Source organism: Oncorhynchus masou, chromosome 32, assembly GCF_036934945.1.
Source record: "Oncorhynchus masou masou isolate Uvic2021 chromosome 32, UVic_Omas_1.1, whole genome shotgun sequence".
NCBI classification, from domain to species: Eukaryota; Metazoa; Chordata; class Actinopteri; order Salmoniformes; family Salmonidae; genus Oncorhynchus; species Oncorhynchus masou.
The window spans coordinates 79,596,282-79,733,121 of NC_088243.1; the positions used below are offsets into that span (position 1 = coordinate 79,596,282).

Here is a 136,840-nt window from a genome sequence, read left to right on the forward strand (position 1 = left end):
TATCTCTACTCTAGCCCCTAACCCCTAACACTATCTCTACTCTAGCCCCTAACCTCTAACCACTAACACTAGCTCTACTCTAGCCCCTAACCTCTAACACTATCTCTACTCTAGACCCTTATCCCTAGCACTATATTTACTCTATAACCTAACCCCTAACACTATCTCTACTCTAGCCCCTAACCTCTAACCACTAACACTAGCTCTACTCTAGCCCCTAACCCCTAACACTAGCTCGACTCAAGACCCTTATCTCTAGCACTATATTTACTCTAGCCCCTAACCTCTAACACTATCTCTACTCTAGCCCCTAACCCCTAACACTATCTCTACTCTAGACCCTTATCCCTAGCACTATATTTACTCTATAACCTAACCCCTAACACTATCTCTACTCTAGCCCCTAACCTCTAACCACTAACACTAGCTCTACTCTAGCCCCTAACCCCTAACACTAGCTCGACTCAAGACCCTTATCTCTCGCACTATATTTACTCTAGCCCCTAACCTCTAACACTATCTCTACTCTAGCCCCTAACCCCTAACACTAGCTCTACTCAAGACCCTTATCTCTAGCACTATATTTACTCTAGAACCTAACCCCTAACACTATCTCTACTCTAGCCCCTAACCTCTAACCACTAACACTAGCTCTACTCTAGCCCCTAACCCCTAACACTATCTCTACTCTAGACCCTTATCCCTAGCACTATATTTACTCTATAACCTAACCCCTAACACTAGCTCTACTCTAGGCCTGAACCCCTAACACTATCTCTACTCTAGCCCCTAACCTCTAACCACTAACACTAGCTCTACTCTAGGCCCGAACCCCTAACACTATCTCTACTCTAGCCCCTAACACTATCTCCTGTGTGGCTCAGTCGGTCCTGTGTGGCTCAGTCGGTAGAGCATGGCGCTTGCAACGCCAAGCGCCGTGGGTTCGATTCCCGCTGGGGCCACCCATATGTAAAAGTAGTGGCCCCAGCCGACTTGTAAGTCGCTTTGGACAAAAGCGTCTGCTAAATGGGATATATATATTATCTCTACTCTAGACCCTAACCCCTAACCCTATCTCTACTCTAGCCCCTAACCCCTAACACTAGCTCTACTCTCGCCCCTAACCCCTAACACTATCTTTACTCTAGACCCCATCCCCTAACCCTATCTCTACTCTAGACCCCAACCCCTAACACTATCTCTACTCTAGCCCGTAACCCCTAACCCTATCTCTACTCTAGCCTCTAGCCCCTAACCCCTAATACTATCTCTACTCTTGCCCGTAACCCCTAACCCTATCTCTACTCTAGCCTCTAGCCCCTAACCTCTAACCCCTAACACTATCGCTACTCTAGACCCTAACCCCATCTCTACTTTAGCCCCTAACCCCTCGCACTTTATTTACTCTAGATCCTAACCCCTAACACTATCTCTTCTCTAGACCCTAACCCCTAACACTATCTCTTCTCTGGACCCTAACCCCTAACCCTATATCTACTCTAGCCTCTAAACCCTAACCCCTAACATTATCTATGCTCTAGACCTTAACCCCTAACAACATCTCTACTCTAGACCCTAACCCCTAACACTATCTCTACTCTAGCCCCTAACACTATCTCTACTCTAGACACTAACCCCTAACCCTATCTCTACTCTAGCCTCTAGCCCCTAACACTAGCTCTACTCTCGCCCCTAACCCCTAACACTATCTTTACTCTAGACCCCATCCCCTAACCCTATCTCTACTCTAGACCCCAACCCCTAACACTATCTCTACTCTAGCCCGTAACCCCTAACCCTATCTCTACTCTAGCCACTAACCCCTAACCCCTAACACTATCTATGCTCTAGACCTTAACCCCTAACACTATCTCTTCTCTAGACCCTAACCCCTAACCCTATATCTACTCTAGCCTCTAGCCTCTAACCCCTAACCCCTAACACTATCTATGCTCTAGACCTTAACCCCTAACATTATCTCTACTCTAGACCCCATCCCCTAACCCTATCTCTACTCTAGACCCCAACCCCTAACACTATCTCTACTCTAGCCTGTAACCCCTAACCCTATCTCTACTCTAGCCTCTAGCCCCTAACCTCTAACCCCTAATACTATCTCTACTCTTGCCCGTAACCCCTAACCCTATCTCTACTCTAGCCTCTAGCCCCTAACCTCTAACCCCTAACACTATCGCTACTCTAGACCCTAACCCCATCTCTACTTTAGCCCCTAACCCCTCACACTTTCTTTACTCTAGATCCTAACCCCTAACACTATCTCTTCTCTAGACCCTAACCCCTAACACTATCTCTTCTCTAGACCCTAAATCTACTCTAGCCTCTAACCCCTAACCCCTAACACTATCTATGCTCTAGACCTTAACCCCTAACACTATCTCTACTCTAGACCCTAACCCCTAACACTATCTCTACTCTAGACCCTAACCCCTAGAATTATCTCTACTCTAGCCCCTAACCCGTAGCCCCATCTCTACTCTATCCCCTAGCATTATCTCTACTCTATCCCCAAGCATTATCTCTACTCTATCCCCTAGCATTATCTCTACTCTATCCCTTAGAATTATCTCTACTCTATCCCCTAGAATTATCTCTACTCTAGCCCCTAACCCGTTGCCCCGTAGCCCCATCTCTACTCTATCCCCTAGAATTATCTCCACTCTAGCCCCTAACCCGTAGCCCCATCTCTACTCTATCCCCTAGCACTATCTCTACTCTAGCCCTTAGCATTATCTCTACTCTATCCCCTAGCATTATCTCTACTCTATCCCCTAGCACTTTCTCTACTCTAGCCCCAAGCACTATCTCTACTCTAGCCCCTAGCTCCTAGAACCATCTCTACTCTAGCTTTGCCCCGGTTATGCGTTGTGCAGACCCCATTACCCTCTGGAGAGCCTTGCGGTTGTGGCGGAGCAGTTGCCGTACCAGGCGGTGATACAGCCCGACAGGATGCTCTCGATTGTGCATCTGTAGAAGTTTGTGAGTGCTTTTGGTGACAAGCCAAATTTCTTCAGCCTCCTGAGGTTGAAGAGGCGCTGCTGCACCTTCTTCGCCACGCTGTCTGTGTGGGTGGACCATTTCAGTTTGTCCCTGATGTGTACGCCAAGGAACTGCAAACATACTGACTCAACTCCAGCCACTTTAATAATAAAAAAGGATGGAAATTGATGTAAAAATGTATCACGCGCCACTTTAAACAATGTCACTTAATTTAATGTTTGCATACCCTACATTACTCATCTCATATGTATATGTATATACTGTACTCTATACCATCTACGGCATCTTGCCATCTTTATGTAATACCTGTATAACTAGCCACTTTCAACTATGCCACTTTATGTTTATATACCCTACATTACTCATCTCATATGTATATACTGTACTCTATACCATCTACTGCATCTTGCCTATGCCGTTCTGTACCATCTCTCATTCATATATCTTTATGTACATATTCTTTATCCCTTTACACTTGTGTGTATAAGGTAGTAGTTGTGGAATTGTTAGGTTAGATTACTCGTTGGTTAGTACTGCATTGTCGGAACTAGAAGCACAAGCATTTAACTACACTCACATTAACATCTTCTAACCATGTGTATGTGACAAATAAAATTTGATTTAGCTCCTAGTTCCTAGCTCTATCTCTACTCTAGCCCCATCTCTACTTTAGCCCCTAGCCCCATCTCTACTTTAGCCCCTAGCCCCATCTCTACTCTAGCCCCTAGCCACATCTCTACTCTAGCCACTCCCCCATCTCTACTCTAGGCCCTAGCCCCATCTCTACTCTAGCCTCTAGCCCCATCTCTAGTCTAGCCCCATCTCTACTCTAGCCCCTAGCCCCATCTCTACTCTAGCCCCTAGCCCCATCTCTACTCTAGCCCCATCTCTACTTTAGCCCCTAGCCCCATCTCTACTCTAGCCCCGAGCCACATCTCTACTCTAGCCACGAGCCCCATCTCTACTCTAGCCCCTAGCCCCATCTCTACTCTAGCCTCATCTCTACTCTAGCCCCATCTCTACTCTAGCCCCATCTCCACTCTAGCCCCATCTCTACTCTAGCCCCCTAGCCCCATCTATACTCTAGCCCCATCTCTACTCTAGCCCCTAGCCCCATCTCTACTCTAGCCCCATCTCTACTCGAGCCCCATCTCTACTCTAGCCCCTAGCCCCATCTCTACTCTAGCACCTAGCCCCATCTCTACTCTAGCCCCTAGCCCCATCTCTACTCTAGCCCCATCTATACTCTAGCCCCATCTCTACTCTAGCCCCTAGCCCCATCTCTACTCTAGCCCCATCTCTACTCGAGCCCCATCTCTACTCTAGCCCCGAGCCCCATCTCTACTCTAGCCCCTAGCCCCATCTCTACTCTAGCCCCTAGCCCCATCTCTACTCTAGCCCCATCTCTACTCTAGCCCCTAGCCCCATCTCTACTCTAGCCCCTAGCCCCATCTCTACTCTAGCCACCTAGCCCCATCTCTACTCTAGCCCCTAGCCCCATCTCTACTCTAGCCCCATCTTTACTCTAGCCCCATCTCTAATCTAGCCCCTAGCTCTATCTCTACTCTAGCCCCTAGCTCTATCTCTATTCTAGCCCCATCTCTACTCGAGCCCCTAGTCCCATCTCTACTCTAGCCCCTAGCCCCATCTCTACTCTAGCCCCATCTCTACTTTAGCCCCTAGCCCCATCTCTACTCTAGCCCCTAGCCACATCTCTACTCTAGCCACTCCCCCATCTCTACTCTAGGCCCTAGCCCCATCTCTACTCTAGCCTCTAGCCCCATCTCTAGTCTAGCCCCATCTCTACTCTAGCCCCTAGCCCCATCTCTACTCTAGCCCCTAGCCCCATCTCTACTCTAGCCCCATCTCTACTTTAGCCCCTAGCCCCATCTCTACTCTAGCCCCGAGCCACATCTCTACTCTAGCCACGAGCCCCATCTCTACTCTAGCCCCTAGCCCCATCTCTACTCTAGCCCCATCTCCACTCTAGCCCCATCTCTACTCTAGCCCCCTAGCCCCATCTCTACTCTAGCCCCATCTCTACTCGAGCCCCATCTCTACTCTAGCCCCTAGCCCCATCTCTACTCTAGCACCTAGCCCCATCTCTACTCTAGCCCCATCTATACTCTAGCCCCATCTCTACTCTAGCCCCTAGCCCCATCTCTACTCTAGCCCCATCTATACTCTAGCCCCATCTCTACTCTAGCCCCTAGCCCCATCTCTACTCTAGCCCCATCTCTACTCGAGCCCCATCTCTACTCTAGCCCCGAGCCCCATCTCTACTCTAGCCCCTAGCCCCATCTCTACTCTAGCCCCTAGCCCCATCTCTACTCTAGCCCCATCTCTACTCTAGCCCCTAGCCCCATCTCTACTCTAGCCCCTAGCCCCATCTCTACTCTAGCCACCTAGCCCCATCTCTACTCTAGCCCCTAGCCCCATCTCTACTCTAGCCCCATCTTTACTCTAGCCCCATCTCTAATCTAGCCCCTAGCTCTATCTCTACTCTAGCCCCTAGCTCTATCTCTATTCTAGCCCCATCTCTACTCGAGCCCCTAGTCCCATCTCTACTCTAGCCCCTAGCCCCATCTCTACTCTAGCCCCATCTCTACTTTAGCCCCTAGCCCCATCTCTACTCTAGCCCCTAGCCACATCTCTACTCTAGCCACTCCCCCATCTCTACTCTAGGCCCTAGCCCCATCTCTACTCTAGCCTCTAGCCCCATCTCTAGTCTAGCCCCATCTCTACTCTAGCCCCTAGCCCCATCTCTACTCTAGCCCCTAGCCCCATCTCTACTCTAGCCCCATCTCTACTTTAGCCCCTAGCCCCATCTCTACTCTAGCCCCGAGCCACATCTCTACTCTAGCCACGAGCCCCATCTCTACTCTAGCCCCTAGCCCCATCTCTACTCTAGCCCCATCTCCACTCTAGCCCCATCTCTACTCTAGCCCCCTAGCCCCATCTCTACTCTAGCCCCATCTCTACTCGAGCCCCATCTCTACTCTAGCCCCTAGCCCCATCTCTACTCTAGCACCTAGCCCCATCTCTACTCTAGCACCTAGCCCCATCTCTACTCTAGCCCCATCTATACTCTAGCCCCATCTCTACTCTAGCCCCTAGCCCCATCACTACTCTAGCCCCATCTCTACTCGAGCCCCATCTCTACTCTAGCCCCGAGCCCCATCTCTACTCTAGCCCCTAGCCCCATCTCTACTCTAGCCCCTAGCCCCATCTCTACTCTAGCCCCATCTCTACTCTAGCCCCTAGCCCCATCTCTACTCTAGCCCCTAGCCCCATCTCTACTCTAGCCACCTAGCCCCATCTCTACTCTAGCCCCTAGCCCCATCTCTACTCTAGCCCCATCTCTACTCTAGCCCCATCTCTACTCTAGCCCCTAGCCCCATCTCTACTCTAGCCACCTAGCCCCATCTCTACTCTAGCCCCTAGCCCCATCTCTACTCTAGCCCCTAGCCCCATTTCTACTCTAGCCCCTAGCGCCATCTCTACTCTAGCCACCTAGCGCCATCTCTACTCTAGCCCCTAGCCCCATCTCTATTCTAGCCCCATCTCTACTCTAGCCCCTAGCCCCATCTCTACTCTAGCTCCTAGCCCCATCTCTACTCTAGCCCCCTAGCCCCATCTCTACTCTAGCCCCCTAGCCCCATCTCTACTCTATCCCCTAACCCCATCTCTACTTTAGCCCCTAGCCCCATCTCTACTCTAGCCCCTAGCCCCATCTCTACTCTTGCCCCATCTCTAGTCTAGCCCCATCTCTACTCTAGCTCCATCTCTACTCTAGCCCCTTGCCCCATCTCTACTCTAGCCCCTTGCCCCATCTCTAGCCCCATCTCTACTCTAGCCCCATCTCTACTCTAGCCCCAACTCTTCTCTAGCCCCTAGCTCTATCTCTATTCTAGTCCCATCTCTACTCTAGCCCCTAGCTCTATCTCTACTCTAGCCCCTATCTCTATCTCTATTCTAGTCCCATCTCTACTCGAGACCCTAGTCCCATCTCTACTCTAGCCCATAGCCCCATCTCTACTCTAGCCCCATCTCTACTTTAGCCACTAGCCCCATCTCTACTCTAGCCCCTAGCCACATCTCTACTCTAGCCACTCCCCCATCTCTACTCTAGGCCCTAGCCCCATCTCTACTCTAGCCTCTAGCCCCATCTCTAGTCTAGCCCCATCTCTACTCTAGCCCCTAGCCCCATCTCTACTCTAGCCCCATCTCTACTTTAGCCCCTAGCCCAATCTCTACTCTAGCCCCGAGCCACATCTCTACTCTAGCCACGAGCCCCATCTCTACTCTAGCCCCTAGCCCCATCTCTACTCTAGCCTCATCTCTACTCTAGCCCCTAGCCCCATCTCTACTCTAGCCCCATCTCCACTCTAGCCCCATCTCTACTCTAGCCCCCTAGCCCCATCTATACTCTAGCCCCATCTCTACTCTAGCCCCTAGCCCCATCTCTACTCTAGCCCCATCTCTACTCGAGCCCCATCTCTACTCTAGCCCCTAGCCCCATCTCTACTCTAGCCCCTAGCCCCATCTCTAATCTAGCCCCATCTATACTCTAGCCCCATCTCTACTCTAGCCCCTAGCCCCATCTCTACTCTAGCCCCATCTCTACTCGAGCCCCATCTCTACTCTAGTCCCGAGCCTCATCTCTACTCTAGCCCCTAGCCCCATCTCTACTCTAGCCCCTAGCCCCATCTCTACTCTAGCCCCATCTCTACTCTAGCCCCTAGCCCCATCTCTACTCTAGCCCCTAGCCCCATCTCTACTCTAGCCACCTAGCCCCATCTCTACTCTAGCCCCTAGCCCCATCTCTACTCTAGCCCCATCTCTACTCTAGCCCCATCTCTACTCTAGCCCCTAGCCCCATCTCTACTCTAGCCCCTAGCCCCATCTCTACTCTAGCTACCTAGCCCCATCTCTACTCTAGCCCCTAGCCTCATCTCTACTCTAGCCCCTAGCCCCATTTCTACTCTAGCCCCTAGCCCCATCTCTACTCTAGCCACCTAGCGGCATCTCTACTCTAGCCCCTAGCCCCATCTCTATTCTAGCCCCATCTCTACTCTAGCCCCTAGCCCCATCTCTACTCTAGCCCCATCTCTACTCGAGCCCCATCTCTACTCTAGCCCCTAGCCCCATCTCTACTCTAGCCCCTAGCCCCATCTCTACTCTAGCCCCATCTCTACTCTAGCCCCTAGCCCCATCTCTACTCTAGCCCCTAGCCCCATCTCTACTCTAGCCACCTAGCCCCATCTCTACTCTAGCCCCTAGCCCCATCTCTACTCTAGCCCCATCTCTACTCTAGCCCCATCTCTAATCTAGCCCCTAGCTCTATCTCTACTCTAGCCCCTAGCTCTATCTCTATTCTAGCCCCATCTCTACTCGAGCCCCTAGTCCCATCTCTACTCTAGCCCATAGCCCCATCTCTAGTCTAGCCCCAACTCTACTCTAGCCCCTAGCACTATCTCTATTCTAGTCCCATCTCTACTCTAGCCCCTAGCTCTATCTCTACTCTAGCCCCTATCTCTATCTCTATTCTAGTCCCATCTCTACTCGAGCCCCTAGTCCCATCTCTACTCTAGCCCATAGCCCCATCTCTACTCTAGCCCCATCTCTACTTTAGCCACTAGCCCCATCTCTACTCTAGCCCCTAGCCACATCTCTACTCTAGCCACTCCCCCATCTCTACTCTAGGCCCTAGCCCCATCTCTACTCTAGCCTCTAGCCCCATCTCTAGTCTAGCCCCATCTCTACTCTAGCCCCTAGCCCCATCTCTACTCTAGCCCCATCTCTACTTTAGCCCCTAGCCCAATCTCTACTCTAGCCCCGAGCCACATCTCTACTCTAGCCACGAGCCCCATCTCTACTCTAGCCCCTAGCCCCATCTCTACTCTAGCCTCATCTCTACTCTAGCCCCTAGCCCCATCTCTACTCTAGCCCCATCTCCACTCTAGCCCCATCTCTACTCTAGCCCCCTAGCCCCATCTATACTCTAGCCCCATCTCTACTCTAGCCCCTAGCCCCATCTCTACTCTAGCCCCATCTCTACTCGAGCCCCATCTCTACTCTATCCCCTAGCCCCATCTCTACTCTAGCCCCTAGCCCCATCTCTAATCTAGCCCCATCTATACTCTAGCCCCATCTCTACTCTAGCCCCTAGCCCCATCTCTACTCTAGCCCCATCTCTACTCGAGCCCCATCTCTACTCTAGTCCCGAGCCTCATCTCTACTCTAGCCCCTAGCCCCATCTCTACTCTAGCCCCTAGCCCCATCTCTACTCTAGCCCCATCTCTACTCTAGCCCCTAGCCCCATCTCTACTCTAGCCCCTAGCCCCATCTCTACTCTAGCCACCTAGCCCCATCTCTACTCTAGCCCCTAGCCCCATCTCTACTCTAGCCCCATCTCTACTCTAGCCCCATCTCTACTCTAGCCCCTAGCCCCATCTCTACTCTAGCCCCTAGCCCCATCTCTACTCTAGCTACCTAGCCCCATCTCTACTCTAGCCCCTAGCCCCATCTCTACTCTAGCCCCTAGCCCCATTTCTACTCTAGCCCCTAGCCCCATCTCTACTCTAGCCACCTAGCGGCATCTCTACTCTAGCCCCTAGCCCCATCTCTATTCTAGCCCCATCTCTACTCTAGCCCCTAGCCCCATCTCTACTCTTGCCCCATCTCTACTCTAGCCCCATCTATATTCTAGCCCCATCTCTACTCTAGCCCCTAGCCCCATCTCTACTCTAGCCCCGAGCCCCATCTCTACTCTAGCCCCTAGCCCCATCTCTACTTTAGCCCCTATCCCCATCTCTACTCTAGCCCCCTAGCCCCATCTCTACTCTAGCTCCTAGCCCCATCTCTACTCTAGCCCCCTAGCCCCATCTCTACTCTAGCCCCCTAGCCCCATCTCTACTCTATCCCCTAACCCCATCTCTACTTTAGCCCCTAGCCCCATCTCTACTCTAGCCCCTAGCCCCATCTCTACTCTAGCCCCATCTCTACTCTAGCCCCATCTCTACTCTAGCCCCTAGCCCCATCTCTACTCTAGCCCCGAGCCCCATCTCTACTCTAGCCCCTAGCCCCATCTCTACTTTAGCCCCTATCCCCATCTCTACTCTAGCCCCCTAGCCCCATCTCTACTCTAGCTCCTAGCCCCATCTCTACTCTAGCCCCCTAGCCCCATCTCTACTCTAGCCCCCTAGCCCCATCTCTACTCTATCCCCTAACCCCATCTCTACTTTAGCCCCTAGCCCCATCTCTACTCTAGCCCCTAGCCCCATCTCTACTCTAGCCCCATCTCTACTCTAGCCCCATCTCTACTCTAGCCCCTAGCCCCATCTCTACTCTAGCCCCTAGCCCCATTTCTACTCTAGCCCCTAGCCCCATCTCTACTCTAGCCACCTAGCGGCATCTCTACTCTAGCCCCTAGCCCCATCTCTATTCTAGCCCCATCTCTACTCTAGCCCCTAGCCCCATCTCTACTCTTGCCCCATCTCTACTCTAGCCCCATCTATATTCTAGCCCCATCTCTACTCTAGCCCCTAGCCCCATCTCTACTCTAGCCCCGAGCCCCATCTCTACTCTAGCCCCTAGCCCCATCTCTACTATAGCCCCTATCCCCATCTCTACTCTAGCCCCCTAGCCCCATCTCTACTCTAGCTCCTAGCCCCATCTCTACTCTAGCCCCCTAGCCCCATCTCTACTCTAGCCCCCTAGCCCCATCTCTACTCTATCCCCTAACCCCATCTCTACTTTAGCCCCTAGCCCCATCTCTACTCTAGCCCCTAGCCCCATCTCTACTCTAGCCCCATCTCTACTCTAGCCCCATCTCTACTCTAGCCCCTAGCCCCATCTCTACTCTAGCCCCCGAGCCCCATCTCTACTCTAGCCCCTAGCCCCATCTCTACTTTAGCCCCTATCCCCATCTCTACTCTAGCCCCCTAGCCCCATCTCTACTCTAGCTCCTAGCCCCATCTCTACTCTAGCCCCCTAGCCCCATCTCTACTCTAGCCCCCTAGCCCCATCTCTACTCTATCCCCTAACCCCATCTCTACTTTAGCCCCTAGCCCCATCTCTACTCTAGCCCCTAGCCCCATCTCTACTCTTGCCCCATCTCTAGTCTAGCCCCATCTCTACTCTAGCCCCTTGCCCCATCTCTACTCTAGCCCCTTGCCCCATCTCTACTCTAGCCCCTAGCCCCATCTCTACTCTTGCCCCATCTCTACTCTAGCCCCATCTCTACTCTAGCCCCATCTCTACTCTAGCCCCATCTCTACTCTAGCCCCATCTCTACTCTATCCCCTAGTCCCATCTCTACTCTAGCCCCTAGCCCCATCTCTATTCTAGCCCCTAGCCCCATCTCTACTCTAGCCCCTAGCCCCATCTCTACTCTAGCCCCCTAGCCCCATCTCTACTCTAGCCCCATCTCTACTCTAGCCCCTAGCCCCATCTCTACTCTAGCCCCATCTCTACTCTAGCCCCATCTCTACTCTAGCCCCTAGCCCCATCTCTACTCTTGGCCCTAGCCCCATCTCTACTCTAGCCCCCTAGCCCCATCTCTACTCTAGCCCCCTAGCCCCATCTCTACTCTAGCCCCTAGCCCCATCTCTACTCTAGCCCCTAGCCCCATCTCTACTCTAGCCCCCTAGCCCCATCTCTACTCTAGCCCCCTCACCCCATCTCTACTCTAGCCCCCTAGCCCCATCTCTCCTCTAGCTCCTAGCCCCATCTCTACACATCTCCTTCACATAGAGTTGATCAGGCTGTTGGTTGTGGCCTGTGGAATGTTGTCCCACTCTTCTTCAATGGCTGTGCAAAGTTGCTGGATATTGGTGGGAACTGTAACACATTGTTGTACACATAGATCCAGGGCATCCCAAACATGCTCAATTGATTACATGTTTGGTGAGTGCGCAGGCATAGAATACAGTGCCTTCAGAAAGTATTCATGGAAGAACTGGGACATTTTCAGCTTCCAGGAATTGTGTACAGATCCTTGCGACATCCTTGTGCATTATCATGCTGAAACGAGGTGATGGCAGCGGATGAGGGGCACGACGATGGGCATCAGGATCTCGTCACAGTATCTCTGTGCATTCAAATTACCATCGCTAAATTCAATTGTATTCATTGTCTGTAGCTTATACCTGCCCATACAATAACCCCACCACCACCATGCGGACACTCTGTTCACAACGTTGTCATCAGCAAACCGCTCGCCCACACAACGCCATACACATGGTCTGCAGTTGTGAGGCTGGTTGGACGTATTGCCAAATTCTCTAAGATGAAGTTTGAGGTGGCTTATGGTGGAGAAATTAACATTCAATTATCTGGCAACAGCTCTGGTGGACATTCCTGCAGTCAGCATGCCAACTGCACATTTAACAGTGGCCTTTGTCCCCAGCATAAGGTGCACCTGTGTAATTATCATGCTGTTTAATCAGCTTCTTAATATGCCACACCTGTCAGGTGGATGAATTATCTTGGTAAATGAGAAATTCTCACTAACAGGGATGTAAAGAAATGTGTGCACAAAATTAGAGAAATAAGCTTTTTGTGCGTAAGGAAAGTTTCTGGGATCTTTTATTTCAGCTCATGAAACATGGGACTAGTACTTTACATGTTGCCTTTATATTTTTGTTCGGTGTAGTTTAGAAAATAATCAGCATTTCATAATTAGTCTCAAGGTTTTTGACCCATTTTGCTTTGGATATCTGTGTTGCTCTGATTTATTGCATGATGCAATGCAATTGCCTTGTCCGGAGATAACTGACATATGATCCATTTGATGGGAAAGATTCATATTTAGTTGCCTTAGTGTGTGTCTCAGTAGTTCAAACCTAGTCTCTTCCCAAAGCCGCTGTATGAGACTGGGCAAGCAGGACTAATAAAACCCAAGCCTATCTATTTCTACCCAGGCAGACCAAGGCTGCATCCCAAATGGCACCCTATTGCCTATTTACTTTACTACTTCTGAGGGCCCATAGGGCTTTGGTCAAAAGTAGGGCACTATGTAGGGAATAGGGTGCTATTTGGAATGAACCCTAGTCATCTGTTGGTCTGAAAGAGAAGGTGGGACAGCAGAGGAATCATGGAAATAAAGTATTGGATACTCTTACAGGGAAACATGCTGGTGTGTGTATGTGTGTTTGTGTCAGTGGGTCTGCTATTTGAGTAGCTGTTTATCCTGTCGCCAGGGCGACACAGCGGCATCAACATTGAGTGTGTGCATGTCTGTGTCTATGCCTGTGTGTGCCTGTCTGTGTAGACTGAGAAGACGTACAAAAATAGCACATCGTCCATTCCGACTCTACAGGCAACCGGAGGAGGGTAGGGTTGTGTGTATGTGGGGGGGTTGAAGGGGCTATGGAAAAGGTCAATAGGACAAGTTTTCTAACGTTCAAGAACATATTTGGTGTGTGGTGTAATTTGTGTTGTGTGTGTGGAAATATGTATCTATTTATGGCATTGTCCACAACAACTTTCCCACTATCAACGCTGTACTGTAGAACAACAACGTTCCCACTATCAACACTGTACTTTAGAACAACAACTTCCCACTATCAACGCTGTACTGTAGAACAACAACGTTCCCACTATCAACGCTGTACTGTAGAACAACAACGTTCCCACTATCAACACTGTACTTTAGAACAACAACTTCCCACTATCAACGCTGTACTGTAGAACAACAACGTTCCCACTATCAACGCTGTACTGTAGAACAACAACGTTCCCACTATCAACGCTGTACTGTAGAACAACAACGTTCCCACTATCAATGCTGACATTGGCAGTTGATTAGACACACCCTGTTCCTGTTCTCTCTGTCTGCATGCCCTCTGGTAAAGATAGCCTTATCAGTAGTCTCATAGTGTGGACAAAAACAAGATGACCATTGTACTCGTTCAGCTCTCTCCCATAGGTCTCATCTTGTCATCCCATGTATATAGACAGTAACCTTTCAAGTCCACTGATATGAGTGTATCAAACTGTACCTGTACCTTTTCACGTGAGCTGTTTTGAGATCCTACGTGATGTAGTGTGAGTGTGTGTTGGTGTGTCGTGTGTGTTGGTGTCGTGTGTGATCCTGCACCTTGTGGATGTGAGCTTTAGGGTTATGTTCAGAGTTAGAGTACGTGCGTGTTGTAAGCTAGCTACATAAATAGATACAGAGTGAATGTCAGAGTGAAGGTTCAGATATCCATGTTTGTGTGTGTGTGAGAGTGTATGTTTGTGTGTCCGTGAGAGTATGTTTGTGTGTGCGTGAGAGTGTATGTTTGTGTGTGCGTGAGTGTGTATGTTTGTGTGTGCGTGAGTGTGTATCTGTGATAGTGTATGTTTATGTATGCGTGTGAGAGTGTGTGTGTGTGTGTGTGTTTACCACATCCAGGATTCAGTCCACACTTTAACCTCAAACCAGAAGTGCTGGAGTACAGAGCCAAAACAACAAAACATGTGTCACTGTCCCAATGCTTTTGGAGCTCACTGTGGGTTGACTGGTGAGCTTAATGTCGCTTGTTTCAGTGGTTTCAGGGTTCCGCAATAAGAGCTAAGATGCTAATATTTGTCGTGTTCGGTGAGTGGGCTGAAGAATTTTGCACGCCCAATTTTTCAGTTTTTGATTTGTTAAAAAAGTTTGAAATATCCAATAAATGTTGTTCCACTTCATGATTGTGTCCCACTTGTTGTTGATTCTTCACAAAAAAATACAGTTTTATATCTTTATGTTTGAAGCCTGAAATGTGGCAAAAGGTCGCAAAGTTCAAGGGGGCCGAAGACTTTCGCAAGGCACTGTACATTTAAAATCTTGATATATCCTGGTTAACTGGATAAATGAAGGGAATCATTTTAAAATACACCACGGACTTTGTTAGAGACACAAATACTTTATGTAGAATTCCAGTATACTTTGCAGGAGGAAAAGCAAGCTTGATACTGTATCATATTAATTGAATTACAAGTGTACCTTTTTCTCCTTGATGCACACACACCATCTAATAGGAAGATAAAATGGAATTCTTCATTCCTCTCAAACATCATTTCCCTGTACAAGTCTTATAAAGTACTGTATGTCTTTAAGTGTTGCTTGGGGAACATCCAATGCCGTTGCAGTATACAAACAATATTGAGTTGAACCGTCCACCCACAAATTCTAAATGTATTAAATATTGTTCTCTTACCGATCTGCACACAATACCTCATACTGACAAAGTGAAAACATGTTTTTACAAACGTTTACAAATATATTGAAAATGAAATAAACACATATATACAAAAGTATGTGGACACCCCTTCAAATTAGTGGATTCGCCTATTTCAGCCACAACCGTTGCTGACAGGTGTATAACATCGAGTACACAGCCACGCAATCTCCATAGAAACATTGGCAGTAGAATGACCTTACTGAAGAGCTCAGTGACTTTGAACGTGGCACCATCATAGGATGCCACCTTTCCAACAAGTCAGTTCATTACATTTCTGGTCAACCGTAAGTGTTCTTATTGTGAAGCGGAAACGTCGAGAAGCAACCACGGCTCAGCCAGGAAATGGTAGGCCACAAGCTCACAGAACGGGACCGCTGAATGCTGAAGCACGTAGCATGAAAAAAATCATCTGTGTTAAGCCTTCCTAGAAGAGTGGAGGCTGTTATAGCAGCAAAGGGGGACCAACTCCATATTAATGCCCATGATTTTGGAATTAGATGTTCAACGAGCAGGTGTCCACATACACTACATGACCAAAAATATATAATTTACACAAGTATTCACAGCCCTGAATCAAAGATGTTAGAATCACCTGTTACAGTGATTACAGCTGGGTGTCTTTCTGGGTAAGTCTCTAAAGCTTTGTACACCTGGATTGTACAATATTTGCAAATGATTATTTTTTAAATTCTTCAAGCGCTGTCAAGTTGGTTGTTGATCAGACAGCCATGTTCAAGTCTTGCCATAGTGTGGCCTAGTTACAGTCAAAAATGTAACTCGGCCACTCTGGAACATTCAATATAGTCTCGGTAAGCATCTTCAGTGTTTATTTGGCCTTGTGTTTTAGGTTATTGTCCCGCTGAAAAGTGAATTTGTCTCCCAGTGTCTGTTGGAAAGCAGACTAAAACCAAGGTTTCCTCTAGGATTTTGCCTGTGCTTAGCTCTATTCCATTTCTTTTTATCCTAAAAAACTTCCTAGTCATTGCCAATGACCAGCAAATAGTTGTTGGTGCTGTCCCTAGAGGTGCTGTCCCTAGAGGTGCTGTCCCTAGAGGTGCTGTCCCAATTCTAGGAAAATACAGCGGTTGTCCAAGTGCAACTTTTGAGGAATTTGTAGCCTCAATTCAGCTTGAAGGAATTTAAAAAAATGTTTTACTCTAATTGTAATAACAGAAAATAACAGAAAACTCTGCCAAGGAGTTCCTATTACTTCTGCTAGAATGTACTGGAATGCAGCCCAGGGACTAGTGAACTGGAACCACGTTGTTGTTGATGTCTGGCAAATACTGTATATGTAATAAGGTGAAAGAAGTATCATACAAACTCAGAGAACCCGCTAAAGCCCTTCACTGTACACACATTCAAAATGGTTATTGATGACCAATGTGTGTCGTGGTTGTGACCCAGAAACTGACTGCTCTCATGTCAGAAGATTTTGGCTTAGAATCCTTTGAGGGAAACCACTTTATGTTTATTTGGAAGACTGAAAATGGTTTATTTTGACCCAACTGATATGCCCCCCGATTTCATTTTAATTTTGCTTATTTTTCTTGGAAGATTCTTTGTCTCAGAACAATCCACTCTTTAATTTGTAAAGATATCGTTAAGTTTATGTACTTTGGTCCGTATACATGCCTGTTTTTGTACATTTGTATTATTGTTCATCTTTTCAGTCTGGTAATAGGAGGGTAGCGGAGTCTGGCTGGCCTCATATCTTTCACCTCCAGATGATCTGTGTATCCACTGTAACCCTGAACCAGACCCAGTTACTGTCCACTGTCCACTGGGTTGTGCTTCCAGTTCACCTGGGTGTCTTCAGAACCTTTCTAGGTGCTGTAGCCCTGAACCAGACCCAGTTACTGGACACTGTCCACTGGGTTGTGCTTCCAGTTCACCTGGGTGTCTTCAGAACCCTTCTAGGTGCTGCCAGGTGGGGTCAGGTTCTGCACGGGGCATGTATGAATGGTGACTCGACTGTATAAGCACCTGCAATAACATACAGTTCAAATAAAGAGTTAGCCAACAAATATCCTTATTATACATTATTTAATAAAGACCCAAAACCGATACCCTGAACTGATCTATCATCAGTGTTGACTTTTTTTCATTTGGTAAGAATGAGCACAGTTTCCTTTTTAGGGAAAAAACATGTTGTTCCCCCACTAATTGGAGCCATAAGTTGGGCAGTACATCCTAAACATTATTCCATGACTCTATAGTAAGCTGCTGCTACAGCCTGCTCCAGGGGACATCCTGGAGCAGTGTGGACGAGTGTGTGAGAGGAGGCGTGGACGAGTGTGTGAGAGGAGGCGTGGACGAGTGTGTGAGAGGAGGCGTCGACTAGTGTGTGAGAGGAGGCCTGGACTACTGTGTGAGAGGAGGCGTGGACTAGTTTGTGACTGAGTGAGAGGTGGCGTGGACGAGTGTGCGACTCAGTGAGAGGTGGCGTGGACTAGTGTGCGACTGAGCCAGAGTTGGCGTGGACTAGTGTGTGAGAGTTGGCGTGGACTAGTGTGTGAGAGGTGGCGTGGACGAGTGTGTGAGAGTTGAAGTGGACGAGTGTGTGTGAGGAGGCGTGGACGAGTGTGTGTAGGCGTGGACGAGTGTGTGTGAGGTGGCGTGGACGAGTGTGTGAGAGTTGAAGTGGACGAGTGTGTGTGAGGAGGCGTGGACGAGTGTGTGTAGGCGTGGACGAGTGTGTGAGAGGTGGCGTGGACGAGTGTGTGAGAGGTGGCGTGGACGAGTGTGTGAGAGGTGGCGTGCACGAGTGTGTGAGAGGTGGCGTGCACGAGTGTGTGAGAGGTGGCGTGGACGAGTGTGTGAGAGGAGGCGTGGACGAGTGTGTGAGAGGAGGCGTGGACGAGTGTGTGAGAGGAGGCGTGGACGAGTGTGTGAGAGGAGGCGTGGACGAGTGTGTGAGAGGAGGCGTGGACGAGTGTGTGAGAGGAGGCGTGGACGAGTGTGTGAGAGGAGGCGTGGACGAGTGTGTGAGAGGAGGCGTGGACGAGTGTGTGAGAGGAGGCGTGGACGAGTGTGTGAGAGGAGGCGTCGACTAGTGTGTGAGAGGAGGCGTCGACTAGTGTGTGAGAGGAGGCCTGGACTACTGTGTGAGAGGAGGCGTGGACTAGTTTGTGACTGAGTGAGAGGTGGCGTGGACGAGTGTGCGACTGAGCCAGAGGTGGCGTGGACTAGTGTGTGAGAGGAGGCGTGGACGAGTGTGTGAGAGGTGGCGTGGACGAGTGTGTGAGAGGTGGCGTGCACGAGTGTGTGAGAGGAGGCGTGGACGAGTGTGTGAGAGGAGGCGTGGACGAGTGTGTGAGAGGTGGCGTGGACGAGTGTGTGAGAGGAGGCGTGGACGAGTGTGTGAGAGGAGGCGTGGACGAGTGTGTGAGAGGAGGCGTCGACTAGTGTGTGAGAGGAGGAGTGGACGAGTGTGTGTAGGCGTGGACGAGTGTGTGTGAGGAGGCGTGGACGAGTGTGTGTAGGCGTGGACGAGTGTGTGAGAGGTGGCGTGGACGAGTGTGTGAGAGTTGAAGTGGACGAGTGTGTGTGAGGAGGCGTGGACGAGTGTGAGAGGTGGCGTGGACGAGTGTGTGAGAGGTGGCGTGGACGAGTGTGTGAGAGGAGGCGTGGACGAGTGTGTGAGAGGAGGCGTGGACGAGTGTGTGAGAGGAGGCGTGGACGAGTGTGTGAGAGGAGGCGTGGACGAGTGTGTGAGAGGAGGCGTGGACGAGTGTGTGAGAGGAGGCGTGGACGAGTGTGTGAGAGGAGGCGTGGACGAGTGTGTGAGAGGAGGCGTCGACTAGTGTGTGAGAGGAGGCCTGGACTACTGTGTGAGAGGAGGCGTGGACTAGTTTGTGACTGAGTGAGAGGTGGCGTGGATGAGTGTGCGACTCAGTGAGAGGTGGCGTGGACTAGTGTGCGACTGAGCCAGAGTTGGCGTGGACTAGTGTGTGAGAGTTGGCGTGGACTAGTGTGTGAGAGGTGGCGTGGACGAGTGTGTGAGAGTTGAAGTGGACGAGTGTGTGTGAGGAGGCGTGGACGAGTGTGTGTAGGCGTGGACGAGTGTGTGAGAGGTGGCGTGGACGAGTGTGTGAGAGTTGAAGTGGACGAGTGTGTGTGAGGAGGCGTGGACGAGTGTGTGTAGGCGTGGACGAGTGTGTGAGAGGTGGCGTGGACGAGTGTGTGAGAGGTGGCGTGGACGAGTGTGTGAGAGGTGGCGTGCACGAGTGTGTGAGAGGTGGCGTGCACGAGTGTGTGAGAGGTGGCGTGGACGAGTGTGTGAGAGGAGGCGTGGACGAGTGTGTGAGAGGAGGCGTGGACGAGTGTGTGAGAGGAGGCGTGGACGAGTGTGTGAGAGGAGGCGTGGACGAGTGTGTGAGAGGAGGCGTGGACGAGTGTGTGAGAGGAGGCGTGGACGAGTGTGTGAGAGGAGGCGTCGACTAGTGTGTGAGAGGAGGCGTCGACTAGTGTGTGAGAGGAGGCCTGGACTACTGTGTGAGAGGAGGCGTGGACTAGTTTGTGACTGAGTGAGAGGTGGCGTGGACGAGTGTGCGACTGAGCCAGAGGTGGCGTGGACTAGTGTGTGAGAGGAGGCGTGGACGAGTGTGTGAGAGGTGGCGTGGACGAGTGTGTGAGAGGTGGCGTGCATGAGTGTGTGAGAGGAGGCGTGGACGAGTGTGTGAGAGGAGGCGTGGACGAGTGTGTGAGAGGAGGCGTGGACGAGTGTGTGAGAGGAGGCGTGGACGAGTGTGTGAGAGGAGGCGTCGACTAGTGTGTGAGAGGAGGCGTCGACTAGTGTGTGAGAGGAGGCCTGGACTACTGTGTGAGAGGAGGCGTGGACTAGTTTGTGACTGAGTGAGAGGTGGCGTGGACGAGTGTGCGACTGAGCCAGAGGTGGCGTGGACTAGTGTGCGACTGAGCCAGAGGTGGCGTGGACTAGTGTGTGACTCAGTGAGAGTTGGCGTGGACTAGTGTGTGAGAGGTGGCGTGGACTAGTGTGCGACTGAGTCAGAGGTGGCGTGGACTAGTGTGTGATTCAGTGAGAGTTGGCGTGGACTAGTGTGTGAGAGGTGGCGTGGACTAGTGTGCGACTGAGCCAGAGGTGGCGTGGACTAGTGTGCGACTGAGCTAGAGGTGGCGTGGACTAGTGTGCGACTGAGCTAGAGGTGGCGTGGACTAGTGTGCGACTGAGCCAGAGGTGGCGTGGACGAGTGTGCGACTGAGCTAGAGGTGGCGAGGACTAGTGTGTGAGAGGTGGCGTGGACTAGTGTGCGACTGAGCCAGAGGTGGCGTGGACTAGTGTGCGACTGAGTCAGAGGTGGTGTGGACTAGTGTGCGACTGAGCTAGAGGTGGCGTGGACTAGTGTGTGAGAGGTGGCGTGGACTAGTGTGCGACTGAGCCAGAGGTGGCGTGGACGAGTGTGCGACTGAGCCAGAGGTGGCGTGGACTAGTGTGTGACTCAGTGAGAGTTGGCGTGGACTAGTGTGTGAGAGGTGGCGTGGACCAGTGTGCGACTGAGCTAGAGGTGGCGTGGACTAGTGTGTGAGAGGTGGCGTGGACTAGTGTGCGACTGAGCCAGAGGTGGCGTGGACGAGTGTGCGACTGAGCCAGAGGTGGCGTGGACTAGTGTGCGACTGAGCGAGAGGTGGCGTGGACTAGTGTGCGACTGAGCGAGAGGTGGCGTGGACTAGTGTGCGACTGAGCTAGAGGTGGCGTGGACGAGTGTGCGACTGAGCCAGAGGTGGCGTGGACTAGTGTGCGACTGAGCCAGAGGTGGCGTGGACGAGTGTGCGACTGAGCCAGAGAGTTGGCGTGGACTAGTGTGTGAGAGTTGGCGTGGACTAGTGTGTGACTGTGTGAGAGTTGGCGTGGACTAGTGTGTGAGAGTTGGCGTGGACTAGTGTGCGACTGAGCCAGAGGTGGCACGGACTAGTGTGCGACTGAGCGAGAGGTGGCGTGGACTAGTGTGCGACTGAGCCAGAGGTGGCGTGGACGAGTGTGCGACTGAGCCAGAGAGTTGGCGTGGACTAGTGTGTGAGAGTTGGCGTGGACTAGTGTGTGACTGTGTGAGAGTTGGCGTGGACTAGTGTGTGAGAGTTGGCGTGGACTAGTGTGCGACTGAGCCAGAGGTGGCGTGGACTAGTGTGCGACTGAGCCAGAGAGTTGGCGTGGACTAGTGTGTGAGAGTTGGCGTGGACTAGTGTGTGACTGTGTGAGAGTTGGCGTGGACTAGTGTGTGAGAGTTGGCGTGGACTAGTGTGTGAGAGGTGGCGTGGACTAGTGTGAGAGGTGGCGTGGACTAGTGTGTGAGAGGTGGCGTGGACTAGTGTGTGAGAGGTGGCGTGGACTAGTGTGTGACTCAGTTAGAGGTGGCGTGGACTAGTGTGCGACTGAGTGAGAGTTGGCGTGGACTAGTGTGTGACTGAGTGAGAGTTGGCATGGACTAGTGTGTGAGAGTTGGCGTGGACTAGTGTGTGAGAGGTGGCGTGGACCAGTGTGCGAGAGGTGGCGTGGACCAGTGTGCGACTGTGCGAGAGGTGGCATTAACTAGTGTGCGACTGAGCTAGAGGTGGCATGGACTAGTGTGTGAGAGGTGGAGTGGACTAGTGGACTAGTGTGTGAGAGGTGGCGTGGACGAGTGTGCGACTGAGCCAGAGGTGGCGTGGACTAGTGTGCGACTGAGCCAGAGGTGGCGTGGACGAGTGTGTGACTCAGTGAGAGTTGGCGTGGACTAGTGTGTGAGAGTTGGCGTGGACTAGTGTGTGAGAGGTGGCGAGGACTAATGTGTGAGAGGTGGTGTGGACTAATGTGTGAGAGGTGGCGTGGACTAGTGTGTGAGAGGTGGCGTGGACAAGTGTGTGACTCAGTGAGAGGTGGCGTGGACTAGTGTGCGACTGAGTGAGAGTTTGCGTGGACTAGTGTGTGAGAGTTGTCGTGGACCAGTGTGCGAGAGGTGGCGTGGACAAGTGTGCGACTGAGCTAGAGGTGGCGTGGACTAGTGTGCGACTGAGTGAGAGGTGGCGTGAACTAGTGTGTGACTGAGTGAGAGGTTGCGTGGACGAGTGTGTGACTGAGCGAGTGTTAGCGTGGAATAGTGTGCGAGAGGTGGCGTGGACTAGTGTGCGACTGAGCGAGAGGTGGCGTGAACTAGTGTGTGACTGATTGAGAGGTTGCGTCGACGAGTGTGTGACTGAGCGAGTGTTAGCGTGGAATAGTGTGTGAGAGGTGGCGTGGACTAGTGTGCGAGAGGTGGCGTGGACTAGTGTGCGAGAGGTGGCGTGGACGAGTGTGTGAGAGGTGGCATGCACGAGTGTGTGAGAGGAGGCCTGGACTACTGTGTGAGAGGAGGCGTGGACTAGTTTGTGACTGAGTGAGAGGTGGCGTGGACGAGTGTGCGACTCAGTGAGAGGTGGCGTGGACTAGTGTGTGAGAGGAGGCGTGGACTAGTGTGCGACTGAGCCAGAGGTGGCGTGGACTAGTGTGTGACTCAGTGAGAGTTGGCGTGGACTAGTGTGTGAGAGTTGGCGTGGACTAGTGTGTGAGAGGTGGCGTGGACTAGTGTGTGAGAGGTGGCGTGGACTAGTGTGTGAGAGGTGGCGTGGACTAGTGTGTGAGAGGTGGCGTGGACAAGTGTGTGAGAGGTGGCGTGGACAAGTGTGTGAGAGGTGGCGGGGACTAGTGTGCGACTGAGCGAGAGTTGACGTGGACAAGTGTGTGATTGAGTGAGAGTTTGCGTGGACTATTGAGTGAGAGGTGGCGTGGACCAGTGTGCGAGAGGTGGCGTGGACCAGTGTGCGACTGTGCGAGAGGTGGCGTTAACTAGTGTGCGACTGAGCTAGAGGTGGCGTGGACTAGTGGACTAGTGTGTGAGAGGTGGCGTGGACTAGAGGACTAGTGTGTGAGAGGTTGCATGGACGAGTGTGCGACTGAGCCAGAGGTGGCGTGGACTAGTGTGTGACTGAGCCAGAGGTGGCGTGGACTAGTGTGTGAGAGTTGGCGTGGACTAGTGTGTGAGAGTTGGAGTGGACTAGTGTGTGAGAGTTGGCGTGGACTAGTGTGTGAGAGGTGGCGTGGACTAGTGTGTGAGAGGTGGCGTGGACTAGTGTGAGAGGTGGCGTGGACTAGTGTGTGAGAGGTGGCGTGGACGAGTGTGTGACTCAGTTAGAGGTGGCGTGGACTAGTGTGCGAAAGAGCCAGAGAGTTGGCGTGGACTAGTGTGTGACTGAGTGAGAGTTGGCGTGGACTAGTGTGTGACTGAGTGAGAGTTGGCGTGGACTAGTGTGCGACTGAGCCAGAGAGTTGGCGTGGACTAGTGTGTGACTGAGTGAGAGTTGGCGTGGACTAGTGTGTGAGAGTTGGCGTGGACTAGTGTGTGACTGAGTGAGAGTTGGCGTGGACTAGTGTGTGAGAGTTGGCGTGGACTAGTGTGTGACTGAGTGAGAGTTGGCGTGGACTAGTGTGTGAGAGTTGGCGTGGACTAGTGTGTGAGAGGTGGCGTGGACTAGTGTGCGACTGAGCGAGAGGTGGCGTGGACTAGTGTGCGACTGAGCTAGAGGTGGCGTGGACTAGTGTGCGACTGAGTGAGAGGTGGCGTGGACTAGTGTGTGACTGAGTGAGAGGTTGCGTGGACGAGTGTGTGACTGAGCGAGTGTTAGCGTGGAATAGTGTGCGAGAGGTGGCGTGGACTAGTGTGCGACTGAGCCAGAGGTGGCGTGGACTAGTGTGCGACTGAGCTAGAGGTGGCGTGGACTAGTGTGCGACTGAGTGAGAGGTGGCGTGAACTAGTGTGTGACTGAGTGAGAGGTTACGTGGACGAGTGAGTGACTGAGCGAGTGTTAGCGTGGAATAGTGTGCGAGAGGTGGCGTGGACTAGTGTGCGACTGAGCCAGAGGTGGCGTGGACTAGTGTGCGACTGAGCTAGAGGTGGCGTGGACTAGTGTGCGACTCAGTAAGAGTTGGCGTGGACTAGTGTGTGAGAGTTGGCGTGGACTAGTGTGTGAGAGGTGGCGTGGACTAGTGTGTGAGAGGTGGCGTGGACTAGTGTGCGACTGAGCTAGAGTTGACGTGGACAAGTGTGTGATTGAGTGAGAGGTGGCGTGGACTAGTGTGCGACTGAGCTAGAGGTGGCGTGGACTAGTGTGCGACTGAGCGAGAGGTGGCGTGGACTAGTGTGCGACTGAGCTAGAGGTGACGTGGACTAGTGTGCGACTGAGCGAGAGGTGGCGTGGACTAGTGTGCGACTGAGCTAGAGGTGGCGTGGACTAGTGTGCGACTGAGTGAGAGGTGGCGTGGACTAGTGTGCGACTGAGCGAGAGGTGGCGTGGACTAGTGTGCGACTGAGCTAGAGGTGGCGTGGACTAGTGTGCGACTGAGCGAGAGGTGGCGTGGACTAGTGTGCGACTGAGCTAGAGGTGGCGTGGACTAGTGTGCGACTGAGCGAGAGGTGGCGTGGACTAGTGTGCGACTGAGCTAGAGGTGGCGTGGACTAGTGTGCGACTGAGCCAGAGGTGGCGTGGACTAGTGTGCGACTGAGCTAGAGGTGGCGTGGACTAGTGTGCGACTGAGCGAGAGGTGGCGTGGACTAGTGTGCGACTGAGCTAGAGGTGGCGTGGACTAGTGTGCGACTGAGCTAGAGGTGGCGTGGACTAGTGTGCGACTGAGCGAGAGGTGGCGTGGACTAGTGTGCGACTGAGCTAGAGGTGGCGTGGACTAGTGTGCGACTGAGCGAGAGGTGGCGTGGACTAGTGTGCGACTGAGCTAGAGGTGGCGTGGACTAGTGTGCGACTGAGCGAGAGGTGGCGTGGACTAGTGTGCGACTGAGCTAGAGGTGGCGTGGACTAGTGTGCGACTGAGTGAGAGGTGGCGTGAACTAGTGTGTGACCGAGTGAGAGGTTACGTGGACGAGTGAGTGACTGAGCGAGTGTTAGCGTGGAATAGTGTGCGAGAGGTGGCGTGGACTAGTGTGCGACTGAGCCAGAGGTGGCGTGGACTAGTGTGCGACTGAGCTAGAGGTGGCGTGGACTAGTGTGCGACTCAGTAAGAGTTGGCGTGGACTAGTGTGTGAGAGTTGGCGTGGACTAGTGTGTGAGAGGTGGCGTGGACTAGTGTGTGAGAGGTGGCGTGGACTAGTGTGCGACTGAGCTAGAGTTGACGTGGACAAGTGTGTGATTGAGTGAGAGGTGGCGTGGACTAGTGTGCGACTGAGCTAGAGGTGGCGTGGACTAGTGTGCGACTGAGCGAGAGGTGGCGTGGACTAGTGTGCGACTGAGCTAGAGGTGACGTGGACTAGTGTGCGACTGAGCGAGAGGTGGCGTGGACTAGTGTGCGACTGAGCTAGAGGTGGCGTGGACTAGTGTGCGACTGAGTGAGAGGTGGCGTGGACTAGTGTGCGACTGAGCGAGAGGTGGCGTGGACTAGTGTGCGACTGAGCTAGAGGTGGCGTGGACTAGTGTGCGACTGAGCGAGAGGTGGCGTGGACTAGTGTGCGACTGAGCTAGAGGTGGCGTGGACTAGTGTGCGACTGAGCGAGAGGTGGCGTGGACTAGTGTGCGACTGAGCTAGAGGTGGCGTGGACTAGTGTGCGACTGAGCCAGAGGTGGCGTGGACTAGTGTGCGACTGAGCTAGAGGTGGCGTGGACTAGTGTGCGACTGAGCGAGAGGTGGCGTGGACTAGTGTGCGACTGAGCTAGAGGTGGCGTGGACTAGTGTGCGACTGAGCTAGAGGTGGCGTGGACTAGTGTGCGACTGAGCGAGAGGTGGCGTGGACTAGTGTGCGACTGAGCTAGAGGTGGCGTGGACTAGTGTGCGACTGAGCGAGAGGTGGCGTGGACTAGTGTGCGACTGAGCTAGAGGTGGCGTGGACTAGTGTGCGACTGAGCGAGAGGTGGCGTGGACTAGTGTGCGACTGAGCTAGAGGTGGCGTGGACTAGTGTGCGACTGAGTGAGAGGTGGCGTGAACTAGTGTGTGACCGAGTGAGAGGTGGCGTGGACTAGTGTTTGACTGAGTGAGAGGTTGCGTGGACTAGTGTGCGACTGAGCTAGAGGTGGCGTGGACTAGTGTGCGACTGAGCGAGAGGTGGCGTGGACTAGTGTGCGACTGAGCTAGAGGTGGCGTGGACTAGTGTGCGACTGAGCGAGAGGTGGCGTGGACTAGTGTGCGACTGAGCTAGAGGTGGCGTGGACTAGTGTGCGACTGAGCGAGAGGTGGCGTGGACTAGTGTGCGACTGAGTGAGAGGTGGCGTGAACTAGTGTGTGACCGAGTGAGAGGTGGCGTGGACTAGTGTGTGACTGAGTGAGAGGTTGCGTGGACTAGTGTGTGACTGAGTGAGAGGTTGCGTGGACTAGTGTGCGACTGAGCCAGAGGTGGCGTGGACTAGTGTGTGACTGAGTGAGAGTTGGCGTGGACTAGTGTGTGACTGAGTGAGAGTTGGCGTGGACTAGTGTGTGAGAGTTGGCGTGGACTAGTGTGCGACTGAGCCAGAGGTGGCGTGGACGATTGTGCGATTGAGAGAGAGGTTGCGTGGACTAGTGTGCGACTGAGCCAGAGTTGGCGTGGACTAGTGTGTGTGTGAGGTGGCGTGGACTAGTGTGCGACTGAGCCAGAGTTGGCGTGGACTAGTGTGCGACTGAGCCAGAGAGTTGGCGTGGACTAGTGTGAGACTGAGCCAGAGGTGGCGTGGACTAGTGTGTGACAGTGAGAGTTGGCGTGGACTAGTGTGTGAGAGTGGTGGCATGGTCTAGAGAGAGAGTGGTGGCTTGGACGAGAGAGAGCGAGCGAGAGACAGAGGTGTAGCCAGCCAGTACTGTAGTGATTACTCACTGCAGCCTAACATTATACAGTGGGTACATTATGTCAACATTGTCGAGTCAGTTCTGCCAAACAAAAGCTTGAGGGGCTCCTAAATACTATGCATTCATTGGTCTGTTATGCATTGCCACTAAATGTCAATGGTCTGGTCTGTGTAGTGTACGCAATGTAATGACTACTCAGTAAGGTCTACTTTATACACTGTACATTGTATCAACATTGTGGAGTTAAGTTTTGCTTTAATGGCAGACGTTTGGAAACCATTCAAGAAAATGTGTAGGCGACACATGCAGTATATCAAATGATTTAACACATTGTACCAAAACTAAATGTTTGAAATCCATGTTACCTGCATTAAATTCCTACTTTTCTACGATGACGTAATACCTTAGCAGCTAAACCGTCTGAACTAAGTCATCAAAACGATGCTCAAGCTTCAAAGGGGCAGAAGGTGGTAATTCTGAACAGTCAGATACCGTAGCTAGCAACAAATCACTGCCATTGTAAGTGGCTTGTTCAGGTCGTTTGAGCTTGTTCTTGACACCACGTCTTGTTTTGACTGATGTCACGTCTATGCAGTGGTGGGCCGTCAGGGCCAGCAAGGCCTTCTCTGCTGGCCTAAACATCATGAGAATATATATATTTTTTTAAATATATTTTCCCACAAATATGTATTAAATTATTCCCCAGAGTAAGAGTTACACTCTTCATTTCATAGTGTTCCTCTTGGTTGCACTGCTTCCAGCCCCAGGTTGAGATTTGGAGGGCTGGTCTTTATGTTAGATATTTTATCCACTCATTCAGCCATCATGTGTTGCCAGGCGTCTAAAATCTGCCCTCAGGCCTTCAGAATCAACCGTGCGGGCGCTTGTAGCTTAAAGTGAATGGAAATTAAAATTTTGTGTCAACCAATCAGCTTTAGAGTTGGCTGTTGTACGCCTGCTGGCTGGCTCCAGTGTTACACAGGAGCCAACTAGCAGGCGTAGTGCCTGCAACTCTTTTGATTGGATTACCAATATTGTGAGGCAGGTCCTATATGGGCAGGTCTCAGAACTAGGAAACTGAAATTGATCAACGAATTAATTTGCGTACTACTAAGCTGTTTTTTCAACCCACAATGGCGGAAGGAGAAGATATCAATTTGGTCGAGGATATAATTATAAACGCCATTCTCAAGACAAACTTTTCAAGAAAAGTTAGACATTGTCAGGAGAGGTAGACGCCGACGCTACAAAGCCGACGCTACAAAGACAGGCTCCGAGAAGCACTGCAAACTGTACTGCTGGGAATGCATATTATTTGCAAGTGATCGATTTGGTGTTTGGAGCCACACTGGCTTTGCAAACCTGAGTTGTCTAACCAAGGCAGCAACGAGACAAAGTACGGCTGGGCACTTACAATGGTGCTTTTGAAAACTATTGGGGACACCAGAGTGGATCTACAGCTCAACGAACAAGCGCGCAGGGCAACGAAGCTGCACAATGAAAAGGTATTGTACTCTTCCCCTGCAATTCTCTGAATAAAAATGTCAATTTCAAGGTGACGCAACGCCTGGTTATACTGCGTTTCTGTCTAAATGTATAGTGTCTAGAGCCATGGCATCATAATGATGGTAATAAGAGGTGGATTAATTCAGGTGGGACTGTATAAGACTTCACTAAAGGCCCAGGCCCCAGAACACTACTGCGTCTATGCTAATAAAACCGGAACTATATATTTGAGAGACAAGTGTTCATTGTGCAACTTAATTTGTTATAAATATTGGATGATAACATGTAAACTATGTTCAATCTAAGCCAACATGTTTTTGCAGCATAGTTTTACCCGCTTCCGTTTTGTTTCTCAACAACCAACCCGTCTATTGGTGCTTTGCTGCTGGTTTGTGCTCAGACTGTGTATTAGCTAAGTTTCCATCCAAACTTGCACTCGCAAATATAGCGCAGGTATTATTGTGGACAAAAGAGCAAGATAATTTTTGTAATTGTCAAACAGCTGCCAAGCATAGATGATCATGTCACCAGAGTAAGACCCTCGATATTTATTGACAAGAGCATCACCGTGCACTTTCACCTCCCTGTGAGGTTCAAAACGCATTTCATATGTAACCTATAGACTGCATGGCTTCATAAAGTCATAGTGGTTGAACCACACAGTGATTCCAATTTATATCCATATTTAATATTTCCAACACCATTTCTTGCATAATTCATTTTACAGACAAAGATCCCACCTTGTAAACCGTATTTTGTCTGAATTTGCGGTTTCCATCAGGCCTGTTGTGTTTAAAAATAATGTTTGATGGAAACATGGTTGTAGATTGTTATGCTGATTAGACGAGGGTAATGAGGTAACGAGGGTAATGCTGAGGGCACAGTGGAGACAGACTAACACAGCTACATACATTAACCCGGTCAGAACATGCTGAGGCACCAGACTAGCAATCAGAACATGCATATCATAGTATAAGTACAGTCATGGGAGTCTCTATTTACATCTGAAAATGAAAGCCAGCCATCAGTATAGTCCTCATTTCATTTAATCCTTTGATTTAAGAGAGCGAGGCAGGTCGTTTTGTTTTGTGTATTTAAAGTGATGACATGGTGAACCTGCTGTTCTGACATATGGCTTTCTGGCAGTTTGAAAATAGGGACCACATGAGGAAACAAGAACATGACTGAACTCAAGTTTAGGTTTTATACTGATTTTTATTTTGAACTTCCATACATTTCAGTTCCTCCTCCACAGGTAGATGCATGGAAGAGCCTGTCCAACAGTCACCCCCAACCTCTGACCTTTAACCTTATGCCAGGGTCAGACATGGTGACCCCCTCATAGACCCAGCAGCAACTCTGCCGTCTTGACCAACCCCTCCGTCCCTGTAGGTTTCATGTAAAATCTCGTACATTTCTCTCCTTTTAAAAAATACAAAGTACCGTACTCTTATGTACAAATCAAAAGCAGTCCAACACACACAAATGTATTGCTTCTTCCAACCTTGCAGCTCAGACACTAATCTGCAACCATTGACGCATTCTGGTGCTAAAAATAATGCTAACACAGGGATCGACATGTCCCCATTCTCTTTATTTTGGGGGGTTTCCTCAACAACAAAAAGTTTTTAAAAAAGGAAGTTGAAGGTGAATGTGACGCATGCTGGTTGTAAAGGACCAATCAGACGTCAGAATAGAAGATAAAACGGTTCTCTCCACAGGAGGCAATGAGCTGCTGCTCAGATGTCCATCTCAAACTGGCTGTCATCTACAGAGGGAGAGAGAAATGGAGAGAGGGAGGGAGAGCGAGAAAGAGGGTGGGGAAGAGAAAAGAGACATGAACAAATCCGTCATTACTTGTATCAGTCAGGGGGGGGTGGGCGTGACAGTGTTGTGTTCATCCTTCTTACAAATGTGTTGTCGTCAACTCCAGACAACAAATCTCCAAGAGCAGACACAATCACCAACCCCTTCTATTTGTCTGTTAATGTCCATCATCTTTAGCCTCACAGAGAGAGGGAGAGAGACAGAAAGAGGGGTCAGAGGATGGTGTGTCTTCTCTCCACAAAAACAGTAATCTCATGACCAATCGAAACAGCCAAACCTCAGACCACTCCCTCTCTCCTGTTGAAACACGCTCCATTTAACTGTTTATCTAGTATCCATGTGCTGACCTCAACATACTCAGATAACCAGCCTGATACTTAGTGACACTGTCTGCAACTAGCCCACAGCTCAACATCATTGTCGTGTGTCGTCAGCTGTAAAACAAAACCTAGGACAACAGATAGCCAGCTGGTAAGTAGAGATATCTACAGTCAAGTACCAGATAAGATACACACTGATATCTGCAGAGTTTTGGGTAGGACAACATTACAATGTGGATGGAATTGCACTGAGACTAAGATTTTCACTTTAAAATGTATGCCAAACCAGAACATGGATTTAAACCAGGTAACGGAATTACATCATGGATCCCTGATCTGAACTACACAATTATGGATCCGAATGTCATTCTCTTCATGGTGATGTATCCTAAAAAAGGTAGAAGTATGCACTATTATTCTACACACCGACTTATCTTAAAATGAGCTCTGCCCCCAAACAAGACCAAATCTAAACTATAGTACTCATCTTCACCGGACTCTACTGTACTGTCCAAATGTGTGAACCCAACTGTTCTTTGTGACTACCATAATTACCACATTGTAACCAATTCAATTGCAGAAATTCCATTTACTGATTTGGTAACGGAATATCAAGTTTTAATCTGTAAAAACACTAACTAATTGATAGGTCTACCTTCACTTGTTACTTCTGTGACCTCTCATTATCCTCCCTCATGAGGGAGAGAAGATACCTGGGTATTTGGTAACGGAATATCAAAGCTGTTCCATCTGTTTTAGGATGGACAGTTTAAGACATTTATTATTTGCCTTAATTACTCAAATATAGACCCAGCTTTCATTTGACATGCTCCTATGAACTTCACGTTGGTGCTCATGGCTCCTTTTACCTAATGTCAAAAGGCTACTTCTAGGCAGGAAGCCTTGTTCTATAGTAAATTAACAGGGCCCAGGACTTGGAAGGCTAGGTCCTGACTGACAAGTATTACATCACTTTGGGTCCAAGGCTGCAGTGGCCTAGTTTCACAGTACTGTCAAGGGGCTAAGACCTAGTGACGTTACACACACACACAGGAATAACAAAAGGTGACCATGTCCGACAGACAGACAGACGGGAATAACAGAAGGTGACCATGTCCGACAGACAGACAGACGGGAATAACAAAAGGTGACCATGTCCGACAGACAGACAGACAGGAATAACAGAAGGTGACCATGTCCGACAGACAGACAGACAGGAATAACAGAAGGTGACCATGTCCGACAGACAGACAGGAATAACAGAAGGTGACCATGTCCGACAGACAGACAGGAATAACAGAAGGTGACCATGTCCGACAGACAGACGGACAGGAATAACAGGTGATAATGCCTGTAAAAATGCTGCTCTGGTCTTCTACTCCCCCTCATCCACTTCTTAAAACACTAGGTTCCACGAAGACAAGGAAATAACATACAGGTGGTTGAATGGACATACAGTGCCTTGCGAAAGTATTCGGCCCCCTTGAACTTTGCGACCTTTTGCCACATTTCAGGCTTCAAACAAAGATATAAAACTGTATTTTTTTGTGAAGAATCAACAACAAGTGGGACACAATCATGAAGTGGAATGACATTTATTGGATATTTCAAACTTAACAAATCAAAAACTGAAATTGGGCGTGCAAAATTATTCAGCCCCCTTAAGTTAATACTTTGTAGCGCCATGTGGCAAAAGGTTGCAAAGTTCAAGGGGGCCGAATACTTTCTCAAGGCACTGTATAGGTAGGTGCATATCAACATCATCATATAGGTGGTTGAATGGAGTTCCACCTGTGTATACATGTTCACATGCGTTTGTCAGTGTGCACATCTGTACAGAATGTGTGTGTAGACAGTACGCATGTCTACTGTGTTCATATTCCTACCTCCCAGGTCCTTCTCCTCCTCCTCCAGCTCCTCTTTAAGTTCCTGAAGTTTGCCCAGAGGGTGCAGAGCGGGCACCGTCACCCCTGGGATCTGGGGCAGGCAGCATGGAGGAGTCCGGGCAATGGGAGAGTTCCGACAGTCCAGGAGGAACTTCCTGTCGTAGATGATGCGTGTTCCTGTCGGGGGGGGGGGGGAACAAAACACACTTAAATCATGTGACACTTAAAGTCCACCTGTGTGCAATCTAACTAATTATGTGACTTCAGAAGGTAATGGTTTGCACCAGATCGTATTTTAGGGGTTTATAGCAAAGGGGTGAACATATACACGCACCACTTTTCCTTTTTTAATTTATTTTTTTAAACAAGTTATTTTAATAATTTCACCAAATTTGACTATTTTGTGTATGTCCATTACATGAAATCCAAATAAAAATAAATTACAGGTTGTAGTGCAACAAAATAGGAAAAAACACTAAGGGTGATGAATACTTTTGCAAAGCACTGTAAGTCCTGGATGTCAGGAAGCTTGGCCTCAGCAATGTACTGAGCCGTATGCACTACCCTCCGTAGCAACCGGTCAGCGCATGCCCCCCGTAGCAACCGGTCAGCGCATGCCCTCCGTAGCAACCGGTCAATGCAATCCCAGAACATATTCCAGTCTTTGCTAGTGAAACAGTCCTGCAGCGTAGCAGCCACATCACCTGAACACTTCCGTATTGAGCGAGTCACTGGTACTTCCTGCTATATAGTTTTAGCTTGTAATCAGAAGGATAGAATTATGGTCAGATTTGCCAAATGGAGGGCAAGGGAGAGCTTTGTATGCATCTGTGTGTGGAGTAACAGTGGTCAATAGTTTTTTTCTCCTCTGGTTGCATGTGACATGCTGGTAGAAATGAGGTTAATTAAACGGATTTAAGTTTGCCTGCATTAAAGTCCCTGGCCACTAGGAGCGCCGCTTCTGGATGAGCATTTTCTTGAGTGCGGTCTTAGTGCCAGCATCAGTTTGTGGTGGTAAATAGACGGCTATGAATAATATAGATGAGAACTCTTGGTAGATAGTGTGGTCTACAACTTATGAGGTATTCTACTTCAGGCGGGTAATACCTTGAGACTTCTTTAATATTAGACATTGCACAACAGCAGTTGACACACCCTCGCCCCTCGTCTTACCAGACGTAGCTGCTCTGTCCTGCTGATGCGCGGGGAAGCCAGCCAGCTCTATATTATCCATGTCGTCGTTCAGCCACGTATCAGTGAAACACAAGACAGTTTTGAATGTCCCGTTGGTAGGATAGTCTTAATCGTAGATCGTCCAGTTTGTTTTCCCAATTATTGGCCAACGTGCAAAGGTTAGTGGTGGTTTACCGACTCATACGAATTTGTTGACAAGGCACATGCCCTCCTCCCCCTTTTATTCAAACAGATGACGCTGATTTGATCCTTGGGTCGACAAAGCAATATATCCTTCGAGTCAGACACATTAAAGAAAAAAAAATCTTTGTCCAGTTCGAGGGGAGTAATCGCTGTTCTGATATCCAGAAGCTCTTTTCGGTCATAAGAGACAGTAGCAGCAACATTATGTACAAAATTAGTAACAGTTGAAGTCGGAAGTTTACATACACTTAGGTTGGAGTCATTAACTTGTTCGTCAACCACTTCACAAATTTCTTGTTGACAAACTATAGTAAAGCAAGTTGGTTAGGACATCTACTTTGCACGACAAGTAATTTTTCCAACAATTATTTACAGACCGTAACCCTATTTCACTGTATCACAATTCCAGTGGGTCAGAAGTTTACATGCACTAAGTTGACTGTGCCTTTATACAGCTTGGAAAATTCCAGAAAATTATATCATGGCTTTAGTGGCTTCTGATAGGCTAATTGACATTAATTGAGTCAATTGGAGGTATACCTGTCGATGTGTTTCAAGGCCTACCTTCAAACTCTGTGCCTCTTTGCTTGACATCATGGGAAAATCAAAAGAAAAATCAGCCAAGACCTCAGAAAAACAATTGTAGACCTCCACAAGTCTGATTCTTCCTTTGCAAACACCTGAAGGTAACACGTTCATCTGTACCAACAATAGTATGGCAAGTATACACACCATGGGACCACGCAGCAGTCATAACGCTCAGGAAGGAGACGAGTTGTCTCCTAGAGATGAACGTATTTTGGTTGAAAAGTGCAAATCAATCCCAGAACAACAGCAAAGGACCTTGTGAAGATGGAGGAAACAGGTGCAAAAGTATCTATGGCGACAGTAAAATGAGTTCTATATCGACATAACCTGAAAGGCCGCTCAGCAAGGAAGAAGCCACTGCTCCAATACCGCCATAAAGAGCCAAACTACAGTCTGCAACTGCACATGGGGACAAAGAATTGTTTTTGGAGAAATGTCCTCTGGTCTGAGGAGGATGGCAGCATAATGGGGGTGGCAGCATCATGTTGTGGGGGTGCTTTGCTGCAGGAGGGACTGGTGCACTTCACAAAATAGATGGCATCATGAGGCAGGAAAATTATGTGGATATATTGAAGCAACATCTCAAGACATCAGTCAGGAAGTTAAAGCTTGGTCGCAAATGGGTCTTCCAAATGGACAATGACCCCAAGCAGACTTCCAAAGTTGTGGCAAAATGGCTCAAGGACAAAAAAGTCAATGTATTGGAGTGGCCATCACAAAGCCCTGACCTCAATCCTATAGAAAGTTTGTGGGCAGAACTGAAAAAAAGCGTGTGCGATCAAGGAGGCCTACTGACCTGACTCAGTTACACCAGCTCTGTCAGGAGGAATGGGGCAAAATTCACCCAACTTATTGTGGGAAGCTTGTAGAAGGCTACCCACAACATTTGACCCAAGTTAAACAATTTGAAGTCAATGCTACCAGATGCTAATTGCGTGTATGTAAACTTCTGACCCACTGGGAATGTGATTAAATAAATAAAAGCTGAAAACTATTATTCTGACATTTCACATTCTTAAAATAAAGTGGTGATCCTAACTGACCTAAGACAGGGAATTTGTACTAGGAATAAATGTCAGGAATATGTGAAACTGAGTTTAAATGCATTTGGCTAAGCTGTATGTAAACTTCCCACTTCAACTGTAAAAACTATGTGGGATAAAAAATAAATAGCACAGTTGGTTAGCAGTCTGCAAAACGTCAGTCATCCCCTCCAGCGCCATTATAGCCAGTCAGGCCATATTGGTCAGGTGCATGTGATGTATAAATGAGTCAAAGAGAGCATGGGTTGGGGTAATGGTTTTCCTAAACACATTAGGGATTTGGGCAAAATGTTCAGCAACACGGACAGCGCGATAAACACTTCTGTTGATGTTGTGGTCTCTGTAGCAGGGTAAGAGACACAGACAACGGGCGCTCAGCAGTCAGTCGCTGTCAATTTGTTTTTTAACACAGCACAGCAAGTCTGAGGCTCAGTGCATATAGCTGATATGACTAAAACACAGGATTTATCATATATATATATATATATATATATATATATATATTCACCACTCAATTGGTCTGAAGAACAGACGACATTCGGTGGACCAGTATTTTTATTTTAGTCAGGGACGTCCCTAAAATAGACTCATGTACCATAACATCTGTTGGAGATTAGTTATAAACTCAAGCACATTATTCAGTGTACAAAAATGGATGATTTAGTTCCTGATTTATCCAATATGCGCCTTGAAAACCAGCCATGAATTGTTTGATGTCAAAGCTGCACAAATACAATAGTGTATCTGGAAGAAACTGGGACTGCACCCCTGACCCTGAGGCCCTCCCTGGCCTTAGGGTCAGGGCTGTTGGATGCATACCAAACACACGGTTTTCAGCCCAAGGAGAGGAGATGGAGGAGGGAGGGGAGAAGAGGGGTCAGTTGGCCATTGTGAGTAAGGGAAGAGAGGAAAACAGGAGGAAACAGAGGAGAGAAGTTGTGGGTTGGCAGTAGTAAGCCAGTTCTAGGAAAGTGGAGAACATAAACAAGTTCTCCTAGAACCAGGAAGTGGTGACAGGAGGCAGACCAGAAACACATGTGGCCTGCACCGGGCGCTCCGTGTCGCCTGCTACAGAGCTGTACTGTAGTCACCTGCAGAGTTTTCCCTACATTATGTTTGCTTAGGTGGCTTGACGAGGCCTCCTGTGGTGAGACCCCATTCATGAGGTTGCGTGGTTGAGTGGAGGTTATGTCATCTCTTCCACAACAGGCCGAGACCATTTGGAATACAGTATGTAAAAGGAAACTCGACTTGCCATACAAAGTTTGTCTGCATGTCTACAGTAGAGACTGTTTGGTAAACAACTAGGCTCTGACAGGTTGCTGACGGACTGATGTCATCCCTGAATTGCAACAGAACATTGATAAACAGTCGTTATAGATATTATATCATACTGAATATCATTCTGATGAACTGAAGTTTCACCTGAACCACCGTTTATCGACTGACAGAACATTTGATAAACAGTCATTAGATATGAATCATCCAATGTTGTGGTGTCTACTAGTGAAGTCTGCCCTGGACAGGGTTACATGGAGAGGACAGGGAGTGCTGCCGTGCAGTATTTAGTATTAGCAGTGGTGTGAGGTCTTCCCTGGACAGGGTTACATGGAGAGGACAGGGAGTACTGCCGTGCAGTATTTAGTATTAGCAGTGGTGTGAAGTCCTCAACTCGTACTTTAACGGTTGTTTTTTTTTATGTTCTGTACTTTACTACATTCCTAAAAATTTACTTTTCACTCCCTACATTTTCCCTGACACCCAAAAGTACTCATTACATTTTGAATGCTTAATACGACAGGAAAAATGATCAAATTCACACACGTATCAAGAGAACGTCCCTGGCCATCCCTACTGCCTCTGATATGGCAGACTCACAACAAATCAAATGAATGTTTTGTTTGTAAATGATACCTGAGTGTTGAAGTGTGCCTGCCCCTGGCCATCGGAGGGTGCTTTACCTGTGAGAGAGGGTGTGGGGAGTTTGAGGAACCATTAGAGAGGGAGGGGATGTGGGAGAAGGCGGAGAGGGCCGAGCCAGGGTGGCGTGAGGGGATGGAGGACTTGGTGGTGTGGGGGGAGGAAGAGGAGGAGGAAAGGGTAATGGGGTGAGTTGCATCTGAGTTTGGAGCAGACTGGGAGGAGCTGCCTTTACCAGAGCTGGGATTGAAATCCCAGCTTTTTAGAGGCAGGTACAGTAGGGGAAGTAGTTTTATGACCCCCCCCCCCCCCCACACACACACAAAACAGATGCCAGAACCAAACAGAGATGCCAGAACCAAACAGAGATGCCAGAACAAAGGCTGGTTGTCAAAAAGGGAACTGGTGATTTAAGGTAACAAATGTTAAAAAAAATGCAAGACAACATTGACTTCAGTTGGCCAGGGGCCAAATTGTGCTGTCTGGTTTTCTTAATATAAGGAACATGAAATTTAAAACCAAATATTTATTTAGAACCAAATACTTTTACTCAAGTATTTTACTGGCTGACTTTCACTTTGTCTCAAGTTATTTTCTATTAAGGCATCTTTACTTTGGAATGACAATTGGGTACTTTTTCCACCACTGAGTATTAGTACAGCACGCTGTAGTTACAACTGATACAGTGCAGAACAGTTACATTTTCACAGACACTATACAACCTGCCAGTTGAGCACCCTGTCCTGAACAAAAGGAAAGTGGAGTGAGTGAGTGTGTGTGTGTAAACATTAGGGCAGGAATTTAGGCAGAAGCTATGCAGAGAGAACAGGACAGCCAGCAGCTAAACTATAGTACCCTGGCCCTGAGTTATGCAGAAAAGGCCTGCTCAGTCCAGCTCTGTGGCCAATCTCTCGGTTCACATGAAACCTAGCCAATCCCATGTAATGCCACGCTCTGTCAGTGGCAATGGGATAACACCCACCCACCCTCCCCTCATCACATTACAGCAGGGAGACTAGCCGGGGACCGGAGCAGTCTCTCCCCACCATGTGTAATGCTTGTTGTGCTCACATCAACAGTTAATTGTAGAAAATTAACTTCTGGTTATAGAAGCATCATGTAAAACTGATCTAGGCTAAATGTTTTTATTTATTTAACTAAGCAAGTCAGTTAAGAACATATTCTTATTTACAACGACGGCCTGCCACGGCCAAAACCGGACGACGCTGAGCCAATGGTGCACCGCGCTATGGGACTCACAATCCTGGTCGGCTGTGATACAGCCTGGAATCAAACCAGGGTCTGTATTAACACCTCTAGCACTGAGATTCAGTGCCTTAGACCGCTGTGACACTCGGGAGCACCTGTTGTAAGGCATCAATGAAATAAGTCGCTCTGGATAAGAGCGTCTGCTAAATGACTTAAATGTAATGTAAATGTATCACCATAAGCAGTGTAATGACAGTAACAGCTGTTATAACCATGTTATAACTACTCCTTAAAGCTCTTAACTAGTTTGTTCTGGTCTGGCCAAGCCTTCCATGACGCAAAAGGAACATGAAGGATCCATAGAGGACCTGAAACCACACTGCTTTCTGCTCTCAGCCAAATCACACATTCCACCACTCCCTCCCACATGTCCTCACTTCAACAATTCTTAGAAAGGCCTCTCGTTGCACTCCATTTATGCTTCCCAATCCCTCCCCCTCTCACACACGTTACTCTCTCAAATTCAAGGGCTTTAATGTTATGGGAAACATATTTACATTGCCAAAGCAAGTGAAATAGATAAAAGTTCAACAAAAAAAGTACAGTAAACTACACTCAGTAAACAAAAGTTCCAAAGGTCTGCCTACAGCAGCCTCTTTCTATAGCAAGGCTATGCTCACCAAGTCTGTAAACAGTCAAAACTCTCCTTAAATGTTGGGTCAGTCAGTGGTCAGGAATTCTGCAATGCTGTACTCTGTTTAGGGACAAAGAGCATTCTAGTTTGGAAAGAACAAAAAAAAACTAAGCAATGTGTCAAGTAATAATCTTTTTGTCTTCTCATGATTTGGTTGGGTCTAATTGTGTTGCTGTCCTGGGGATCTGTGGGGTGTGTTTGAACAGAGCCCCAGGACCAGCTTGCTTTGGGGACTTTTCTCAAGGTTCATCTCTCTGTAGGCGTTGGCTTTGTTATGGAAGGTTTGGGAATTGCTTCCTTTTGGGTGGTTGTAGAATTTAACGGCTCTTTTCTGGATTTTTCCGTCGCTCCCTCTCCACTTGGCTAGAACAGAATGTTCCTACAGTATTCCTGAAATGCACCAGAGAAGCTGTGGTGGCGCCCAGAGGGTGTCTCCCTCGCTCCTCCCCAATCATCACCCTGAATCTGGCCCGCCCACCAATAGGTCATAGGTTAAGAGGAGCTTGTTGTCCACCAATCGGCTTTTCTGCTCAAGAATGTTGTGCCAAATTTGACAACCATAACTCTCATCACTATGGCTACTTAGCTTACATAATGTGGCATGTTTTCCATATAAAGCAGATCTCAACTGCCCCATCAAAGTTAATTGGCAATTGGTTCCCAACATAGCACTCTACATGAGCTGTTTTGAATGTGAATTTCAGCAGCAAATTCTCTCAGCGAGTTTACACAGGTCTGAGCAGTGTAGTAAACAGACAGTACCGAATCCCACCTTCATACTGCTCTGCACAGACTGCACGTAAACAGCAGCCATGCAGTTGAACACGTGATCCCTGTTTTCTTCCACATCACTTAAATCATTTTCGTCTTTCAATAAGAATATTGCCGTAACATTACGGGAAGAGTGAGGTCCCATATTAAAATGACTGGACGCAATAATATGAACACACACAAAAAAGCCATTGAATGAAGTTGCAGTTGCATTTAAAATATCACATACCACACGCAATATCCAACAAAGTATGCTGCAAGTCAAACAGACATGACTAACCTCGTTTTAGCCAGCTAGCTAACAAGCACGTGTCACGCATGTATTATATCCGACCAAATAAACTGGAGTCACAAGACCGTGAGGGTTAAGTACCGTTGAGAGGTTGCAAGATTTGGGGAAGTAAATGTGCGTTTCAATACAGCTATAATTAACGCGAACGTGTTATTTCCTTTGACAACCATCGTCAAGTACCTAGCTAGTTTAGTTCCCCTTTCCCTACATTATAAAACGTTACTTTTTACTTTTAGATAGAAAACTAACAGGCTCACGTTATCTAAACTACCACTGGTACAAGACGTGTTGTGCGTGCTGCATGGTTGGTCGTAAACATCCGGGCCAGGTGCTCTTACCTCCGGGCGTTGTGGAGAAGAGAGTACCCCCGGGAGTCTGACTGTAGCAGTCAGGGAGCTGAGACCAGTCTTTCAGGGTGAGCACCCGGGTAGGGATTGGGCAACTCTTCACCTCCTGAGCGTTGGTCGTCATCCTGGGTTTATTTGGGTTCTTCTGATCAACCGCAGACAGATGCTTAGTGTGAAGATCGGTTGATCTTGCAAATTGGATTGTTTACTAACGTTTCCCAAAAAACAAGTAATTTGCTAACAAGATAAACAAAAACAAAACCTTAACCACAGTAGCTCGTTTTAGCTAACAAAATAAAAACAGACGGAATCGACTGCAGAGCTGTTCGGGGCGGGCGGTTTTGTTGCCAGATAAGTATAGCTGTCAGCTCAGCAACAACCGTAGTTTGAGACAACGAACTGGCTAATGAAGATATTCGCGTGCATTTAACATCAGGGTGACTCTGGTCATGTGACGTGATGTGATCGCTACAGCCATATATTATACATAAAGGCAACAGCCGAACCTGATCTCCACGAAGAAGTGCGACTGGTTGGTCAATCAAATATTAGCTCCGCCTGTGAAGGGTGGAACTGGCCAAAACGGAGTGACATGATAATTTCGATCCGGAAGTAATCTAGTGGATCTAATCTGAAGCGATGGTGTAGAACAGAAAGCAACAATGACCAGAAACAAGTCCCAATTTGTTTCACTTGACAACAATTGCAAAGCAAATACATTATTCAGCAGAAACAACACCAAGACTCCAAATACAATAAATTCCATCAAAAAAGAGAATAAACTGATCTACATCAATTCACCACATTCTGATAATGTACCAACCTGACTCTGACTGAACACAGCCAATGAAGTTATGACATCACTAAATGGATCCGTCTGTGTATTGATACCACTCTGAACAACGTATTTCCATTTACATGTGATGTGTACACAGACAATATATAATAATAAATAATAATATATCCCATTTAGCAGACGCTTTTGTCCAAAGCGACTTACAAGTCGGCTGGGGCCACTACTTTTACATATGGGTGGCCCTAGCGGGAATCGAACCCACGACGCTTGGCGTTGCAAGCGCCATGCTCTACCGACTGAGCCACACAGGACCCCCCCCGAGATATATTATACATTCATGGCTGCACAATAAACGTATCACCCGCGTGAAATATATTTAATTGATACAGTATTGATTGTTTTATAATACATGTCATGGGAACAGGGAGTGTGGTACTGTATAACATTTATTTAATTGACCCGAATTTCTCCCAAATTTCGTGGTATCCAATTGGTCATCATAACTCACGGCCCACTGACAAGGACACAATGCCTGACATAAAGTTTTACCCAAAATTGAACTAATGTGCACACACGTTTCCCGAAAACAGCGAAAGTCGGGACAGCGGTTTTCCGACAAGGCTCAGATCAACATGGCAGTGTTGCCTTTGTTTATAAAAATCTGCATTGACCCTTCAAATGTATTTTTGCACTGAATATGCAGGCTGCTGCTACTCTGTTCATCATATAGTGCATCTGGAAAGTTCAGACCCCCTTTTCCACTTTTTTCCCTTTTCCACATTGTTACTTTACTTTCAACAACTTGGAGTCCACCTGTGCTAAATTCAATTGATTGGACATGATTTGGAAAGGCACACCCCCTGTCTATAAAGTCCCACAGGTGACAGTACGTCAGAACAAAAACAAAGCCATGAGGTCAAAGGATTTTTCCGTAGAGTTCCAAGACAGGATTGTGTCGTGACTTCTGGGGACCGGTACCAAAACATTTCAGCAGCATTGAAGGTCCCCAAGAACACAGTGACCTCCATCATTCTTAAATGGATGACGTTTGGAACCACCAAGACTCTTCCTAGAGCTGGACGCCCGGCCAAACTGGGCAATCTGCGGAAAAGGGCCTTGGTCAGGGAGGTGACCAAGAACCCGATGGTCACAGAGAGCTCCTCTGTGGAGATGGGAAAACCTTCCATAAGGACAACCATCTCTGTAGCACTCCACCAATAAGGGCTTTATGGTAGAGTGGCCAGATGGAAGCCACTCCTCAGTAAAAGGCACAACAGCCCTCATGGAGTTTGCCAAAAGGCATCAACAGCCTTGGTTTCTCAAATGACTGCCTCGCCTGGTTCACCATCTACTTCTCTGATAGAGTTCAGTGTGTCAAATCGGAGGACCGGTTGTCCGGACCTCTGGCAGTCTCTATGGAGGTGATACAGGGTTCAATTCTCGGGCCGACTCTTCTCTGTACACATCAATGATGTCGCTCTTGCTGCTGGTGATTCTCTGATCCACCTCTACGCAGACGACACCATTCTGTATACTTCTGGCCCTTCTTTGGACACTTAACTAACCTCCAGACGCCATACAACCCTCCTTCCGTGACCTCCCAACTGCTCTTAAATGCAAGCAAAACTAAATGCATGCTCTTCAAACGATCGCTGTCCGCCCGTCCAGCATCACTACTCTGCCTTAGGTATTTGAAGTTGTCCACATATTCTAGGTGTCTGGTTAGACTGTAAACTCTCCTTCGACTCACATTAAGCATCTCCAATCCAAAATTAAATCTAGAATCGGCTTCCTAATTCGCAACAAAGCATCCTTCACTCATGCTGCCTAATATACCCTAGAAAAACTGAACATCCTACCAATCCTCGACAATGTCATTTACAAAATAGACTGCATCCGATTTGTTGAGTAGAGTGTTGGAGGCTATCACAGTGCCATCCATTTTGTCACCAAAGCCCCACCACTGCGACCTGTACACTCGTTGGCTGGCCCTTGCTTCATACTCGTTGCCAAACCCACTGGCTTATCCCCAAAGCCAATTCCTCCTTCGGCTGCCTTTCCTTCCAGTCCTCTGCAAAAATCACTGAAGCTGGAGACTCGTATCTCCCTCAATAGCTTTAAGCACCAACTCACAGATCACTGCACCTGTACAGCGATCACTCCAATGTTTAATTGGTATATCCATTTATTGCCTTACCTCATTTGCATATACTTCTACTGTATTATTGACTGTTTATTCCATGTCGAACTGCTTTATCTTGGCCAGGTCGCAGTTGTAAATGAACTTGTTCTCAACTTGCGTATCTGGTTAAGGTGAAGCAAGATTCTCTGGTCTGATGAAACCAAGATTGAACTCTTTGGCCTGAATGCCAAGTGTCACGTCTGGAGGAAACCTGGCACCATCCCTACAGTGAAGCATGGTGGCAGCATCATGCTTTGGGGATGTTTTCAGCAGCCTTTGACTAGAAAGATGAACGGAGCTAAGTACAGAGATCCTTGATGAAAACCTGCTCCAACAGGACAACGACCCGAAGCACACAGCCAAGACAACACAGGAGTGTTTTTTACTTTTTTAATACATTTGCAAAAATAAAAATAACGTTTTTGCTTTGTCATGGGGTATTGTGTGGATTGATGAGGGGGAGAAAAAAAATATACATTTTAGAATAAGGCTGTAAAGTAACAAAAAGTGACAGGTTCTGAATGCACTGTAGCTATTTAGCGGTCTTAAGGCTTGGGGATAGAAGCTGTTCAGGAGCCTGCTGGGCTGTCCGCACCACCCTCTGTAGCGCCATGCAATTGAGGGCGGTGCAGTTGCCATACCAAGCAGTGATGCAACCAGTCAAATCAAATCAAATTTTATTTGTCACATACACATGGTTAGCAGATGTTAATGCGAGTGTATAATGCAGTAATCTAACTAACAATTCCAAAACTAATTTCTCATACTCAGTGTAAGGGGATAACGAATATGTACATAAAGATATATGAATGAGTGATGGTACAGAGCAGCATAGGCAAGGTACAGTATATACATATGAGATGAGTATGTAAACAAAGTGGCATAGTTAAAGTGGCTAGTGATACATGTATTACATAAGGATGCAGTAGATGATATAGAGTACAGTATATACATATACATATGAGATGAATAATGTAGGGTATGTAAACATTATATTAGGTAGCATTGTTTAAAGTGGCTAGTGATATTTTACATAATTTCCCATCAATTCCCATTATTAAAGTGGCTGGAGTTGAGTCAGTGTGTTGGTAGCAGCCACTCAATGTTAGTGGTTGCTGTTTAACAGTCTGATGGCCTTGAGATAGAAGCTGTTTTTCAGTCTCTCGGTCCCAGCTTTGATGCACCTGTACTGACCTCGCCTTCTGGATGATAGCGGGGTGAACAGGCAGTGGCTCGGGTGGGTGTTGTCCTTGATGATCTTTATGGCCTTCCTGTAACATCGGGTGGTGTAGGTGTCCTGGAGGGAAGGTAGTTTGCCCCCGGTGATGCGTTGTGCAGACCTCACTACCCTCTGGAGAGCCTTGCGGTTGTGGGCGGAGCAGTTGCCGTACCAGGCGGTGATACAGCCCGCCAGGATTCTCTCGATTGTGCATCTGTAGAAGTTTATGAGTGCTTTTGGTGACAAGCTGAATTTCTTCAGCCTCCTGAGGTTGAAGAGGCGCTGCTGCGCCTTCTTCACGATGCTGTCTGTGTGAGTGGACCAATTCAGTTTGTCTGTGATGTGTATGCCGAGGAACTTAAAACTTACTACCCTCTCCACTACTGTTCCATCGATGTGGATAGGGGGGTGTTCCCTCTGCTGTTTCCTGAAGTCCACAATCATCTCCTTAGTTTTGTTGACGTTGAGTGTGAGGTTATTTTCCTGACACCACACTCCGAGGGCCCTCACCTCCTCCCTGTAGGCCGTCTCGTCGTTGTTGGTAATCAAGCCTACCACTGTTGTGTCGTCCGCAAGATGCTTTCAATGGTGCATTTGTGGGCCCATGCCAAATCCTTTCAACCTCCTAATGGTGAAGAGGCACTGTGTGGACCATTTTAAGTCCTTACTGATTTGGACATCGATTGTGGGAGAAGTCGGAGCTTAGGGATGATAGACGCGTTTCCCACTAGTCCTCACCAGTTGAAGGGGCATCCAAGTAGATTTTCCCCAGTCATATGTGGTAAATATCACCTTCCCACTTGGTTATGAGCGTTAGCTGTCAATGTTAGTATTTATTCAAATGTAACGCATCAGAGCCATGAGTTGAGTGTGTAGATTCTATTTTGTAAGATAACAAATGCATTGTGCTGTAACTAGTCAAACATGCTATTTATTTTGGGGAAATGAAAACAAAGCCCTACCTACACAAGCAATAAAGTGCACGGCCACAAGTACATTTCAATGTTTATTGAATATTAAGGTAAATATTTCACATTAATACAGGCTACGTAAAGTAGAGCCACTATACGACATGAAATGTACTCTCATTTTAACCCTTTTTAGTATGTAAACAATTATACATGTATTTACCACTAAAAGGTATTCTGATCTCTCTCTCTTTAGGTAATCATCATCCTCTAGTTGTTGGCCGAGTATCATTAGCTCCTTCATCAGCTCTCCCCGAGGAGAACGACAACTCTGTACGTGGGTTGAAGTCCTAAATCTAAGCTTCACAGAGCATGGAGCCGGTTGGACAGGCTGTCACCATCACTTTGTTCATCAGACATCAACCGGACTTTAAACAGAACTAGGGCCCAGAGTTTTCCCTCCCGACTCCACAACAGCCATTGCTGAAATGGTAGTATATTTCTTTATTTCTTATTGAGTTAGGCACATTAAAGAACGGTGTCAAGATCATTTCTCTCCATTTCTTCAAACTCAGCTTTGCTCTTCGTTCTCTACTAAAGTTAACATGTTTTACAATTCTGTTGGTTTTTGTTGTCAGTTGGAAATTAAATTCATGTTTGTGGTGTGTGTGTGCGCGCGTTTGATTTCTGTCGATGCCAGCCGGCTAGTTGACGTGGTTCAGGTGCACGTGAGGAGCCCAGGTACCAGGCCACACCTGAACGAAGAGGAAGAAGAGGAGAAGTGGAACAGTTGAGAGAGAAGGAGATTCCATTAGCAAAGGTGTGTGTGTGTGTGGAAAAAGTCTCACCTGCTGTGGGTCGGTGTTGTCTGCGTTGTTGGGGACCACCTTGATGATGGGGCTCCATGCAGGGTCAGCAGCGTGCAGTCCGTTGAACAGGCCCCCCCCCGGACTCTCCCCCATAGGGGGGTGGGGGGGCAGTATGGTCCCTCCATACATCGACATGGCCATACCCTGGAGACAACCAGGTCATTAAACACTTCACAACCAGGTCCACTAACTACAGTATATTAACATGGTCCTACCCTGGAGACACAGACCAGAAGAGGAACGGCCATTTGAAAATATCATATCACCTTCTCAAATAGACAAAGGTGTGTGTCAAAACAAAAAATGCTCAGAATAAAATAGGTTTCACCTTACAGTGAAATGCTTACTGACAAGCCCTTAACCAACAATGCAGTTCAAGAAAGAGTTAAGAAAATATTTACAAAATAAACAAAAATCTAAATGAATCACAAGGTAACAAGACCTATACATAACAATAACGAGGCTATATACAGGGGGTACCGGTACCGAGTCAGTGTGCAGGGGTACAGGTTCGTCCAGGTAGTGTGTGTGTTACCTTGGGGAAGTCCATGTAGTTGTTAGGGTGGTTGATGTGTTGCTGGTGGTAGTTAGCGGGGTTAGAGATGCCGGAGTCGTCCTGCTCCATGGGCTGGTACTGGGAGAAGGTGTGGTCCGCCTGCAGCCCAGGGTGGACCATGTGACTGCCCATCAGGGGCTGAGACCAACCTGACATGGCTTCTAGAAGGTGAGATGGGAGGTAAGAGACCGAGAGATACTGTGTGTGTGAGAGTGGGGGGCTGTGGGTGTGAGAGTGGGGGGCTGTGGGTGTGAGAGTGGGGGGCTGTGGGTGTGAGAGTGGGGGGCTGTGGGTGTGAGAGTGGGGGGCTGTGGGTGTGAGAGTGGGGGGTGTACGCGAGGTGGGGTGTGTGTGTGTACGTGAGGTGGGGTGTGTATATACCCGTTAGCTGTTTATCAGGGCTGTAGACATTGGGGATGGAGAGACCAGCGTGGGTTAGCAGTTGTGTGTGAACACATGGATCTGGTGTGTGTCCGTCTGGTTTGTACGACTACTCACCCGAGGCACTGCCGACTCCGAAGGACCAGATGCCTCCCTGTCCTACAGGAGCGGTGTAGGAGGTCGGGAGGAGAGGAGGGTTGACGGTGGTCTGTCTGATCCTCGCCAGCCTCTCTGTCCCGATGGGAGGAGGCACCTTTCTGTCCTGCTGGCTGCCGCCCTGGCCCTGCTTGGTCTGGTGGGGAGGGGGGGCCGCGGGGCCAGACGACGACACCTTGGAGGGAGGGGGCACCGCCTGGGACTCGCCTGGGGAGACAAGGGTTAAAGATTAGGGGTTTTGAGTCGAAAAGACAGTTATACAATTTAAGAGAGTTTTGCCTTAGTTAAATCATTTATTTTCTGTGTGTTGAATTCCTGGAAAATAAGCTTTGTGGGCATTTTAGATACATTTTCACACATCTGTCAGTACCTGATGTGGCAGCGCTCCAGGGGTGAGGGGAGAAGTGCTGTCTGCTGAAGGAGGGGGTGCCCACAGCTGCTGGCCCGTGTAGATAGACTGGACTACCAGACATACTGGTAGCATAGCTGGTCAGACTCAGAGCTGTAAGACAAGGAGGGGGTTTGGGACATATAGAATGTAAGGTCAAACAAAGTCTCATATAAAAACATAAAATAACATCTAAATGTCCCTTTCTTTTACCAATAGGACTGTTGACCATCCTCTGTGAGGCAGAGCGGTACCCAGGGGCCTTGGAGCTGTCTGGAGGAGGGGCCATCATGCCATCCATCTGACCCATGTAGGCGGGGGGGGCAGAATACTGCTGCTCAGGAGGGGAGCGGGCAGGGAGGTGGCACGCACCCCACACCTGGTTGTTACCCACCTAATAGAGAGACAAGTGGTTAGTGAGCAACTGGGCCACAGGTGTGACCCGAAATGAGAAGGCACTGAAGTTTAGGTCACAACATTTTCTGCATTAAATGTAAACTGGACATAGGTGAAGTCGGGGCAGTCTGGATCTTACAAAAGGCCTTTGATACTGTGAATTATGAGGTCCTCCGATCCAAACCATCCTTTCCTTAATGTGTCCACTGAAGTTAGTTGGATGTATTCCTATCTGACAAACATAAGTCAAAGGGTTTGTTTGGGGGACACTCAGACTCTCTATACTATAACATTGGGGTCCCACAAGGGTCAATATTAGGCCCCCTTCTGTTTACCATCTATATACAGTTGAAGTCGGAAGTTTACAATAAACCTTAGCCAAATACATTTAAACTCAGTTTTTCACAATTCCTGACATTTAATCCTAGCAAAAATTCCTTGTCTTAGGTCAGTTCGGATCACCACTTTATTTTAAGAATGTGAAATGTCAGAAAAATAGTTGAGATTTATTTCATCACATTCCCAGTGGGTCAGAAGTTTACAAACACTCAATTAGTATTTGGTAGCATTGCCTTTAAATTGTAGAACTTGGGTCAAACGTTGTGGGTAGCCTTCTACAAGCTTCCCACAATAAGCTGGGTGAATTTTGCCCCATTCCTCCTGACAGAGCTGGTGTTACTGAGTCAGGTTTGTAGGCCTCCTTGATTGCACACGCTTTTTTCTGCCCACAAACTTTCTATAGGATTGAGGTCAGGGCTTTGTGATGGCCACTCCAATACCTTGACTTTTTTGTCCTTGAGCCATTTTGCCACAACTTTGGGAAGTATGCTTGGGGTCATTGTCCATTAGGAAAACCTATTTGCGACCAAGCTTTAACTTCCTGACTTATGTCTTGAGATGTTGCTTCAATATATCCACATAATTTTCCTTCCTCAAGATGCCATCTATTTTTGCACCAGTCCCTCCTGCAGCAATGCACCCCCACAACATGATGCTGCCACCCTCGTGCTTCATGGTTGGGATGGTGTTCTTCGGCTTGCAAGCCTCCCCCTTTTTCCTCCAAACATAACGATGGTCATTATGGCCAAACAGTTCTATTTTTGTTTCATCAGACCAGAGGACATTTCTCCAAAAAGTACAATCTTTGTCCCCATGTGCAGTTGCAAATAGTAGTATGGCCTTTTTATGGCGGTTGTGGAGCAGTGGCTTCTTCCTTGCTGAGCGGCCTTTCAGGTTATGTCAATATATTACTCGTTTTACTGTGGATATAGATAATTTTGTATCTGTTTCCTCCAGCATCTTCACAAGGTCCTTTGCTGTTGTTCTGGGATTGTTTTGCACTTTTCGCACCAAAGTACTTTCATCTCTAGGAGACAGAATGCGTCTCCTTCCTGAGCAGTATGACGGCTGCGTGGTCCCATGGTGTTTATACTTGTGTACTATTGCTTTTACAGATGAACGTGTACCTTCAGGTGTTTGGAAATTGCTCCCAAGGATGAATCAGACTTGTGGATGTCTTCAATTGTGGTTCTGAGGTCTTGGCTGATTTCTTTTGATTTTCCCCATGATGTCAAGCAAAGATGCATTGAGTTTGAAGGTAGGCCTTCAAATACATCCCCAGGTACACCTCCAATTGACTAAAATAATGTCAATTAGCCTATCAGAAGCTTCTAAAGCCATGAGATCATTTCCTGGAACTTTCCAAGCTGTTTCAAGGCACAGTCAACTTAAGTGTATGTAAACTTCTGACCCACTGGAATTGTGATACAGTGAATTATAAGTGAATTAATCTGCCTGTAAACAATTGTTGGAAAAATTACTTGTGTCGTGTACAAAGTAGATGTCCTAACCGACTTGCCAAAACTATAGTTTGTTAACAAAACATTTGTGGAGTGGTTGAAAAATGAGTTTTAATGATTCCAACCTAAGTGTATGTAAACTTCTGACTTCAACTGTACCGGTAAATTATCTCCCACAAGTTAACATGCAGATGTATGCAAACTATACAGTTCTGTATGTACGCAAATAATAGACAAGTTGTTAACAAGTTAACTGAAGCTGTAGTACATGTTTGTAAATGGACAACTAATTCTTGCCTGCATTTAAATATCGACAAAACTATTTTCTTCTCCAAGAAATCCATTGATTCCTCCCAACGATCTGTTCTTGTTAATGGGGAGAATCTGAAAGTTGTGTCTAACTTCAGGTATCTCAAGAGTTTTTTTGGGTGACTCCAACATGTGAAGGTGGTTAACAAGGTCAAGTTTGGATTATCCAACTTTAGGTTAATAAGACCTTTCCTTCCTCTAGTGGCCACCAAACTATATATGCATGCTATGACCTTCGCACATGCTGGTCACAGGCAGGAGCTACTATTCTGAAACCAATTGAATCACTCTACAAACACACACTTCATATTTTTGATGAACTGAACAGTTACCACCATTGTCATATTATTTACAAACATAATTGATTCAGTCTGGATAGGTTTAAGCAGTATGTAAATGCAAGCCTTGTCTTTAAGATCCTGCACGGTGTTGCCCCTCCACCTCTATGCCGGCATATCATGATCAAGGAAAGCCCCTCCAGGATAACAAGGGCATTAAGTAGAGGTTGATTGCGTCGGCCCTTTTTGACACAGTAATTTCGATCAATCGCCCTTCTCTGTTAGAGCTACAATACACTGAAATGCAATGCCAATGGACTTGCTGCACTGATTATTGGATTTTTACATTTAAAATTGAAAACATGGCTCAAATCTATCTAAATCTGTACACATGAGTTATCTGTGGTTCCTCATATGTAAGACGACAGTTGATGATAGTGTTGTTGTTAGAATGATATATTATTGGATGTAATGTGTTTTGTATTGTTTTAGTGAGTATTTGTATAAAGGTGGCTGTGTAAAGGCCCTTACCTGCCCAGGGAATACTGGTGCAAATGATCTTTTGGCTAACCCCGGCACATTTACATGGATGTTGCATTATTGTAATACTGATGTTGATTAATGTGCATTATCCCCTATAAATAAAGAAATAAGCCTTCAAAACATGTTGTTACTCTATGGCAGCGCTCTCCAACCCTGTTCCTGGAGAGCTACCCTCCTGTAGGTTCACTGCAACCCTGTCCCTGGAGAGCTACCCTCCTGTAGGTTTTTACTTCAACCCTGTTCCTGGAGAGCTACCCTCCTGTAGGTTTTACTTCAACCCTGTTCCTGGACAGCTACCCTCCTGTAGGTTTTTACTTCAACCCTGTTCCTCGACAGCTACCCTCCTGTAGGTTTACACTCCAACCCTGTTCCTGGACAGCTAACCTCCTGTAGGTTTTAACTCCAACCCCAGCTGTAACTATCCTGATTCAGCTTACCAAACAGCTAATTATTAGACTCACATGTGCTAGATTAGGGTTGGAGTGAAAACCTACCGGAGGGTAGCTCTCCTGGAACAGGGTTGGAGTGTAAACCTACAGGAGGGTAGCTGTCCAGGAACATGGTTGGAGTGAAAACCTACAGGAGGGTAGCTGTCCAGGAACAGGGTTGGTGTGAACACCTACAGGAGGGTAGCTGTCCAGGAACAGGGTTGGAGTGAACACCTACAGGAGGGTAGCTGTCCAGGAACAGGGTTGGAGTTAACACCTACAGGAGGGTAGCTGTCCAGGAACAGGGTTGGAGTGAAAACCTACAGGAGGGTAGCTGTCCAGGAAGTGTTGGAGAGACCTGCTCTATTGAAATAAAAAAACGATTCTGTGGAGAACAGAAATAGTAGAAAATAATGTGTGGTGGCACCCACCTGGTTGTTGTTGTCGAACATGCTGCTGAAATGGTTGAAGAGCGCTGCAGGGCCGAAGTTAGGGGGCATCTGCTGGGGCTTGGCCCCACCATGGACCTGCTGCTGTATCGGAGAACCGTTCATCAGACCCATGGAGGACTGGGGCTGAGGGGGCATAGAGGGGGGCTGGGATGCCTGGGGCTGCTTCTGTTTGGGATGCTCATGTTGTTGTTGCTGTGTGTTATGGGGTAGGAACGTTTTTTGCTGTGTGTTATGGGGTAGGAACGTTTGTTGTTGCTGGTCGAGGTGTTGGTAGTAGGGCCCTGTCGGGGGCTGCATGCGGTGTGAGACACGGGGAGCGGGAGCCGAGAAGTGGGGTACGGTGCTGTTGGGGTGTGTGTGTGAGGGGGTGGAGGAGGATGGGGGGAGGTGGGAGCTGGACTGAAGAGGGAGGAGAGATGGAGGGGGGTCTGATGAGGAAGTGGAGGTTAGGAGAGGAGGGGGTTGGTGCTGCTGCTGCTGGCGGGGCTCAAGTTTGGGGGGGGTAGTCATGACAGGGGCGGTGAAATCACCTGAACTAACCACATTGTTGACTGAGACGGATAGGGCCTCCTGGGAGAGGGAGGGGGTCAGCTTCTCCTTGCTTGGGGGAGCAGTGGGGGCGCTGGGGGGTGACTTGGGGGGCTGAGAGATGGGGGTGACCTGGGGTTGAAGAGGGTTAGGGGTGTTTGTAGCCGTTAAGCCCGTGTGTTGGTGGGCGGGAGACCCTGTACCTCTCACTGAGTGACTACTACTACTGACAGTGGTGGTAGTAACCATGGAGACAGAGTTGACCCCTATGTGCTTGGGGTCAGAGGTGAACAGCTGTTTCCTGACTGAGGAGGGTGTGGGGGTGCTGGGCTGGGTCCCAGGGGGGGGGTTAGGGGTGTGGGGTGACCCTGTAGTCGTAGCTGTCTGACTGTTAGAGGCACGAGGACTGGAGACAGAGGAGCCCGTGGATGATGTGTTATTGTGATCATTATGACTTGACAAGTTAGATGTGGCCTGGTTGTTACCACTACTACCACCGTTGTGTTTGGGGGAGCTGTTGGCACTACCGGGACTCAGCGGCCGCACCGGGAACGGGCCCCAGGTGCTGGCGGCGGGGGAGAAGGTCCCACCGAACTGGGCCATGGGCAGCATGGGGTGTCTGATCTGATGCATGGTCTGGGCTGCCAGGAGGGCCAGCTGGGGATGGGCGTAGGCCAGGGGGAGAGACACGGGGAAGGGCTGCCTCACCCCAGACAGACCCTTACCCATCTTACCCCCTGTCTGAGAGGAAGAGGACTGGAAGGAGACCCCAGAGGACGTGACCAGGGAGCCCAGGGCCTTGGCCCCAACGCTGAGGTTAAGGTTAGCTCCAGTGGGGGTGGGGAAGGGGGCTGAGGTGGTCTTGGAGCCCGGGGCCCTGATGTGGTTCCTGGGGATGAGGTCCTCTAGTTCCTTGGCTGGGTCCTGGATCAAAGAGGTGATCAGCTGGACCGCGTGGCGTGTCGACTCCGTGCCACCTCTGGAATGGACCATCACAACACAGGGGTCAGGGGCCACACAACAATGTACACATTCCACGGACATGGCTCCAACCAAGTATCTCAAATCTTCACTGATCTCCTGGAGATACTGCAGGAGGATTTATAAATCAACACATATCTATTTCTCTGTTAAATACTTAGAATCCCTCGGATAAATCAACACATGACTATTAGAATCCCTGAGATAAATCAACACATGACTATTAGAATCCTTCAGATAAATCAACACATGACTATTAGAATCCCTCAGATAAATCAACACATGACTATTAGAATCCCTGAGATAAATCAACACATGACTATTAGAATCCCTGAGATAAATCAACACATGACTATTAGAATCCTTCAGATAAATCAACACATGACTATTAGAATCCTTCAGATAAATCAACACATGGCTATTAGAATCCCTGAGATAACTCAACACATGACTATTAGAATCCCTGAGATAAATCAACACATGACTATTAGAATCCCTGAGATAAATCAACACATGACTATTAGAATCCTTCAGATAAATCAACACATGACTATTAGAATCCCTCAGATATCAACACATGACTATTAGAATCCCTGAGATAAATCAACACATGACTATTAAATCCTTCAGATAAATCAACACATGACTATTAGAATCCCTGAGATAAATCAACACATGACTATTAGAATCCTTCAGATAAATCAACACATGACTATTAGAATCCTTCAGATAAATCAACACATGACTATTAGAATCCCTCAGATAAATCAACACGACTATTAGAATCCCTCAGATAAATCAACACGACTATTAGAATCCCTCAGATAAATCAACACATGACTATTAGAATCCCTCAGATAAATCAACACATGACTATTAGAATCCCTCAGATAAATCAACACATGACTATTAGAATCCCTCAGATAAATCAACACATGACTATTAGAATCCCTCAGATAAATCAACACATGACTATTAGAATCCTTCAGATAAATCAACACATGACTATTAGAATCCCTCAGATAAATCAACACATGACTATTAGAATCCTTCAGATAAATCAACACATGACTATTAGAATCCTTCAGATAAATCAACACATGACTATTAGAATCCTTCAGATAAATCAACACATGACTATTACTCTTTTCTCGGTTTTCCTCCTGTTCAGTTCTACTCTGCCGACTGGTGTAATAACGGGCTGCTGCCACCAGAGGTCAGGCTCTCCTTCTCTCCGGTCCTACCTGATGGTGATCATTCTCTCTCCGTTCTTGTCTTTCTGTTTGTCCACGTCGATGTGTGCTCCCGTCACGTCCTGTATAGCTGTGATGTTGCAGCCTCCTCTACCCATGATCCTCGACACCACCGAGGCCGGGACCGACAGCTTCTTAGACCTGCAGCCCGGAGAGAGATTCATATGGGGTTTAGAACCGGGACAAAGCACAAGATACATGGGGAGCCACAGGCCTGACAACTTACTTTCCCTCATTGTCTAAAACAGTGGTTCCTAACCAGGGAATCTGGGAGTACCTAGCCTGTCCACTGGGGGTACCTGGCCTGTCCACTGGGGGTACTTTCAGGCTCATGAGACCATAGGTCTACTGGTAAAATGCACGAGGGGGTACATCAGGGGAACTCCGGGCAGAGAAACATTCAGTTGGTGGTACAGTAACCAAAAAAGTTTGGGAACCACTGGCCTAAAATATCCTATAGATTTCCTTGAAGCATTTCTAGATGGATTTTATGGATGGTGTGTGTATCCACCCACCGTCTCACCACCTCCTTCCAACCCTCCTCTCTCTTCTGTCCCCTCTTGGGGCTGGTGAGGCTCTTGCTGTTGGGGGATGTGACGGGGAGAGACATGGTCTTAAACTGGGACGGTACAGAGCTGCTGGGGGTCAACTCACGCATGTCTGGAGCTCTGAGAGGTTGGGGGGGGGGGGGAAAGAGGGGGAGAGAACATGGGGGAGAAAGAGAGAGAAAGGGATAAAGGTCAGATTGACATTTAATAAGGTTGAGGTTTTATCTATGTATTTGTTATAGAAATGCACTGTTCCGTGTGATTTGATGGTTTCCTTGAGGAAAACTACAGTTAGTCAAAGGCAAACCAATGGTTCTCCTCTAAAGCGCTGCAGGTCACTCACTTGTGTGTAGGCTTGGAGATGGAGACGCTGACTTGGTTGCCTGGGTGTAGCTGCAGACAGTGTTTCTTCTCCGGGCCTGGCAGCAGGCTGTGAGTGGGGCCCGAGGACGAAGAGGAGGAGGAGGAAGAGGAGGATGAGGAAGAAGAGGGGAGGTCGGGGAGGAAGTTGAGCTCCTGGCTCTTGCCCCCGCTGCTGCTACTCTCACTGGCACAGTCGGTGCTGTCCAGGGGGTCTGAGTCGCTGGTGCCCCCCGCCCCTGTCACCCCACCACCCCGTGGCTCCCCATGGATCGTGTTGGCCTTGTGCTGTGCCAGCACCACCTGCTGGACAGAGATGGAACCATCACTGATATGACACCTTGATTGACAGATTGTTTGACGGATAACTGAGTGGAAAAGACGAGTGGACATGTGTACATATTTGCAGCCACCCAGAAAATTACAGCTTCACTCTCTTGTCCTTAAATTTAGCGAGGCTACATTATATTCTGCAGTCAGGTCACAAAATACATCATATGGAGCGGCAGGGAGCCGAGTGGTTAGAGTGTGGGACTAGTAACCGAAAGGTTGCAAGATCGAATCCCTGAGCTGACAAGATCTGTCGTTCTGCCCCTGAACAGGGCAGTTAACCCACTGTTAACGTCATTGTCTGTCATTGAAAATAAGAATTTGTTCTTAACGGATGTGCCTCGTTAAATAAAGGTCAAATAAAAAAATAAAAAAATTTATTAAATACAGTACCAGTCAAAAGTTTGGACACATCTACTCATTCAAGGGTTATTCTTTATGTTTTACCATTTTCTACATGGTAGAATAATAGCGAAGACATAAAAACTATGAAATAACATATGGAATGATGTAGTAACCAAAAAAAGTGTTAAAGAAATCAAAATATATTTGAGATTCTTCAAAGTAGCCACCCTTTGCCTTGATGACAGCTTTGCACACTCTTGGAATCCTCTCAACCAGCTTGAAGGAGTTCCCACATATGCTGACAAAAAAAAAAAAAATCACAAACAGCATCACCAGGAAAACACCATCACACCTCCCTCTCCATGCTTCACTGTGGGAACCACACAAAGTCACAGTGGTTAGAACCAAAAATTTGGACTCATCAGACCAAAGGACATATTTCCACCGGTCTAATGTCCAATGCTCCTGTTTCTTGGCCCAAGCAAGTCTCTTCTTATTGGTGTCCTTTAGTAGTGGTTTCTTTGCAGCAATTCGACCATGAAGGCCTGATTCACGCAGCCTCCCCTGACAGTTGATGTTGAGATGTGTGTTACTTGAACTCCGTGAAGCATTTATTTGGGCTGCAATCTGAGGTGCAGTTAACTCTAATGAATGTATCCTGAGGCGGTCCTCATGAGAGCCAGTTTCATCATAGCGCTGAGACTGCACTTGAAGAAACTTTAAAAGTTCTTGAAAAATGTTCCGGATTGACTGATCTTCTTGTCTGAAGTAATGATGGACTGTTGTTTCTCTTTGTTTATTTGAGCTCTTCTTGCCATAATATGGACTTGGTCTTTTACCAAATAGGGATATCTTCTGTATACCACCCCTACCTTGTCACAACACAACTGATTGGCTCAAACTTTGTGGTTACAACATGATTCCACATGTGTTATTTCATAGTTTTGATGTCTTCACTATTATTCTATTATTATTATTATCATCATCATGTAGAAAAGAGTAAAAATAAAGAAAAACCCTTGAATGAGTAGGTGTGTTAACTTCTGACTGGTACTGTTTAGCTACACATTACAAAAATCAAATCTATATTGAAACTATATTTTAAATACACCAACCACCTGTGGGTCCTGCAGTATGATTGGTTAATACCTGTGGGTCCTGACATATGATTGGTTCGCTGGGGGATGAGTCCTTGGTCTTGTTCTTCTTGCTTTTGCGGCTGGCACTGGTTGTCATGGCAACACTGGCCCTCTTCTTGCCGAACACACAGCTGAAGGTGGCGGGGATACCGATGGTGGTGGTGGTGGTCGCACTGGGGGGGTCGATGGGGGGATCCACTTCTGGAGAGGGAACGACAGAGTTGTTAAACTAGCCACCACAAACAAATGTTATTATCGGCATTTTGGGAACAAATTATTAGATATTGAAACCAATATATAATTTACCCTCGGCGGAGTCATCCTGCTTCTGCATCTCACCGTCTTCCTCCTCATCCTCCTCCTGGGTAGTCTTCTGCTCCTCTTCATCCTCCTCCTCCTCCTGCTTTCTCTTCTGCTCCTCCTTCTTCTTCTTGCGTTTCTCCTTGCGTTTCTCTCTCTTGGCAGCCAGGGCCTGCTTCTTGCTCTCCTCTCTGGACTTCTCCAGGTCGAGCTCCTTGAGGAGAATGCTGGCGTTCTTGTTGGCTTCAGCAGCCTGCTGGTCTTTGGCTTTGACGATGGTCTCCATGCACTGATGGCACTTCTTCAACAACTCCTGAGAGAGGGAGGGATGGAGAGAGAGAGGGAGGGATGGAGAGAGAGGGAGGGATAGAGAGAGAGAGGGAGGGATAGAGAGAGAGCGAGAGAGAGGGAGGGATAGAGATGGAGAGAGAGAGAGGGAGGGAGGAAGAGAGAGAGGGAGGAAGAGAGAGAGAGGGAGGGAGAGAGAGAGAGAGAGAGAGAGAGGGAGAGAGAGAGGGAGAGAGAGAGGGAGAGAGAGAGGGAGAGAGAGAGAGAGGGAGAGAGAGAGGGAGAGAGAGAGGGAGAGAGAGAGGGAGGGAGGGATAGAGAGGGAGGGATAGAGAGGGAGGGATAGAGAGGGAGGGATAGAGAGGGAGGGATAGAGAGGGAGGGATAGAGAGGGAGGGATAGAGAGGGAGGGATAGAGAGGGAGGGATAGAGAGGGAGGGATAGAGAGGGAGGGATAGAGAGGGAGGGATAGAGAGGGAGGGATAGAGAGGGAGGGATAGAGAGGGAGGGAGGGATGGAGAGAGAGAGGGATGGAGAGAGAGAGGGATGGAGAGAGAGAGGGATGGAGAGAGGGAGGGATGGAGAGAGAGGGAGGGGGTGGAGAGAGGGGGAGGGGGTGGAGAGAGAGGGAGGGGGTGGAGAGAGAGGGAGGGGGTGGAGAGAGAGGGAGGGGGTGGAGAGAGAGGGAGGGGGTGGAGAGAGAGGGAGGGGGTGGAGAGAGAGGGAGGGATGGAGAGAGAGGGAGGGATGGAGAGAGAGGGAGGGATGGAGAGAGAGGGAGGGATGGAGAGAGAGGGAGGGAGGGAGAGAGAGGGAGGGGTGGAGAGAGTTAGTGGAAACTCAAATCTTTCTAACCCACTGTCATACATCCAAGCTATGGCACATTTGACAGCCAATGATACCCAGCCAACATACAAGCTCACAGAGTGATCTGTGGAGGTGTTACCTTGTCAGCGATGGTGGCGATGTATCTCATACACTCAATGTCTGAGGGGAACTGGTTGACCTCCTTTACCAGGTACTGAACCACCTTTACATGACCCTGAGAAACACAGGGGGGGCTAACTGTAAATAGGCAGGCTGGGGGAAGACTGCAGGGCCTCATAGTGGAACCAGATAGTGAGGGGGCCAGGTGTTGCAGGGGGGAAGGGTCATCCTGTGACACAACCTACCTTGCGGAAGGCAGCCATGAGCGGTGTGATCTTGCGGTTGTCTGCAGCGTCTACGTCGGCCCCAGCCTGCACCAGCAGCTGAACCACATCAAAATGGCCGCCGTTGGCCGCCAGCCACAGAGGTGTGTTCCCTTTCTTATTGCGCACGTCAACGTGAGCCCCTCTGGGGAACGGAGGAAAACAGACAACAGATCAACACGGGATAAAAAGAAGACACGACCTTCTAGGGAAATTCCTGGTTTCAAAATGAATTCCCACTCAGACAAACACGTTGATTCATTCAGATTGATTGATTGGTTGGTTTAACACCAACCTATTGATCAGCAGCTCACAGAACTTGTAGTGGCCCTTGTCTGCAGCGATGGTGAGGGCTGTGTCCCGGGACGAGGGGACAGGAGGGGCGTTGACGTCAGCCCCTTTATCCAGCAGCACCCGGCCCACCTCAGCATAGCCCCCCGACGCTGCCTCCATTAGAGGGGTCAGACCAGTCTACCAGGGGAGGGGGAGGTAAACATCACACACTGATGTCAATGGGAGACGGAGTGACAATTATCAAGTTAGGATTCACCAGAGCCTATATGCACCTTGGCTCTGGAATCCCTTGATATACTACTATAACATGGACTGAACGGTCCCGTCTCCTCACCTTGGCTCTGGACTCCCTTGATATACTACTATAACATGGACTGAACGGTCCCGTCTCCTCACCTTGGCTCTGGACTCCCTTGATATACTACTATAACATGGACTGAACGGTCCCGTCTCCTCACCTTGGCTCTGGACTCCCTTGATATACTACTATAACATGGACTGAACGGTCCCGTCTCCTCACCTTGGCTCTGGACTCCCTTGATATACTACTATAACATGGACTGAACGGTCCCGTCTCCTCACCTTGGCTCTGTGCTCTACGTTGGCCTTGCGGTCAAGCAGCAGACTGACCACCTCAGCCCGGCCCTGGAAGCAGGCCAGAGTCAGAGCCGTGTTCCTGTTAGTCTCGATCTGAGCGTTGATGTCGGAGCCCATGTCCAGCAGCAGCTTGACCGCTGGTACGTGACCGTTCATCGCTGCCAGCATCAGGGGAGAGATACCCAGCTTACTGCCCGTCCTGGAGACAGAGCCAGACACACAGAAAGTCAGGCAGGCGGGCGACAGACAGACAGACAGACCGAGAGCCACAAGACAGCCAGACACAGGAAGACATTAAATGAGATACATGAGGAGATGTGCTTTCACTACCAAAGGTGCAGTCATCACTTATTTTAACAACCCAGTGGAAGTTTGATGAAGAAATGTATTTGATGAAGAAATGTTTTTGATGAAGACCTGGAAAAGTAAAAGGGTATCAGTTAAAAGAGAAGATGTGGCCTCGCCCTGTCCAGTACCTGGAGTTGATCTCTGAGCCGGCGTTGAGGAGGATCTTGATGATGTTGACGTAGCCTCCAGACGCCGCCAGGCTCAGAGGGGTGTAGTCTGACACGTTACGATGCTCTTTATTGGCTCCTCGTAACAGCAACAGCTCCACCACCTAGGAGAGGAGAATACAGTTCTGTAAGTAACGGCACATAGTAAAGACTATGTTTTCAATTTGCTATTTCAGTCAGTGAAAGGTGAGTCGTTCAGTGCGGTGATTCATAGAAGGGAAGTGAGCGTGTACCATAGAATTATTAAATATTAAAAACTCATATAAATCACACCTCTGTGGTGTGCAATCAGACCTCTGTGGTGTGCAATCAGACCTCTGTGGTGTGCAATCAGACCTCTGTGGTGTGCAATCAGACCTCTGTGGTGTGCAATCAGACCTCTGTGGTGTGCAATCAGACCTCTGTGGTGTGCAATCAGACCTCTGTGGTGTGCAATCAGACCTCTGTGGTGTGCAATCAGACCTCTGTGGTGTGCAATCAGACCTCTGTGGTGTGCAATCAGACCTCTGTGGTGTGTACCTCTTGTCGTCCCCCTGAGCAGGCCAGGGAGAGGGGCGTGTCTTTGGTTCTCTCTGACTGGGCCTCTATGTCGCCCCCTTTATCCAGAAGGAGCTCCACCACCCCTGCATGGCCCGCTGTGGCAGCCAGGATCAGAGGGGTGAACCCTGGGGAGAGGACGAGGAGAGGGTCACAACCAGATGTACAGATACACCCAATACAATGTCAAGCACTTTGAACACTGTATAAATCCTGCCTTGTGTGTAAATATAAATAAACTTGTATATATTCCTGATTAATCAGAAATGAAAACATGTCTTGTGGATAAAAGGCCCTAACACCGGACAGTAACGTGGTGTGTGTGTTACCTTTCTTGTCGCGGTGCTCGATGTTGGCTCCTCGTGCGATGAGAACAGACACCAGCTCCTCGTGTCCTCCAGCACATGCCAGCGTCAACGCTGTGTCATGGTTACTCTCCGTCTGAAAGGAGAGGGACACTTACAACAACGCTGTGTGTAGGTGTGGGTCTCTCAGCCTTGAATGGGCTTTACATGAGCACTGATAACCACAGGGTGTGTGAGGAGTGACTTACATGTGCGTCAATGTCCACAGAGGGGTAGAGGGGCAGTGGGGAGGGGGGTGAGCCCATGTTGGAGGGGGTCTGTGAGAGGGGGTCAGACAGGGGGGTGGGGGACGTCGTAGTGTTTAACATGGGTACTCTGCTGCCCACCGCTGCTGGAACAGAGAAAGAAGGAGAGAATGGAGGGAGGGGGAGAGAGAGGGGAGAGAGAGAGGAGTTAGTATGTTACTTTTCAGGCCTTTCTTCTGGGGAATTTGTTCATCAGTCCTGATCTTTCAAACCAGTGCAGTTGAAGGAAAGGAGAATTGTAAAGAAATGAGTTAAGACTATTGAGATGCAGCCACCCACAACAGGCAGAACAGCTGTTAGAGAGCGACTCACCTGCCATGATGTCATCCAGCGTGTCTGTAAGCGTCTGAGCGGGCGAAGCCACCATGAGTCCGTCTGGGGCCTGCTGCCCTACCATCCCTGGTCCGAACCCCTGACCTTGACCCGGCATCTGCCGGCCCACCAGTACCCTCTGCAGCTCAGGGCTGGTAGTGCCAGGGCAGGGGTAGTCGGCTGGGCACGGGCTGTACTCCGGTAGGGGTTGGATGGGCACAAAGGCGGTCTGGAGGGGGGGAGGAAGAGGGTGGAGATGGGAGTGGGGGGAGGACAGGGGCTGGGGGGAGGGCGAGGGGGGCAAGGGCGGCTGCTGTCCATCCCTGTAGAGGATAGTGTCCACCTGGGGTAGCTTAGCGTAATCTTCCTCCTCTCCTTCCATCTCGTCTTCATCTTCATTATCATCATCATCCTCATCATCCTGGAATAGAAATTAGGTAAACTTCTAAAAGTCAAACAAAGCATTAAATAAAACAGTTCACAAAACACAGCAGGGACGGATCAGTCAGTTTATTAGATACGAGGGAGCGGATCAGTCAGTTTCTATTAGATACGAGGGAGCGGATCAGTCAGTTTCTATTAGATACGAGGATACAGATCAGTCAGTTTCTATTAGATACGAGGATACAGATCAGTCAGTTTCTATTAGATACGAGGATACGGATCAGTCAGTTTCTATTAGATACGAGGATACAGATCAGTCAGTTTCTATTAGATGCGAGGGAGCGGATCAGTCAGTTTCTATTAGATACGAGGATACAGATCAGTCAGTTTCTATTAGATACGAGGGGACGGATCAGTCAGTTTCTATTAGATACGAGGATACAGATCAGTCAGTTTCTATTAGATACGAGGGGACGGATCAGTCAGTTTCTATTAGATACGAGGGAGCGGATCAGTCAGTTTCTATTAGATACGAGGATACAGATCAGTCAGTTTCTATTAGATACGAGGATATGGATCAGTCCGTTTCTATTAGATACGAGGGAGCGGATCAGTCAGTTTCTATTAGATGCGAGGATACAGATCAGTCAGTTTCTATTAGATACGAGGATACAGATCAGTCAGTTTCTATTAGATACGAGGATACAGATCAGTCAGTTTCTATTAGATACGAGGATACAGATCAGTCAGTTTCTATTAGATGCGAGGATACAGATCAGTCAGTTTCTATTAGATACGAGGGGACGGATCAGTCAGTTTCTATTAGATGCGAGGATACAGATCAGTCAGTTTCTATTAGATACGAGGGAGCGGATCAGTCAGTTTCTATTAGATGCGAGGATACAGATCAGTCAGTTTCTATTAGATACGAGGATACAGATCAGTCAGTTTCTATTAGATGCGAGGATACAGATCAGTCAGTTTCTATTAGATACGAGGGAGCGGATCAGTCAGTTTCTATTAGATGCGAGGGAGCGGATCAGTCCGTTTCTATTAGATGCGAGGGAGCGGATCAGTCAGTTTCTATTAGATACGAGGATACAGATCAGTCAGTTTCTATTAGATGCGAGGATACAGATCAGTCAGTTTCTATTAGATACGAGGGGACGGATCAGTCCGTTTCTATTAGATGCGAGGGGACGGATCAGTCAGTTTATTAGATACGAGGATACAGATCAGTCAGTTTCTATTAGATACGAGGGAGCGGATCAGTCAGTTTCTATTAGATGCGAGGATACAGATCAGTCCGTTTCTATTAGATACGAGGGAGCGGATCAGTCAGTTTATTAGATACGAGGGAGCGGATCAGTCAGTTTATTAGATACGAGGGAGCGGATCAGTCAGTTTATTAGATGCGAGGGAGCGGATCAGTCAGTTTCTATTAGATACGAGGATACAGATCAGTCAGTTTCTATTAGATACGAGGGAGCAGATCAGTCAGTTTATTAGATACGAGGGAGCGGATCAGTCAGTTTCTATTAGATGCGAGGATACAGATCAGTCAGTTTCTATTAGATGCGAGGATACAGATCAGTCCGTTTCTATTAGATGCGAGGGAGCAGATCAGTCAGTTTATTAGATGCGAGGGAGCGGATCAGTCAGTTTATTAGATACGAGGGAGCGGATCAGTCAGTTTATTAGATACGAGGGAGCGGATCAGTCAGTTTATTAGATGCGAGGGAGCGGATCAGTCAGTTTATTAGATACGAGGGAGCGGATCAGTCAGTTTATTAGATGCGAGGGAGCGGATCAGTCAGTTTATTAGATACGAGGGAGCAGATCAGTCAGTTTATTAGATGCGAGGGAGCGGATCAGTCAGTTTATTAGATACGAGGGAGCGGATCAGTCAGTTTATTAGATGCGAGGGAGCGGATCAGTCAATTATTAGATACGAGCTCCCTCGTATCTAATAAATATGAATGGAGGATAACACCAGAATCTCCTGATTACCCGTCAGACCAAAAAAAAAAAAAAAAACAGACCACCACCAACTCCTAACCTCTTCTTCCTCCTCTCTGTTCTCCTCTTCGTCAGACCCTGTATCCGACCCGGGCTGTGTGCGCACGTTAACCCCTGGTGATGCTGTGAGGACCCCAGGCATGGTAGTGTTGGCCCCTTCCCCCGGCCCTGGGCCCTGGCCTGCCTCCTGCTCCTCCTTCAGGCCCTTGGCCTCCATGTACTCTTTGGTGAACTGCTGCTGGGTGTTCAACTGCAGCTGGCGCTCCACCTTCTGCAGCTCCTTCAGGATCTTCTTCTTCTTCTGGACCTGAAAGACATGACGCCACGGGGGGAGAAATCAGACCCATAGTTCTATGGTCAGACCTCACGTCCATTCGTTGAAAGACTAGATGGGTGGAGCTTATCGATCCATCTGTCCCCTGCTCATTAGGCACCAAAACTAAATAAATGAAACAGGATGGGTCTACCTGGAATTAGAAACGCACATTTTCGCTTTGTGTTGCAAAAAGCTAAACGTTTCCGTTGTGTGCCCTATACTTGAGGGTCTATGACAGTGGTCCCCAAACTCGGTCCTGGGGACTCCCAAGGCTAATGAAGTCATCAAGATTTGATTATTTGAATCAACTGTGTAGTGCTGGAGGAAAAACCCCTTGGGATCCCCAGGACCGAGTTTGGGAAAGTAATTCAAAAGGATCTCTGTGGTCCAATAACTATGAATGATTCTCTCTGTCTGCTCTCACCTGCTCCTCCCGGCTCTTCTTCAGCTCTTCGATCTTGTCTTTGGTGAGCGGCTCCCCCTGGATGAGTTCCAGAGACTGCAGCTGGGCCTTCTCTATGGCTGAGATCCTCTGGCCCAGCTCATTAAGCTTCCCTTCTGTCTCCTCCACGATACACTCCAGGGGCTGGCACAGGTGGAAGGGGGGCAAGGCCTCTGCATCCCCGGGACCCGGATGTACCCCCACTGGACTGGAAGGGCTGGGAGGGATGGCAGACTGTCTCTGCTTGGACGAACCTGGAGAGGAGGGATGGAGGAAGAAGAGGGATGAAGAGGATGGAGAGAGATGGAGGGATGAGGGAGAGAGGGATGTTTTGCAGGATTAGGTCACATTACAACAAAGCCGATATATATACAGTGGGGCAAAAAAGTATTTAGTCAGCCACCAATTGTGCAGGTTCTCCCACTTAAGATGAGAGGCCTGTAATTTCCCCCCCGTTTATAACAGGCCAAGCCAAGGCCCCCCGTTCATAACAGGCCAAGCCAAGGCCCCCCCCGTTCATAACAGGCCAAGCCAAGGCCCCCCGTTCATAACAGGCCAAGCCAAGGCCCCCCGTTCATAACAGGCCAAGCCAAGGCCCCCCGTTCATAACAGGCCAAGCCAAGGCCCCCCGTTCATAACAGGCCAAGCCAAGGCCCCCCGTTCATAACAGGCCAAGCCAAGGCCCCCCGTTCATAACAGGCCAAGCCAAGGCCGCCCCCGTTCATAACAGGCCAAGCCAAGGCCCCCCCCGTTCATAACAGGCCAAGCCAAGGCCCCCCCGTTCATAACAGGCCAAGCCAAGGCCCCCCGTTCATAACAGGCCAAGCCAAGGCCCCCCCGTTCATAACAGGCCAAGCCAAGGCCCCCCGTTCACAACAGGCCAAGCCAAGGCCCCCCGTTCACAACAGGCCAAGCCAAGGCCCCCCCCGTTCATAACAGGCCAAGCCAAGGCCCCCCCCCCGTTCATAACAGGCCAAGCCAAGGCCCCCCCCGTTCATAACAGGCCAAGCCAAGGCCCCCGTTCATAACAGGCCAAGCCAAGGCCCCCCGTTCATAACAGGCCAAGCCAAGGCCCCCCCGTTCATAACAGGCCAAGCCAAGGCCCCCCCCCGTTCATAACAGGCCAAGCCAAGGCCCCCCATTTCACCTTTGCTGGAGACGGGTGGTGGGGACGTGGTGATGTTGGAGGGGGTTCTGTCTGGCTCCTGGGGGGGAACCACCATGGCCAGGGCCTGGAATGGGACACGAGGAACCTGGGGATAGATTAGTGGTCGTAAAACAACTAGTTAAGACAATGCCCATGCTGGCCATTTCCTGTTTCAATTGGGTAAAACAATTTCAGAAAAAAAGTCTAACCTGAGAGGGGTCTTGTGAGGGGGGTGTGAGTTGGCAGAGGTCGGGAGCGTGTACAGACAGGATGTTGTTAGGGAAGTCGAGCAGGTAGGACACCACGTTGGTGTGGCCGCCCTTCGCAGCTTCGATCAGCATCGTCGAGCCGTCCTATTAGAGGAGAAACAGGAAGTGAGTAAGTCTGCATGAGGCTTCATGGCTGAGTTAAACAGCTTCCTCGTGAGTTTGATGTGTGTGTTCTACCTTCACTCTGTGCGCGTGCGTGAGTTCTACCTTCACTCTGTGCGCGTGCGTGAGTTCTACCTTCACTCTGTGCGTGTGCGTGAGTTCTACCTTCACTCTGTGCGCGTGCGTGAGTTCTACCTTCACTCTGTGCGCGTGCGTGAGTTCTACCTTCACTCTGTGCGCGTGCGTGAGTTCTACCTTCACTCTGTGCGCGTGCGTGAGTTCTACCTTCACTCTGTGCGCGTGCGTGAGTTCTACCTTCACTCTGTGCGCGTGCGTGAGTTCTACCTTCACTCTGTGCGCGTGCGTGAGTTCTACTTTCACGTTGTGTGCGTTCTACCTTCACTCTGTGTGTGGGGTCAGGTGTGTGTGTGTGAGAGTTCTACCTTCAGTCTGTGTGTGGGGTCAGGTGTGTGTGTGTGAGAGTTCTACCTTCAGTCTGTGTGTGGGGTCAGCTCCGTGTGCCAGCAGCAGCTCTACCACAGCCAGGTGTCCTCCAGCGCAGGCCAGAGATACCACCGTGTGGTCCTTGTTAGCTGTCGCTCTGTTCACATTAGCACCTGGACACAAAACACAGGAAGTCAAATCTAAACCGCAGGAATATTACAGAGTTAAATTTTATAGAGGGAAATAAGTTGAATGAAATAAATTCATTAGGCCCTAATCTATGGATTTCACGCCTGGACAGGGGCGAAATGCAAAGCACTCACTTTGTCACTTCAACTTCTCCTTCCAGTGTCTGCCATAGTAGGACTTAGTTTTAAAGGGCGTTGTAGTGGTTTAAAAACAGTCTAACCCAACCCACCCTTGCTGATGAGGAACTGCACAGTGCAGAGGTGTCCTGCTCTGGCTGCCTTCATCAGGGGTGTCCTCCCCCCCTCGGACTCATGCTCCTGGAAAACAGACAAACAGGACGTGGATTTTAGGAGAGGACATGGGCGGAAGGAAAGAAAGAAGGAAAGAGAAGGAAAGAAAATAAGGATAGGGATATATGGAAAGAAGGAAAGGACATAAGGATAGAAGGAAAGAAGAGAAGGAAAGAATGAAAGAACAGGCGTACCAGATCGGCTCCAGTCTGCAGTAGAATGTCGGCCACGTCAGTGTGTCCGTTCTCACACGCGTACGTCAGCGCTGTGTCTCCCGTCGCCGTGGTAGCGTGCACATTCGCCCCTACAGAGAGAGTTCAGAGGTGAGCCAAAAGAAAAACTATCAAGCCCTGTTAAAAAGGCAGATGTTGTCAACTTGACATTCAATATCCATCTAGTTACCAGGCTAAGTCCTGGAGTCTCACATAAGTTCCCTACAAAAATACTAAAGATCAAACTAACCATCTTCAATATGATTCCCCATCTCACCTGCAGTCAGGTGTTTGACCAGCTCCAGGTGTGTGTGTACCTGCAGTCAGGAGGTGTTTGACCAGCTCCAGGTGTGTGTGTGTACCTGCAGTCAGGAGGTGTTTGACCAGCTCCAGGTGTGTGTGTGTACCTGCAGTCAGGAGGTGTTTGACCAGCTCCAGGTGTGTGTGTGTACCTGCAGTCAGGAGGTGTTTGACCAGCTCCAGGTGTGTGTGTGTGTACCTGCAGTCAGGAGGTGTTTGACCAGCTCCAGGTGTGTGTGTGTGTACCTGCAGTCAGGAGGTGTTTGACCAGCTCCAGGTGTGTGTGTGTACCTGCAGTCAGGAGGTGTTTGACCAGCTCCAGGTGCCCCTCCTGTGCAGCCTCCATGAGAGGCGTGGAGCAGCCCAGCTCGATGTCGGCCCCGGCCTTGATGAGGAAGTCGGCCACCTCCAGGAACCCTCCACAGCAAGACAGCGTCAGGGCTGTTTCCTGGGTCTCCTCCGTCTGGGCGTTGATGTTCGCACCTGGAGGGAGGGAGGAGAGGTTAGGGTCTATATTAGGAGTGAGACTCTCCCCAACAGGCCTGACAAAGCACTTCATTACACACAATAACAGTTATATATGTATATATGCAACTTGAACAGTGTGCAGGTATCCATCTATCTGCCAGTTGATTACCCTGAGCCAGTAGCAGGGCCACCATCTCTTCATGACCTTCTCTGGCTGCCTCCATCACAGGGGTGTAACCTTCATCATTCACCTGGACACATTAAAACATACTGTTACTCAGCGTCTGAATCCCAAAACACCCTCTGGCCCCTCCATTTCAGAGTTCACGCGCACCTCTGTCCCAAAGCTGAAGGAGTGAGAACGGTCCAGGGCGTAGGGGCTCATGACCCCTCCAGTAGGCACTTTGACTGAGCCTGCAATGCTGCCGGGGTCATAGCGAAGTGGAATCCCATAAGGCACCATGTTATTTTAAAGAATGGAAAGGGGTGCTGAAATGCGATGACACGTGATTTGGTTTGTCTGATGTTGAGACATGTAAAAGTTCTCAAATGAAACGTTTGAATGTTAGAGGTTTATATTTTGTAAAATGACAGGGGTTTTTACTATTGAACTGCGTGACGTTCGTCAGGCGTGTGTCCTGAAGTTGATGGGTTTAATGATCGCCTTGCCACTCTCTGGAAGTCACCCTCTGAGAGTGACAACCGAGGGCCCTTCAAGCGGATTGGTAAGGGCGAGGCGGTGGATTGGGATTCACCATCCCTCGCTCTGTGTTGGACACTAATCCATCAGGGCTGTGGCCTTCACCATTTACCTAGACACACATGAAAACACACACTCCAATAGGACTGTGTTGCTACTCACCTCCTCTAGGTTGGCCCCTCTCTCTATGAGCAGAGCTGCTAGATCCACATGCCCGCCGCAGGCTGCCAGGGTGAGAGGCGACTCGAAGGAGTCAGCTGGCATGTTGACCTGCGCACCGCTGTCCAACAGCAGCCGTGCCACCTCCACATGCCCATCCTGGGACAGGAAGCACACACACACAGGGACAACATAAGCACCTGAGTGGGTTATGACACAGGGTTACACACACACTAACACTGGAGAAAGAGAGAGAGAGAGATTCTAACACTGGAGAGAGAGAGAGAGAGAGAGATTCTAACACTGGAGAGAGAGAGAGAGAGAGAGAGAGAGAGAGAGATTCTAACACTGGAGAGAGAGAGAGAGAGAGAGAGAGAGAGAGAGAGAGAGAGAGAGAGAGAGAGAGAGAGAGAGAGAGAGAGAGAGAGAGAGATTCTAACACTGGAGAGTGAGAGATTCTAACACTGGAGAGAGAGAGAGAGAGAGAGAGAGAGAGAGAGAGAGAGAGAGAGAGAGATTCTAACACTGGAGAGAGAGAGATTCTAACACTGGAGAGGGAGAGAGAGAGAGAGAGAGAGAGAGAGAGAGAGAGAGAGAGAGAGAGATTCTAACACTGGAGAGAGAGAGAGATTCTAACACTGGAGAGAGAGAGATTCTAACACTGGAGAGAGAGAGATTCTAACACTGGAGAGAGAGAGAGAGAGAGAGATTCTAACACTGGAGAGAGAGAGAGAGAGAGAGATTCTAACACTGGAGAGAGAGAGAGAGCGATTCTAACACTGGAGAGAGAGAGAGAGAGCGATTCTAACACTGGAGAGAGAGAGAGAGAGAGCGATTCTAACACTGGAGAGAGAGAGAGAGAGAGAGCGATTCTAACACTGGAGAGAGAGAGAGAGAGAGAGAGCGATTCTAACACTGGAGAGAGAGAGAGAGAGCGATTCTAACACTAGAGAGAGAGAGAGAGAGAGAGAGAGAGAGCGATTCTAACACTGGAGAGAGAGAGAGAGAGAGAGAGAGCGATTCTAACACTGGAGAGAGAGAGAGAGAGCGATTCTAACACTGGAGAGAGAGAGAGAGAGCGATTCTAACACTGGAGAGAGAGAGCGATTCTAACACTAGAGAGAGAGAGAGAGAGAGAGCGATTCTAACACTGGAGAGAGAGAGAGCAATTCTAACACTAGAGAGAGAGAGAGAGAGAGAGAGCGATTCTAACACTAGAGAGAGAGAGAGCGATTCTAACACTGGAGAAAGAGAGAAAGAGAGAGAGAGAGAGAGAGACAGAGAGAGACAGAGAGAGACAGAGAGAGAGAGAGAGAGAGGCTGTGTGTTGGGTCACATGTTCATCATGCAGGGAGAGAGAGGAGAGAGGGGCTGTGTGTTGAATCATATGTTCGTCATGCCGGGAGAGAGAGAGGAGAGAGGGGTTGTGTGTTGGGTCATATGCTGACCATGCAGGCAGAGAGAGGAGAGAGAGGAGAGAGGGGTTGTGTGTTGGGTCATATGTTCATCATGCAAGGAGAGAGAGGAGAGAGGGGTTGTGTGTTGGGTCATATGTTCATCATGCAAGGAGAGAGAGGAGAGAGGGGCTGTGTTTTGGGTCATATGTTCATCATGCAGGGAGAGAGAGGAGAGAGGGGATGTGAGTTGGGTCATATGCTCACCATGCAAAGAGAGAGAGGAGGGGCTGTGTTTTGGGTCATATGCTCACCATGCAAAGAGAGAGAGGAGGGGCTGTGTTTTGGGTCATATGCTCACCATGCAGGGAGAGAGAGGAGAGAGAGGAGAGAGGGGCTGTGTGTTGGGTCATATGCTCACCATGCAGGGAGAGAGAGGAGAGGGGTTGTGTGTTGGGTCATATGGTCACCATGCAGGGAGAGAGAGGAGAGAGAGGAGAGAGGGGTTGTGTGTTGGGTCATATGCTCACCATGCAGGGAGAGAGAGGAGAGAGAGGAGAGAGGGGCTGTGTTGGGTCATATGCTCACCATGCAGGGAGAGAGAGGAGAGAGAGGAGAGAGGGGCTGTGTTGGGTCATATGCTCACCATGCAGGGAGAGAGAGGAGAGGGGTTGTGTGTTGGGTCATATGGTCACCATGCAGGGAGAGAGAGGAGAGAGGGGTTGTGTTGGGTCATATGCTCACCATGCAGGGAGAGAGAGGAGAGAGGGGTTGTGTGTTGGGTCATATGCTCACCATGCAGGGAGAGAGAGAGAGGGGTTGTGTGTTGGGTCATATGCTCACCATGCAGGGAGAGAGAGGAGAGAGGGGTTGTGTGTTGGGTCATATGCTCACCATGCAGGGAGAGAGAGGAGAGGGGTTGTGTGTTGGGTCATATGCTCACCATGCAGGGAGAGAGAGGAGAGAGGGGTTGTGTGTTGGGTCATATGCTCACCATGCAGGGAGAGAGAGGAGAGAGGGGCTGTGTGTTGGGTCATATGCTCACCATGCAGGGAGAGAGAGGAGAGAGGGGTTGTGTGTTGGGTCATATGCTCACCATGCAGGGAGAGAGAGGAGAGAGGGGCTGTGTGTTGGGTCATATGCTCACCATGCAGGGAGAGAGAGGAGAGAGGGGCTGTGTGTTGGGTCATATGCTCACCATGCAGGGAGAGAGAGGAGAGAGGGGCTGTGTGTTGGGTCATATGCTCACCATGCAGGGAGAGAGAGGAGAGGGGCTGTGTGTTGGGTCATATGCTCACCATGCAGGGAGAGAGAGGAGAGGGGGCTGTGTGTTGGGTCATATGCTCACCATGCTGGGAGAGTGCGGAGTGGGGCTGTGTGTTGGGTCATATGCTCACCATGCAGGGAGAGAGAGGAGAGGGGCTGTGTGTTGGGTCATATGCTCACCATGCAGGGAGAGAGAGGAGAGGGGTTGTGTGTTGGGTCATATGCTCACCATGCAGGGAGAGAGAGGAGAGGGGCTGTGTGTTGGGTCATATGCTCACCATGCAGGGAGAGAGAGGAGAGGGGCTGTGTGTTGGGTCATATGCTCACCATGCAGGGAGAGAGAGGAGAGGGGTTGTGTGTTGGGTCATATGCTCACCATGCAGGGAGAGAGAGGAGAGGGGCTGTGTGTTGGGTCATATGCTCACCATGCAGGGAGAGAGAGGAGAGGGGCTGTGTGTTGGGTCATATGCTCACCATGCAGGGAGAGAGAGGAGAGAGAGGAGAGAGGGGCTGTGTGTTGGGTCATATGCTCACCATGCAGAGAGAGAGAGGAGAGAGGGGCTGTGTGTTGGGTCATATGCTCACCATGCAGAGAGAGAGAGGAGAGAGAGGAGAGAGGGGCTGTGTGTTGGGTCATATGCTCACCATGCAGAGAGAGAGAGGAGAGAGAGGAGAGAGGGGCTGTGTGTTGGGTCATATGCTCACCATGCAGAGAGAGAGAGGAGAGAGAGGAGAGAGGGGCTGTGTGTTGGGTCATATGCTCACCATGCAGAGAGAGAGAGGAGAGAGAGGAGAGAGGGGCTGTGTGTTGGGTCATATGCTCACCATGCAGGGAGAGAGAGGAGAGGGGCTGTGTGTTGGGTCATATGCTCACCATGCAGGGAGAGAGAGGAGAGGGGCTGTGTATTGGGTCATATGCTCACCATGCAGGGAGAGAGAGGAGAGGGGCTGTGTGTTGGGTCATATGCTCACCATGCAGGGAGAGAGAGGAGAGGGGCTGTGTGTTGGGTCATATGCTCACCATGCAGGGAGAGAGAGGAGAGGGGCTGTGTGTTGGGTCATATGCTCACCATGCAGGGAGAGAGAGGAGAGGGGCTGTGTGTTGGGTCATATGCTCACCATGCAGGGAGAGAGAGGAGAGGGGTTGTGTGTTGGGTCATATGCTCACCATGCAGGGAGAGAGAGGAGAGGGGCTGTGTGTTGGGTCATATGCTCACCATGCAGGGAGAGAGAGGAGAGGGGCTGTGTGTTGGGTCATATGCTCACCATGCAGGGAGAGAGAGGAGAGGGGTTGTGTGTTGGGTCATATGCTCACCATGCAGGGAGAGAGAGGAGAGAGGGGTTGTGTGTTGGGTCATATGCTCACCATGCAGGGAGAGAGAGGAGAGGGGTTGTGTGATGGGTCATATGCTCACCATGCAGGGAGAGAGAGGAGAGGGGTTGTGTGATGGGTCATATGCTCACCATGCAGGGAGAGAGAGGAGAGGGGTTGTGTGTTGGGTCATATGCTCACCATGCAGGGAGAGGAGAGAGGGGTTGTGTTGGGTCATATGCTCACCATGCAGGGAGAGAGAGGAGAGGGGTTGTGATGGGTCATATGCTCACCATGCAGGGAGAGAGAGGAGAGAGGGGTTGTGATGGGTCATATGCTCACCATGCAGGGAGAGAGAGGAGAGAGGGGTTGTGTGTTGGGTCATATGCTCACCATGCAGGGAGAGAGAGGAGAGAGGGGTTGTGTGTTGGGTCATATGCTCACCATGCAGGGAGAGAGAGGAGAGGGGTTGTGATGGGTCATATGCTCACCATGCAGGGAGAGAGAGGAGAGAGGGGCTGTGTGTTGGGTCATATGCTCACCATGCAGGGAGAGGAGAGGGGTTGTGATGGGTCATATGCTCACCATGCAGGGAGAGGAGAGGGGTTGTGATGGGTCATATGCTCACCATGCAGGGAGAGAGAGGGGTTGTGATGGGTCATATGCTCACCATGCAGGGAGAGAGAGGAGAGGGGTTGTGATGGGTCATATGCTCACCATGCAGGGAGAGAGAGGGGTTGTGATGGGTCATATGCTCACCATGCAGGGAGAGAGGAGAGAGGGGCTGTGTGTTGGGTCATATGCTCACCATGCAGGGAGAGAGAGGAGAGGGGCTGTGTGATGGGTCATATGCTCACCATGCAGGGAGAGAGAGGAGAGAGAGGTTGTGTGTTGGGTCATATGCTCACCATGCAGGCCTCCATCAGGGCTGTGTGCATCTCATCCGTCTTGTGCTCCTGATCCGCTCCGGCCTCCAGCAGAAACCTCACCATGTCCAGATGACCTGAAGAAGGGAAGCCGTTTCATAGAAATGGACATTTTGTTGTCAGACTCTGAAAGATGTTTTTTTTTGGGGGGGGGGGGGGGCAGGAAACATTTTTAAAAACAAGGTAACACTTGAATACGTGGACAACAAGTGAAGAAGACCTTTGTAGCAGGCGAGTGTGAGGGCGCTCTCCTTGAACTCGTTGGAGTGTGTGTTGATCCCGGCGCCGTACTCCAGCAGAACCCTGGCCACCTCCACGTGGCCCGCACTCGCCCCCTCCATTAGAGGGGTGTGTCCGTTCTCGTTGTGGTCCTCGATGTTGGCCCCCTCCTTTAGGAGAACCTTCACCACATCTACGAACCCCCCAGCACACGCATACGTCAGGGCTGTGTTACCTACAGAGAGAGAGAGACCGTACGTCAGGGCTGTGTTACCTACAGAGAGAGAGAGACCATAAATCAGGGCTGTGTTACCTACAGAGGGAGAGAGAGACCATACGTCAGGGCTGTGTTACCTACAGAGGGAGAGAGACCGTACATCAGGGCTGTGTTACCTACAGAGAGAGAGAGACCGTACGTCAGGGCTGTGTTACCTACAGAGAGAGAGACCGTACGTCAGGGCTGTGTTACCTACAGAGGGAGAGAGACCGTACGTCAGGGCTGTGTTACCTACAGAGAGAGAGAGACCGTACATCAGGGCTGTGTTACCTACAGAGAGAGAGAGACCGTACGTCAGGGCTGTGTTACCTACAGAGGGAGAGAGACCGTACATCAGGGCTGTGTTACCTACAGAGGGAGAGAGACCGTACGTCAGGGCTGTGTTACCTACAGAGAGAGAGAGAGAGACCATACGTCAGGGCTGTGTTACCTACAGAGGGAGAGAGACCTACAGAGGGATGGGGAGAGAGATCTCATACAAGCAGAATTCTAAACACTTTGGTTTGGACAAAAAAATGACAATAAATAACCACGCACACACACACACACACACACGGCAGATGGAAAAGGAGTGTGTATTCGTACCGGTGGAGGACTGTGCGTTGGCGTCAGCCCCGTGGACCAGGAGCAGCTTGACGATGTCCACGTAACCGCCGCTCGCCGCCGCCATCAGGGGAGTGATGTCACCTTTAATCCCCCGGTCCTCCACGTTGGCGTGCATGGCCAGCAGCACCTAACAACCAATCACAGCAGGGGTCGGGGATCAGAGGTCATATAATGTAAATGTATGGTGTAAAGTGTTTGTGGGGTACTCAACCTCATCCTGACCTAACCCCCCAAAGAGACAATTCACCAAAGTTACTAAAATTACTTTTTTATTTTTTGAAAGGATCATTACACACACTGCACTGCTCTCCCTCCCTCACACACACACCAACACTGTTCTACTGTTCCCTCTCACACACTGCGTTCTCTCACACACACTGCACTGCGCTCTCTCTCACACACTGCACTGCGCTCTCTCTCACACACTGCACTGCGCTCTCTCTCACACACTGCACTGCTCTCTCTCTCTCTCTCACACACTGCACTGCTCTCTCTCACACACACTGCACTGCTCTCTCACACACACTGCACTGCTCTCTCACACACACACACACTGCACTGTTCTCTCTCTCACACACACACACTGCACTGTTCTCTCTCTCACACACACACACTGCACTGTTCTCTCACACACACTGCACTGTTCTCTCACACACACCTGTGCGAGTTCATAGTATCCAGCAGAGCAGGCGAGGCAGAGAAGACTCTCTCCTTCCTCAGTGTGTTCGTTGACGCTCCGGCCCTCGTCTAGCAGCTTCCTCACAGCGTTCACGTCTCCGTCCGAACACGCCTCAGCTAGACTCCGGCTGAAATTAACCAGACTGCTACAATTACTGCCCCTGTGACAGCAGAACCTCACACTTCTACTATTATGTTGAAAGAAAAACTACCAGACATATTGATGACACAGGTAACACACTGACTGATTGACATATTGATCACAGAGGTAACACACTGACTGATTGACATATTGATGACAGAGGTAACACACTGACTGATTGACATATTGATGACAGAGGTAACACACTGACTGATTGACATATTGATGACAGAGGTAACACACTGACTGATTGACATATTGATGACAGAGGTAACACACTGACTGATTGACATATTGATGACAGAGGTAACACACTGACTGATTGACATATTGATGACAGAGGTAACACACTGACTGATTGACATATTGATGACAGAGGTAACACACTGACTGATTGACATATTGATGACAGAGGTAACACACTGACTGATTGACATATTGATGACAGAGGTAACACACTGACTGATTGACATATTGATGACAGAGGTAACACACTGACTGATTGACATATTGATGACAGAGGTAACACACTGACTGATTGACATATTGATGACAGAGGTAACACACTGACTGATTGACATATTGATGACAGAGGTAACACACTGACTGATTGACATATTGATGACAGAGGTAACACACTGACTGATTGACATATTGATGACAGAGGTAACACACTGATTGATTGACATATTGATGACAGAGGTAACACACTGACTGATTGACATATTGATGACAGAGGTAACACACTGATTGATTGACATATTGATCACAGAGGTAACACACTGACTGATTGACATATTGATCACAGAGGTAACACACTGACTGATTGACATATTGATGACAGAGGTAACACACTGACTGATTGACATATTGATGACAGAGGTAACACACTGACTGATTGACATATTGATCACAGAGGTAACACACTGACTGATTGACATATTGATCACAGAGGTAACACACTGACTGATTGACATATTGATGACAGAGGTAACACACTGACTGATTGACATATTGATGACAGAGGTAACACACTGACTGATTGACATATTGATGACAGAGGTAACACACTGACTGATTGAAATGCAGGTTTTGCTATATTCAGTGGGTCTCACATACTTGTCAGCCTGGCCAGCGTTGAGTGGGTTTTCTGCTCGTGTATTGATGAATGGATGTGGCCTGTTTGATTCCCTCCGTAAGCCAATCAAACAGGCAACACGTCAGTATAGAGATAAAGTAGAGTCGCAATTCAACGGCTCAGACATATGTGGCAGGGTCTACAGTCCATCACAGACTACAAAGAGGTCTCGGACACCAACGTCTTGCTCCCAGACAAGCTAAACATCCAGATTCACCTGCTTTGAGGAGAACAGTGCCACCGACACTGCCTGCTTCCAAGGACTGTGGGCTCTCCTTCTCCATGGCCGACGTGAGTATGACATTTAAGTGTGTTAACCCTCGCAAGGCTGCAGTCCCAGACGGCATCCCCAGCCGCGTCCTCAGAGCATGCAGACCAGCTGACTGGTGTGTTTATGGACATATTCAATCAATCCTTATCCCAGTCTGCAGTCCCCATATGCTTCAAGAGGGCCACCATTGTTCCTGTATCCAAGGCGGCAAAGGTAACTGAGCTAAATGACTTTCGCCCCGTAGCACTCACTTCTGTCATGAAGTGCTTTGAGAGACTAGTTAAGAACCATATCACCTCCACCCTACCTGACACCCTTAATCCACTCCAATTTGCATACCGCCCCAATAGGTTCACAGAACACTGCAAACTGCCCTAACCCATCTGGACAAAAGGAATGCCTGTTCATTGTCTACAGCTCAGCATTCAACACCATAGTACCCTTCTAACTCGTCATTAAGCTCGAGACCCTGGGCCTCGACCCCGCCCTGTGCAACTGGGTCCTGGACTTCCTGACGGGCTGCTGCCAGGTGGTGAAGGTAGGAAACACCTCCACTTCGCTGATCCACAACATAGGGGCCCCACAAGGGTGCGTTCTGAGCCCTCTCCTGTACACTCATGACTGCGTGGCCATGCACGCCACCAGCTCAATCATCAAGTTTGCAGAAAACACTACAGTGGTAGGATTGTTTACCAACAACGACGAGACGGCCTACAGGGAGGTGGTGAGGGTCCTCGAAGTGTGGTGTCAGGAAACAGCAGAGGGAGCAGCGCCCCTATCCACATTTAAGGGACAGCATTGGAGCAGGTGGATAACTTCAAGTTCCCCGGCGTAAACATCACCGACAGACTGAAGTGTTCCACCCACACAGACAGTGTGGGGTACAAGGTGAAACAGCGCCTCTTCAACCTCAGGAGGCTGATGAAATTTGGCTTGGCACCAAAAACCCTCAAACTTTTACAGATGCACAATCGAGAGCATCCTGTCGGGCTGCATCACCGCCTGGTACGGCAACTGCAGCGACTGCAACCACAGGGCTCTCCAGAGGGTAGTGTGGTCTGCACAACGCATCACCGGGGGCAAACTACCTGCCCTCCAGGACACTTACAGCCCCCGATGTCACAGGAAGGCCATAAAGATCACCAAGGACATAACCACCCGAGCCACTGCCAGTTCACCCCGCTATCATCCAGAAGGCGAGGTCAGTACAGGTGCATCAAAGCAGGGCCTGAGAGACTGAAAAACAGCTTCTATCTCAAGGCCATCATACACACAGGGATGTGATGGCTATGTAACGATGCACCTTAGAGGCTGCTGCCTACACAAACAGACTTGAAATCACTGGCCACTTTAATAATGGAACACTAGTCCCTTTAAGAATGTTTAAATATTTTTGCTTTACTCATCTCATATGTATATAATGTATTCTATTGTACTGTATTTTAGTCAATGCCACGACAACATTGCTCGTCCTAATATTTATAGATTCTTTAATTCCATTCTTTTACTTTTAAGTTTGTGTGTATTGTTGTGAATTGTTAGATATTACCATACTGTTGGAGCTAGAAACACAAGCATTTTGCTACACCCACAATAACATCTGCAGAACATGTGTATGTGACCAATAACATCTGCTAACCATGTGTATGTGACCAATAACATCTGCTAACCATGTGTATGTGACCAATAAACTGATTTGATTTACAGACTGGGGTAGATACATACTTGTCGGCCTGGCCAGCGTTGAGTGTGTTCTCTGCTCTCATGTACTGATTGATAGATGGACTGGGATAGATACATGTCGGCCTGGCCAGCGTTGAGTGTGTTCTCTGCTCTCATGTACTGATTGATAAATGGACTGGGATAGATACATACTTGTCGGCCTGGCCAGCGTTGAGTGTGTTCTCTGCTCTCATGCGCGTCAGGGCAGCAGCCGCCTCGTCCAGGGCACAGCTCACTGACGACGTCAGCCTCCGCAGCACCTCGGGATCTGCGAACGCTTTACCATCCGCAGTTGACAGTTTACCAATGCCTTCCGGGTTAAAGGTCATCACAGGAAACACAGGCATGTGGGGCAAAACCACACCAATGAAGCCAGGCAGTTGGATCGTAGAGGCAAGTCCAGCCACAGCCAATCCATGGTTAGTAGAGGCATTCATAAAGAAACACAGGAAACACAAGGGTTAGATCCAAGTCAGGAATACTGATTTGACAAGCTTGGGTGTGTGTACACTGAGCGTTCAAAACATTAGGAACACCTGCTCTTTCCATGACAGACTGACCAGGTGAAAGCTATGATCGCTTATTGATGTCACTTGTTAAATCCACTTCAACCAGTGTAGATGAAGGGGAGGAGACATGTTAAAGAAGAATACGCCTGGAGACAATTGAGACATGGATTGTGTAACATACTGAGGGTAAATGGACAAGACAAAGAACTGAAGTGCCTTTGAACAGGGTATGGTAGTAGGTGCCCGGTGCACCGGTTTGAGCGTATGGTCCACCACCCAAGTTGACACAACTGTGGGAAGCATTGGAGTCAACATGGACCAGCATCCCTGTGGAACGCTTTCAACGCCTTGTAGAATCCATGCCCAACAAATTGAGCCTGTTCTGATGGCAAAAGGGAATTCAACTCAATATTAGGAAGGCGTTCCTAATGTTTTGTACTAGAGGTCGATTCATTTGGACCGACTTGAAGTTCTCATAACAACCGGTAATTTGCATTTTTGGATGCCGATTACGGCCGATTATACTGCACTCCACGAGGAAACTGCGTGGCAGGCTGACCACCTGTTACGCGAGTGCAGCAAGGAGCCAAGGAAGGTTGCTAGCTAGTATTAAACTTATCTTGTAAAAATAATCAATCTTAACCTAATCACTAGTTAACTACACATGGTTGATGATATTACTAGGTTAACTAGCTTGTCCTGCGTTGCATATATTCAATGCGGTGCCTGTTAATTTACCATCGAATCACAGCCTACTTCGCCAAACGGGTGATGATTTAAACAAAAACACAATCGTTGCATGAATGTACCTAATCATAAACGTCAACGCCTTTTCCCCCATGCTTACGACGCTCTTATGTCAGGACTAACACTGCCTGGGCTAGATAAACTCCGACTTAGATGGGTAAAGATCTGGGTATTGATCTTGATGAGGATCTATGGAGTGACCTATGCAGGGATGGTGTTACATCCACATTGAACTCCAGATACAGACGGATCCAGTTTAATTTCCTCCATCAGCTCTATATCACCCCATCTATACTACACAAGTTCAACCCAGATATCTCCTCCCTATGTTTTTAGATGTGTCTCAGATGAAGGAACATTCCTCCATTCCACTTGGCAGTGTTCAAAACTACACGGTTTCTGGCAGGGGGTATGCGATACCATATCCTCAATTCACGGGGTTGCATTCCATTTAGACCCGGAGGTCTGTCTACTGGGTAACTTTACTAACACCAATCTTAGGCAAAGTCACACTATAACGCGAACAGAATTATTGCTAGCGATTGCCAAGAAATGTATCGCCTTGAAATGGAAATCGGATTCCCCCTGCCAGTTGCAATGTGGCTATCAGAAGTTAATAGTTGTATCCCACTGGAGAAAATCACTTAATGCTTGAAGAATAAGTTAGACATCTTACTGAATTTTGCAACCTTTTGTCGATATGGAGAATCTCCCCATCGTGTCGCGTCGATATGGAGAATCTCCCCATCTCACTGGTCCCCCCCCAAAGCCAATTCCTCCTTTGGTCACCTTTCCTTCCAGTTCTCTGCTGCCACTGACTGGAACTAACTGCAAACATCACTAAATCTCCCTCACTAGCTTTAAGAACCAGCTTTCAGAGCAGCTCACAGATCACTGCACCTGTTCATAGCCCATCTGTATACAGCCCATCTATCTACCTCATCCCCATACTGTATTTATTTATTTTGCTTCTGTTGCACCACAGTATCTCTACTTGCACATCCATCTTTTGCACATCTACCACTCCAGTGTTTAATTGCCATATTGTAATTAGTTCGCCACCATGGCCTATTTATTGCCTTAACTCCCTTATTTGCACTCACTGTATATACACTTTTCACTCTACTGTATTATTGACTGTATGTTTTGTTAATTCCATGTGTAACTCTGTGTTGTTGTGTGTCGAACTGCTATGCTTTATCTTGGCCAGGTCACAGTTGCAAATGAGAACTTGTTCTCAACTAGCTTACCTGGTAAAATAAAGGTGAAATAAATAAATACATCTTTTTTAAATTATGACTTTATATATACACAATTATTATTATTTTACACTCATCCGTTATTGTCATTGTCATATTGTTGTCTAATATCTTTTCATTTTTGTTTTGAATGTTCTTATTTGGAAAATGAAAAAATAAAATATTTTTAAAAACCATCAATGCCTTTCTTAAAATCAATACACAAATATATATTTTTAGAGTCAAGGTTTATGCAACAGTTTGGGCCGCCTGGCTCGTTGCAAACTAATTTGCCAGAATTTTACATAATTATGACATAACATTGGAGGTTGTGCAATGTAACAGCAATATTTAGACTTATGGTTGCTACCCGTTCAATAAAATACAGAACGGTTCTATATTTCACTGAGAGAACAAAAGTTTTCGAAATGATTGTTTCTGGATTTTACCATATTAATGACCAAAGGCTCGTAATTCTGTGTGTTATTATATTATAATGAAGTCTATGATTAGATATTTGATAGAGCAGTCTGAGCGGTGGTAGGCAGCAGCAGGCTCGTAAGCCTTCATTCACACTTCACTGCGTTTGCCAGCAGCTCTTCACAATGCTTGATGCACAGTGCTGTTTACGACATCAAGCCTATCAACTCCTGAGATTAAGCTGGCAATACTAAAATGCCTATTAGAACATTCAATAGTCAAAGGTATATGAAATACAAATGGTATAGAGAGAAATAGTCGACGCGTCATAATTCCTATAATAACTACATCATAAAACGTCTTACCTGGGAATATTGAAGACTCGTGTTAAAAGGAACCACCAGCTTTCATATGTTTTCATGTTCTGAGCAAGGACCTTAAACGTTGCACTTTCACGTTCTTCTCCAACACTGTTTTTTTGCATTAATTAAACCAAATTGAACATGTTTCATTATTTATTTGAGACTAAATAGATGTTTTTTATGTATTATATTAAGTTAAAATAAAAGTGTTAATTCAGTATTGTTGTAATTATATTTTGTACAGTGTATGTGTACATGTTAAAAAGGTCTTCACACGAAGAACAGCTCCACCTTTCCCCCTGAGAGGCTAGGAGGAAATGTAGACATACTGCCTACACCGACTGACCCAGTCCTCACAGATCTAACCCCAAGTGCATGGGGTCTAGTCTAGGCTAAGCTAGGAGTCTAGGCTAAGCTAGGAGTCTAGGCTAAGCTAGGAGTCTAGGCTAAGCTAGGAGTCTAGGCTAAGCTAGGAGTCTAGGCTAAGCTAGGAGTCTAGGCTAAGCTAGGAGTCTAGGCTAAGCTAGGAGTCTAGACTAAGCTAGGAGTCTAGACTAAGACTAAGCTAGGAGTCTAGACTAAGCTAGGAGTCTAGACTAAGCTAGGAGTCTAGACTAAGCTAGGAGTCTAGGCTAAGCTAGGAGTCTAGGCTAAGCTAGGAGTCTAGGCTAAGCTAGGAGTCTAGGCTAAGCTAGGAGTCTAGACTAAGCTAGGAGTCTAGACTAAGACTAAGCTAGGAGTCTAGACTAAGCTAGGAGTCTAGACTAAGCTAGGAGTCTAGACTAAGCTAGGAGTCTAGACTAAGCTAGGAGTCTAGACTAAGATAGGAGTCTAGACTAAGATAGGGGTTAGGGTGCTACCTAAAGGGCTAGGGGGCCAGCTAGCGTCTAGGGCACGGTTGGGTGACTCCAGTCCGAGGGCCTGATTGGTGTCACTTTTTCTCCATCCCTAACAAAACACAGTTGATTAATCAAATGGCGTTCTAAACCGAGGATCATGATTAGGTGATTATTGGAGTCAGGTGTGTTAGCTGGGGCAAAACTGTGGCACCAATCAGGGCCTCAAGGACTGGAATTACCCACCCCTGGTCTAGGGGCTAGCTAGTGGTGAATTATAGATGGGGCCTACAGGGTGGCAGGGAGGGAGAGGACCGAGGACCGAGACGCGGGGAGGGAGAGGACCGAGACGCGGGGAGGGAGAGGACCGAGACGCGGGGAGGGAGAGGACCGAGACGCGGGGAGGGAGAGGACCGAGACGCGGGGAGGGAGAGGACCGAGACGCGGGGAGGGAGAGGACCGAGACGCGGGGAGGGAGAGGACCGAGACGCGGGGAGGGAGAGGACCGAGACGCGGGGAGGGACAGGACCGAGACGCGGGGAGGGAGAGGACCGAGACGCGGGGAGGGAGAGGACCGAGACGCGGGGAGGGAGAGGACCGAGACGCGGGGAGGGAGAGGACCGAGACGCGGGGAGGGAGAGGACCGAGACGCGGGGAGGGAGAGGACCGAGACGCGGGGAGGGAGAGGACCGAGACGCGGGGAGGGACAGGACCGAGACGCGGGGAGGGACAGGACCGAGACGCGGGGAGGGACAGGACCGAGACGCGGGGAGGGAGAGGACCGAGACGCGGGGAGGGAGAGGACCGAGACGCGGGGAGGGAGAGGACCGAGACGCGGGGAGGGACAGGACCGAGACGCGGGGAGGGACAGGACCGAGACGCGGGGAGGGACAGGACCGAGACGCGGGGAGGGACAGGACCGAGACGCGGGGAGGGACAGGACCGAGACGCGGGGGGAGAGGACCGAGACACAGGGAACAAGAAAAAACAGACTGCTTGTTCTGTTAACCTAGACTGAAGGACCTATTTCACAAGGAGCAAGACCCACTTCCCATCCGGGGAGGCCATCCAAGCCAAAATACTGTGTGTGCGTTGACACCAGAGATGTGGGAGAAAGTCAGTCGAAGTTAGAATGATCCCAACTCTCCCCCTGATGTTTGCCTCTAACCTACATTAGTGGAAGTAGAAGTTTCAAGTTGTAGTTGCCACATGCACAAGTACAGTGAAATTGTTAACTTGCAAGCCCTGCACAACAGTGAAGTAAAGACGAAATCACACACAAGCAAAGCTGGAACACAAGACACAGCCATACAGAACGGAGCCATCTTTGCAACAGAAAAGTTTAGAAGTAAAACTGTGTTAGTGGGTGGATCCTGCCAGTCAGTGTTTCCATCACCACTACCCTCTGCTCTGCCTGTGTGACTGAGTCAAACCTTAGCCTACACCTGGCCGTCCGGAGTTCACAACGTTGCCCCAGGCGGGCAGGCAGGCCAAGGGAAGTGGTGAAGGGCTGAGGTCTGGGTGGTTGATAGTTCTATTTCATGTCTAAACAACGTCACATGGGCTTTCGATAACAAGCATTATTAAAAAGAGGCTGTTTTTATTCATCTGGCTTATATTCATCAAAGCCTTCTGTTTAACCAGTGCATCTTGTTCAACACAGTCAGCAACCTAGGGTTCTCAGAAGATTGTTCAGGCTGGTTTGAAAACCACTCACAACATGCCTTCTCTGACGTTACCAACAAATGTACCTCAACCTGCCTGCCCTCCTAACATTCTCATGCTGAATGGGTTAGAGCTAGAGGAGGGCTGTCCATGACACCACCAAAAAATATTGGTCGACCGAGAGTCGTTTGTTCTTTCGAACAACCCATCGGACAACATTTTCTAACTTGTATTTTTCCATATATAGACATCCTATGCATTTTAATAAAATCAACTATATGCACTGAGCGTGTCTGATGCTTTAAGCACACTGTCTGATTAAATCATTAAGAGACAAAAATGACTAGAGGGGAACCGACCGCAATTGATTTGATTGTGCGGGCTTAGACTTGCTGCACGGTTTAAAAAAAAAATGACAGCGAGTGACTCTCTCTCTCCTCCCTGCTGCAGCGACCACCACACAACAGTGTTCATCACCCTGTCTCTCCTCCCTACTGCAGCGACCACCACAGAACAGTGTTCATCACCCTGTCTCTCCTCCCTACTGCAGCGACCACCACAGAACAGTGTTCATCACCCAGTCTCTCCTCCCTGCTGCAGCGACCACCACAGAACAGTGTTCATCACCCAGTCTCTGCTCCCTACTGCAGCGACCACCACAGAACAGTGTTCATCACCCTGTCTCTCCTCCCTACTGCAGCGACCACCACAGAACAGTGTTCATCACCCTGTCTCTCCTCCCTACTGCAGCGACCACCACAGAACAGTGTTCATCACCCTTTCTCTCCTCCCTACTGCAGCGACCACCACAGAACAGTGTTCATCACCCTGTCTCTCCTCCCTACTGCAGCGACCACCACAGAACAGTGTTCATCACCCTGTCTCTCCTCCCTACTGCAGCGACCACCACAGAACAGTGTTCATCACCCTTTCTCTCCTCCCTACTGCAGCGACCACCACAGAACAGTGTTCATCACCCTGTCTCTCCTCCCTACTGCAGCGACCACCACAGAACAGTGTTCATCACCCTGTCTCTCCTCCCTACTGCAGCGACCACCACAGAACAGTGTTCATCACCCTGTCTCTCCTCCCTGCTGCAGCGACCACCACAGAACAGTGTTCATCTCGCTGTCCGTATTGCTGAAGCTGTAACATTATTACAGCCATTTCCGAAATGAAATCTTGTGTTACCGAAATCACTCGTTTCGGAAGAAAACATACCCTCAACTCTCATTATGGGACTCTTACATTAAATGCAGATGACCAATAGGGCTGAACATATAGCATGTCATCACCACATCAATAAATAAGTTATAAACTCTGAACACATGACAGCAAAATGGATGCAGAGGATGTGAGGAATAAAACTCAAAATGGGGGATTGTTTACTGGTTGCTCAGGAGGTAACAGGAGGTGTGGAAGAAATGTGACGAGTTGTAGAAAATAGTGGAGATGAAGAAAAAGGAGAAAGCACTACATGTATATTATGTAGCCAAACAGCTGCTGTGAGATTACAATATCACTTCTCTGACCGTTTGGAACAATGGAAACACTCCAATTATAAGCATACCAGAGTGTTGTAACATTTGAAATAAATATTTTTTTTTAAACCTTTGTGTAATAAAGACTAAAAACATTTGTGCATTCGTGAATTCAATTTCTAAAATGGAACGTTTTTTTGTTTATGGTAATTATTCAAGTGTTGCGTTGTTATTTTATAACTAAAATGCTTGAATGCATTTCAAATCATGACTCGTATGCTGTACGATGACATGAACGGTTGATACAATACCGTAGCTTACATAAGAATTTACATATACAGTGCCTTAGGGAAGAATTCAGAAACAGAGACATTCTCCACATTTTGTTATGTTACAGCCTTATTCTAAAATGTATTAAGTGGCTTAAGCACCCGGGATGCACACACACAGGGAGAGAGGGGTTGTGTGTTGGTCATATGTTCACCATGCAGGGAGAGAGAGGAGAGAGGGGTTGTGTGTTGGGTCATATGTTCATCATGCAGGGAGAGAGAGGCTGTGTGTCGGGTCATATGTTCACCATGCAGGGGGAGAGAGGGGCTGTGTGTCGGGTCATATGTTCATCATGCAGGGAGAGAGAGGCTGTGTGTCGGGTCATATGTTCACCATGCAGGGGGAGAGAGGAGAGAGGGGCTGTGTGTTGGGTCATATGTTCACCATGCAGGGAGAGAGAGGAGAGAGGGGCTGTGTGTTGGGTCATATGTTCACCATGCAGGGAGAGAGAGGAGAGAGGGGCTGTGTGTTGGGTCATATGTTCACCATGCAGGGAGAGAGAGGAGAGAGGGGTTGTGTGTTGGGTCATATGTTCATCATGCCGGGAGGGGAGAGAGAGGAGGGGAGAGAGAGGAGAGATGGGCTGTGTGTTGGTCATATGTTCATCATGCAGGGAGAGAGAGGAGAGAGGGGCTGTGTGTCGTGTCATATGTTCACAATGCAGGGAGAGAGAGAGGAGAGAGGGGCTGTGTGTCGGGTCATATGTTCACCATGCAGGGAGAGAGGGGCTGTGTGTCGTGTCATATGTTCACCATGCAGGGAGAGAGAGAGGCTGTGTGTCGTGTCATATGTTCACCATGCAGGGAGAGAGAGAGAGAGTAGAGAGGGGCTGTATGTCGGGTCATATGTTCACCATGCAGGGAGAGAGAGAGGCTGTGTGTTGGGTCATATGTAAGTACTTTACAGTAATACGACTAAACAAGATGTACTCTAAGGCCTTCAGCTCCATGGTGGTTATAGGAGGCTGCTATACTAAGTCTACTAATGATAACGACATGACTTATTATAATGATGATGATCGTAACAAGGATATGGAGGGTTATATTTATAAATAGAATTTGACAATGTGGAAGTGTAAACAGTAAATAAATGATAAATAACAGCTGAGAGGCTGTTCCAGTGGAACAAACACATGTTCATCCCTTATCAGAGCAGAGAAAAGATTCTAATAAACTGACTTGGTAAAGCAAAAATATCCAACATGTTGGTACTCACTGAATCAGTATTCTATTAAACAAACAGTCAAACAGGCAACAGAAGCAGGATTTGTCTTATTTCTGTAGATATATATGGAATATTTATAAAGCCAGGCACATTTAACAGTTTGGCTATTGATTATAGACTTCATTTAAGTTGGTTTCCCCTCTCCTCACTTTTAAGTCATGAGCTCTTTTCTCCTGCCCTCATTCTGCTGCTGCCTCAACAGCATTGTTCTCTATACCAATATGCTGCTTAACTTGGCACATAGCAACATGGTCTAGGAAAAGACACCATTTCAACAGTGCACTGATGCGTTTCAGAACTGTGGACAGCGACCTCTATCCAACGCGGGAGGAGACGATATTTGCATTAGTGTGGCACCCTTGTGCCTACGTAATATAACCATATAGAATTTCAGTAGCACACAACTTAAGAGTGATGGACTGTACCATTCCCACGGCCTCCACAGCGGATTAGTCCACTCAGACAGGTGAGACACAATGATTATTTATTTTGTTTTTGCCGCTGCTCGACAAAATAAATCTTGGTCGACCAACAGCCCATCAACCTAACAGTCGACTAAATGGGCTCAGCCTTAATGTCGACACCTATAAATATCCTGGTATACGGCTGTACTGGTCACTGTCATTCCATACCCACCTCACCCACCTCCAGGGTAAAGTTACATCCACCGCAGCAAAAACATCCTTCACCCACCCTGCCAAGCACACCCTTGGAACAATGAACACACTGCCAATCCTGGACAACCGCAATGTGGTTTAAAGGCCCCAAAACCTCCCTCAAAAACTAGATGTACTTTACCACACTGCCATGAGCTTTGTTACCAGTGCCCCCTTCAACACTTATCACTGTGACCTTTACAGCCTGGTCAACTGGCTGTTTAGACCCCTCTACCTCTACCCCTCTACCTCGGCATCTCCACTAGCAACCTGCTCTCTGCTAGATGTAGAGCTGGTTATTCCCGTCAGTCATTCCAGTGTTCTGCAGCCAAAAACTGGAATGAGCTGCAAAAGACCATCAAAGCTTTACACATTCATCCCACCACTCCTTCAAAAACATTACCTGATCAATATACACCTGTTGATCATTCAATCTGACACCACACTCCTTCAAAAATATTACCTGATCAATACACACCAGAATATTCAGTCTAAGTTTTCATTTTTGCTGCCTGTTTGGGTTAGAGCAGAAATACCACGTGTTAATGTTTCTCATTAGGGCGGCAGCCTTGGGCTAGTAACCGAAAGGTCTCTGGATCGAATAGACGAGCAGTCAAAGTGGAATATCTGTCGATGTTTCCTTGAGCACTTGAGCACATTTCCTGCTGGGACACCGTACTACTACGGCTGACCCTGTAATACACCTATCAGGTGTATGTGACAAAACACACAGTGGGGCAAAAAAGTATTTAGTCATCCACCAATTGTGCAAGTTCTCCCACTTAAAAAGATGAGGCCTGTAATTTTCATCATAGGTACACTTCAACTATAACAGACATAATGAGCATTTGTTTTCTCCAGAAAATCACATTGTAGGATTTTTAATGAATTTATTTGCAAATGGTGGAAAATAAACATTTGGTCAATAATAAAAGTTTCTCAATACTTTGTTATATACCCTCTGTTGGCAATGACAGAGGTCAAACATTTTCTGTAAGTCTTCACAAGGTTTTCATATACTGTTGCTGGTATTTTGGCCCATTCCTCCATGCAGATCTCCTCTAGAGCAGTGATGTTTTGGGGCTGTTGCTGGGCAACACGGACTTTCAACTCCCTCCAAAGATTTTCTATGGGGTTGAGATCTGGAGACTGGGTAGGCCACTCCAGGACCTTGAAATGCTTCTTACGAAGCCACTCCTTCATTGCCCGGGCGGTGTGTTTGGGATCATTGGATGTCAGAAGGTGAATTCACCAATTTGTAAGTCGCTCTGGATAAGAGCGTCTGCTAAATGACTTAAATGTAAATGTCATGCTGAAAGACCCAGCCACGTTTCATCTTCAATGCCCTTGCTGATGGAAGGAGGTTTTCACTCAAAATCTCACGATACACGGCCCCATTCATTCTTTCCTTTACACGGATCAGACGTCCTGGTCCCTTTGCAGAAAAAAAGCCCCAAAGCATGATGTTTCCACCCCCATGCTTCACAGTAGGTATGGTGTTTTTTGGATGAAACTGTCTTCCAAACACGACGAGTTGAGTTTTTACCAAAAAGTTCTATTTTGGTTTCATCTGACATTCTCCAAATCTTCTTCTGGATCATCCAAATGCTCTCTAGCAAACTTCAGACGGGCCTGGACATGTACTGACTTAAGCAGTCTGGCACTGCAGGATTTGAGTCCCTTGCGGCGTAGTGTGTTACTGATGGTAGGCTTTGTTACTTTGGTCCCAGCTCTCTGCAGGTCATTCACTAGGTCCCCCCGTGTGGTTCTGGGATTTTTGCTCACCGTTCTTGTGATCATTTTGACCCCACGGGGTGAGATCTTGCGTGGAGCCCCAGATCGAGGGAGATTATCAGTGGTCTTGTATGTCTTCCATTTCCTAATAATTGCTCCCACAGTTGATTTCCTCAAACCAAGCTGCTTACCTATTGCAGATTCAGTCTTCCCAGCCTGGTGCAGGTCTACAATTTTGTTTCTGGTGTCCTTTGACAGCTCTTTGGTCGTGGCCATAGTGGAGTTTGGAGTGTGACTGTTTAAGGTTGTGGACAGGTGTCTTTTATACCGATAACAAGTTCAAACAGGTGCCATTAATACAGGTAACGAGTGGAGGACAGAGGAGCCTCTTAAAGAAGAAGTTACAGGTCTGTGAGAGACAGAAATCTTGCTTGTTTGTAGGTGACCAAATACTTATTTTCCACCATCATTTGCAAATAAATTCATTAAAAATACTACAATGTGATTTTCTGGATTCTTTTTTCTCATTTTGTCTGTCATAGTTGAAGTGTACCTATGATGAAAATTACAGGCCTCTCATCTTTTTAAGTGGGAGAACTTGCACAATTGGTGTCTGACTAAATACTTTTTTGCCCCACTGTATGCGTCTTTCTATAAATAATATGTGGCCAATGTGTGAAAAAAAAATGGTTTGAAACAAAAGGACTTTCATGCAGTTCCACATGTATACTTATAGGAATACTATGCTAATTGTCCCTGTACTCCACCGAGGACTATCTGTATTTTAACCAGGGTTCATGCAGAAATTGGCAAGTCAATTTCAAGGACTTTCAGGGACTTTTTCAAACACATTGTAATTTAAGGTCCTCAATGATATACAATGGCATAATTTATATAAGTGTACATTTATGGCCTGAAATAGAATGAGTAAATGTCTGATATTCAAGGTAGGCCTATTCCAGTTCTTAAATTTCTGGGCTCCAAATTCAAGAAGGCTGCTTCAAGCCACTTGTATTGTTTAAACTTGCAGGTCTAACATGAAAAACTAAATGTATTGACATGTTATTTCATTAACGGATCATATTATGAATAAGGACATAAGGCTACGTCATTTTAGTCATTATATGCAAAATAATAAACAGCAAGTGTTGGGTGTTGCGCAATAGTCTATCCGACACAATTGCGCACAGTAGACTTGGTGTCCAATCCGAGGCACAAAGACATGAACACGTTACCTTGATGCTTTCTCTTGAATCGAACAAGACCCTGCTGTAAATCAAGCAGACAGACTATCAACCTCAAATAGCGAGAGATATTCCATCCAACGTGGATCCAGGCAGAGTGTCTTCACCGACTTGACGAAGGAGACACCATAATATTATGGACATTACTCAAGCCCATTTCTTCCAGCACCTGGGCTGTTTTGGCATTGCATATGCTATCACAACAGATGCTCCCCACTTCACTGTCACTTGGAAAATTCCTTCCTGGATCGGATGTATGAAAATATCACAGAGTAGCTAAAAATCCGACGGACACCAAATGCACATCCAACAAGTACTTTGCATAATTATTGAAGTACCACATTAATGACAGTATCGATCAAGGTAATGTGACTTCCGGTTTTACGACCCACCAGGTGAATCCAGTAGCATTAATGTTTTAGAATCCAGTAGCATTAATGTTTTAGAATCCAGTAGCATTAATGTTTTAGAATCCAGTAGCATTAATGTTTTAGAATCCAGTAGCATTAATGTTTTACCGCCCACCAGGTGAATCCAGTAGCATTAATGTTTTAGAATCCAGTAGTATTAATGTTTTACCACCCACCAGGTGAATCCAGTAGCATTAATGTTTTACCACCCATCAGGTGAATCCAGTAGCATTAATGTTTTACCGCCCACCCGGGTGAATCCAGTAGCATTAATGTTTTAGAATCCAGTAGCATTAATGTTTTACCACCCATCAGGTGAATCCAGTAGCATTAATGTTTTACCACCCACCAGGTGAATCCAGCAGCATTAATGTTTTAGAATCCAGTAGCATTAATGTTTTACCACCCATCAGGTGAATCCAGTAGCATTAATGTTTTACCACCCACCAGGTGAATCCAGTAGCATTAATGTTTTAGAATCCAGTAGCATTAATGTTTTACCACCCATCAGGTAAATCCAGTAGCATTGTTTTACCAACCATCAGGTGAATCCAGTAGCATTAATGTTTTACCACCCACCAGGTGAATCCAGTAGCATTAATGTTTTACCACCCACCAGATGAATCCAGTAGCATTAATGTTTTACCACCCACCAGGTGAATCCAGTAGCATTAATGTTTTACCACCCACCAGGTGAATCCAGCAGCATTAATGTTTTAGAATCCAGTAGCATTAATGTTTTACCACCCACCAGGTGAATCCAGTAGCATTAATGTTATACCACCCACCAGGTGAATCCAGTAGTAATGTTTTAGAATCCAGTAGCATTAATGTTTTACCGCCCACCAGGTGAATCCAGTAGCATTAATGTTTTACCACCCACCAGGTGAATCCAGTAGCATGTGTTAGACTTCTAGAGTAGTGAATATGTATGTAGAGATGACATTTTCCACATCATTTAGTGGCAACATTTCAGTATAGGTGGTCATGTCCTGTGTAAGTGGCTGTGATCTGTTAAGAATTCCATTGTTACTGTGATACCCGTTTAATTACATTTAATAGTGTCATCCATGCACTGTTGCCTTGTTCTCTTCATCCACTGTATGGCCCAGTTTCTCCTGACCCTGTGGGGTCCATCTTTGTACTTGCACACTTGATTCAATTGACCAAATCATCACCAAACTTCTGACTGGAGTCGAGTGCGTTGGATGCGGGGGCAGTGATGTGCCACCTCGGGTCCCCGGGGACAGGACTGGGGTCATAGGCCAAACGGTGTTTGATTCCATTGTTATCTTAACACCTATTTTATTAATTGCATTTCATTTTCTCTTGTGTATTTATTTTCTGTCATAATTTTTTTTGTTTGACACCTTGGTGTGGGGTGGTTGGGGGGGGATAAAGGACTGGGGATGTTGTATTGCTGTCAATGTCAAATCAAAAATGTTTTTAGTCAGATGCACAGAATACAACATTTCACCTTGCAGTGAAATGCTTACTTACGAGCCACTTAACCAACAATGTAGTTTCAAAAAATACAGATAAGAAAAAAAGATAAAAGTAACAAGTAATGAAAGAATAGCTGTAAAAAAAAATATATATTTTTATACATATATACACACACACACACACACACACACACACACACACACACATATACACACACAGGGGGGTGCCAGTACAGAGTTAATGTGCAGGGGCACCGGTTAGATGAGGTAGTATGTACATGTAGGGAAAGTGACTGTGCATAGATGACAACAGAGAGTGGCAGTGGTGTGGAGGGGAGGCAATGTGAATAGTCTGGATAGACATTTGACAAGATGTTCAGCAGTCTTATGGCTTGAGGGTAGAAGCTGTTAAGAAGCCTCTTGGACCAAGACTTGCTCCGGTACCTCTTGCCATGCGGTAGCAGAGAGAGCGGTCTATGACCAGGGTGGCTGGAGTATTACAATTTTTACGGCCTTCCTCTGACACCGCCTGATAGAGGTCCTGGATGGCAGGAGGCTTGGCCCCATGTACTGGTCGTACGCACTACCATCTGTAGCGCCTTACAGTCAGATGCCGAGCAGCACCATACCAGGCAGTGATGCAACCCGTCAGATGGTGCAGAGTTAGAAGCATTTGAGGATCTGAGGACCCATGCCAAATCTTTTCAGTCTCCTGAGGGGGAATAGGTTTTGTCGCACCCGCTTTATGACTGTCTTGGTGTGCTTGGACCATGTTAGTTTGTTGGTGATGTGGACACAAAGGAACTTGACGCTCTCAACCTGCTCCACTGCAGCCCTTCGATGAGAATGGGGACGTGCTCTATGTTTTTCCTGTAGTCCACAATAATCTCCTTTGTCTTGATCACGTTGAGGGAGAGGTTGTTGTCCTGGCACCACACGGCCAGGTTTCTGACGACCTCCCTATAGTCTGTCTCGTTGTCGTCGGTGATCCGGCCTACCACTGTTGTGTCATCTGCAAATGTAATGGTGTTGGAGTCGTGCGTGGCCACGCAGTCATGAGGGAACAGGGAGTGCGGAAAGGGACTGAGCACACACCGCTGAGGGGCCCCTGTGTTGAGGGTCAACGTGGCGGATGTGTTGTTACCTACCCTTACCACCTGGGGGCAGCCCGTCAGGAAGTCCAGGATCCAGTTGCAGAGGGAGGTATTTTGTCTCAGGGTCCTTAGCTTATTGATGAGCTTTGAGGGCACTATGGTTTTGAACGCTGAGCTGTAGTCAATGAATAGCATTCTCACATAGGTGCTCCTTTTGCCCAGGTGAGAAAGGGCAGTGTGGAGTGCAATAGAGACTGCATCATCTGTGGATCTGTTGGGGTGGTACGCAAATTGGAGTGGGTCTAGGGTTTCTGGGATGATGGTGTTGATGTGAGCCATGACCAGCCTTTCTAAGCACTTCATGGTTACAGACGTCAGTGCTACAGGTCAGAAGTAATTTAGGCAGGTTACCTTAGTATTCTTGGGCTCAGGCACTATGGTGGTCTGCTTGAAACATGTTGGTATTACAGACTCGGACAGGGAGAGGTTGAAAATGTCAGTGAAGGCACTTGCCAGCTGGTCAGCACATGCTCTGAGTACATGTCCTGGTAATCCGTCAGGCCCTGCAGCTTTGTGAATATTAACCTGTTTAAAGGTCTTACTCACGACTGAGGAGAGTGTGATCACAGTCTTTGGTTACAGCTGGTGCTCTCATGCCTGTTTCAGTGTTACTTGCCTCGAGGCGAGCATAGAAGTAGTTTAGCTCGACCGGTAGGCCTGTGTCACTGGGCAGCTCTCGGCTGTGCTTCCCTTTGTAGTCTGTAATAGTTTGCAAGCCCTGCCATATCCGACGAGTGTCAGAGCCGGTGTAGTACGATTCAGTCTTAGTCCTGTATTGAAGCTTTGACTGTTTGATGATTCGTCAGAGGACATAGCGGGATTTGTTGTTATAAGCTTCCGGGTTAGAGTCTCGCTCCTTGAAAGCAGCAGCTCTAGCCATTAGCTCAGTGTGGATGCTGCCTGTAATCCATGTCTTCTGGTTGGGGTATGTACGTACAGTTACTGTGGGGAGAACGTCCTTGATGCACTTATTGATGAAGCCAATGACAGATGTGGTGTACTCCTCATGCCAGTGGAGGAATCACAGAACATATTCCAGTCTGTGCTAGCAGAACAGTCCTGTAGCTTAGCATCTGCTTCATCTGACCACTTTTTTTAATTGATCTAGTCACTGGTGCTTCCTGCTTTAATTTTTGCTTATAGGCAGGAATCAGGAGAATGGAATTATGCCGAATTATGGTCAGATTTGCCAAATGGAGGGCGAGGGAGAGCTTTGTATGAGTCTCTGTGTGTGGAGTACAGGTGGTCCAGAGTTCTTTGCCCTCTGCTGATAGGAATTTGGTAAAACTGACGTAAGTTAACCTGCATTTAAGTCCCCGGCTACTTGGAGCACCGCCTCTGGGTGAGCTTTTTCTTCTTTGTTTTTGGCCGAATACAGATTTTTCAATGCCATCTTCGTGCCAACCTCTGACTGTGGCTGGATATGTAAACAGCTACAATGAAGCTTATCATGAGAAGCTCTTAGATATCGTGCACCAGTTGTTGTTTACAAAAATACATAGATCTTATCTTAACAGACGCCGCTGTTCTATCCTGCCGATACATCGTATAACCAGCCAGCTGTTTGCTGATATTGTTGTCGTTGAGCCACGACTGTGAAGCATAAGATGTTACAGTTTTTAATGTCCAGCTGGTAGTTTAATCATTCCCAATAACTCGTCCATTTTATTGTCCACAGATTGCATGTTATCAAGCAGAATTGAGGGGCGTGGGGGTTTATTCGAGCGCCTCCAACTTCTCAGAAGGTATCCCGCCCTCTCTTTCTCTGCCTCCTCTTCACGCAGATGACTGGGGTCGGGGGAGAGAGCCGTATATCCTCCGCCTCGGGCTCGTCAGAGTCGAGAAGAAAAAGGATTCTGCTAGTCCATGGTGAGTAATTGCGGTCCTGATGTCTAGAAGATCTTTTGGGTCATAAGAGACGGTAGCGGCAACATTATGTACAAAAACTGTAAAAAAAAGAATAATATTTTTTTTAAAGTTACAAACAACGCAAATTAACACAATCAGTTGGGGGCACGTAAAACCTCTGGCTTCTGCTCCGGCGCCATCTTACACACAACATCTTTCCACACAACATCTCTATGTTCTCAAACTTACAAATTAACTATTAAAGTATCTATATATAGTGCATTCAGAAAGAATTCAGACCCTTTTACTTTCTCCACAATGTGTTACGTTACAGCCTTATTCTAAAATTAACCAAGTTATTTTTCCCCCTCAATCTGAACACAACACTTCATAATTACAAATAAAACCTGTTTGCAGAAATTTTTACAAATGTATAAAATAAAAAAACTGAAATACCACATTTACACAAGTTCAGACCCTTTACTCAGTACTTTGTTGAAGCACGTGTGGCAGTGGTTGCAGCCTCGGGTCTTCTTGGGTATGAAGCTACAAGCTTGGCACACCTGGAATTGGAGCGTTTTTCCCCAGTCTTTTCTCCAGATCCTCTCAAGCTCTTTCAGGTTAGATGGGGAGCGTCGCTGTACAGCTATTTCCAGGTCTCTCCAGAGATGTTCGATAAGGTTCAAGTGCAGGCTCTGGCTGGGCCACTCAAGGACATTCAGAGACTTGTCCCAAAGCCACTCATGTGTTGTCTTGGCTGTGTGCTTAGGGTCATTGTACTGTTGGAAGACGAACCGTCGCCCCAGTCGGAGGTCCTGAGCGTTCTAGAGCAGGTTTTCATCAAGGATCTCTGTACTTTGCTCCATTCATATTTCCCTCGATCCTGACTAGTCTCCCAGTCCCTGCCACTGAAAACCATCCCCACAGCATAACGCTGCCAACACCACGAGTCACTGTAGGGATGGTGCCAGGTTTCCTCCAGACGTGACACTTGCGATTCAGGCTAAATATTTTTTATTTTTTTTAAGGGGCGAATCAGCTTTAATATTTCAGAAAGATTGTTGCTTCCATCAATGAAATAGTCTTCATCACTTCAAATCCCCCCTATATTTTTTGGGAAGAGACAACTTTTTTAAATTTATTTATTTAGAAAATACCTTTATTATTCTCCGCAAACCCAACCACCCCTCCCCAAATTAGAGTAAACTGATACAATAACTCAGGAGAGCCTGCACTTGAACCTTATCGAACATCTCTGGAGAGACCTGGAAATAGCTGTGCAGCGACGCACGAGTTAATACATAAATCTACTTTACAATAGTTATATTTTGTTTGTTTTTAGTCCTTCCTCCATTTCTGAACTGTTCTATTATAGCTTCTATAGACTGTAAATTAAAACATAATTGCTAAAATAATTATTGTATTATTGACTGAATATGACTTTTCAAAATCACTCAGTATTGCTATCTGCAGTGTTAGTTCTAGGTAAATTATGCAATTATTCAGCCATTCCTAGGCCTGTGACAAAAACGAGCTACATATGGCCAATACCAAAATAAATGATCTAATGACTGCCTCCTCACAGCAAAATCTGGAGAGCTGGGAAGATTATATATATAACACGGGGATACATTCTATTGGTTGCAAGAAATTTGTTTAATAATTTTAAAAAATTAAATTTGAAGTTTTGAATCCAGCGTTGTTTTGCGTGTCAATTGATAAACCTTGTGCCATGGAATAGGAAAATGGAAAATCTTTTCAACTATTTTCCAATTCAAAGAGCACATTTTTGGTAATTAAATTGGTATAGGGTTTTATTCATCACAATTTTATTTATCCATTTACGGTCTTTAATGCAGAGCCGACAGACAAGTTCAATCTTGGTGTTATCAAATCAAATGTAGTTATATAGCCTTTCTTACATCAGCTGATATCTCAAAGTGCTGTACAGAAACCCAACCTAAAACCCCAAACGACAAGCAATGCAGGTGTAGAAGCACCAGAGAATTTTATTTCTCATTGTCAGAGTCCTCTAACTCCAAGCGGAGAGTCATGTGCCTTTTACTGAGGAGTGGCTTCCGTCTGGCCATTCAACCATAAAGGTCTGATTGGTGGAGTGCTGCAGAGATGGTTGTCCTTCTGGAAGATTCTCCCATCTCCACAGAGGAACTCTGGAGCACTGTCAGAGTGACCATCGGGTTCTTGGTCACCTCCGTGACCAAGGCCCTTCTCCCCTACCAAATTTGGTCCGGGCATCCAGCTCTAGGATGAGTCTTGGTGATTCCAAACTTCTTCCATGAAAGAACGATGGAGGCCACTGTTCTTGGGCCCTTCAATGCGGCAGAATATTTTTTATACCCTACCGCAGATCTGTGCCTCGACACAATCCTGTCTCGGAGCTCTACTAAAAATTCCTTCGACATCATGGCTTGGTTTTTACCTTATATAAACAGGTGTGTGCCTTTCCAAATCATGTCCAATCAACTGAATTGACGACAGGTTTCTACAACTTCATTGGAATCCACATCTCAAGGACGATAAATGGAAACAAGATGCACCTGAGCTCAATTTTGAGTCTCATAGCAAAGGGTCTGAGTACTCAGGTAAATAAGGTAACCATATATATATATATATATCATACACACACCACACGCAAACATTTCTAAAAAAAAGGTTTTTGCTTCGTCATAATGGGATAGTCTCTAGATTGATAACAACATGTTTTTATATAATACATTAACCAGCATTTTGTTACGTTACGGCCTTGTCTTGCCATAATATGGACTTGGTCTTTTACTAATCTTCTGTATACCACCCATACCTTGTCACAACACAACTGATTGGCTCAAACGCATTAAGGAAAGGAATTCCACAAATTAACCAGGTACACCTGTTAATTGAACTGCATTTCAGGTGACTACCTCATGAAGCTGGTTGAGAGAATGCCAAGAGAGTGCATAGTTGTCATCAAGGCAAAGGGTGGCTACTTTGAAGAATCTGAAATATATTTGGATTTGTTTAATTAAAACTTTTTTTGGTTACTACATGATTCCATATGTGGTATTTCATAGTTTGTCTTCACTATTATTCTACAATGTAGAAAAGTATAATAGAAAAAACCCATGGAATGAGTAGCTGTCCAAACTTGACTGATAATGTACAACACATACACACACATATATATATATATTTTTTTAATGCATTCACATGTATTATTTTGGATTTTTGTGCCCATGAAAACTTTTAACCCCATAACAGAGACAAAATGTTAGGTAGTTCTCAGAATTTCCGTGTCTCTATATAAATAAAACTGACAGCTAGTTCTTTCAGAAAGGATTTCCTTGAACACCACAACGCTTTATTATTTGGGACAAAAAGTTAATTTCTTGGCCAAATGTTTTGCAGTATTAGTTAAGTGCCTTGTATACAGAATGCATGTTTTAGAATATGTTTATTCTGTACAGGCTACCATCTTTTCACTCTGTCATTTAGGTTAGTATTGTGGAGTACCTACAATGTTGATCCATCCTAATTTCTCTCATATCACAGCCGTTCAATGCTCTAACCATTTTAAAATCATCATTGGCCTCATGGTGAAATCTCTGAGCAGTTTCCTTCCTCTCCTTACATGGCTGTATTGGTGGGGTCGACATTCAAAAATTAGGTTAACCACTATTATTGAACACGGACCGAGTCTAAGCAACTTGTGACTTGTTAAGCACATTTTTACTCCTGAACTTATTTAGGCTTGTCATAACAAAGGGGTTTTAAATACTTATTCACTCAAGACATTTCAGCGTTTCATGTTTTATTCATTTCTCAAATGTTCTATAAACAGAATTCCACTTTGACATGGGGTAATGTGTTTAGATCAGTGAAACAGAATTCCACTGACATGATGGGGTAATGTGTTTAGATCAGTGAAACATAATTCCACTGACATGATGGGGTAATGTGTTTAGATCAGTGAAACATAATTCCACTGACATGATGGGGTAATGTGTTTAGATCAGTGAAACAGAATTCCACTTTGACATGGGGTAATGTGTATAGATCAGTGAAACATAATTCCACTTTGACATGGGGTAATGTGTTTAGATCAGTGAAACAGAATTCCACTTTGACATGATGGGGTAATGTGTATAGATCAGTGAAACATAATTCCACTTTGACATGATGGGGTAATGTGTTTAGATCAGTGAAACAGAATTCCACTTTGACATGATGGGGTAATGTGTTTAGATCAGTGAAACAGAATTCCACTTTGACATGATGGGGTAATGTGTTTAGATCAGTGAAACAGAATTCCACTTTGACATGATGGGGTAATGTGTTTAGATCAGTGAAACAGAATTCCACTTTGACATGGTGGGGTAATGTGTTTAGATCAGTGAAACAGAATTCCACTGACATGATGGGGTAATGTGTATAGATCAGTGAAACATAATTCCACTGACATGATGGGGTAATGTGTTTAGATCAGTGAAACATAATTCCACTGACATGATGGGGTAATGTGTTTAGATCAGTGAAACAGAATTCCACTGACATGATGGGGTAATGTGTTTAGATCAGTGAAACAGAATTCCACTGACATGATGGGGTAATGTGTTTAGATCAGTGAAACAGAATTCCACTGACATGATGGGGTAATGTGTTTAGATCAGTGAAACAGAATTCCACTGACATGATGGGGTAATGTGTATAGATCAGTGAAACATAATTCCACTGACATGATGGGGTAATGTGTATAGATCAGTGAAACAGAATTCCACTGACATGATGGGGTAATGTGTTTAGATCAGTGAAACAGAATTCCACTGACATGATGGGGTAATGTGTTTAGATCAGTGAAACATAATTCCACTTTGACATGATGGGGTAATGGGGTAATCCACATGTTAATCTATTTTAAAATTCAGGCTGTAACATGTGGAAAAAGTAGAAGGGGTGTAAAAATGAAAAAAAAATGTAATTATGTGTTTGATGAACCTTCTCTGTATATAGTGCGTTATGTTTAGTGCTATTGTGTGTTCCGTTATACCTCTTGGCCAGGTCGTCATTGTAAATGAGAATAGGTTCTCAATTGACTTGATTAAATAAAGGTGAAATAAATAATTAAGGCAGCACAGAAACTTTGTCCGAAATGGCAGCCTATTCCCTATATAGTACCATACTTTTGATTAAGACCCATGGGCCTCTGGGATAGGGAATAGGATGACGTTAAGGATGCGGCCTGTGTGTGAGAGAATGAAGACAACATTGACGTTTTCCTGTCATATGCATTTTCTGTTGATATTTATGCGGAACCAAAATATTTTTACAGTAACATTTACATTCTTGAATACTGTGTTACTGTAAAACCTAGAAACACACCCATGTCCAAATAACACACACAGAGAATGTTTACCCATAAGCACCTGCTCTAACACTACAACACTGAAGAGCCGGACACAGGTAGGCTATGCGCGCGCACACATACATTAGAAACATCTCTTCCTGGCTTCCCAACACGCTGACGTTCCCCTGTTTGAAATGCCTCCTTCCTTCCCCAGAAGTAATCAGTGATGGTCAGATGACGGGTGAAAGCTATACTGTGTTCGATGCAGACAACCACATGTTCACTTCAACAAATCAAGCAGAACTGCAACAGACAAGACGGCAGGTTTGGGGGCGGTACTAGATGGGGAGGGTTGGGGTCTGGTAGGGTAGAATGGGGTTGCTGGTGGGGTCCTTTCAGGTCAAGTAGGGTTGGATGGAATTGGTTTGGATGGGGGAACTAGGCCGAAGTCCTAGGGTGAGATGAGTTTGAATTGAGTTCAATTAAATAGAGGCAGGTTAGGGAAAGGGCTGAACCGTGGGATCAGGCACAGTTGGGTTCTGAACGACAGCGGCCAGGGTTAGGGCCCAGTGATGGATTCAGGCTCGTACCTGCAGTCTCAAGCAGTGCCTTGAAGGCAGGCCCGTGTCTAGGTGAGGGGTTAGAGGTGAGGGTTTAGAGCGCGTACCTGCAGCCTCTAGCAGGGCCTCGAGGCGGGCCTGTGTCTCTGGGTCGACAGTGCGGAGGTCCACTCCGTCTGTGGCGCTGGACAAAAGCAGCTCCGAGGCCGTCTTCATGATGGGGTTCTCCAAGTCCTCCTGGTCCAAGATAAATGACTCCACCTGGGGTAAGAAGAAGAGGGAGAGAGACATGTGTAAGCAACGCATAACATATAAAAGCACATAACAGCAGAAGGGGAAATCTCACTTGATGTTGCATCTTGATCTGCAGCCAACCCCCAAAATGTGTAATATTACATTGCTTGAAAATCTGTATCCATAGGTCTTATTCAACTCTGTCCATCAACAACTGTGACTGGAGTCATGTAATGTAAACGAGCACAGTTCTTCAGGTTGACTGGTGTCCTGCACATATCCACTCTTATTTACATGACGGGATGTTTTTCTCCAACACACCACCTCTTCATGAGTGAGTGAAAACATCAGATAACCAACTGCAGCTGAAACGGATTGACCGTGGCGTGTTGCGGGTAGAAAGGATCGGTCATCTACTCTGGACAATTGACCAATCAAATGAGGGGTGTGGTTCCATGTTTCTAACATTTACTAGATAATTATGTCAGAGATTTTTATTGTTTATAAAAAAGGGGAGGTTCAGTTACATCTCACCATTTTGGTCCAAAGTTGTGTCTGTATGAGACGTAAGGCATCCGCATGCTTCCCATCCGGAACAGTTACACAACATATTAGGAGCACATTGTGAAGTGTGAAGTTGTTAGTTGGTCTTCTGCAAGGTTTTTTTTGTTGGCCCAAGTCGGTAGTCGAAGTGTACGTCCCTTCGCCGGTGATTGGTCAACAGTAGGGATTCTTCAATTAATTGTTTGTCATTCAATGAGAGACTAATCATTTTCATGTACATTTTTTCACTTGGGAAACACTGAACCAAACATCTTAGTTAGATGTAAAATTGTGCAATTAAGATCACCTCAGCAAAAAAGTCAATTAATGAAAGATTTTAACTATCGTAGATTCATTCAGACGATTTTGAGGAAGTGTATGAGTCACTTTGACATCTCAAAATGGACAAACAGTACGATTGCTGCTTTCTCGTTTTTTAAGGGAGAATGCGAGCCCTCGTTCCTAGCATACTCGCCAGCCGAACTGAAGCATGCGGAAGGCTTTAGTCCGAGCCTCAAGTTTTCCCTGAACGTGTGTATAGGTCACGTTCATGTTTCCCCTGAACGTGTGACCTGACCTGAACTATGGGACAGCTAGAAGGCAGGGACAGTGAAAACAAAACCTCCCTCTGTCATTTCTCAAGGAGTCCCTGTCCAATATGTAGGTCTCAGGCCTGCGTTGGTTTTTTCCACTTGTTGACCTAGACATTAGGCACTCTGTACACACCCAGGTGTCTCTTAGGGTCTGATTCCCTCCCTCCACCCGTAGCCTCTGGGGCAGCAATGCAGCCTGACACACTCATTGGCCCAGAGGCCTGATTAATGACACGGTCTGGGCATTGAGGAAGATTCCGCCAAGCCAAGGCTTCAGATAGATAAACCACTGAGCCTTATTTGAGGAAAAAGAAACAAAGATTCTTAAAAAAGGTATGCACACACTGTGCTGTGACGCTCTTTAGATCAGGGATGGACAACTAATGTCCTCAGGGGCCTGATTAGTGGCACACTTTTGTCCCAGCCCCAGCTAACATACCTGGCTCCAATAATCAACTAATTATAATTGTCAGTTTAGAATGAAAATATACTGAACAAAAACCATGAACGCAACATCTAAAGTGTTGGTCCCATGTTTCATGAGATGAAATTAAAGATTGCAGAAATGTCTCAAATTTTGTGCACAAATGTGTTTACATCCATGTTAGTGAGCATTTCTCCTTTGCTGAGATAATCCATCCAGCTGACAAGTGTGGCATATCAAGAAGTTGATTAAACAGCATGATCAATACACAGGTGCACCTTGTGCTGGGGATTATAAAAGGCCACTAAAAAGTGCAGTTGTGTCACGCAATACAATGCCACAGATTTCTCAAGTTGAGGGGGTGTACAATTGGCATGCTGACTGCAGGAATGTCCACCAGAGCTGTTGCCAGAGAAAAGGATGTTAATTTCTCTACCATAAGCCACCTCAAACTTTAATCTTTTAGAATTTGGCAGTATATCCAACCGGCCTCACAACCGCAGAACACGTGTGGTGCGGCAGGTAGCCTAGTGGTTAGAGCGTTGGGCCAGTAACCGAAAGGTTGCTAGATCGAATCCCAGAGCTGACAACAATCTGTCGTTCTGCCCCTGAACAAGGCAGTTAACCCAGGCCATCATTGAAAATAAGAATTTGTTCTTAACTGACTTGCCTAATTAAATAAAAAATAATACATTAAAAATAATTTCCTCATAAAAACTGTACCTCAGTAAAATCATTGAAATTATTGCATGTTTATTTTTGTTCATTAGAGACTCCAGAGCACGTGAGTGGAGTGAAGTGAGGAGCGAAGCAAGCCCACTTTGACTGGAGCGCAGAATGAGTTCCCGAAAGTTACCAATTTCACTCCAGCATCGCTTCAGTGGCACTCACTTCATGAGCTCAGGGCATGCATGGCCCAGCATGCATTTGTAGGTTACTTGTGTGCTGCTAAAGCCCCTTGCTTTAGCTACGTTCATGGAGTTCGCTAAATATTTTCATACAGAAACTGAAAACACATAGGTGCAAAATCAAGGTGACTTAAAAGGATGAGGACCAAGAGCAAGACAGGGTGTGCAGTGATGTAGTCTCTACAACTAAAGAATCATTGTGGAATCTGAAGAGACACGTATCCCGAAAGCATGATAGTGTACTATGTGCACATGCTAACAGGAAGGAACGAAGTGGGTAGCTAGCTGTGTCATTCTAGCAAACTATTTATAAACAACAACAAAATCTGATATCTTAAAAGTTTGGTTCATTTTTTCCATTTAGCTATAAAATAGGCTATGATTGATTTTGACCCAATAGGCCTGACATATTTGTTCTTCCAAGGAGCTTTCATAGGTTTTTAGGCAAAATAACTATTGGCCTACCTATTAGTGCGGTCCCCAACTAAAGAAAATATTGGTCGAGTGAAAGTTCTTTCGACCAAATCGATTGGGCGAAATGTTTAAACATCCTTTTCCATACATAGACACACCATATGTTTTAATTAAATCAACTAATAATAAATAAACAAATCAACTAATAATAAATAAACAAATCAACTAATAACAAATCAACTAATAACAAATCAACTAATAACAAAACTAATAACAAACCAACCAACCAACCAACCAACCAATAAACCAATAAATCAATAAATATATACGTTCAAAAGTTTGGCGTCACTACTGGCAGCTTCATTAAATAGTAGCCGCAAAACACCAGCCTCAAAAGTGAAGAGGCGACTCCGGGATGCTGGCCTTCTAGGCAGTTACAAAGAAAAAGCCACATCTCAGACTGGTCAATAAAAATTAAAAATTAAGATGGGAAAAAGAACAGACACTAGACAGAAGAACTCTGCCTGAAAGGCCAGCATCATGGAGTCGCCTCGTCACTGTTGACCTTGAGGCTAGTTTTCGGCTACTATTTAATGAAGCTGCCAGTTGAGGACTTGTGAGACATCTGTCTAGTTTGAATAACAATGTCATGTACTTGTCCTCTTGCTCAGTTGTGCACCGGGGCCACCCCTCTTTCTGTTTTCGTTAGAGCCAGTTTGCTCTGTTCTGTGAAGGGAGTAGTACACAGTGTTGTACGAGAGATTCAGTTTCTTGGCAATTTCTCACATGGAATAGCCTTCATTTCTCAGAACAAGAATAGACTGACGAGTTTCAAAAGGAAGGTCTTTGTTTCTGGCCATTTTGAGCCTGTAATCGAACCAACAAATGCTGATGCTCCAGATATTCAGCTTGTCTAAAGGACAGGAGTGATGGTTGCTGCACACATGTCGATATTCCATTTATTTATTTATTTATTTTATATTTATATATTTATATATATATATATATATATATATATATTTAAAAATCGGCCATTTCCAGCTACAATAGTCATTAACAACTTCTACAATGTATTTCTGATCAATTTCATGTTATTTGAAAATGGACAAAATTTACTTTTTTTTTATTCAACAACAAGGCCATTTCTAAGTGACCCCAAACATTTGAACGGTAGTGTATATTCATTGAGCTGGTCTAATGCTATAAGCGCACTATTTCATGAATTAAGCCACAAATGACTCGAGGTAGCCGGAGCTCAAGATAACCAGAAGAAAGAAATACTTGACCATCCTTCTCCCGCTCCTCCTGGATTTCACAGATTCGGACAGTAACACAAGGAGAAGGCAAACTTTCTCATGTGGAACGCCAATTTATATCTTACCATTTCTACCGATCTGCCTGCCAGTTACGGTTTTCATATGCACATTTTTAATTATAATAACGTCTTATAAAAATGGCCAATAAAGCCAACAAATAAAAAACATTGCAGCCTGCAGGAAGAAAATATCCTGATAAATATCCTATACATCATGTTGACTTATCATGGCCTGTCTGCAATGAACTTGAAACATTGTATCAAATGGGGTCCAGCCAGAAGCTCCTGCAGGCTAACTTGCAACACTGTATAAAATATTCTGGGCCTTCAGTTTCCTGGCTGCCAGCAAGCTCAGGACAGACACAGCTGTAGGCTATTTGCACAAGGGATAAGAAGTAATCAGGTAGGCCTATTTTATGACGTTTCCACTGGATCAGAGCATGACGTTTTTCCCCTTATACGCTGAGTGGTTATTGAAAGGGAGAGGGCTGGAAAGATTTTTCAAATACATTGAGGAACGAACTATTGTCATTCTCAGTGGATGTAAAAACAGACATTTGCTTGCTGTTCGAGGTGAAGAAAACATTACTGTGAGAGGATGCACAGCTCATTAGAGGAACGTGAAGCTAAATCAGAAAAACTATCAGGTCCCCAAATGGGCACATATATAGTGCATCTGGAAAGTATTCAGACCCCTTCCCTTTTTCCACATTGTGTTACGTTACAGCCTTATTCTAAAATGGATTAAGCCACTCCTCAGCAGCAGGAACTGGGAGACTTGTCAGGATCGAGGGAACGATGAACGAAGCAAAGAACAGAGAGATCCTTGATGAAAACCTACTCAGGACCCTGGAAGGTGAACCTTCGTCACAGTCTAATAGGACAACGACCCTAAGCACACAGCCAAGACAACGCAGAAGTGGCTCTGAATGTCCTTGAGTGGCCAGATCCCGGACTTGAACACGATCTAACATCTCTGGAGAGACCTGAAACTAGCTGTGCAGCAACGCTCCCCATCCAACCTGACAGAGCTTGATAGGATCTGCAGAGAAAAATGGGAGAACCTCCCCAAATACAGATGTGCCAAGCTTGTAGCATCATACCCAATAAGATTCAACGCTGTAATCACTGCCAAAGGTGCTTCAACAATGGACTGGGTAAAGGGTCTGAATATTTTACATTTACAAACATTTCTAAAAACCTGTTTTTATTTTGTCATTATGGGGTATTGTGTGTAGATTGATGAGGGGAAAAAAACAATGTAATCTGTTTTAGAATAAGGCTGTAACATAAATTGTGGAAAAAGTCAAAGGGTCTGAATAATTTCCGAATGCACTGTGTGTGTGTGTGTGTGTTACATATATTTATTTTTTTACTACTGCTTGAGTAAAAAAAAAATATTGATCAACCAACAGCCTATCGACCAAACAAACAACTAATTTGGGACAGCCATACTGCCTATAAAAAAAAAATTGTTTTAAAATTTAGTTCCATGATCTAGCCCGGTTAGAATAATTGAAAAGGCCATCATAATTGATCTTGTGGAGTTCATATGACAAATTATTCTGGATTTATTAACACGCCTGTTTAGGCCTGTATTAAATGTAGGCTACATGTCTGACTGGGTTTATATCCACGACTGGGTTTATATCCACAACTGTACATGTCTGACTGGGTTTATATCCACAACTGTACATGTCTGACTGGGTTTATATCCACGACTGGGTTTATATCCACGACTGGGTTTATATCCACGACTGTACATGTCTGACTGGGCTTATATCCACGACTGTACATGTCCGACGAGGCTTATATGCACAACTTTACATGTCTGATTAGGCTTATTTTGATGTTATTTAATTAAGGTAGGCTATCATAAGGCTAATTTAATTCGTATTTATAGAGAAGGAAACACAGCAGCAACAAACTTTGCAGAAGAAAGACACATTCCAAGCTTACTTTTCTGAACGTAAAGCCCCAGCAGTGTCGCGGGAGAGAAAGAGGTCATTGGATGATTCTTTCTTTAAAAATGGTTTACTTGACTAGGAGCCCTAAACTAATGGATGCTGTACTCTGCAAGCGCAGCTCAATCAGGCTCCACACCGCCTTGCTAAACTACGGTCCAAGACATCCTCATGCCCTCCAAGAACTGGAAGCCAATCTGAGACCCATTGCAATTAGTTGAAGGTTTTAATATAAAGGCCTCAATGTTGATGAATTGCGAGCACATACAATGTCACCAAACAGCAGGAGCCATTTAGTATGATTGTTTATTTAATTGGGCAAGTCAGTTTTAAGAACAAATTCTCATTTACAATGACGGCCTACCAGGGAACACTGGGTTAACTGCCTTGTTCAGGGGCAGAACAGATTTTTACCTTGTCAGCTCGGGGATTTGATCCAGCAACCTTTCAGTTACTAGCCCGCCCCATTTAGCTTAACCCGGAAGCCAGCCGCACCAATGTGTCAGAGTAAACATCGTACACCTGGTTACAGTGTCAGCGTGCTCGCCGGCCACAGGAGTCGCTAGAGCGCGATGGGACAAGGACATGCCGGCCGGCCAAACCCTCCCCTAACCCAGACGACACTGGGCCAATTGTGTGCCGCCTCATGGTTCTCCCGGTCACGACACAGCCTAAGATCGAATCAGGATCTGTAGTGACACAGCTTGCACTGCGATGCAGTGTCTTAGAGCGCTGCACCACTTGGGAGGCCCCATAGCTGACCCTTTAACACAACAACACACCAGCATTGACGAGGAAAACAGCATGCAGCAAATTCAGTACATACAGCATGGGCACCCCTCACACAGCTCCATGCTGGGACTGGAGCTGCCCAAGGTCAGGGTCAGAGAGAAGGACTTGTGTCTGTCTGTGTACCAAACAACATTCCGACTAACCTGTTCCAGTTCCAAACTAGCGTACTGTTCACTAACATTGCTTGGCAAAGATTTGAGGAAAGTGAAGCAAGTGCTTATGAGGAAGTGCAGATAAAACAAGGGAATACATACTGTGAATTCAACACTAGCAGTATTCAAAGAGCATGAATGTGGTAAAACTTCAGACAATAGGTAATAAACAGTTTGAAATTCACTAAAACATTTCAATAATTGTGACAAAATGTTCACATTCCTAGTAGTACAGGATACTAATATATGTAATGAAAACAATGTGCCACCTGTAACTGTCAAACAGCATTCAAAAAACAAAACAAAAACAAAGAGTTGACTGAACTAACTCAGCTACTGGGAGTCCACAGACTCAGTAACAGTCTGTGTGAAGGAATGTAGCGATACGCTTGGAATGCAGAACCAAATGACCTTTGGGGGATGTAGTTCCAAGAGGACCAACAAACAACATTGGTCATCAGTCTGGCCCATCAATGAACTACAGTTCCCACCACTGTGTGGCATCTGGAGAGCTGGAAAGGCCTGGAAAGGCATCTGCTTAATCCTGGAGCTCAGAGTTCAGCTGTTGCCCACAGGAGTGAGCTCTCCACTAGGCTAACGTTTCACAACAAGACCTCCCTTTCAGCCAGATCCTCATGGAGGGGTGCCAGGTAGTCTAGTGGTTAAGAGTATTGTAAACGAAAGGGCACTCATTCGAATCCCTAAGCCAACTAGGTGAAAAATCTGTCAATGTGCCCTTGTGCAAGGCACTTAACCCTAATTGCTTCTGTAAGTCACTCTGGATAAGAGCTTCTTGCTAAATTACAAATTTAAATGTAAAAAAAAAATTGTAAAATTCCTTTAAGGCCACAAAACATGAACGGTATCAGACATACACCGTACATTCAGCCTCAACATATTCCTTACAGACACGAGAGCCATAGCTGCCCACTCTCATCTCCTATCCTTAGTTGAAAACTTATTAGTGGATTGGTTTTCCAGTATCATCTGGGTTTGGGCCCCCTAGCCCTGAGCCACCATCAAGTTATTGTCTGGGCTGACAGTTCCAACATATCACACATGACCCTTGCCTGGAAACCCGATTGCATTGAATTCTACGTCAAGCAGAAATTAGCGGTTGAGCCAGGAACATTTTCTCTCACCACCTCTACAAGCCTGAATATTGAATAACATTTTATTTTAACAGTTGTCTGTGTGGTTGGTCCTTTCGCAGGTAGGAATGAGATGCATTGTATCCACAGGAAAGTATGATAACATCAACTTTTCAAAGAGCTGGTAGTGTATTCAGATGAATCACCTGAAGCATGGGCACAATATGAAAAAGCACGCATTCTTGCAGAGCTCATGCAGGATTGACATTGTTCTGCCCATGCTTCACGTGATAGAAATCTCAACTCACTACCAGAGCCTTGATAAGGTGATTTAATTATACTTTCCTGTGGATAGATTGTCTCACATTCCTACTGTCAAAAGGAACAGCAGTAACAACCAGTAGTGTTTAAAATGTAATTTTATTCAACATGCTGGGTTGTAGAGGTCGTGAGAGAACGTTTTCTTGATCAAAACACTCATTTTTGCCCGACGTAGAATTCATTGCAAAGTCGGGTTTCCAGGAAAACATGATCCTAGACAGTTGCTAGAATGGGATTCTATACTGTCACATCACACCATGCAAGCCTAATTACATCTCAACAGTTAGAATGACAAGGCAGGCATGGTGTTTTTGTAGCCCATGTAGGAAGTGGACAGAATAGCCAGACAGGTAGAGATGTGTCAGTCGCACAACCAACTTGAGTGTCATGGTTGGCCACCACAAATCCACAGACAGGTTAGAGTAGGGTAGGTTAGAGTAGTGCAGGTTAGGGTAGGGCATGGTAGGTTAGAGTTGGGTAGGTTAGAGTAGGCCAGGTTAGAGTAGGCCAGGTTAGAGTAGGGTATGGCAGGGTATGGTAGGGCAGGGTATGGTAGAGCAACCACTGATGTGTCTTCAAAAGTCACACCTTCACCTGACCTGGAAATGGATGTTGATTAGTTGGTGGTGAGGGCAAACGGTGTAAGGGAACCAGTCGACATAAGAATGATTTTAGAGTTAAACCCGTTAATTTGTCATCAACATTAGAAGATGACAGAACAGGAGATCGTGGTTTGTGTGACTATGTTGGAGCTCGCGATATCAGCTCAACAGACGTGTTTCAACCTCAAATATGGTGTCCTGTGATTCTGCCAACACATGGAAAGTTGGCCACAACTCTGAAAAGGGACTGCTATGAATTGTAACAACGCAGGACAGTGATATAGAGTTGGCACTGCCTCGCGAGGCTGAGACAAATATCATCTGATATTTCTGTGTTATTTATGACAGCCCGATGACAACTAGTTAGGACAGTTAACGCTAGCTAACAGTTGGATTTAAAATGTATATACACTTCAGAAAGGTGACGTAATTGCACCATTACCATAAAATGGTAGCTAGTTTTAATATTGGCAAGATTGACAGCCCTTGCTTGTTCTGGCCGTGTGTGAATACGTGCTCTCCCACCAATGTGTACAGTGTGCGAAGTCGAGAATGTGCGTCTGTGCTGTGAGACGATTGCTAACTTACTAGCTAGCTAAAGTTAGCTAGCTAATGCTGTCGATGGCATGATCGCTTCCATCCGAACTAGGCCGTGGTCACAGCCTACGCCGCATAAATAAAACATTCCATCGATTATCGTGCAATTATGTCGGTGTCTTGCACTATTCTCCTTGTCTGACAACCCATGAGAAATTGAGTTTGCTGGAGACATGTTTCGCGCAAATTCGTAGTTGTTTTATAGATTATTTCGTCAGCCTAGGAGGGGGTGGCTGCAGACAGCTAGCTAGCTGTCTAGGCAATGAGATGAACGTTAGCTGGCTAACTAGCATATCTAGCAAACGTTACCTCCGATACCTCGTCTTCGTCGCTGTTGGATCCGGGACCAGAGGAAAGGACTGCAGCAGCAGCCAGTTTGAAATCCAGTCTGTCTGTAGGAGGCCCACCGGGCTCGCCGAACAATCGTACTTTCTTTCCGCCCACACCAATCCCTATGCCCCGGAGTCCGACTCCTGGTGTTCCTCCGACCCCCATCCCTACCGATGGGGTGCGAGGAGTCACCGAGTCAATCTCGTCCTCGAAGCCGTCCGTCAGCATTCTCGTCCCGGCTACTGCATCCTGCATACTTATATTGACAATACGTATATTAGCGTTCTTATTGTTGACCTTAACTTCCTTTCGGGGTATCTCTTGTGGAATAGTCGGTTGTTTTTACTTCAGGAAATCCTGAAACTCTCCCAAAGCGAGGGTTGAGGAGGATCTCTTTCCCCCAGCCATTAGCTAACTTTCTAGCTAACAACCTAACTCACTGCGCACCGTTTCTCAGAAACCCCGCCTCTAAACATAATACTGAAATCGCTATTGGCTGATGTAAAACATTGACTGACAATGATTGGTTTATAGTGGTGCTTGTCAAGTGAAAACACGCGACGTCACGTTAGGTTTACCGATATCACGAGTCTCTCAGAACGAACGTCAAGACGTGCTGTGGCCTCACTGGCCCTGGCATTTCACTGGTATTAAAAGTAAATTGGTATAAACTGGAATATTCCATAATTTACTTTCATGTCAACATGATATTTGGAACGCCATAAACAGGGACTTCAAAAGGAAAGTAACTGAACTGAATGACTACCGACCTGTAGCACTCACTCCCATCATCATGAAGTGCTCAGAGAGCCAAGTCAAAGACCACATCAGCTCCTCCCTCCCCAAATCGCCTACCGGCCCCGATAGATCCACAGACGAAGCAATCGCAATTGCACTGCACACTGCCCTCACCTACCTGGACAAAAAGAATGCATATGTGAGGAATGAATGTTGTTCATTGACTACAGTTCAGCCTTCAATACCATAGTGTCCTCTAAACTCACCACAAAGCCAAGGGACTGAACTCCTCCCTATGCAACTGGGTCCTGGACTTCCTGATCAGCTGTCTCCATGGTGAATTTAGGCAACATTACCTCCTCCACACTGATCCCCAACAGAGGGCCCCACAAGGGTGTGTCCTCAGCCCCCTCCTGTATTCCCTGTATGCCCACGACTGCGTGGCCTTACGCAGTTACAACTCCGTCATCAAGATGGCTGACGACAGAACAGTAGTAGGCCTGATTACCAACAATGACAAGACAGCCTACAGAAAGGAGGTAGGCACTCTGACGGCGTAGTGCCAGGTAAACAACCTGTTCCTCAACGTCAGAGAAACAAAGGAGCTGATTGTGGACTTCAGGAGGAACCAAACTTGGCCAGCCCCCCTCCTCATCAACGGGGCTACCGTGGAGATGATCAAAAATATCAGGATCCTCTGGGTACACATCTCCAAAGAGCTGAAATGGTCAAACCACATGGACCCTGTCGTGAAGAAGGCACGACAGCGACTCTTCAACCTCAAGAGGCTGAAGAAATGTGCCCTGTCCACGAGGGTCCTTGCAGTGTTTTACAGGAGTACCATCGAGAGTATACTGTCGGGCTTCATCATGGCCTGGTATGGCAACTCCACCACCGCTGACCGCAAGGCTCGACAGAGGGTGGTATGTTCAGCTGAAGGCACCATTGGATGCACACTGCCTGCCCTCCAGTCGCAGGTCGGCCAAGAAAATCATCAATTACCTCAGCCACCAAAACCATGCCCTGTTCTCCCCGCTTCCATCACTAATACGCAGGCAGTAAGGAGCATCATGGCAAAAACTGTCAGACTAACCAATAGCTTCTACCCCGAGACCATCAGTCAGATCCAACAGCAGATCTCTTTGTTTCTTGGGACCTAGAACTAGCTTTTCTGTTTTGTCTGAGTTTAAAAGTAATACATTTTCCACCATCCACTTCCTTATGTCCTTCCTTACAGGCTTCCAGGGTAGGCAATTTTGGGGCTTCACCATGTTTCATTGAAATGTACAGCTCCGAATGACATCCCCAAGAGGTAGAATATATAGTGAAAACAATAGTGGTCCTAAAACGGAACCATGAGGAACGCTGAGACGTGCAATTGATTTGTCAGAGGACAAACCATTCACAGAGACAAACTGATATCTTTCTGACAGAGAAGAACTAAACCAGGCCATAACTTGATCGTGTAAACCAAATAGGGTTTCGAAGGTCTAAGAGCACGAAGACGGATGCAGAGCCTTGGTCTGACACCATTAAAAGGTAATTTACCACGTTCACGAGTGCAGTCTTAGTGCTATGATGGGGTCTAAAACCAGACTGAAGCATTTAGTTTACATTATTTGTCTTCATGAAGGCAGTGAGTTTCTGCGCAATAGATTTTTCCATTTGTTTGAGAGGAATGGGAGATTCAATATAGGCTGATATTTTTCTACATTTTCCGGGCCAAGGTTTAAGAGAGGCTTTATTACTGCCACTCGTAGAGGGTTTGGTCCACACCCGGTGGATAGGGATCTGTTATACTTAGCTTCGGCTGGTGGAGGTCCTGTAGAACCATGTCCAGATAAAGCGTCCAGGGTGAAAAAGTTGAGCAAGGGGAAAAAACTAAGACGAATGTATTAAAAGTTTTAAAAACAAGTAACAGCACGGAAGTTGTTGCAGTTGTGAAATATGTATATGTTATAATTTTTTATTATTGTTTCATTTACTTCACTTTTTGACCTGCACTGGAGTTTAAGAATTTCACTGTACCCTGCAATTACATCTGCGACCGTGTACATGTGACTAATAAAATAATCTAATCATCTCAAATCGAATAATCTAATAACATCAAGAGGAAAGTAGAAAGATTGACCCTCACTAAAGTGTACAGTAAATTACAGTATTCTATGTGGTTAGCATAAACCCATTCTGCCATTAGGTTACTTGTTAAGCTGCTGTACTGGTCCAAAATGTCAACTTGTAACTCAGGTCCAGGTCTGGTCCTGTTTGATTGTCACATTACATTTACATTTAAGTCATTTAGCAGACATGTCCTGGGTCTATGGTACTACAGCTTATATATCCGGGTGGACCCAACCGGACCAGACCACGGCTCTGCATAGCCTATTTATTTGATGCTAAGAAGGCAAAGTTGTTGGTGTATAGTAAGCCTACTGGTGATTTGGACTGAAATAGGTTCTGGTACTCATTTTGTATTCTGGTACGGTTTATATTTAGGTGCAGGAACTCTGCATTAATTTTGAGCTAATATTCTATAAGAGGTGCAGGAACTCAAGCAGTAGAACATTTGAGATGCCGGTACTTAGTTCCGGTGAGCTCCTTCCCAAGTCCAGCTATGCCGAATAGCCAATACACAGAACATTAAGAACACCATCCAGACAACTTGACATAACTTTGGGAAGCATTGGACTCAACATGGGCCAGCATCCCTGTGGACCGCTTTCAACACCTTGTAGGGTCCATGCCCCAATGAATTGAGGGTGTTCTGAGGGAAAAAGGTGCAACTCAGTACAAAATGTGTTTTTAATGTTTTGTACACTCTGTACAGGCATAAATGTTAAGCAGAAAAGAAACTTAGTTGATAAACATTATTATGAATTAAATACAGTCCTTCTTCTGTTCCTCTCCTGTGCACAACACTCCAACACACTGCACATGTTTGTAGGAGTGCAACAGAGTCCGCCGCAGAACAGCGCCCCTGGTTTAGAGACTAAGTGCCTTGATCAAGTGCACAACATCAGGAGATGGTCCCTGGGGTCTGCGATGAATGCTTACATCGTTGGGTTACTGTAATGGTACAGGCGCAAAGAGACCCTGTAATACACTTGTCCACTTACTCATACATGTAGTTCTATGCCAAGGAGTACCTACCATCATTCCTGTTCCCAAGAACTCTAAGACTTCATGCCACGATGACTATTGCCCTGTAGCACTCACATCTGTAATCATGAAGTGCTTTGAAAGGCTGGTTATGGCACGCATCAACTCCATCATCCCAGACACCCTAGACCCACTCAAATTTGCATACTGCCCCGACAGATCCACACACACTCATCTAGACAAGAGGAACACCTATGTGAGAATGCTGTTCATTGACAACAGCTCAATGTTCAAAACCATTGTCCCCTCCAAGCTCGTCACCAAGCTTAGGACCCTGGTACTGAACACTGGATCCTGGACTTCCTGACAGGCCGACCCCAGGTGGTGAGGTTAGGCAACATCACCTCCGCCACGTTGACCCTCAACACGGGGCCCCACAGGGATGTGTGATTAGTCCCCTCCTGTACTCCCTGTTCACCCACGACGGCGTGGCCACGCACAACTCCAACGCCATCATCAAGTTTGCTGACGACACAACGGTGGTAGGCCTGACCACCAGTCATGATGAGACAGCCTACAGGGAGGAGGTCAGTGACCTGGCAGTGTGGACCAAGGAGCTGATCGTAGACTACAGGAAATGGGGGGGGGGGGGGGGGGCGAGCACACTCCCATCCACATTGATGGGGCTGCATTGGAGAGGGTCGAGAGCTTCAAGTTCCTCAGTGTCCAAATCACTGAGGACTTAAAATGGTCCACTCACACAGTCTTCAAGAATGCGCGACAGCGCCTCTTCCCTCTCAGGAAGTTGAAAAAGTGTGGCATGGGCCCTCAAATACTCAAAGTTCTACAGCTGTACCATTGAGAGCATCTTGACAGGCTGCATCACTGATTGGTATGGCAACAGCACCGCCCTCAGTTGCATTGCGTTACATAGGGTGGTGCGGACAGCCCAGTACATCACTAGGTCCTAGCTCCCTGCCATCCCTGACCTCTATATCAGACAAGGAAGGCCCAGAAAATCGTTACCCAAGCCATAGACTGTTCTCTCTGTTTCCGCATGGCAAGCGGTACCGGTGCATCAAGTTTGACACCAACAGGCTCCTGAACAGTTTCTATTCTCAACCCATAAGACTGCTAAATAGCAAACAGAATGGCTACATGGACTATTTTTGCACTCTATGCACACTCACAGGACTCTACACACTCACAGGACTCTACACACTCACAGGACTCTACACACCCACAGGACTCTACACACTCACAGGACTCTACACACCCACAGGACTCTACACACTCACAGGACTCTACACACTCACAGGACTCTACACACTCACAGGACTCTACACACCCACAGGACTCTACACACTCACAGGACTCTACACACCCACAGGACTCTACACACTCACAGGACTCTACACACTCACAGGACTCTACACACTCACAGGACTCTACACACTCACAGGACTCTACACACCCACAGGACTCTACACACTCACAGGACTCTACACACTCACAGGACTCTACACACTCACAGGACTCTACACACTCACAGGACTCTACACACTCACAGGACTCTACACACTCACAGGACTCTACACACTCACAGGACTCTACACACTCACTCACACACACTGAAACTCAAACACACACTCACAGGACTCTACACACTCACAGGACTCTACACACTCACAGGACTCTACACACTCACTCACACACACTGAAACTCAAACACACACTCACAGGACTCTACACACTCACAGGACTCTACACACTCACAGGCCTCTACACACTCACTCACACACACTGAAACTCAAACACACACTCACAGGACTCTACACACTCACTCACACACACTGAAACTCAAACACACACTCACAGGACTCTACACACTCACAGGACTCTACACACCCACAGTACTCTACACACTCACAGGACTCTACACACTCACAGGACTCTACACACTCACTCACACACACTGAAACTCAAACACACAATCACAGGACTCTACACACTCACTCACACACACTGAAACTCAAACGCACACTTAACATGCATTGCACACACATTTATACTGACTCTACAAACACGCACACGCACACACACAATCCTCATTTACACTGCTTCTACTCTGTTTATCATATATCCTGATGCCTAGTCACCTTACCCCTATGCATATCTACCTCTGTCACTCCAGTATCCCTGTACATTGTAAATATGGTACTGGAACTGAGCCTGTATAAAGGTTTTTACTTTCTCGTGTTCTTATTTTTATTTCTTGTGTATTTTTTTTTATACCTTATGTTATTTGTAGTGCTTCAGTAGCTAGGTTTCCTTCCAATTGGCCACAGAACTAAAGAAAATAAAGAAAATGTGCTAATTTTACCACCAGCGGTATGTTCCCAACCAGTGGTATGTTCCCAACCAGTGGTATGTTCCCAACCAGCGGTATGTTCCCAACCAGAGGTATGTTCCCAACCAGTGGTATGTTCCCAACCAGTGGTACGTTCCCAACAGCGGTATGTTCCCAACAGCGGTATGTTTCCAACCAGTGGTATGTTCCCAACCAGCGGTATGTTTCCAACCAGAGGTATGTTCCCAACCAGCGGTATGTTTCCAACCAGTGGTATGTTCCCAACCAGAGGTATGTTCCCAACCAGTGGTATGTTCCCAACCAGTGGTATGTTCCCAACAGCGGTATGTTCCCAACAGCGGTATGTTTCCAACCAGTGGTATGTTTCCAAACCAGCGGTATGTTTCCAAACAGCGGTATGTTCCCAAAAGCGGTATGTTCCGAACCAGCAGTATGTTCCCAAAAGCGGTATGTTTCCAACCAGCGGTATGTTTCCAACCAGCGGTATGTTTCCAACCAGCGGTATGTTCCCAACCAGCGGTATGTTCCCAACCAGCGGTATGTTCCCAACCAGCGGAATGTTCCCAAAAGCGGTATGTTTCCAACCAGCGGTATGTTCCCAACAGCGGTATGTTTCCAACCAGAGGTATGTTTCCACCAGTGGCATGTTTCCAACCAGTGGTATGTTTCCAACCAGAGGTATGTTCCCAAAAGCGGTATGTTTCCAACCAGCGGTATGTTTCCAACCAGTGGTATGTTCCCAACCAGCGGTATGTTCCCAACCAGCGGTATGTTCCCAACCAGTGGTATGTTTCCAACCAGTGGTATGTTTCCAACCAGCGGTATGTTCCCAAAAGCGGTATGTTTCCAACCAGCGGTATGTTTCCAACCAGCGGTATGTTCCCAACCAGCGGTATGTTCCCAACCAGCGGTATGTTCCCAACCAGTGGTATGTTCCCAACAAAGGTATGTTTCCAACCAGCGGTATGTTTCCAACAGCGGTATGTTTCCAACCAGTGGTATGTTTCCAACCAGCGGTATGTTTCCACCAGTGGTATGTTTCCAACCAGCGGTATGTTTCCAACCAGCGGTATGTTTCCAACCAGTGGTATGTTTCCAACCAGCGGTATGTTTCCAACCAGCGGTATGTTTCCAACCAGCGGTATGTTTCCAACCAGTGGTATGTTTCCAACCAGCGGTATGTTCCCAAAAGCGGTATGTTTCCAACCAGCGGTATGTTCCCAACCAGCGGTATGTTTCCAACCAGCGGTATGTTCCCAACAGCGGTATGTTTCCAACCAGCGGTATGTTTCCAACCAGAGGTATGTTTCCAACCCGCGGTATGTTCCCAACAGCGGTATGTTTCCAACAGCGGTATGTTTCCAACCAGTGGTATGTTTCCAACCAGCGGTATGTTTCCACCAGTGGTATGTTTCCAACCAGTGGTATGTTTCCAACCAGCGGTATGTTCCCAAAAGCGGTATGTATCCAACCAGCGGTATGTTCCCAACCAGCGGTATGTTCCCAACCAGCGGTATGTTTCCAACCAGCGGTATGTTCCCAACAGCGGTATGTTCCCACCAGTGGTATGTTCCCACCAGTGGTATGTTCCCAACAGCGGTATGTTCCCACCAGTGGTATGTTCCCACCAGTGGTATGTTCCCAACAGCGGTATGTTCCCACCAGCGGTATGTTCCCACCAGTGGTATGTTCCCACCAGTGGTATGTTCCCACCAGTGGTATGTTCCCAACCAGCGGTATGTTTCCAGCCAGCAGTATGTCCCCAACAGCGGTATGTTCCCACCAGTGGTATGTTCCCACCAGTGGTATGTTCCCAACAGCGGTATGTTCCCACCAGCGGTATGTTCCCACCAGTGGTATGTTCCCACCATTGGTATGTTCCCACCAGTGGTATGTTCCCACCAGTGGTATGTTCCCAACAGCGGTATGTTCCCACCAGCGGTATGTTCCCAACAGTGGTATGTTCCCACCATTGGTATGTTCCCACCAGTGGTATGTTCCCAACCAGCGGTATGTTTCCAACCAGCGGTATGTTCCCAATAGCGGTATGTTCCAACCAGTGGTATGTTTCCAACCAGCGGTATGTTTCCAACCAGCGGTATGTTTCCAACCAGTGGTATGTTTCCAACCAGCGGTATGTTCCCAAAAGCGGTATGTTTCCAACCAGCGGTATGTTCCCAACCAGCGGTATGTTTCCAACCAGCGGTATGTTTCCAACCAGCGGTATGTTCCCAACAGCGGTATGTTCCCACCAGTGGTATGTTCCCACCAGTGGTATGTTCCCAACAGCGGTATGTTCCCACCAGTGGTTTGTTCCCACCAGTGGTATGTTCCCACCAGCGGTATGTTCCCACCAGCGGTATGTTCCCACCAGTGGTATGTTCCCACCAGTGGTATGTTCCCACCAGTGGTATGTTCCCAACCAGCGGTATGTTCCCAACCAGCGGTATGTTTCCAACCAGCGGTATGTTCCCAACAGCGGTATGTTCCCACCAGTGGTATGTTCCCACCAGTGGTATGTTCCCAAAAGCGGTATGTTCCCAACAGCGGTATGTTCCCAAAAGCGGTATGTTCCCAAAAGCGATATGTTTCCAACCAGTGGTATGTTCCCAACAGTGTTATGTTTCCAACCAGAGGTATGTTTCCACCAGTGGTATGTTTCCAACCAGTGGTATGTTTCCAACCAGTGGTATGTTTCCAACCAGCGGTATGTTCCCAAAAGCGGTATGTTTCCAACCAGCGGTATGTTCCCAACCAGCGGTATGTTTCCAACCAGCGGTATGTTTCCAACCAGCGGTATGTTCCCAACAGCGGTATGTTCCCACCAGTGGTATGTTCCCACCAGTGGTATGTTCCCAACAGCGGTATGTTCCCACCAGTGGTATGTTCCCACCAGTGGTATGTTCCCAACAGCGGTATGTTCCCACCAGCGGTATGTTCCCACCAGTGGTATGTTCCCACCAGTGGTATGTTCCCACCAGTGGTATGTTCCCAACCAGCGGTATGTTCCCAACAGCGGTATGTTCCCACCAGTGGTATGTTCCCACCAGTGGTATGTTCCCAAAAGCGGTATGTTCCCACCAGCGGTATGTTCCCAAACGCGGTATGTTCCCAAAAGCGGTATGTTTCCAACCAGCGGTATGTTCCCAACAGCGGTATGTTTCCAACCAGCGGTATGTTTCCAACCAGTGGTATGTTTCCAACCAGCGGTATGTTTCCAACCAGCGGTATGTTTCCAACCAGTGGTATGTTTCCAACCAGCGGTATGTTCCCAAAAGCGGTATGTTTCCAACCAGCGTTATGTTCCCAACCAGCGGTATGTTTCCAACCAGCGGTATGTTCCCAACAGCGGTATGTTCCCACCAGTGGTATGTTCCCACCAGTGGTATGTTCCCAACAGCGGTATGTTCCCACCAGTGGTATGTTCCCACCAGTGGTATGTTCCCAACAGCGGTATGTTCCCACCAGCGGTATGTTCCCAACCAGCGGTATGTTTCCAACCAGCGGTATGTTCCCAACAGCGGTATGTTCCCACCAGCGGTATGTTCCCACCAGTGGTATGTTCCCACCAGTGGTATGTTCCCACCAGCAGTATGTTCCCAACCAGCGGTATGTTTCCAACCAGCGGTATGTTCCCAACAGCGGTATGTTCCCACCAGTGGTATGTTCCCACCAGTGGTATGTTCCCACCAGTGGTATGTTCCCACCAGTGGTATGTTCCCAACAGCGGTATGTTCCCAACAGCGATATGTTCCCACCAGTGGTATGTTCCCACCAGTGGTATGTTCCCACCAGTGGTATGTTCCCAACAGCGGTATGTTCCCACCAGCGGTATGTTCCCACCAGTGGTATGTTCCCACCAAACTGACTTGTTGTGGATAAAATCATTGCGTGATGATGGAGTGCACGCGAAATGTACTTTTTCATGTAAGTTTTCATGTACAGAGTAAAAATCGAAAGTTGAATGTGTTTCCATTGCATTTTCAACTCTATCGATAGTTGTCACAAAAACTATTACGTTAAATAGCAAATGTGACTACTCTGGTCCTGGTACCTGCACTCTAACCAACAGCGGGCAGATACAGTTTACAAGTGCGGGTAGGCTGTGAGGACCACACCATACACACCAAATTGACTTCAATATGATGGTTATTATATCAATATTTGAGCATAAAGCGTTTCCACTGCTATTTTCCAGATCATTTATTTTACCGACACAAAAATAACCCACCATGTTGAACTAACAAATTATCTGTCAGCCATTATGTAGCTGGCATTTATGCAAGATTTTGTTTCTGGGTTGCTGAGATTACACATTTGATAATGGAGGAGGTAAGGGATAAATGTATAATTTTATAATCATTTGGTAGGTGCTCACATTTGTCCTTTATGTTTATTATCTATGCACTTTACCCCTACCTACATGTACAAATGACCTTGACTAACCTGTACCCCCGCACATTGACTATATACCGGTATCCCCTGTATATAGCCTTGTTATTGTTATTTTATTGTGTTACTTTTCATTTTATTTTTTACTTTATTTGATTTAGTAAATATTTTCTTAACTCTATTTCTTCAACTGCATTGTTGGTTAAGGGCTTGTAACTAAGCGTTTCTGTTGTGTTCGGCGCATGTCACAAATAACATTTGATTTGATCATTCAGGATGATTTAAGGTAACGAAATGTATCTTAAGGATCCTGTGGGATCCTTTAAGATAACATAAGGTTAAAAAATAACCTTAAGGTTCATTTAAGAACCTATAGTCTGCCGTCAGTTCGTTGTTGAACCTTTGTAGACTTAAGGGGTGCTTTGAAGAACCCTTTCCAAAAGAGGGGTTCATTTTGGAACCATCAGTGTGCTCGTGAATAAAGGGCGCTGGTGCATATTTAAGTGATTATGCCCTCGAAGCCGGTGTTTGGAGGATATATTGGTTTGTCTCTGGCGGCCAACCGTGCCAATATATCCTCCAAACAACGTCTTCAAGGGCATTATCACATTTATACAACGGGTTACCAACATATTCAAATAATGATTGACATATTTTCATTAAAAAATGTTATTTTCATGAATTTATTCATACTACTGTATTTCATCCCACAAAATATAGTCCCGACACAAATCTAGGCTTGCTACCCAAGCCAGCTGGTCGTTCGTTCTATCGGTTCGGTCAACAGAGGCGTTGAGTTGTTCAGTCTTTTTTTCTGTTTCTATGGACGTTCGTTCTAAATGTTCCATTGCCATACTGGCTGGCAATGTTCTTATCCCTTGCTTACCAACTACCGCTAACTTACAGTCGCATAAAAAAAAAATTGCCAGCATAACAAAGGTAGGTACATTTTCATTTGTTTAAGCTGTTTTCTAGTGACGTATGTTTTTATAAAAAAATATATATAAATATAGTTGTTATTTGTACTTCTATCCCTTTTTCTCCCCAATTTCGTGCTATGCAATTGGTAGTTACAGTCTCGTCTCATCGCTGAAACTCCCGTACGGACTCGGGAGAGGCGAAGGTCAAGAGTCGTGCGTCCTCCTAAACACGACCCTGCAAAGCCGCACTGCTTCTTGACACAATGCCCACTTTAACACCGAAGCCAGCCATACCAATGTGTTGGAGGAAACACCGTACACCTGGCTAACGTGTCAGCGTGCATTGCGCCCGGCCCGCCACAGTAGTCGCTAGAGCGCGATAGGACAAGAACATCCCTGCCGGCCAAACCCTCCCCTAACCCGGACGACGTTGGGCCAATTGTTCACCGCCCCATGTGTCTCCCGGTCACGGCCGGCTGAGACAGAGTCTTGACTCAAACCAGGATCTCTAGTGGCACAGCTAGCACTGCGATGCAGTGCCTTAGGCTACTGCACCACTCGGGAGGCCCCCTAGTGATATTTATCTGGATACATCCATAACAATGAGCTGAGGTGCGATTTCGCCTGGCATAGCAAATGTGCTCACTTGTCAGTACACTGTTGTTCAAAAGAGCTAGCCAACAACACAGCTAACACAATCACTTCAAACTGAAGCTGGATGTATATATCCATAAAAATTATGCCAGCTGATTCATGATTTTGACTGGCTGAGAAACGCTGTCTGCCTGTCGGTCTAAAAGAAATGTGAGACAATGTCTAGATGATTTTTACAGTGGAGATCAAGTTTATAAATTGCTTGGCTGGGCTAATGAGACAGTGTATTGTGCAGTCAGATGAGAATCTGACAGTACATCCTAATACTTAATCAAACTGCTAAAGTAATGTACTCTTCGTATTTCATCATCTAGCCATGCTAAATAGCCTGTAATTGTCACGTCTAATCAAGGTGGGTGGAATCAGGCGCAGAGAGCAGATAGCGATATGAAAGTTTATTCTTCGGTGAACAAGAAACACGGTCAACCCAATACACACAGGGTGAACAATCCAACACAGGATAAAAGACGAACCGGAGAATATGAACACAAGATACACCAACTGACATGAATGACAAATAAACAATCCCGCACAAAACAAGGGCGGGACAACCTACTACATATACAGACACTAATTAACTAAACAACACACAGGTGAAACCAATCAGACAAAACCAACAGATACACGAAAAGGGATCGGTCGTGGCTAGTAGGACGGTGACGACGACCGCCGAGCACCGCCTGAACAGGCAGGAGAGCCAACCTCGGCGGAAGTCGTGACAGTAATGTTATCTGGTAATTGTTGTTTACGTGTTGGTACGTTTTAGCTAACATTAGCTAGCTAGTAAAGTTACTCAATATTGAGAAATGTTAGTCCTCATTTCAACCCATGATACACTCCCCCTCCCTTTAGTACCTGGCTTATCATGGCCCTGTCCAGTTAAATGGTGGAGAGTTCAGGAGCTGTGAGTTCTGATACAGCAATGCATCAACCTACATGAATAGGTAAGACACACACACACACGCGCAGACGGCCCAATGAATGTTAAATTTGACAAAAAGAAGAATACATAAAACAGATCTGATTAGTTACATGCATTGAATACTCATGTTGTTTATGTTGTGTTTGTGTCTAATTGATGTCTTTCAGGTTGGTGTATTGGGGTGGCCTGTTCTGTCCTCTGTATTTCAGACCAAGGCAAGACAATGTTTAAAGCTTACCATGGATCTACAAACAGGTTAGCCTCTATAACATCTTTGGATGTATTTGCAGTGTGATTATAGTTTGTTCTGTGTTATTCCTTTGTCTTTTCCAATACTAACTGAATGGTGAATTAATGTATTTACAGTCAATCAATCAATCAATCAATACAGTGTGATCATTGTGTGTTCTGTGTAATTCCTTTGTCTTTTCCAATGCTAACTGAATGGTGAATTAATGTATTTATAGTCAATCGATCAGTCAATACAGTGTGGTTATAGTGTGTTCTGTGTAATTCCATTGTCTTTTCCTACATTAACTGAATGGTGAATGTCTGGTGTCATTGTGTCTTCTTGTTGTATGTGAGAAGAGAAGTTGTTTCTTAGGGAAATGTTTCTTTCACATTCTGTATATACTAACCAAATTAATCTCCAATTTAAGAACTGGGATAAACTGTAAATCTCATTGTGGGGTAGGCCACGTTATAAATATGGTTATAGCTCATAAACTGAATTACGTTATCAGCATGTTTCATTGTCCATACCTGCCTTCACCTTTAACACCATAGACAAAATGATTACTCAGTTTATTTGGACTAGTAAAAGGGCAATAATTAACCGAGCTTGATTACAGGCAAGAGTTTAGAAGGGAGGATTTAACTGTAATTTATACTGTACAAAAATATAAACACAATGTAAAGTGTTGATCCCATGTTTCATGAGCTGAAATAAAAAATCCCAGAAATGTTCCATATGCAAAAAAAGCTTAGTTCTCCCAAATGTTTTGCACAAATTTGTTTACATCCCTCTTAGTGAACATTTCTCCTATTCTAAGATAATCATTCCACCTGACAGGTGTGGTATATTAAGAAGCAGATCATAAACAGCTTGATCATTAGCAAAGTGCACCTTGTGCTGGTGACAATAAAAGGCCACTCTAAAACATTAAGTTTTGTCATACAACACAATGCCACCGATGTCTCAAGTTTTGAGGGAGCATGCAATTGGCATGATGACTGCAGGAATGTCCACCAGAGCTGTTTCAGATAATGTAATGTTCATTTCTCAACCATAAGCCACCTCTAACATTGTTTTATAGAATTTGACAGTACATCCAATCTGCCTCACAACTGCAGACCACATATAACCACACCAGCCCAGGACCTCCACATCTGGCTTCTTCACCTGCAGGATCATCTATGACCAGCCACCTGGACAGCTGATGAAACTGAGGAGTATTTCTGTCTGTAATAAAGCTCTTTTATGGTGAAAAACTTATTCTGATTCCCTCAGCCTGGCTCCCCAGTGGGTGGGTCTGGCTCCCCAGTGGGTGGGTCTGGTTCCCCAGTGGGTGGGTCTGGCTCCCAAGTGGGTGGGTCTGGTTCCCCAGTGGGTGGGTCTGGTTCCCAAGTGGGTGGGTCTGGTTCCCCAGTGGGTGGGTCTGGCTCCCCAGTGGGTGGGTCTGGTTCCCCAGTGGGTGGGTCTGGTTCCCCAGTGGGTGGGTCTGGTTCCCCAGTGGGTGGGTCTGGCTCCCCAGTGGGTGGGTCTGGTTCCCCAGTGGGTGGGTCTGGCTCCCCAGTGGGTGGGTCTGGCTCCCCAGTGGGTGGGTCTGGCTCCCCAGTGGGTGGGTCTGGTTCCCCAGTGGGTGGGTCTGGCTCCCCAGTGGGTGGGTCTGGCTCCCCAGTGGGTGGGTCTGGCTCCCCAGTGGGTGCGTCTGGCTCCCCAGTGGGTGCGTCTGGTTCCCCAGTGGGTGGGTCTGGCTCCCCAGTGGGTGGGTCTGGCTCCCCAGTGGGTGGGTCTGGCTCCCCAGTGGGTGGGTCTGGCTCCCCAGTGGGTGGGTCTGGTTCCCAAGTGGGTGGGTCTGGCTCCCCAGTGGGTGGGTCTGGCTCCCCAGTGGGTGGGTCTGGCTCCCCAGTGGGTGGGTCTGGTTCCCCAGTGGGTGGGTCTGGCTCCCCAGTGGGTGGGTCTGGCTCCCCAGTGGGTGGGTCTGGCTCCCCAGTGGGTGGGTCTGGCTCCCAAGTGGGTGGGTCTGGCTCCCCAGTGGGTGGGTCTGGCTCCCAAGTGGGTGGGTCTGGCTCCCCAGTGGGTGGGTCTGGTTCCCAAGTGGGTGGGTCTGGCTCCCCAGTGGGTGGGTCTGGCTCCCCAGTGGGTGGGTCTGGCTCCCCAGTGGGTGGGTCTGGCTCCCCAGTGGGTGGGTCTGGCTCCCAAGTGGGTGGGTCTGGCTCCCCAGTGGGTGGGTCTGGCTCCCCAGTGGGTGGGTCTGGCTCCCAAGTGGGTGGGCCTATGCCCTCCCAGGACCACCCATGGCTGCACCCCTGCCAAGTCATGTGAAATCCATAGATTAGGGCCTAATACATGTATTTCAATTGACTGACTTCCCTAAATGAACTGTAACTCAGTAAAATCGTTGAAATTGTTGAATGCTGCATTTATATTTTTGTTCATTATATATCAAGAAGCCTTTAACTGACCAAATAGGCTCACTCTCTTTATTGACAACTTTAATAGGCCACTTTGGGTTGACATATAAGAAGAACTTAATGCCCAATTTGGAGCATCATATTATCTGAGTCAACACTTAAATATGGAACTGCAGAATCCCATAATGTCCCATACTTAGAAATATGGCGTCAGATAAATAAGAGAGACGTCTTCACCAGCTCTGCTTCGTTATAGAACAACCATCAATAAATATTAGAAGGACAGGTGGTTTTCTAGAAAGAGTGGTATGGGTTTTGTTTTATCCTCCACACGAATGCACTTCACTTTTGCTTTTAGTGTCAACTTGAATTTGAGTGTGGCTGTGGGAGACTGGTTCCTTGATGATGTCTGCAATGATCTCTGATTACATCCCGTCATGCCAAGGTTCACAATCTGTCTGAAGAATGCCAACTCTATTCAATTGTCCACTTTGCAACAAGGCAGGATCAAGGGAAAGAGGAACAGAGCAAAGTACAGAGAGATCCTTGATGAAAACCTGCTCCAGAGTGCCCAAGACCTTAGACTGGGGCGAAGGTTCACCTTCCGACAGTAGGTTCACCTTCCAACAGTTCGCAACATGTAAAGTGTTGGTCCCATGTTTCATGAGCTGAAAGAAAATATCCCAGAAATGTTCAACGACTCTAAGCACACAGGAAAGACAATGCAGTAGTATCTTCGGGACAAGTCTCTGAATGTCCTTGAGTGGCCCGGACTTGAATCCAATTTAACATCTCTGGAGAGACCTGAAAATAGCTGTGCAGCGACGCTCCCCATCCAACCTGACAGAGCTTGAGAGAATCTGCAGAGAAGAATGGGAGAAACTCCCCAAATACAGGTGTGCCAAGCTTGTAGTGTCATACCCAAGAAGACTCAATGCTGTAATCGCTGCCAAAGGTGCTTCAACAAAGTACTGAGTAAATGGTCTGAATACTTATGCTAATGTGATATTTCCGTTTTTTATTTTTAATACATTTGCAAAATTTCTAAAAACCTGTTTTTGCTTTGTCATTATGGGTTATTGTGTGTTGATTGATGAGGGGGTTTAAAAAATATAGATTTTTAGAATAAGGCTGTAATTTAACAAGATGTGGAAAAAAGTCTAGGGGTCTGAATACTTTGTAGATGTTTCATCACCTATCGGTCACAGATGTACCTGTCACGCCTGCTCCCACTCTCCCTCTCAGGCTGCCCTTCATTGCGCACACCTGTCACCATCATTCCGCGCATTAGCACTCACTGGACTCAACTGGACTCCTTCACTTTGTTGATTACCTTCCCTATTTCTGTCTGCTTCCGCTTTTGTTCCCTGTGTCAACATTAATGTCATTATGTGTTCATGTCCAGACGCTGTCCTGTTTTATGTCCGTTGATTATTAAAAGCTCACTCCCTGTACCTGCTTCCTGTCTACCAGCGTAGAGCCTTACACTACCGAAACCAGAGATCAACACTTAGCAGCTAATCGAAGGTCTCAAAAAGAATATCTGTATTTTTATTTTGAAAATCAGGGAAGAACACTTCCTCCCAGCTACGGTACATAATAGCATTGTTGAAGACCACAGAACAATTTTTGATGCATTTATGACACACTACAGTGATGCCCTCAGGTTTCACCTTACAAATTAGTAAATACATGTGGATGAAGATGGTGAGGAATGCATTAGATGCATAAGCTCTGAGTGGATACTGAAGCATTACTGTGTGAAGTAATTTGGCATGGTCAGGCCAAGTGTCACAACTCCTACCGAAGGTGGCTCCCCTTCCTGTTTGGGTGGTGCTCGGCGGTCGTCTTCACCGGCTTACGAGCTGCCACTGATCCCTTTTCCCCTTTCTGTTTATTGGTTTCACCTGTTTTGTGTATACGCTGATTAGTCGGGCTATGTGACCCAGTAGGCCCGCCTGCTCTTTGTGCGGGATTGTTTTGTGTTGCTCTGAGCACGTTCGATGTTGACGTGTTTCGTTCGTGGGTTTTTCTCCGGACTGTTTGAGTCCCCGTGTTTGGGGCATTTGTTGTGTGTGCGCCCTGTGTTTCGTGGGGTGGCTTATGTTCGCCGTGGCAATAAATAGCACTACCCTGTACTCTCTGCTTCCTGTGCCTGACTTCACACCCACTACGCCCAGAGTGTTACACCAAGTGAAGTACCCCTGAGCAACAAAGAAGGTTATGAAACAAGGTCATTTGAATACATCCCATTGGTCAGCATACTGCAACAATAGCAAGTAATGAAGAGGTCTGGACCACCTTGAATCAAGACCAAAAGCCACATAATGATGAGATTCTAGAAGACGTTACAGACGGTGAATTGTTCAAATCCCAACCTAACAAAGCAGAGCCTCCATCTGCAGTTTAACCTAGATGAATTGGAAGTTGTCAATCCACTGGGTTCTAAAAAAGGCAAGCACAAATTGACCACTGTGTACTTTAGATTAGGAAATCTTGACCACAAGGATACTCCCCAACTCCAGAATATATACCTCTCCACATTGGTTCATCACCGCCTCATTCGAATACAAGTCATCACTTACTAAGAAGCATTGGAGCATTTGATACATGACATCCAGGAATTGGAAGCACTGGGTGTGAAGTTAACATGCAATGGTGAAAACAAAACCTTCTGAATAACAATCACAACAGTCTCAGCAGATGATCTCTCCTCACGCAGGGTTGCAGGGTTGAGAAAAAAAACGTTTCCTCTGGTCGCATTTTTCGCTTCCAGACATTGCATCGATGTATTGGCATCAAAAAAGCCTGTTGCTTCTCTCAGCTGAATCATGTGCCATCTCCCATTATGTATCTGTTTCCACCGGACGTCATGCATAACATTCACGAGGGCATCATACCCACATTGCTCAGACTGGTGTTGCAACAATTACTCTTGTCCAGATCAACTATGAGGTTGAGAACTTGTCTTATGGCAACGAGATGTGTCTTCTAAACCTGCTCCACTATCCGAGAGTCCAAAGGAAGAATGGCCATCTATCAGGAAGTTCATCAGAACAATTTGCACGTTTTTGTTTACTCCCCCAAATGATTGGTAGTCAAATACAAAATGGCAGTGCTTGGGATCTCTACCTCCTGTTTTGAGAGGTATCTGATGTCATCTTGGCCAGCGTTTTAAGAAGATCCTAGATCCCATATCTGGCAGAAAAAAATCTCCGAATTTCAAGCTCTCTTCCAGGAGCTGTTTCCAGGGAAGACAATCGCAAATATGCACTACCTCGTCCACTACCCTAGCCTGCTATGGACCTTTGATGCACCAGTCCTCCATGTGATTTGAAGAGAAACACCAGTATTTCAAGAGGCTCTTAGCAGTTGTGGAAAACCTTAAAAATACAACGAAGACCCTGGCTAAAAGACATTAGCTCAGACAATGCTGGGAGCAAACCAACAACAACTGCCTTGGCAACAACAACACACTGTATGGACATAAGAGACTTCTGAGACGTCCCATGCATGCACTTCCAAACTCTGCCCATGTAGTGTTAAGTGCCAGATTCGGAGAAATCATCAGAGCAAAATGTGTCACCAAGACAATGTCCATTGCAGTGAACAACGAGCGGTACAATGTAGGAGACTATCTGGTTATCGACACTCATTCAGAAGAGATTCATGTGTTCATGGAAGTGTGTGGAATATACAGATTCCTTGGTGCTGCTACCAGCCAGTTTCACCACACATACATGGTTCAACACAGTCAACAATGGTTTCTATAAGCCCTGTTGAGGAGATGGATTTCCATGGGTTAGATGGATACAGGGACCCAGAGGGAAGAGTGTCCATTCCTTTCTGCCACTGGGTTGCGGTTAGTTCACATCATAGATTCATTCATTTAGGAAGCACAATGCACTTTTATTTTCATATGTGTTTCCTATCCTGATACACACTGACCAAAACACTGCCATGTTATTTTTATTTAGGGTATGTTTCCCCACAGAACACCACATTGATGGAGAGACATTGATGTCACTGGACCAAAGAATGGTGGAGCAAATTGTTTCAGTAATCTAAGTTTGAATCAAATTCACAAAATTAATTAATTATTAAAATTAATAAATATGTAAGCCAATGTATGACTATCATCTGCATCATTGACTCTTATCACATTGATCCTATTCACATTCTCTGCTCTTTTGTTTTCTTTCTGAGCCTGAAAGCACAATAAACGGTATTATTGTCAGTTCCCAGCAAATGACCCAGCAGCATCTGTCCAGCAAAATGACCCAGCATCTGTCCAGCAAAATGACCCAGGATCTGCCCAGCAAAATCACCCACCAATTGGCCTTCAGCATCAGGAAACATAATTCAGCCCGAATCTGGCCATCTAGGCTTAGACTTCCAGAATTTCCAGACATATTAAAAGAAAAACTTGAAAACAAAATGTGACGATCTCCGTTGCCCTGCGGTTCTCTCGAAGTGGAGGTCTCAGATTGGGCAGGTGTTGTTTGCCTTCATGTGTCCCTATACGTGGTGAGTATAGTTATGTAGTAAACTGATGTTAGCTTAATGTTAATGACATACGTTCATACATTATGCTTGTTTGTTTGTGTGTGCATCAGACTGAGCCCTTCTCCTGTCTCTGTCCTCCATACTCTGTCTTCTCATAATCACTGCAGCTTATAGCATAGCACACAACTTCTACATGATGATAATCAACACCATCAGTCAATGTCATTTGTATTATGAACATAAATGTTAGTCTAGCTGTATTCTTGTATGTTTCTACTCTTGTTGAGAGACCAGACAGGGAAGGGATATGTACGAATTCTTCAGTTTTCATACTCACGCTAATAACCTTTTTACACTATTGTGCCTACCCAGATCATAATGTGCTGGCTTGGATATTTTCTTCTCACATTGTAAACCATCACATTTCCAGCAGCATAACAAGACCATCTCTATTCTGCTCCTCTGACCTCAGTCCCAATAATCCATCATTTCTCCTCTCCACATTTTATTTTTTAAGGAGTCATGGCACGGCATGATAAAGAATAAATACAAGTACAGGAAATGCAGAAGAAGTTTAGGGGACAAGGGAAAAAATTAACCCAGATGACATCAAAAATGAAGACCTGACCAAAATAGCCAAGGTAACTATTGGTATACAGATAAGGGCCCATATTCAGTTTGTCAAAGTCGAACCGCTGATCCCAGATCTGTTTTTAAGATCATATATATACGATTGTATGGACAGGTGTGGACCTGATCCTACAACAGCACTCTGAGATGCTTTGTGAATAAAGGACATTTTGCCTTTTTCAATAGACTTTGATCGTGTTTGATGCTGTATGTATCAACATTTGATGATATTTATATTTGATTTTCAGATTGAGATTGGTGAGGATTCCTTCAGTCAAGAGTTACATGTTGAACAGATGCAGGTGGAGTGACAAGAAAAGAGACCGAACATAAGTTCCCTACAAGACAAAACGAAAAGGACTGAAAAATAACGTTTTTATGAAACAAGGCACCAAGGATATCTTAAAACAGTGCCCAGCACTCCATTTGTCAGCCAATGTAGAAAGAAATGGTAAAAAGCACAACTAATGTAGAATAGCCAAGAACTGTCATCTGAATCTAAGATATATTGGTAATGCATTATAAACAAATAGACTTTCAGATTTTCTCAGAGATGAGAAACAAATTCGGTATGGATGTGGACAGAAACATTCTGCCAGGATTCAACCCAATGGCCGACAAAATCATTGCAGAGGGGGGTGTGCCGTGGAGTTGCTGAATCTCTACAATAATGCAGCTGTTCTAATTCTATTGATTCTAATCTAGCCATTTTATTACACACCCTATTACACAGGTCTGAAGGTCACTGCAGCCATTTTATTACACACCCTATTACACAGGCCTGAAGGTCTCTGCAGCCATTTTATTACACAGGTCTGAAGGTCTCTGCAGCCATTTTATTACACAGGCCTGAAGGTCTCTGCAGCCATTTTATTACACAGGCCTGAAGGTCTCTGCAGCCATTTTATTACACAGGTCTGAAGGTCTCTGCAGCCATTTTATTACACAGGTCTGAAGGTCTCTGCAGCCATTTTATTACACAGGTCTGAAGGTCTCTGCAGCCATTTTATTACACAGGCCTGAAGGTCTCTGCAGCCATTTTATTACACAGGTCTGAAGGTCTCTGCAGCCATTTTATTACACAGGCCTGAAGGTCTCTGCAGCCATTTTATTACACAGGTCTGAAGGTCTCTGCAGCCATTTTATTACACACCCTATTACACAGGCCTGAAGGTCTCTGCAGCCATTTTATTACACAGGTCTGAAGGTCACTGCAGCCATTTTATTACACACCCTATTACACAGGTCTGAAGGTCACTGCAGACATTGTATTACACAGGTCTGAAGGTCACTGCAGCCATTTTATTACACACCCTATTACACAGGCCTGAAGGTCTCTGCAGCCATTTTATTACACAGGCCTGAAGGTCACTGCAGCCATTTTATTACACAGGTCTGAAGGTCACTGCAGCCATTTTATTACACACCCTATTACACAGGTCTGAAGGTCACTGCAGCCATTTTATTACACAGGTCTGAAGGTCACTGCAGCCATTTTGCTCCTCCCCTACCTCTTCAAAGAAGATCCAGGTGGGCTGTACGTCACAGGGTATGTATTTCCCTGCAGACAAATAAATGAATGCAAAGTTAGTAGTAATGTGTAAGGTGTGATGTGCTCAGTTGTTAACTTACTGTTTCAAATATGATTTGAGTAACCTTCATTTAACTTTTTTTGTTTTACTTCTTTACAGTGAGGGGAATACCTTTATGGATGAGAGCCACATTCAACACTTCCTGGATGGAGAGGAGCTACTCACTGAAGAGCTGGAGAACATCTCCATGGGATTGGGAGTGGCAATGGGGGGTCCATTTCCTTTTTAATATTGAGTATGCAGCATCGTTAAAAAGCACTATGCTGTTCATTCAGAAATGTGTTCTGGGAATTGATAAAGGAGATAAATTACCAACAAATGTTGTACGAATGGCAAACGTTTTGCAGTAGAGAGGGATAAGGGAGACCAGAGATTTCTGTGACGTCTGCAAGTGAGATTTCTGGGACTTAAAGTCAATAAAATGAATTTGTGACTTTACAAGTTCACCACTCAATGTTATTTGTATTATTATTGTTAATAGTATTATTATTGTTATTGTTCAAAATGGAATACATGGGACATTAAAGTTTCCTACAGGAACCTTAACGCCCTAAAAGGTTATTTGAGGAACCTTTTTAAAAGATTCCTCAGGGAAAAGGTTCCTGAAAGCAAAGAGAGTTCCAAACCTCTCTGCCAATGGGCGAATTCGATTATAGACCGGACACCGGTCTGTGGCCTGTACATGTTGTCAACAAGGCAGCATGTTGCGTCATCCAGAAACGCACATCTCTTTTCTACAAAATACATGTTCGATTTTTATTAAAAGTAATTACTTTTGCATGTGAAAACACATAATCCTACTCATTACCTTTCGTAGGTCACTTTTGTTTTGTGCAGATTTCGCAGTGGGGTTTGAACTGGGCATCTGCCTCATGCCTGGGAGGAATCCCGGTTTCAAAACTAATCCA

General features: G+C 47.0%; 2 protein-coding genes and 1 long non-coding RNA gene across 22 annotated transcripts; 1 reads left to right on the forward strand and 2 right to left on the reverse strand.

The window, feature by feature from the left end:
• Positions 1-29,729: 29,729 nt before the first annotated feature.
• Positions 29,730-41,321, reverse strand: LOC135526653 (eukaryotic translation initiation factor 4E-binding protein 3-like). Its single transcript, XM_064955187.1, has 3 exons — positions 40,800-41,321; positions 32,568-32,744; positions 29,730-30,302 (listed from the first exon to the last, which is right to left on the reverse strand). Exons 1-3 carry the CDS (start codon positions 40,930-40,932, stop codon positions 30,274-30,276), a joined length of 339 nt encoding a protein of 112 aa, XP_064811259.1. The 5' UTR covers positions 40,933-41,321; the 3' UTR covers positions 29,730-30,273.
• Positions 41,322-45,998: 4,677 nt separating this feature from the next.
• Positions 45,999-113,901, reverse strand: LOC135526651 (ankyrin repeat and KH domain-containing protein 1-like). Of its 20 annotated transcripts, none has more exons than XM_064955180.1 (38): positions 113,451-113,900; positions 103,299-103,452; positions 80,141-80,297; positions 76,695-76,857; positions 76,016-76,163; positions 75,155-75,388; positions 74,917-75,011; positions 70,040-70,201; positions 69,347-69,428; positions 69,001-69,192; positions 68,392-68,501; positions 68,137-68,224; positions 67,764-67,891; positions 67,113-67,256; positions 66,904-67,009; positions 65,739-66,010; positions 65,039-65,305; positions 62,596-63,016; positions 62,227-62,366; positions 62,003-62,114; positions 61,656-61,801; positions 61,098-61,240; positions 60,607-60,820; positions 60,026-60,201; positions 59,713-59,875; positions 59,487-59,582; positions 58,259-58,565; positions 57,963-58,153; positions 56,122-56,441; positions 55,746-55,898; positions 55,222-55,371; positions 52,448-53,975; positions 48,477-48,657; positions 48,246-48,377; positions 47,837-48,082; positions 47,318-47,499; positions 46,762-46,926; positions 45,999-46,668 (listed from the first exon to the last, which is right to left on the reverse strand). In XM_064955180.1, exons 1-38 carry the CDS (start codon positions 113,724-113,726, stop codon positions 46,618-46,620), a joined length of 7,995 nt encoding a protein of 2,664 aa, XP_064811252.1. In that variant the 5' UTR covers positions 113,727-113,900; the 3' UTR covers positions 45,999-46,617. The 20 variants fall into 20 exon arrangements, 19 of the variants coding, with proteins under 19 accessions (XP_064811252.1, XP_064811255.1, XP_064811251.1 ...); XM_064955183.1 differs by having other exon boundaries at positions 56,122-56,444; positions 62,227-62,369; XM_064955179.1 differs by having other exon boundaries at positions 56,122-56,444; positions 61,641-61,801; positions 62,227-62,369.
• Positions 113,902-135,524: 21,623 nt separating this feature from the next.
• Positions 135,525-135,883, forward strand: LOC135527122 (uncharacterized). Its single transcript, XR_010453409.1, has 3 exons — positions 135,525-135,585; positions 135,620-135,673; positions 135,742-135,883. It is a non-coding gene; the product is annotated as an uncharacterized LOC135527122 (long non-coding RNA).
• The last annotated feature ends 957 nt before the right edge of the window (positions 135,884-136,840 follow it).

Excerpts from the sequence above, each read along its gene's own strand:
- LOC135526653 (XM_064955187.1), bottom strand. The coding sequence starts at position 40,932 with ATGACGACCAACGCTCAGGAGGTGAAGAGTTGCCCAATCCCTACCCGG. Across the intron at positions 32,745-40,799 it reads CTTCTCCACAACGCCCGGAG|GAACACGCATCATCTACGAC; the intron begins GTAAGAGCACCT and ends CCCCCCCGACAG. Across the intron at positions 30,303-32,567 it reads GGAGGAGAAGGACCTGGGAG|ATGACAGCCAGTTTGAGATG; the intron begins GTAGGAATATGA and ends CTCCCTCTGTAG.
- LOC135526651 (XM_064955166.1), bottom strand. The coding sequence starts at position 113,726 with ATGCAGGATGCAGTAGCCGGGACGAGAATGCTGACGGACGGCTTCGAG. Across the intron at positions 60,821-61,097 it reads GGCTCAGAGATCAACTCCAG|GACGGGCAGTAAGCTGGGTA; the intron begins GTACTGGACAGG and ends CTCTGTCTCCAG. Across the intron at positions 55,372-55,745 it reads TGGAAGGAGGTGGTGAGACG|GTCTAAGAAGCTGTCGGTCC; the intron begins GTGGGTGGATAC and ends TCCGGGCTGCAG.